Source organism: Diceros bicornis, chromosome 18, assembly GCF_020826845.1.
Source record: "Diceros bicornis minor isolate mBicDic1 chromosome 18, mDicBic1.mat.cur, whole genome shotgun sequence".
In the NCBI taxonomy this organism is placed as follows: domain Eukaryota; kingdom Metazoa; phylum Chordata; class Mammalia; order Perissodactyla; family Rhinocerotidae; genus Diceros; species Diceros bicornis.
Genome location: NC_080757.1, coordinates 21,289,039 through 21,412,255, shown reverse-complemented (window position 1 = coordinate 21,412,255; position 123,217 = coordinate 21,289,039). Strand labels below are relative to the sequence as shown.

General features: G+C 45.3%; 3 protein-coding genes across 9 annotated transcripts; 1 reads left to right on the top strand and 2 right to left on the bottom strand.

Moving 5' to 3' along the window:
• Positions 1 to 4,478: 4,478 nt before the first annotated feature.
• On the bottom strand, positions 4,479 to 26,308 carry ZNF207 (zinc finger protein 207). 6 transcript variants are annotated; one of them, XM_058560342.1, is made up of 12 exons: positions 26,151 to 26,307; positions 24,492 to 24,618; positions 19,686 to 19,824; positions 18,796 to 18,966; positions 18,591 to 18,666; positions 18,041 to 18,088; positions 16,892 to 16,962; positions 13,963 to 14,120; positions 12,446 to 12,538; positions 11,160 to 11,402; positions 10,100 to 10,259; positions 4,479 to 9,757 (listed from the first exon to the last, which is right to left on the bottom strand). In XM_058560342.1, exons 1-12 carry the CDS (start codon positions 26,189 to 26,191, stop codon positions 9,597 to 9,599), a joined length of 1,488 nt encoding a protein of 495 aa, XP_058416325.1. In that variant the 5' UTR covers positions 26,192 to 26,307; the 3' UTR covers positions 4,479 to 9,596. The 6 variants fall into 6 exon arrangements, with proteins under 6 accessions (XP_058416325.1, XP_058416326.1, XP_058416327.1 ...); XM_058560343.1 differs by having other exon boundaries at positions 18,796 to 18,963; positions 26,151 to 26,305; XM_058560344.1 differs by lacking the exon at positions 18,041 to 18,088 and having other exon boundaries at positions 26,151 to 26,308.
• A 3,462-nt stretch (positions 26,309 to 29,770) lies between these two features.
• C18H17orf75 (chromosome 18 C17orf75 homolog) lies at positions 29,771 to 40,885 on the top strand. The gene is made up of 10 exons (XM_058560348.1): positions 29,771 to 30,393; positions 31,106 to 31,186; positions 32,878 to 33,003; positions 33,912 to 34,055; positions 34,309 to 34,366; positions 35,882 to 36,001; positions 36,658 to 36,722; positions 36,869 to 37,005; positions 37,847 to 37,950; positions 38,707 to 40,885. The coding sequence occupies exons 1-10, from the start codon at positions 30,254 to 30,256 to the stop codon at positions 38,920 to 38,922; spliced, it is 1,191 nt and encodes a 396-aa protein (XP_058416331.1). The 5' UTR covers positions 29,771 to 30,253; the 3' UTR covers positions 38,923 to 40,885.
• A 2,632-nt stretch (positions 40,886 to 43,517) lies between these two features.
• Positions 43,518 to 91,405, bottom strand: RHBDL3 (rhomboid like 3). 2 transcript variants are annotated; one of them, XM_058560339.1, is made up of 9 exons: positions 91,012 to 91,405; positions 89,449 to 89,472; positions 74,319 to 74,477; positions 69,854 to 70,078; positions 66,667 to 66,815; positions 63,241 to 63,353; positions 57,605 to 57,705; positions 50,037 to 50,097; positions 43,518 to 47,281 (listed from the first exon to the last, which is right to left on the bottom strand). In XM_058560339.1, exons 1-9 carry the CDS (start codon positions 91,120 to 91,122, stop codon positions 47,010 to 47,012), a joined length of 1,215 nt encoding a protein of 404 aa, XP_058416322.1. In that variant the 5' UTR covers positions 91,123 to 91,405; the 3' UTR covers positions 43,518 to 47,009. The 2 variants fall into 2 exon arrangements, with proteins under 2 accessions (XP_058416322.1, XP_058416323.1); XM_058560340.1 differs by lacking the exon at positions 89,449 to 89,472.
• Positions 91,406 to 123,217: the final 31,812 nt, after the last annotated feature.

Below are 123,217 nucleotides of genomic sequence, written 5' to 3'. Positions count from 1 at the left end.
GATTTATTTTAGAAGACTATCATTGTTCATACTAAAAACCATTAGAGCTGACTGTTCATTATTGGTTTACAGAGATCACAGCAGGAAACACAATGTGAAGACATCCTTAGCATGTACTGACAATAGCTAGGATGCGGCTAAAAATTAGAAGGAAAAAAATCCAAGTGTTACAACTGAGGGAAGGTATTAAACAGGGCACAAAGTAATTAGAAATATACTCAGAGGCTAATTTTCACTGGTATAGAGTCCCAGAAACCAGTATTTCTAATCCAAGTTTTTCATGCAGGGTTAGAGTGATTTAAGAATACACTTGAAATTTTCAAGCCTCACTCCAAGAGAATCCTGTAAGCAATTAGGCTGCATGATCAATTCAGACAAATCCTCCTTCAACCCCATCCTTAGCTTAAGTGCTCATGAATCACTGCAACAACAGCTTCAAGGACAGCTTTAAGAACAAAAATGACAGACAAATTCTGGTATTTTAATTTTACACCTATGCAATGTGCGAATCAAAAGCACTGAGAAAAAACTTTTGGCTGTCAACTAAAAAGAAAACTTTTAAGATTTAAAAAAATTTTTTAATGTTAGTTCTGAGTAAAAACATTTTTTCCATCTCACCAAAAGGAAATAATTTGTGTTTAAAGTTTTTGCAGTTATAGTCTATTAAGTGAATGTCACAAAAAAAGTGAACCCAGATTATCAGGGAAATGTTAGAAGGTAAAATAAGCACCTTATTCTTGATTCAGCTAATATCTAAAGAGTATAGAAATTCAGATTGTTCACTTCTTTGATCAAAGTGTCCCATTTCAGTTAAATTTAAAAGGAAAAATTGTGATATATAGAAGTATAAAATAGTACTCACCAGAAAGGCAGCTTTAAAGAGATGGTTTTAAGGAAAACCATTTCCACTGTATCTACGCCATTTCTTATACAGATTAAACTGTGAAAGGCAACGAAACTTAACCCCTTAGGAAATATTATATTAAAAAAACAAGTGGATATCTTATAAAATATATTTTATTATCAGTTGATAAATCAAGTTTTAAAAATTAACCGAACACGACTTTCATATAAAATAAAATAACGTTAGGCTATCTGCTTTCAGTGGCTAATCACCATCCCAGTTTAATACGAGTACAAGATGAGCTAGTTTTACAGATAGTCTCAAATTAGACATCATTACACTGAAGGTGAAAAGGAGGAAGCCATGCATCCTAGTCAGTGCTATAGATTGGAAGGATGGTTCAGGCTTGTATAAACTAAATCATATGCTTTAGTCTTCTCTCTTCAGTATTTTAAATTTTTATCAACATAAAAGCACAATATTTAAAGGTTAAAGGAAATCTCTCAACGATGGTTCAAGACAATGAACTCAGGCAGAACCAATTAAAATAATAATAAACACTTTAACGTATCTTAACCCATTACATCCCTACTGTCCCTCAAAAAAGAATATATGAAAAATCTGTCTAGTTTTCTTGATGGGTAGTCAGCTTTCATTTGAATATTAAAAAGGTTATTCTTAGTTCAAAGTAAAATGAACCGAAGGTGGTGGTGCACCAACAGAATAGGTTATAGTTTACAAAAAAGATGAACGAAATTAGTACTTACTGACAGTAAGAGTTACTAAAAACATGCAAGAAGGAAAAAGCAGTATAGAAACATTTTCTAGTCTGTGACTGCACACCATTTAGCATTGCTAGAGGTGAGGAAACTTGACTTTTTTCTTAGGTCGATTCATATTGTAAAAAACTAAAAGGCAAATAAGTGCCACCATGGAGTGGCTTAAGTAAAAGACCCTGGACCCAAAGCCCTGCACTCCATTACCATATACCAACATGAGCCTATAGTCAATTGAAACTTTCACCATCTTTTCCTTTTCGTCTTTTCCTTTTATGTACAACACATCTATTTAGGTTCAACTACAATCAGATAATAAAGGAGCAGTATTACACCTTTATTACAACTGACATCAGCAAAACTAGAGCTACTTTGGCCCAAGTACTGAGTCTCTGAAAGTGTCCAATGGATCTATTATTAGTTATACTCACATTTAAGTAACTGCACAGCTTTCTTCCTTGTGTGGGTTATATGGATATGTTTGAAAAAAATAGGAACATCAGGTACTTACAGATTAAACTAACCTGTACTGGCAGGGCTGTGGGATTTTTCTTCTCTACCAGTAAGTAGCAAATGCTGAAATTCTGCTGCTAGTTAACAAAAACACAAATTGTATTAAACTGAGGAGTTCAATCCATAGTTTAAAGTCAATGTGCATTAAATTTCCTCAGAGCCTGACATTAATACATTTAAAAAATTTTCCCTAAGTCCTACAAAAGTTACCTTACATTGGCCTTTAAATTTAGCGTGACCTCATCAGAATGAGTTAATAACACTGTACATCTCTTGAACACATCTCAATTTTAATAAACTACGTATTTCAATGCGTATTAGGAGGAAATTTTCATTACACTAAAAAAAGGGGGGCATATGTCTAGGAAAAAAATCTCTTAAACATGATAATTTCTAAATATATGTAGACACACCCCACAGAAGCAAGTAATTTTTAATAGTTTTTAATTCAATTTTCAAAACTTGATTTCACTTTCTTATATTAGAGATTTTCAATTTTAAAAACAAGGGCTGAAAAGTAAATTCTATTGCTTCTTTTGGAAGTACACTAACAAGCTAATAGCTAAAAGGCAGGCTTTGCTCAATAACTAGATGCCCCATATTTTTCTAACTTACAGAAACTTTAATAACTCTTCCCTTGGTCCACTTAGTTAAGCAGTCTTGTTTTATTAGTGGACACTGGGAAATGATGCTGCAAATCTAGTTTCTTTCCATCTCTGATTAATTGCTGAACTATTTATGAATAAAATGTTAAGAATGAGCTACATTATAATAAATGATTCAGTGAAACCTTAAAAACAAATGTAAACCAAGAGCAGGGATGTTGTTACCTTTCATTACATTTAAGGTTCTTAAGTCTAAACACTTTACAATAGACTCTCCCCCAAATAATCACTATTGGTCTGTGTGTAGTAACCTGGGGAAACACCATTCTTCACTTTTATCCAAGTTGGGCATCAATGAATTTCATTGCCAGTTCCTCAAATTTAACAAAAGCTGAAAGCATACAGATTCCTTAATCACAATAGTAAAAAAAAAAAAAAAAAAGACAAAAACAGGGCCGGCCCCGTGGCTTAGCAGTTAAGTGTGTGCGCTCCGCTACTGGCGGCCCAGGTTCGGATCCTGGGCGTGCACCAACGCACCGCTTCTCCGGTCATGCTGAGGCCGCGTCCCACATACAGCAACTAGAAGGAGGTGCAACTATGACATACAACTATCTACTGGGGCTTTGGGGGGTGGGGGGGAAGGAGGAGGATTGGCAATAGATGTTAGCTCAGAGCCGGTCTTCCTCAGCAAAAAGAGGAGGATTAGCACGGATGTTAGCTCAGGGCTGATCTTCCTCAAAAACAAAAACAAAAAACCCCAGACATAGTAAGAATGCCACAGGGTTTGGAGAATTCCAATAAAGGACTTCACCTTTTTACCAACACAGCATTACAAAAACCCCTGGCCAAACACACAGAACATTACTGAAGCTGTGCCGTTGCCTTATCACAACTTTACACACCATTACAGCATTTAGAATTAATGGGTAGGGTTCAAGTAATCAATGGTTAAAATAGTTTACTCACATGTATCTTCTCTGTAGTTAATTTGATCAAAATTAAACCATTTACACAAACATATTCTCATAATATAGCTGGTGATTATATGCCTCCTAAAGAACCTAACCATGAACCAGTCTTGATTTGTAATACAGTGTTCAATTTGCTTCAAATAGAAATAGTTCAAATTAGCTTCAGTGAAGATCTCCTTTAGGTCTCCAATTTCTGCCTTAATACGACTTCTACATCTGCTTAGTAAAATAAAAATATTTCCCCCTGAGAATACATGAGATTAATTCAACAGGTTTAAAGAGAGATGATTCAAAAATTTCAAACTAATATCGTTTCAAGTTACGGTTGGGAAGAAAAATGAAAAGTTCTTCCTTTTTCATTGCCAAATTACATAAGAATGTATAGAGCCCAGAAGAAAAAAAAAAAACCATGCTTATGAAAAGCAATTCTCTTCTGAGCCTTACTGAAGAAATCTAGTTTCTTAAAAATGCTTTCAAATTTATTTCCCAACAAAAATGCCAAGAACATGAAAACACTAAGAAAAGTTGGAGATATTTAAGGTAGTAGGGAACTCAAACTCAAGTTCTGCTTTCTCCATTTCCTACGCATTAGTCTGAATTAGATTCATAATAAAGGATGCCTAAGGGCCAAGATATTAAAAGTACAGCTCTGAAAATGCAACATTAATTACAAAATTGTGAATATCCACTATGTGCATGACACGATATACATCATCATTAACCTAAGTGCTTCTTATTTTGCCAAGAAATATCACACAGAAGAGTTAGATGATTTCTACGCTAAAAAACAAAAGATTATTTATTAAAATCATTCAGATGACAGAAAATAAAATACTGAGAGAGGGAAAAAAAAGAGTAACCTTCACTAATATTCAAGTCATGAGATAGCTAGCAGAAGTGTTAATTGGGATAATGCTTACTTACAAAAATCTGCCCTATAATCAATAGTCTTATAACTGAATCCCTCATTTTAGAAGACTTTTCCATAAAAGTTACAGTAAGAGACAATGGTTTCATTTTGGAATAACATACAAAGATTATTCAATATTAGGTAGGTAAATACCACCTTTTTAAAAAGACATACCTGATTTATACACAATTTTAGGATACATGTTTAATATTATCTTTAATCCTCTAACCAATACAAGTGTCAGTTTACTCCAACAAAATTTTATCTCTGTTAAGAAGTGACTTCAACGTTTCCTTTCATTTACCAAGTTTTACCAGTGGACATAACAGATACCCAAAAGTTATGTAATTGTCAAAATCATATTTGAGTCACAGAACTAGAGATATCAAAGAAACTACATCTTAAATTAGGTATCTCTATCACCTTCAACAAATTATGCCACCCTTAAAAACTCCCTCCCACTTCCAGTACTCAAGAATGTAAGAACCTATTTCAGTTATAATTATTTCAATTATCACTATTAGAATTAGGTCAAGCAGCTTCACTCTTAAACATTTCAGTATATTAGGGGACAGTGGATGCAACAGAAAAGGTGCAATTACTGAGTAGGTTATAAAATATCCCAATGGAATATTTTTGTTGTGACAAAATTCTTTGTTCAAACATTAAAATCTTTTTTCCATGATTCAGTTACAGAGAAAAGCATATGTTCTAATCAAACAGGTGAAAATGTAGAATTTACTTAGTGCATCTTTTTTATGTTTCCAAGAATTAAAACCACAAAGAAACACAATCTCAGGTTTCCTAAATGTTGTACTGTATGTTAATTGTCACTGTTGTTCAGAGGAAAATGCTATCTGAATAGAACGGTGGCTTAAACACAGGAAAAAACAAAAATAATCCAGGTTTGTTTTGGCTCTCTTCGGTTTCCTTTTTACCCCCTACAACATACACACTTTTCTCATCAGATAAAAGCAAATTTTAGTTGGAAACAAACGTGGCTACTTCTCATGTGTGCATACTGCATAATAAAATATTGTTCAGTAAGGCTGAAAAAGAACCTCAAAATCATTTCAAAATCATAGGTTTAATACACTAACTTTACCACATGATCCAATTTCAGTTTGGCTACCTGAAAATTAGTAATCTAGCCACTAGCCACTGTCAGGTGTGTAATACCCAAATTCTTTTATTATCTCAAATGTGTTGTGTATACACACACATACCACACACACACAACCTCCCCACTCTTCCCAGGGCTCTACATTAACATTTGCTCTAATGTGGTGAGGTTTGAAAATATCAAAAATTACAAGCATTTCCAGATGACCTTTCAACCTTAATGGTGAATGCATAACTTTGGGATTAAGAAAGCAGATTCCAGTATCCAGTGGCATTTCTAATGATTAAACTTATCCTTGAAGTTAAATTTAATAGTTTGAGGAGAAAATAACACATAAGATTTTCCTAAAAGTGAAAGCGGAAAATTTGAATGAAACATTTCATGCCTCCAAATCAAGAATGTCAAATTTTGTCAATTTACTGAAGTTCAATATAGTAATACCGAGGCTGTCCAATATTATGTAACACAAAGTAAATTACATAAAATTATATATAAAATACTTTTTTGATTTATTAACACCACAGTCAAACGTGAATATTAATATAGAGCCTTCTCTGCCAAAAGAGTATAAAAATCCTAAGTTTAATTAAATTTAGGGGCCTTCACCAAACTTGCTGCAAGTTTGGGGACATAAATATCCAACAGCCATAAAGCTGTGAAAGCCCCTACAAGGAATAAAATAAATCCCACTTGCCTCAGACTGAACAGGGCAACACTGAGACTCAGCCTCAGCCTGTCCTATGGCAGGGCTATAGGAAGAAGAAAATTTTAATTTTAGAAAAACATTACCCAATTAATTTAAAAGACATGCATTAAAAAAAAAATCCCAATGATCAAGCAAGCAAAAGAAAAAAAGCAGCTCTTTTTTCTAAAAAACTACTGTTAACTATAATTCCATTCTGAGCCCATACTTATGTTGTTGGGGATCTCCCCCCAAATAACTATGTTTAAGCTGAGTTTAACCTCAATATGTAACTTGATCAGTGGAACAGGAGTACACTAAGAGTATTTTCCCCATTCCTAATGGTAAATGTGTGAGCGATCACTAAAACGGTAAGTATTCAAATCAAATGATAATTCCAGCAGCCACTCAAAACTTGATCCTCACCTGCTGGTCTTGTTATTGTCATACAGTAGTAAAATCTATACAATAGAAACTAGTGCCAGACAAAAAGTTTAAGTCGTTTTTGTTTTCTTTACAAAAGGTGATATAGTAGTGGATTTAAGGTAGAGCCAAAGCCGGCAGCCCCATTAATCTTACAACTTCCTTAATGATGGCAATCACAATGCCTGCCTGAATATATCAAATCTCAGAAGTTGTCTTCTCTGAGGGCAGTTGATGTCTACTTCGACTCAACTTCATCTATTATTTAAGGAAGCACAAGTAAGAGTTATTTCAATGTAATTTGTTCCACTCACGATTTAACCACACTATGGACCCCAGAAGCAGTTAGGTAAATGGTATTTTCTAGAAGCTTAATTATGCTCTGATGCATGCACAAATTACACTTTCAATATACCAAATGGGCACCACCTGAGCCATATACCTACAAAACACAAGAGATGTGCTTGTTTTTTAAGTGCCATGCATAACACTTTGAATTAACTTTTAATAAGAATTCTATCACTTATTTAATACTAATAATATCTTCTCTTTTCAGATCTGGGAAAGTAACAAACCTTGATATAAAAATAAGTTCTCTTTGCATTAAATGCAAATGAAGCTTTGCACAACTTCTGAAAACATCACTAACCCATTTGTAGTTTGCTGATAAGCCTGTACATGAAATGCTTGAGACATCTGGTTTGGGAGAACACTTCCTATCTAATCATTCTAAATTTAATCATGCCATGTTTACCTTAAATATTTTCAACACAGGTTTTTCCTTGGCAGTATGATAAATGTGCTGCCAAATCTAAGAAGAGTATGTTAATTCCAAAACTATTTAGGTAGGCAGGCATTTGGTGGAGAAAGGGGAATGGGGCTTGGCTGCTGGCAGAAGGAAGAAATGCATTCTTGGTGACACATGGATGCTGCCTTTTCAAGCTACAGAATTTTTAGATCCTCAATGGTACCACAACACAGGAGTTATAAAACCAGTGGAGCAAAATATCAGATTTAAAATAGCACTCAGCTTTATAATACTTGCAATGTTTTGTTTACATGAATGACTTTTACTTGCCACTTAAATACAGACTTTTTTATGATGGTTAAAACATTTTTCAATATTTTCCTACAAGGTTAAACCTTGTTTTTTTAAAGAAAACTTCGCATTTCATGTCTTATATCTACACCTTCACATCAAGGTTATAAAGAAATGTTACCACTTTCTTAGAAGTCTAAACTTTATATTGAGGAAAAACTCAACTTGAGTTCATTATATTAATAATTACACTTTGTACAGGTCATTAGATACTTAAATAACCATAAAACTACTCTGGCAAAAGTAAAGATCAAATGGACGTCAGAAAGAGATCAACAAGAGCTATTATTATAAGAGACTTGCCAATACAAGATACTGAATAACAGCAGTCATCTCTACAGAAAAGTTCTCCATAGGAACACAGTAACACTTAAATTTCCAAGGATGAAAATGTTAACAGCAAAGCCATTTAGGCTTAATAATAACAGAAGCTAGCCATCTAATCAAAGAAATAATGTAATCTTCCAAGAACATAAAAGTTAAAAATTTTGAATCCATCTGTTAACCATCCTAACACAGGCATTTACATCCTCGGCATTACACAGAACATATACCAACCCGTTAACAGCACAAAAAGCTATTACTGCATGCACCTAAGCTTCTAGAAGTTTGCACCTTGAAAAGCTTCTGTGGTCCACACAGTACTGTAGTCTCAAAAATAATCAGAAGGAAATGAATGAATGGGTCTGGCACTAGGCTCTAAACATCATCAGCAGGAAGGAGGGAATATTAAGATTTACATTTTAAATATCTATGACATGTAACATGTATTGACACCAAGGGGGTGGCAAGGTGACACAATATAAAGATTTCATACCCATTATGTAATGACTCATGTATCTAAATGTTTCTGTCAACTGAAGCACTAACATACAATTCTATATATACTGTCCAGTTTAAAACATGCAGCTAAGAACAACCTACAATTCAAGGACAGAATCCAATGATATATCAAAACTGCATTGGTAACTCTGAATTTTATTATGTGGACATCTACTGTGGCATGCATCTGTACAAACCTTTCAGGCAGTGGTCCACAGCTGGGTTATGAATAAAAAGGCATAAATTTTTCTCTTATTTTATTACAATGAAGTTTAACAGTACAGAAAAGTCACATGACCTTGGTGGGTCAGATTTCTTAAACCCTGCAACATGAGGAACTCTAAATACATTAAATATTGTTACACATTTCAGACTTCCAATGTACAGGTACTTGGAAACAGTTACAGCCCTCACCAAGCTAGGTTGGGGACATGAAGTCCAACAGCATCTGAAATGCTGTGAAGGCATAACTTTACAAATAGCAACGTAAGCTTACAGAACTTGCCTTTATTAAGGTGGTATGTTCATGTAATTCCAGCGCCTTCACAATATAACGAACCAAATTTACTATACTTCACTTCTAAAAACCTAGATGAAACATGAAAAAGAAGCCATACAGTATAAATTGCAACTTCAGGAAAAGTTCCTGCTTTATTATTCCAAATAATTTTTCCCATGTAAAATAAATGTCCAATAGTTCCTGGTATGTGGGAAGATAATGTTTGTTAAAGTCACAATGAAGCCTTATTGACGGAAGCTTGGCTATATAAACAGCACAAGTTGAGAAAAGGTTTAATCTCCAAACCTATTAGATTGGATGAAGTAAGATCAGTAACGGCCACCTTGCGACATTACAGGAGGTCTCATTCCCATCGGAGGTCGAGGAGGCCCACCTTGGTAAGGCGGCACCATTGGCGGTCCCTGCCCATACGGCGGCATAGCACTAGGAAGGTAACCTGGCATGCCTTGATGATGACCACCATACTGACCTAAAAAAAACATTCAAGACACAAAAAATACATTGAGTTAGACTATATTTTGTACTTTTAAATACAATATATTTTGCAGATAAATTTACCATTTTATGTGTATACAGTCATGCGTCACTTAACAACGGGGATACGTTCTGAGAAACACGTCATTAGGCAATGTCGTCATCATGCACACATCATAGAGCGTACTTACACAAACCTAGATGGTACAGCCTACTATACACCTAGGCTATGTGGTACTAATCTTATGGGACCACGGTCAAATATGCAGTCCGTTGTTATGTGGCACATGACTACTCAAAAATCCACTAAACATAATAAACATAAAAAGAGGAATACCATGAGGCGGCATCGGGGGTCTCATTCCTTGTTGCTGTGGGATGCCTGGCTGTGGTGGCATCATACCTCCAATTGGTCCAACTGGTGGATTACCGATGGGAGCCTGTCCTGGTCGAGGAAGATTACGTTGATATTTAGGTAACTGTGCCCTTCTCTCCTCCTAGGAATATAAATAAGCACAATATTAAACACTTGAATGCAATGAGATTCATTAAGCATAAGGCAAGCATCTAAAATCTTATTTATAAAGTAATTTTTTTTCAATGTACCCTTACTTTCCAACCAACTACTTTTGCCCCACAAACCACTCCAACTACTTAAAATCTCGATGCCTTAAGAAAACTTCACCTATTTTTATATTTGAAGCATGTTAACAACTTTCCAGGAATTTAAATTGCTTCAGTAAGAAACTGTCTAGTGAAGGGGCCAGCCTACTGGCGCAAGTGGTTAGGTGCGCACGCTCCACTTGGGCGGCCCAGGGTTCAAGGGTTCAGATCCTGGGCGTGCACTGACGCACCACTTGTCAAGCCATGCTGTGGTGGCATCCCATATAAAGTAGAAGAAGATGGGCACAGATGTTAGCCCAGGGCCAATCTTCCTCAGCAAAACAAAGAGGAGGACTGCCATGGGATGTTAGCTCAGGGCTGATCTTCCTCACCAAAAAAAAAAAAAAAGAAAGAAAGAAAGAAAGAAAGAAAGAAACTGTCTAGTGAAGAAGGTATATGGGCTTTGAGGGATCTGCAGATTCTACCTCACACTTAACTGTGTCTTCAATTAATTTATGCAAATCTATGTCAAAAATGATTTTTAAGAGAGTAAAAACCCAACTTACTGTCTTCTTTTAGAAATAGTCTGGAGGGGAAGGGGAGGGAATGTATCTAAGAGCAAAACATGCAATATTCACTTTATTTCGTGGTTCTTAAAAATCAGAATGGTAACAGCCACTTGGTAAGCATTAAATCAGATCGTAAGACCATCAGTGTACACTAACAGTTTTCAAATGGACAACTTGCTACAATGATATTCAAACTCTGCTAGTAAAAACCCGTAAACAACTTACCAGTGATATATCCTCATCTGGATGGATCAACTTACTGGTTGCACTGGTTGTTGTAAGTGTAGCAGGCTTACTTGTTATTGAAGCTGCTGGCTTAGCTGCAGTGCTATTTGTTGTACTAGTGGTTGAAGCTGTAGACTGTGTATAAGCAGGGAACGTAGGCTTTGGGGGTTCTGTAGTTGTTGCAGGGGTACTATTTAAGGGCTTGAAATCTGTACCAACAGGTCCTTGCACAGCTGCCTGAGCCTGTAAAACACAATCTTTCATCAACCAAACTTCAAAACCCAAAATTGTTGAGTATATCTACCACCAATTTACTTAAAACTAAGATACCAACATTTAAGAAAGGATCAAACTTTAAATGAAATTAAAACAAAGTTAACATGATAAATGCTCCACAAAATTTAGGACAACATATAGAAATATCAAAAGATGCTGAACCAAAGTCACATCCAAAACACAGCAGTGGTAACAAGAAACAAATAAGACTACATATATAACTTCTCAGATGTCATCTACCTCCTCACCAAAAGTTACTTAATTTACAAAGCTTTGTATTTATTCCAGATCGATGAAATCTAGTATCATAAAGCGGAATAGCATATGTTCTATTTTTACTATTCTAAACTAGTTGTTTAAAGTAATGAATCTACCAAGCAGCTCAAAAAAAAAAAAAAAAGTTAGAAATTACAGAATACAAACGTTTGGATAAATTCCAGTTACTAAGCATTAACATGAACAGTTAATATCAATGGTGACACATTAAAGGTATGTCCTTCAGAGTTATTCTTTATATAGTAATACAATGCCCTCTGAATTAACAATGGCTGGATGATTATCATGGACAAAAGAGTTTGGTAGGATCTTTCAAGTAAAAAGTTACCAGTAATAAATGTGTTACTTTTCATAATACCAAACATCTGAAACGTAGACTAGGCCAACTTTAGCATTAAATGCAGAGCACTAAATTTCCTTACATTATATGTGATGCATTAGATTAAACAGCATAAATCAAAATAGCTTAATCATGCATCAGGCTAACCATTGGCCACTGCAACGCATTTACTGCTTACATGCTTTTAACCCTTTAGAACCATAGAAGTTTGGGGCATATATTTTTCTAATAGTATGACATCAAATTTTCAAATACCATTGATTTATATACCATTAATTTCACTTTAAAAAAAATTAAACATAATATATTTTTGGGAAAAGATTTAGTTTTAAGGGTCCAAAGGGTTAAGTTATAAAGCCATTTTAACAATTTTAAACTGCAACTTCCTGCGTACTTGTGCTGTGCTAGGAAACAGAGCTTTAGAAGATGCAGACAGACTTTCTGAATTGGATGAAGCTGTACTTGAGCTTGTTACAGGTGTCCCCATCTGTAGCATAAAAGAAAGGAAACAATGAAAAGTCTCCAAACAAATGGGTGAAAATAAGCCATGTGGTAGACTTTTTTAGTATAGATTGCATCTTTGTAAACGCAAAATATAATGCAATCAAATCTGATTTATTTAAAGAGGCAAGCAATTAATGAATTTAAGATATACGAAGTGACAGTATGAGCCTCAAAAAAAAAATTTTTAATTCTACACCAATAAATCTAGTTAACCACAGTTTCTTTTAAAAAACCCAATGTTGTTTTGTACTGAGATTTTAAAAATAACTTCAAGTAAAAATAAGGATGCATTATTACTGACACTTCAATCCAATTCTCTAACAATAACTCTACAAAAGATTTTTGCCAAAAGTTTAACATCTCCCAATAAACAAAATCCCCACCCACCTTCAAGGGCATTTAAGATAATGCTTTTTAATTTAGCAACCACAAACAGAAAAAAGAACTGAAAAAAGAAAACATCTAAGGGATAATTTTAAAGTGAAAAAGAGGGGCGGGCCCAGTGGCGGCCGTTAAGTTCACGCATTCCGCTTCGGCAGCCCGGGGTTCGCCAGTTGGGATCCTGGGCTCGGACCTACTCACAGCTCATCAAGCCATGCTGAGGCAGCATCCCACGTAGAGGAGCTACAACTCTATAACTATGATACACAACTATGTACGGGGGCTTTGGGGAGAAAGAAGAAAAAAGGAGGAAGATGGGCAACAGATGTCAGCACAGGGCCAATCTTCCTCAAAAAAAGTCTGTTAAAGTGAAAAAGAAAGGACACACATCCTAATTCTTATTAATTCTGAATGAATTAAATACATTTACTTAATTCTGAATGAAACTGGAAAAGAAAAAAAAAAAAAGGAACAAACATTATACGCATTATATAACAGAAGCATCTTTCCCTTCTGAGTTCTGAAAAGACCAGACCGGTAGGAAATGTAAGTGTGACTAGGTCAAAAGCCATTAAATGATGCCCTTCCAGCAAGAGCGCAGCATTGTAGTTTGTCACTGTTCTAGACTACAGGAAGAGCCCAACAAATCATTTGCTAAGATCTTAGGATTTTCATCTTCGGCTTTGGTTTCATGCTACTCATAGTTCAACAGGTAAAGGAGGATCTCAAAACATTACCATGAATAAGTATCAAAAATTAAATTTTCATTTCTAACTAAAACTAAGACTAACCAGAGTTCACAGCTATGAAAAAAACATCATACTACACTATCTCTGGCTCCAGCCAATCTTTTATGAGTAGATGAAATCAATGTGGGCAAACATGGAAGAAAATAGGCCACTTCTTAGTATATTTAATACATTAAAAAGATTTTTTAAATTTACTTATGACAATTTCAAAGGTTTCTGTAAACAACTGCTTTACCTTTAATTTTAAGTCCACTCCTTTTCAGGAATTTCACCTTACCTGTCCAGCACTGGGGAAAAGAGGCTTAGTAACTGGAGGCTGCGGAGCAGGAACTGTTGCTGTTGGTGCAGGTGGTCTATTAAGAATACCTGGTGCTGAAACAGCCTGTGCTTGAGTCATTGGAGGAATTCCAGGACGTGGAACAGGAGGGGGCATACCTGTAGAGAAGAAATGTTAGGGGGGACCCAGTTGTTGAAACATTTAGTTCATAAAGAATATTTTTCCAAAACTTTGCTGTTAAAATATACCATATTAAAAATGCTTCTGTACTATAAAATTACTAATGATTGCTGAACTAATGAAGTCCAAGGAAATTAGGCATTTGCCCCTTGGAACAATCTTGCCTCAAATTTTCTATGCCTTTGTATCTTTCTAGAATTTTGGGAAGTGAAAGATATCACTAAAGACTCTGCATATGGGCAAAGCAGTAATTAAGCTTACTGATATCACTGATTTAGCAAACTCTGAAACATATAAGAGAATTATTTCAATCATCTAACAGATAGATGTTCTCTGAACTCTAATGCAAATTACAGTAAAAACTTTGGTAAGTCATACACCCAGAACAATTTTCCCAGAAAACTAAGTTAATTCCTTTAAATCCTTTAAATAAATTTTCCTAAAATGCATCACTAGTGCTTTCTTTAAACTTCCTCAACATAACTTAAAACTTTTACCGACTTCACAGTATCAAATGAACATCCGTTACTATTCTATATTCCTTTAAATGCCTAAATTATCTCAGAGCATAATGTATGTGGAGTTGTTGCCTAAAATTAATGGCTGCACTGGCAATGGTTCAAATTTTGCTTCTGCTTTATTTTTCCTGTGTCTTTTTACACCAACTATCACTTGAGTACTTCTAAATCTGCTATGGATTGCAAACCAAACTTGCTAGGATCAAGTATAAAAAGTAAGGCAACCAATCCAGGGAGGCTCATGAAAAAGGCCTCTTATTTGGGGCACACTAATTGGCTAACCAAATCCCTTTCCCTACATTACAGGCTAAAAGGTAAAGATATAGTCATGCCTCACTTAATGACAAGGACACATTCTGAGAAATTCGCTGTTGTGAGAACATCAAAGAGTGAACTGAAGGGGAACAAAATTTGCTACCCCAAAACGTGTCGTCTCTAACATGAGGATTATTTTAGGCTGATGATTTTTAAGAAAAAAAAACACAAAGTTTTTCTTGTTACCTCCCCCTCAATTGCCTAAAAGAATTCAGATTAAAAAAATCTGTCTCAGGAAGCAAGCCATCACTTAGCATAACATGAACTTGAGCACAACATGAACTAGGTGGTAAACAGCGAGGACTGAGAAAAGCCTGTTTGTTAGGCTCCCCTGTATTCTCCTGTTTCTGCATGGCCAAACACCTGTTTTCCAAATGTTTGCTCCTTTTTACCTACCTGTAAATTGCCTTTCTTCCCTTTGAAGTCCCTGACTCCCCCCACCCACAACATCATCTTTTGTCTTTAGCTGAGGATGCTATTTAAGCTGAGGGCTTCAGGCATTTTAGCAAATTACTGGGTTTTCCTGGGTTTCTCCTTTGTATATATGTTATTAAACTTTTGTCTGTTTTTCTTCTGTTAATCTGTCCCATGTCAATTTAATTTTTAGACCAGCCAAAAGAACCTAGAAGGGTGGAGAAAAATTTCTTCCTCCTCTACAGTACTTACACAAACCTAGAGGGTATATAGCCTACTACACACCTAGGCTATATGGTACTAAATCTTATGGTATCACTGTCATTGACTGAAATGTCACTATGCAGCACACAACTGTACTTCATTTTCCAGGCTCCCTCTCAGCTAGAGGGTCCATTAACCTATTTCTGGCCATGATATGTAAGGGGCTAAGGAGCTTCTGGGAAAGTTATTTTGCTCCCCAAAAGAAAAAAAATGACAGCACATTACTGTTGACACCCTTTCTTGCCTGTGTCATCTTGTAACCACTGAGTGACATGTCTGAGGGATAAAAGCTAAAGTTAGCAAACGGGAAACTTTAAAAAGCATGGGTTCTTGATATCACAGAGCCACTGAATCTACCACTTTTCTTTTTCTTGAGTGAGATGACAAATGCCTACATTGTGTAATACAGTTTGTTGGATTTTTCTATTACTTGCTAAAAGAGTCTTCATTACTCAGCTAAAATATTCCTAACGAATACAATCACTCTTAAGTATATGAGCTTCAATGCACAGACCACTCATCTTGGCTGCTTTGAAGCCTACTCTTCTTACTGTCTATTTCAAAACTCAAAAAAGGGTCCATTATGACACTTCTCACAATAATTTTCTTTTATTTTTTGGTGAGGAAGACTGGCCCTAAGCTAACATCCATTGCCAATCTCCCTTTTTCCTTGAGGAAGATGGTCCCTGAGCTAACATCCGCGCCAATCTTCCTCTGCTTTGTACATGGGATGCTGCCATGGCATGGCTTGATGAGTGGTGCACAGGTCTGCGCCCAGGATCTGAACCCATGAACCCCGGGCCCCACTGAAGCGGGGCGTGCACACTTAACCACTATGCCACCAGGCCGGCCCCCTCACAGTACTTTTAAAAAGAAGTCATCAACTTACGAAAATTTAAAAACTACACTGCAACAATGCCCACATGGGCCGGCCCCGTGGCTTAGCGGTTAAGTGCACGCGCTCCGCTGCTGGCGGCCCGGGTTCGGATCCCGGGTGCGCACCAACGTATTGCTTCTCCGGCCATGCTGAGGCCACGGCCCACATACAGCAACTAGAAGGATGTGCAACTATGACATACAACTATCTACTGGGGCTTTGGGGGAAAAAATAAATAAATAAATAAAATTATATAAAAAAAAAACAACAACAAAACAATGCCCACAAACCTACTGTCTAAAATACTTCAGAATAAAGTATGCCAGTACTATTAAAAAGGCAATTGTCCAACATTTCATACCTGGTGGCATACCAGGCATCAGAGGTGGTATTCCTGGTCCAGGTGGCATCATTCCACCCATTGGCATCATTCTATTAGAAAGCAAATTTCAAGAAACAACTGAAGTTAATTAACAGTATAAACCACTAGAAAATATTCTGGCTAAAGCCTGAAACAATAGCTATAAGATTTGAATTTGACCCCTAATATCGAAATCAATCAAATCAACCAGGCTGAAAAAACACACAACACACTACAACAATCCTATCAATATAAATCCTCTTAAGACCAGCAAACTCTTGGGTTTACCAGTAAAAGGGGGAAAAAATTTCAGTCTCTGTTGACAAAACATCTTAATACACGTAAAGTTGTTGAGAACAAATATCATACTCTCCTTACTATAGACAAGAGGCCCCATATAAAACGTGTGTGATTGGAAAGCAAAATCACCTTTTGTCTCACTTGTAAAATATCTACACAGAATATAAATAAAAAAGAAGAAATCTCTATTTTAGAGTCATCAGATTTTTCACAAGGAAAATATTGAATGCACACTGTGGAGTAAGATTTTTTTTGAAGGGGCAATGAAAAAGTACCATGAAAATTAAAGATAGTCAAGAGTAAACTCAGATTGCCCAATTTTTATTTAGAATAGCTACCTAACACTAAACTATGACTTAAAAACATAACCCATATTTATTTTCCTTCCCCTAAAGGAGCTCACCTTCAAATATCAGTGTTCAATTCACTTTAAAAATGACAAGTTTGTCAATTCATGATTTAGGACTTTTATCAGAGGATAAAGTTCCCTATATAGATTTCATTAGAAGAAAATTCAATTACCTTCTATAATAACAAAGCATGTAATTTGGCAAAATATATACCTTTCTTAAATACCAACCCTTTTTACTAAGTCCCATTACTTTCAGCAGTTTGGGGAAAATAGCTGCATATTTAAAAAATGATTTATATGGGTCTATTACTATTTCCTCACCGATGTTTTATTTCCCTCTTTTAAGAGATCTGTGTCAATCACCTTGTAAATTTTAGAAGTTTTAGTGAGGAAGGTTAGAAAATTTCTGAAGTCAACTGGATAGATACCATTAAACACACAAAAAAAATGACATTATGATTATACCTCCTGAATTACATTATGAATGAGATGCTTACATGTTTTCACCGCAAAATGACTGGGTGTATTTTCTCTGATGATGCAATCTGTGAAAATGTATGACAAAATCAAAATCTAACTGTGATTTTCAAAATACAGTGGGAAAGTGTACTGTATACCTCTCACATCCAACAATATTTAAGTAAAAGTGATGGGCACGAGCACCTCATATTCATTTTAGTTCTTGATGATTTGACAAATAAATCATTTACAGAGTTTGCTTCTTGTCACAACTACAAAGTGTCATGAACAGTTCCAAACCTCAGAAACTCAAATCTATAACCAACTACTTTAATTACATCAGATGCAATTGAAGCAGATGGCTGCCTACAAACATCCTAAAACCCCAAAATCTATTCTCTTCAGAGGCAAATTTATATTCCTTAAATTTATTGGTAGACCCCCTTATGAGACAAATTTAATATTTATAGAGCCCATACCTTTTAGAAGCAAAGAAATGCAAAGTAACATTTAATTCAAATAACACCCAAGTTGAAAAAGATCATTACTAGGCACAAGCTCACAAGCCAATTAAAAGAGTTTTCTTACCCAGGTGGCATGCCTGGCATAACTGGTGGCATTCCTGGCATCAGAGGAGGAACACCTGGCATTAATGGAGGTATGCCTATAAACAAGAATTTCAACCAAAAAATCACAAATTAATATTACAGGGTTAGGAGGAAGAATTTAATACTTCTACACTACATCAATAAAGTCCTAAGAATGTTAAACTGTAAGAAACTTTATGTGCTACCTGGAGGCATTCCCGGTGCTCCCGGAACTGGTGGTAGGCCTGGCTGTGCCATTGGGGGGATATAACCTTGTTGAGGTTGAACAGGCTGTGGTTGAAATGAAGTTGAAGCTGCAGAGTCATCATCATCATACTCATCAGAATCATCTTGTTGTTTCTTTTTTTGACTCTCTGCTAAAAAAGTCTTAATTAATTTTTCCCATAGAGTAAAGAAACAAAAACTAAGCAAGTTTAAGATATTCGACATTTAAAAAAATCATTTCAGTGCAATGAGCTGAGATTTTTCCAGAAAAACTCAGTTAATACTGTTCTTTACCCTTCAAATGTGTTTTCAATCTATATTAAGCAAAGGTTAACATCCTTTCCCTCACCAATGACAACTAAAAACAATTATCCTAAGTCAAGTTTTATTTTAAAAAACAGCTTTCTAGTCCATCTCAAAAGGTAAACTATGACAAAGAGGTCTGACACCCTCCTGTAATGCTTTTCAAACCAAAAAATTTCATAGGTAATAGATAATAGCTTCTATCATCTGGATAGTACATGGTTTCAAATTCCAAGTTAAATAATAGTACTAAAAAAAAAATTTACAATTAGTGCTTACATAAATCAAAATAAGCTGCCTTCATTTTAAAACGCCTCAATATTTACTAATTCCACTTGGAATTCAATTATGAATAAAAATATATAATAAAATGTTTGGAATGACCCAAATGGTATTCATATATACAAATCAAATATACAACTTTAAACATAAGACAAAAAAAGTAGAACTCAAAACTGGAATTCTGAATAAATCTAACATCTACCATTAAATTTATACTTGAAAGTAGTAGTAATACTCTCACTTGTGAAGCTGTATTAAGGAAAAAAGCATACACCTTAATATTTACCTTGCGTTTTCTGTTCAAGAAGTCGTCTTCTTTCATCCATGTCTTTTTCTGGAATACCTTCCATACCATATATTTCTAACTCTATGTCTGTTCTCCCAGGTATTGCATTTGGTACAGCATCTATTGTCTCTTTATGCACCTAACATTTAAAAAACAAAACAAAACTTCCATCAGATACACAGAAGTGCTTCATACAAGTTTTCTAAAAAGCAATTTCAAATTACTCAGAAACCACTTAATACAATGGTTAAGAATGACTGCTTCTATGATGAGACTATCTGGATTCAATTCCCAATTTCGCTGCTTACTAGCTATGTGAGATTGGATGAATCCTTTGCCTCAGTTTACTTCACCTATGTAGTAGTACCTAACTTACAGGGTCGTTTTTAGGATTAAATAAAATAGTATATATGAAAAGCACTTGGCAGGATGTCTAACACATAGTAAGGGCTCAGAAACATTATTTCAAGTTCACCATATAATCTGGCTTGAATTATCACCAATGAACTAACAGCCCTACTCAATTCAGAGAAATGTCAAGTCTGAATTAAGTAAAGCTTACGCAACAGTCTTATTAATCAGTATAAAGTAAATTTTCCAAAAATGTATTTTGAGACAAACCTGTTGTTACAAACTACAAGTGACATTTACAATTAGCATTACCCATAACTAATGAGTTACTTGAGGCCACAATAGTGATCCTGTCACTCTCTGAACGTATATGGTAGGTCACAAAGATGGAAAAATTTTTTTTTTCGTGAGAAGATCAGCCCTGTGCTAACATCTACCAATCCTCTTTTTTTTTTTTTTTTTTTTTGCTGAGGAAGACTGGCCCTGGGCTAACATCTATGCCCATCTTCATCCACTTTATATGGGACGCCGCCACAGCATGGCTTGACAAGCCGAGTGTCGGTGCACACCAGGGATCCAAACTGGCGAACCCCGGGCCACCGCAGCGGAGTTCGAGCATTTAACCACTGCACCACCGGGCCAGACCCAAAAGAAATTCTTAAGAGGCATTATTGTGAAACACTGGGAATCTAGGACTTTTTTTTCACTGTATGGTTTTTGCTAGATCAAACGTTTCTAACCCTCAAACGTGGGCAACTTTTGCCAATATGGCAAAACCCTTGTCAGTCTCGACTTCTTCAGCAAAAGGCATTAACTTAGGCTAAAGGCTGTCCAAGTATGTTGCCTAAGCCTATCAGCATCACCAGTAAGCTTATCAGAAATGCAAATTCTCAGTCCCCACCTGCGCTCTACTGAATCAGTAATCCTTAGATGGGGCCAGAAATCTGTGTTTTAACAAGTCCTCCAGGTGGTTCTGATGCATGCACAAGCTTGAGAACCAGTGATTTAGGCTAATGACTTGAATGTATTTATCCGTAATGCTCAATTTTTCTTTCCTCCCAAGACACTTTTATGTAAGAATAGAAAGGTAATTAAAGAAAGCTAAGTGCTTTCTTCTTAGACATGTAGCTCAAAGATTTTAAACAAAGGCATGCCATTGTTAATTAATCTTAATTTATCTTAATTTCTGATTAATCTTCAACAGCTGTTCCTTATTGTGACTAAACGATCCATGAATAAAGCTATTCAACAAGCAACTTAATCACCGTTTCCTAAGTTTTTTGGAGTATGTTATCATTCTTGATAAATGCAGATAAAGTTATCTCATATGTTCTTTAAAAAAATACAGTTACATTCACAAACACAATAACTAGTCTTTACTACATTTCTAAGTGATAAGGGCAAGAATAAATATATTAATTAAAAGATGTCAGAAAGAGGAGAAAAATAACGATTTACTTAAAATCCTCCCAACATTATGGTACAGCCAGAATTAGATTTCTTAGAATCTTGCCTAGTAGAAATTAGTATGGTCTTGGTTGAAAAGACAGGAGCAAGTATTGATGTGAACCTTCTAAATCACTAATATCCTAGATTTATCACCTATAAAATTAGAGGATATGTCTGATTTAACTGCCATGCCTATCTCCCAGGTTGCTGTGAAATTACAGTAAGACTACATAAATAGAAGCACTTAGTCAATTAAAGATGTTACTAAGAGTTTGTCAACTAATCTCCTCCTAGCTTCCACTCCTTTTCTCTGCTCTTCTCTATAGTACAACTCCTTGAAAGAGTGCTTCTACTTTCTCTCTTGAAAGCACTCCAACCAGGCTTTCATCCTCATCATTATAGGAAATCACTCTTGGCAAGTGACCAATGACCTCCATACTTTGATTAATCCAATCTCAATCCTATTCTTACTTGACCTATCACTAACTCGCTCCTTGAAACACTTCAGTTGGCTTCCAGGGCACTCCTCTCTTGGTTTTCCTATCTTTTCAATTTCCTTGCATGGTTTCTTTTAATCTTCTGACCTCCAAATGCTGGGAGTGGCCCAAGCCAGAGCCCTTGAACATCTTTTCTATCTATAGTCTACTCCCTTGGAAGAAAGGACATCTAATGTCATGGCTTAAAATAGCTATCCTTATCCTGTATCTTTCCAAATTTCTTTTTTTTTTTTAACCATTTTATTTATTTTTTTCCCCCAAAGCCCCAGTAGATAGTTGTATGTCATAGCTGCACATCCTTCTAGTTGCTGTACGTGGGACGCGGCCTCAGCATGGCCGGAGAAGCGGTGCGTCGGTGCACGCCCGCGATCCGAACCCAGGCCGCCAGCAGCGGAGTGCGCGCACTTAACGGCGCACTTAACCGCTAAGCCACGGGGCCGGCCCTCTTTCCAAATTTCTATCTCCAGCTGCAACCTCTCCAAACTCGAGACTTGTAGATCCAACTGCTTATATGACACCTCCATCTGGATATCCAATAGACTTTCTCAAAACTAACATAAAATGATTTTGATATTGTCCATCCCCAAGCCTACTTTTCCTGCAGCTTTCCACATCTCAACATACGGTAACTCATTTTTCACACTGCTCAGGCCAAACACCTTCAGATCATCCTAACTCCTCACTTTCTCTCATACTCCACATCTAATTCATGAGCAAATTCTGGTCTCTGTCACCATCACCTCTTGCCTGGAATATTCCAGTCTCCTAAGTGGTCTCACTGCTCTCTGCAGTCTATTCTCCACCCTGAAGCCAGAATGATCCTTTAAAAAAGTGTACCAGAGCATGTTACATCTTTATTCAAATCTCACATTTCATTCAGAATTAAAATGGCCTAGAATAGCCTGCAAGCCCTCCTACATAAAGTAACAGTGCTGCCCTTTCCTTTTCCTGCAATATAGGAGAATGCTCCTGATGTGAGGACCTTTCATTTGCTGTTCCCTGGAAGCTCTCCCTTGCTTCCTTTGAGATCTCTGCTCAGATGTCAAGCTTCTCATTCAGGCCTTTCCTGAATATCTCATGGTCTTCCCTATGCCCCCCACCTAGTTTTAGTTTTCTCTATCACTTATTACCATAAAACAAACTAAATATTTACAGGTTACTTTCTTCCACAATATAAATCTACCCTCCACAATGGTGATTTTGATTTATTCACTGCTGTATACTCAGTGCCTAAAACGCTGTCTAGTACAGTGCTGTCTCATATAGAAACTTCCTGTAATAAATGGTAATGTTCTGTATCTGTATTATCCAATAGAATAGCTATCCACCAGCCACACATGGCTACTGAGCACTAGAAATGTGCCTATAATGTGGTGGAAGAATTGAATTGTTAATTTTTAAATTAATTTTCCTTCAAATAGCCACATGTAACTAGTGACTGCCACAGTACAAAGTTGCCGGTCTAGGGCCGGCCCGGTGGCTTAGCGGTTAAGTGCGTGCGCTCCACTGCTGGCGGCCGGGGGTTCGGATCCCGGGCGCACACCGACGCACAGCTTCTCCAGCCATGCTGAGGCCGCGTCCCACATACAGCAACTAGAAGGATGTGCAGCTATGACATACAACTATCTACTGGGGCTTTGGGGAGAAATAAAACAAATAAATAAAATCTTTAAAAAAAAAAAAAAAAGGTTGCCGGTCTAGCATGTAGTAGGTTCTCAATTATTTCTGAATGGATATTAAATTGCTGTTATAGTGACATAACTGAAGTGAAAAGAATCTATATAAACTTATTTTTAAACTTGGGGACGCAACGTTGTGTTTTAATTTACCTCCCTGCCTCCTACCAACAGTAGTTTCCAATGAGTAGGGATTTGCTCATCTCACATCTCTCTAGGGTCCAATTAAGCAAAAATTCAGGCAGCTCTAGGATTGGCAAAAGTAGAAGAAATAACGTTGAAGGAGACATAAAGGTACTCATTAGATTTTTTAAAACTATAAATTACAAAGCTCTCTCTAATAGTGAAAGGACTCAAGAAACCTAGAAACTATTAAACGAAACACAATGCTCCAAGAGAGCCGCGGAATAAATTGTTGAAATAAGCCTAGCCCCAGGCAACAGACTATACAAATCCCTCAAATGGCAGTAACACAGCTAATTATGTATTAACTCTTATGGAATTAGAATTGGTCAGACTGCCCACAACTTAAATCACTGATTCCTGTTCTCTAACCCAAGTACTGAGCAGATATTTTATGATCTCAATCTGTCACCAATCTAAGACGAAAGATATCAATAAATACCAATATAAACTCTCTTTAAACGTAAAAAATCAATTGTTTAACTTGATGGCTAAAAAGAACAATTTTTTTTAAGCTGACTGGCCATCTTATTTGATCTTTTGCAATAAGCAAAAAAAACTCCACAGCTGTCAAAGAAATTCCAGATTTCTTTTTCATGTTTCCAAACTACAAGGGAGCAAAAATTAAAATATGAAAAAAGAATCCTTACCTGCATGCAATGAATAGCTAAACCAGGTCCTGTGTACAATTTCTTATGACATATATGGCATTTAAAATGCTTTGCTTTTTGGTGCTGTATAAGGATCTTCTCATCATCAAAATCTCTATTACAATACCTGATCAATATTGTTAAGGTACAAATATAGCACAAAAATGACACTGTCCATAAAGAAAAATGTCTTATGACGAAAGAATAGGAGTAACAATAAAATGAGAGAACAGCTAAAACCAAAGATACTCCATAGAAAATCTGCTTTTGATATTTATTATACAATTAAGGATTAACTTGCCATGTAATTTCAATATTTTCAATTTCCTGGAAGCTGGTAATATCTCTTCACCACCCCTAAACAAATACACCTCAGTAATCAGAAATATAGTTTTGTCAGCTTCTTGCGTTTAACAGATTTATGCGAAACTAACTTTTCTTTTGTTCAATATGTCAACGTTTACAAACGCACACTGAAGAACGGAAGAGTTCCACGTTAAAAAAAAAAAAATCCCCAAGTTTCTGTCAAGACTGAATTTCAAGATAGAATTAATTCATTAGATGGAAAATAAAAATAATCAAATTTACCTAATACTTAGAATGTACCTAATTAGGAATTATCTAACTGAAGAATTTACCTAACACTTAGAATTTAACAATATTTTTAATATTATTTAGACTCTAAGAATAAGTTCATAGTGAACGACACAATTTCGTATAAACAATCCATAGAGTTGTTCACAGTTCCGCACGAATTTATGCTGCCAAGGAATGTACTTCAACTTGCAGACGAGTTACATTTTCAAACAACCTGAGACTTCTCTCACTAGTCAGATTTTCCTAAAAGCACATCACAAAATTCGTCACCGGTTTTCAACTATTATAAATACATGCAGTTCTGTAACAAACCGGTTTCAGACACAAAACATTATAAAGTCAATTTTAACATCAAGTCCATCAACGCTTCCGGAAAAAGTATTAACCGCACGCCACGTTGTACTAAGTAACAGGAGGCCTTTTTTTCAGTCTTACAAAGCTAGGTAATAGGTACAAGAAACTCCACCCTGTACGAGACGGATTCTTGAAGATTAAGGCGCCAGCGGGCGAGACGCGGAAGCCAGTTCTTCCCGTCACCCCCGCAAAAAAAAAAAAAAAAAAAAAGGTCCGAAATTAGGGTTGACTAACCTAAGCCTTTACTAAACCACCGATTCCACCAAAAAAAAAAAAGAAAAAAACACACACAGAAAAAGTGGGTGACTGACTCTGGAAGTTCTTCCCCAATCCTCCAGAGTCAATCAGCGTATTATACTCGAAGAAAGTCCCTTTGTTGAATCATCACCAGAACAAGGAGCGTGGCGGAGCAGTCCTTAGGGGACACTGCCCTTGGTGCAGGTGCCCGGGTCGCCTCCCAATGGGGCAACACTCGAACCAAAGCAAACTCCTCCTGAGTCACGGAGTCCCACGACCCAAAACTGCCAGAACCTCTCGCCCTTGGGACCCCATTTTCCGAGAAGCCTTCCCAAATCCGACTCCAGCCACCAAGCCGCCCACCCCGAGGCCTAGATCCCAGACGCTCTCCGCCATAGGCCAAAGCCAGGCCTCCCAGTCAACACCAACCGGCGCCCCCGCTCGGCCTCGACTTCAACCGACAAAGGATACCAGCACCACGGCTTGAGCTGCTTCTTCTTCTTGCGACCCATAACCGCGCTCTACCGACAAAGGAAAAGGGAAGAGAAAACTAGCAGGAAAAACGAAGAGAAAAATCCCTCGCTCTTCAGACCCAACCGCCACCACCGCGTCCCACAGGAAACAGACACAAAATGGCCGACGCCCTCGTTCGCTGCTCTGCCTCCCGTCAGGCACTGCGGCTGGAGGCGGTGCCAGCCCGAGGAGAGTCACATGACGCAGGCCTCCGCCCTGAGTGGGTGGAGATTCGCGGCCGCTGAGGGGCGGGCGCCATGTTGTCCGCGTAAGCTGCGGTCGTGTTTGCTGGCTGTGCCTGCTGATCTCGTTGTCTTTCGTGTGTAAGGATGCCGGCGACCTAGGTGCGCCGGGACACTCCCGAATTGAAGGAAAAAAAAAAAACCTGAAAAGATTACCAGCGTAATTAAGGGCAGACTACAATAAAGGATAATTAAGACAGCGCCCGATTTTTAATTTTGTCGCGTTTCCCGGAGTAATCGTTTTTGTAGTTGTGTTGGACGTTTGTGTACTGCTTGCTGAGTCAGAGAAGTTGCAGTCTCTGCCTGGTAGCTCACAGATTGGTGACAGATGAGTAAACAACGCTGTGTGGTCAGCGCGGTGATGGGGGAAATAGAGCTGCTGCGGAACGTGAGAAAAGGAGACCCCTTACAGGGCCTTGGCGGTCATTGGCGTGTCGAGAAAGGTTTCCTGAAGGGTCGGTGGGAGCAAGAGAGGTGCAGGAGAGGGTGTCTCACTAGGGGCGCAAGAAGTGCAAGTTTTTGAGGCTGAGCCCCTGAAAAAAGTTAGTGGTAGTAGGGCCGAAGCTCCCAGTGAAAGGGCTGGTGGCAAGACAGTCGTAGGAAGGCTGGCAAAGACGACTTCCGGAGATCCCAGAAGCAGTCTGAGTTGGACTTCCTGCTGAAGTCTCTGGGAAGCAACGGAGGAGTTTTAAGAGGACAATTAGAGAATAATGCAAGTGAGAGTATAGGTGATTAAGAGTCCAGTGCTTGGGTTCATTTCCCACCAGTGCCGCTGCCCACATGCATGACTGGGCAAGTCACTTAAACTTCGTTTGGCTGCTCTTAGAGTTTGGCATATGGAAATAACTAATAATGTAAGTTACTCTTAAAAGGAAAAAATAATAGGCATCCATGGAGCTCTTATCGTGTGCCAGGCATTGTGGTAAGTTTTGCATTTACTTGCCTCAACAAGCCTGTGCTGTAGGTGCCATTATTAACACCCTGTTAATGTAGATGAAGAAAAAGAGGCTTAAGAGAGTTGAATTAATTCGTGTAAGGTCACAGAGTTAGTAGGTATGGAGCTGAATTAGATCTGAGTTTTGGAAACATCATTTTGGCTGCAGTGTGAACAGTAGATTAGTGGAGGTTGAGAGAGAGGCAGATGGTAGAGAATGTGACAGTAATCTGGGTGAGAGAAGAAACTGGTGTGAAGTAGGGTAGTGTAGCAGGAAGAGCGTCCAGGATAGAGACTGATGAGATGGCAGTGGAGGTGTGTGTGGGACGTATTGTCTAGGGCAATCAGAGGTCTCTCTCAGGAGGTGACATTTGTGCAGAGACATAAATGATATGAAGGAAGAAGACATGCAAGTATCTGGGGGGCATTCCAGGCAGAGAGAAGAGCAAATTAAAAGACCATTAGGGCGTGCCCGCCCGGTGGCGCAAACGGTTAAGTGCGCGCGCCCCACTGCGGCAGCCCAGGATTCGCTGGTTTGGACCCTGGGCGCGCATCGATGAACTGCTTGTCGAGCCATGTTGTGGTGGCATCCCATATAAAGTAGAGGAAGATGGGCATGATGTTAGCTCAGGGCCAGTCTTCCTCAGAAAAAAGAAGAGAATTGACATCAGATGTTAGCTCAGGGCTGATCTTCCTCACACACAAAAAATGAAAGACTGTTAAACTGCAAAAAAAAATTGAAGTGTTTGAGAAACACCAAGAAATCACCAGGATGCAGTGAGCAAGGGGCAAGGTGATAGAAAATGAAGTCAGAGTGGCAGGTAGAGGCTAGATTATGAAGGCCCCTGTACATCATCCTATTAGAGCCTTATTCTCTGTAGTTTCTAAGACCCAAGCAGGAGAATACAGTATAAAATAACAGTTGAGTATGGATTTGGGAGTCAGATAGACACAGTTTGATCACTTATATTGACTGAGCCTCAGTTTCCTCATCTATAAAATGAGGATAAACCCCTCTGTTACAGAGTTGGTCTAAGGATAAATGAAATAAAATAGGTAAATATCCTGGCCCATGGTTACTGCTAAATAACTGGCAACTATTAAACTATAAATGCTATATTGATATTATTATTGCTGTTGGCAGTTGATAGACCAACTAGTGAAGACTAATGTCCTCAGATTATGATCATAGATGGTCAAGAGGCTGGTAATGAGGTTCCTAAGATCACCCTGACTGCCCACATTACTTTTTGTCAGTAATCACATTCTGCCCTTTCCCATGTGTATGCCTTGTCTCTTCAGTTGTGTTGCCAGCTCTTTTAGGACAAAATCTTAAATACTGGATTGTCTCTCCATATATGCACATAGTCTAATTCATTCTTTTTAATAGCTGCATAGTCTTCTGGTACACATGCACATTAGTTTCCTATTGCTGCTATAACAAATTACCACAAATTCAGTGGCTTACAACAACACAAATTTATTATATTATAGTTCTGGGAGTCAAAAGTCTGAAATGGGTTGGCAGGGCTGCATTCCTTCTGAAGGCTCTCGGGGAGAATCTGTTTTTTGCCTTTTCTAGCTTCTAGAGAGTGCCCAAATTCCTTGGCTTGTGGTCCCAAATCACTCCAGTCTCCCGCTTTAGGTGTCACAATTGCCTTCTCTCTGATCTCCTGCCTCCCTGTTATACTCTTGTGATTACATTAGGCACGTTTAGATAATCCAAAATAATCTTTCCATTTCAAGAGCCTTAATTTAATCATATCTGTAAAGTCCCTTTTGCTATGTGAAGTAACATATTCTCAGGTTTCAGAGATTAGAATGTGGACATTTTGGGGGAGTCGTCATTCTGCGTACCACCGCATGTACCATAACTTATTTAATCAGTCCCCTATTGACTAACGTTCATATTGTGTTCAGTTTTTCATCATTACAAACCGTATTGCAAGGAATATCTTTAGATTCATGTATTTTCACACTTACGTGAGTGCATCTATTTGTTGATGTCCTGGTGTTGCATTAATAGTCAAAGGGTATGTGCATTTAAAATACTGATACTTTCAAATTTCTTTCCAAAGCATGTGGATTAATTTTGTTTCTATCAACTGTTTATGAGAATGCCTGCTTCCTTATACACCTCAGCACAGGATATTATCAAACTTTTAAATCTCTGCTAATCTGCTGGGTGAAAAATAGTACAATATACCATCAATTTTATTTGAAGTTGAGCATTTTATTTATGTATTCATCATTTTTATTTCTTCTTCTGTGAACTGCCCATTGTCTATTCTTTTGTTTACTGATGAATGACAGTCCTTCATCTATTATATATGTTGCAAATATTTTTCCTAGTTTGTCATTTGTGTTTTGATTTTGGGCCACACAGAAATTTTTAGTTGTTACTAGTCAGATTTATTAATCTTTCCCCATACGGCTTCTAAGTGTTTTGTTATCTTTAGAAAGGCCTCTTCAAGAATTAAAAAAGCATTCTCTCATATTTTCACCTTTTTTGGGGGTGGGCACTTCATTTTAAATTCCTAAATTTCTGATCAAACTGGTGTGCGTGTGTGTTCGCGCGCAATAAAAAGATGGAGGAGAGGAGCTTTATTCTAAGTCTGCTTGCCGTCTTAAACCATAGACAGAGGAGAAAAAGGAGCTCAAAGAGAAATGGGGTAGGTTTTTCCGTGAAGGTAAATTGAGTGCGCCCGCTAGCCCGTGCGGGGCGAGAAGCTCTCCTAGGTCAGCTTCCTCGCCCAGGAACCCGGGGAAAGCAGCGGAACGCAGGCGTGCGAGGGCCGCGAGCCGGACGAGCCCGGCCACCGAGGACTGTACGGCAGCGGGGGAGCGGTTTGGCGGGGACACAGGGCCACTCAGAGGCTGCCGAGATGCTCCCCTCTTTGCAGGAATCGCTGGATGGGGATGAAAAGGAGCTAGAGAGCAGCGAGGAGGGTGGCTCCGCCGAGGAGCGGAGACTCGAGCCGCCGCCCAGCAGCCACTACTGTCTCTACAGCTACCGCGGAAGCAGGTGCAGCGCCCGGCCGCCCCTGGGGCCCCGCATCCCGTCCCCGCATCCCATCCCGGGCCCGGCAGCCTGGCCGCTCCCAAACGCCGTCCTCTCCTCTCCCGGCCAAGGTCTCTGGCCCTGAGGGCCCTCCTCGCCTCCCGCCGGACCTCCCGGGGCCCATCCTGGACTTTGTGCCCGGCCCTCACAGCCTTTGCGCTCCATCTGTCCCTGTCCCCTTCCTGTCGCCCCTGCCCTTTGTTTAGCGCAGTGCCTCGCACACTCGGTAATGTCAGTTTCCACCCCCTGCTCTTCCGGTTGTTCTCTCCCACTTTCCTCCGTTTCCCCCACGCGTCCCCACCCCCACGCCCACCTTCTGGTTATCCTCAGGCCTTGCGGCCTCTTTTTCCTCCGCCCTGGCCGGCTTTCCTGGGGCTCTCTTGGCCCTGTGAAGTCTGTTATTAAGAGGACACTTCCTTGACTCTTATGGATATTTAATTTAGCCTTTCCTCCACCCCTTAGGTGGCCTGGAGAGAGAAGGGGCTCTTGTCAGCACTGTTTTGTGGGTTTTCCCTGGCAAGGTGACAGGCAGTGGAGGATCCAGGCACTTCTACCTTGCAGCATTTTTAGTTGATTGTTCGGCCCTACCCTGCTTGCCGGGGTGGGGGTAGGGGGCCCATACTCCGCTGGAGTTGGAGCCCATAATCGATAACTGTATTGCTTTTGTGGCGTGCAGATTGGCACAGCAGCGAGGGGACAGTGATGATGGAAGCCCAAGTGGCACAAATGCAGAAACTCCCTCTGGTGAGGATTTCAGGTAAAAGCAGCTCGACCATAACTCATGCATGTGCTTTTATCTTCCGTCCATCTCTGGCCTGTAGATGTCAGTGGGTACCTGTTTCTGCTCGGCTTTTACCGAGTCAAACCATCAAGCACACCTATCCCCTGGGAACCTCATTTTGAGTTCCTCATGAGTTCATTCATTCAAGGCTGGGGCAGATCCAAATACTGATAGTGCCCCTGGTGATCAGCTAGAGACAAGTACTCTGAGTTTCTTGATTGGAACTTCAGTAAATATTCAGTATCATATGGGTGTCAAGAAATTTAAAATCCTCCTTTTTTTCCCCTTTGCATACCCTTTCATAGCTCCTCTGCTGCACACAGAATGTAAACTCCAGGACAGCAGGGATTGTTGTCTCTTTTGTTCATTGATGTCTCCTTACCCAGTACTTTGAGTGGTACCTGGCACAGGGTAGACATTTAATACATATTTATTAAATGAATGAATGAATGAACTTTAACACTTGATGCAAAGTAGGGTTTAAAACAAAAATACTATGTTCACTGACTGGCTAATGGATGATGTAAGGAATTTTTCACGTGTTCTAATAGTGTTGTATGTATACATAGATATAGATATGGATATATATATACAATTTTTTTTTAGGTCCCCATCTTTTAGAGATGCCTAGTGAGAAACTTACGGATGAAATGATGTGATGCCTGGGACTTGCTTCAAAATAAATCTGGGAGGTGGGAGGGTGCAGACAGCGTGGGGGTACAAATGAAACAAGATTGGCTATAAGCTGACAATTGTCAAGACTGGGTGGTGCGTACATGTGGGTTCATTATACTATTCTCTCTACTTTTTATATGTTTGAAATTTTCATAATATAAAACAAAAGACCTTGAGAAGTATTGAGTTCATATTCTCTATTGGGAATTTTGATGACAGAAGACCTTTTCTTACTGCATATGCAAATTCTAGTCTCTCTTATATTCTAATGTAAACCAAACTGAAATTTTTATTTTTAGCTCATAAACAATCACTAAGCTGGTGTGTTTATTCACGGGTAATAGGTAGTTGGAGGATTGAAGAAAGAAGAGGAGGCATGAAAGAGTGGTCTAGGAGAGAAGAGTGAGTGAACCAGGAAATGTAGAGATAGCTGGGCAGCAGTAAGGGCCCACTCAAAGCTAGTGACCATTCATTTGAAATGAGACTAGACACTGTGGTTGTGGGTTTTTGTCCAACCACATTCAGCTGCACAGGTGCAGCTGCAGAGTAGGTAGAAAGCGGCACTAACCAGAGATGAAGTTTTGCTAAGCAAGTACCGTGAGGTGAAAACAACAAAGGGCTTGAGTGAGAATACGTGCAATGGTGTGATTATAATGACTGACTGTGGAATTTCAGCGGGGTGAGGAGGAGGGAAGTGAGGAGACGAGAAACTTGAGGGACTTTGAAAAAGAGGTAAAGTCAGTGGGTTGGGAGTCCCGGGGGAGTCATAATCCTAGAGAGAATGAGCTGGAAAGACAGGACTGTTTTAAATTGTTTGATGAGGTAGATCTTACTTGGTGACATACATTCCTAGAAGCCTCACCAATAGGAGTCAGATAGAAAGCTTTTGCAAGTCCTTCAAGAGTCTCTGGGGTTTAGTGATATCCTGTCTGACTTATGGGATGTGAATGCAGTGGTCCACCGGTAAGGCATGTGTGTCTTTCATTGTCAAGCCTCTCCTTGGCGGATACTAATCTACCATCTGAAGTGGAGCCGGAGCTGCGCAGTTTCATTGCTAAGCGTCTCTCGAAGGGAGCGGTCTTTGAAGGGCTGGGGAATGTTGCATCTGTGGAGCTGAGGTAAGTGTAAAATGTGCTGTGTCTTGGGTTTTTATTTCTGAACTAAATATGAGAAGTGATGAGAAACTCCAAAAGATCAGCTCCTACTAGACCTGTGGAGTTCATCTTTGTTCTCTGGCAGCCTGAGCGCTGGGCCTCACACATAAACATGTGTGGACTGAAATTAATTGAATGGCAGAGCTTCCTAAGTGTACTTACTTAGTATTGTGCTTGGAAAAAAAGAGTTAATTACCGAAACTAAAATTGTATACTTTGCAGTTTGTAAAGTGCTTTCACAAACTTTGATGCCATTCTCCCTACAAAGGGGCAATAGAGCAGATACTCTTCCTTTCATTTGCAGATGAGGAAATAAACTCAGAGAAGTTAAGTTCAGAAGGCTGCTCACATCGATAAAGTTCAGACTTAAACATAGACGTCCCCAGTTGAATTCTAGCTGTCTTTCCATTACACCCCTGACTGTAGTTCACTTCAGAACATGATGTTGGCATCAAGTCCCCTCAAGAGTATGAGGCCACAGCCCAAAGATAAGGCCACAGGATAAACATGTCATATCTGCCTGGAGCTTCGATGATTTGTGAAGGTTTGGGGAAGGGAGAGAACTTGCTTATAGTTAGGTAAATATGGATATACTGTGAAAGAGAGTGACATGTGCATGAATTTTCACATCAGATAGGAGAATTCAAAGAAATTCCATGTTTGTTAGGTGCTTCTTTAGCTAAAGCCCATCATGATGTACACTCATTTTCCTCTGCTGTTACAAGTAAACCAAGGAGAAGTCTGGGCAATATAACAGCATTAGCAATCTATCAGTATTGCCAGATCAAGATGACAGGGGTTCCAAGCAGTCCACAAAATTGGATGCATGAGTTATCAAAATAATACATTTTACCTTTTTCTTTCTTTTCCAGAATTCCAGGTTACCGTGTTGGTTGTTATTACTGCCTTTTCCAACATGAAAAACTGCTTCCTGAAACAGCAACAATGGACTCTGGACATAACCCTTCAGAGTTTGTGGTCTGTTTTTTAGGAGGGTCTGAGAAAGGACTTGAGCTATATCCTTTCTTTGGTCTTTGAGGAGATTAGGAAGGAAAATGTGGGAAGACGAGTGGAGGGGTATTACTACTAACCTCCAGAAAGCTTTTTGACCCCTTATGTATTTACTTGAATTTCATACCTTCATACAGCCTGTTTGTCTTGAGTTGTTTTAATTTATAGTTTGCATTATTTGAGAGATTTTATATTTCCTATTGAGAGATAAAATGATGCTGTCTTGATTCATCCTTTATTGCTTCCTTAAGAACATACTTTCAGGCTTGAATTGGATAAGTACATTCAAGGGCTGAAAAATAACATGAACTGTGAGGTAAGATGATTGAGTTAATAGTTTTTTGTGTGTGTGAGGAAGATTGGTCCTGAGCTAACATCTGTTGCCAATCCTCCTCTTTTTGCTTGAGGGAGATTGTCGCTGAGCTAACATTTGTACCAATCTTCCTCTACTTTGTATATGAGATGCCGCCTCAGCATGGCTTGATGAGCGGTGCGTAGGTCTGCGCCTGGGATCTGAACCTGCGAACCCCAAGCCGCTAAAGTGGAGTGCGCAAACTTAACCACTATGCCACCAGGCCAGCCCCAAGTTAATAGTTTTTTAAGACTGAGATGCTTAACATACTTTAACTGCTATACTTGTCAAATCATATAGGTGGACACAAAGACACCTGACTTCTAAAAATATGCTACTTTGTGGGCTCGTAGAAAGGTGATTGTGAAGGGAAGCAGGGAACATATCCTAAAAGTGCTGTAAGTTTCACAAGACTGCTTCTGATGTTTTGCACCCATGAAAAATTCAGTCCATTAAATTCATTGCTGTATGGTAACATGCTAAGTGAGGAAGGGGCGGCTCTTTCCTTGATTTCTAGGCACATAAGATTTATAATCTGGTCAGAACTAATGGTCCATCAAGCTTCTGGCACCAGAGACATGCTATTCAATGGTATGACTGTCCTTGAACTCAACATCAAAGATTTTTAGAAATATTCCACTTCTCATTAATCTATCTTTTATTAATTAGATACATCCATATGGATTAATTTATCCAAACCCTTTAAAAACTATGCATTCACCTTGTGGCAGTGGTTAAAGTCATAACTCTTATAAAGTTACTACCCATTACATGAGGTAATAATTCCTTTTACTTGTCATGCGCTTACAGGACACTGCGAGAGAGGAAAGGATAGCACAGGAGTAAACCAGGGATACAAGTCTAGGGCGAGCTGCTCTCCCAGACTAGAACTATTCCACTAGTCCCCAGAGAGCAGCACAGCCTAGAAAGCCAGATGTGCTCATGGCAGCATGTCTGACAACTGGAGTGGGCTTGAGTGCTTTGATGGGTTAACTTGTATCCTTCTCTATTCGTATTTTGAGTGTGAGTGAACTGTCTGTCTACATTCCTTCAGTCATTCAACAGGCACCTAATAAGCTCATACATGGATGTTTCAGACACTGTACCAGGTGCTGGGAGACGAGGATTATTAAGAGAGTATCTCCAGTGAGTACACAGTATAGTGGGGGGAGATGGACATGTAAATGCCCAACTCCTCCCAGTGTAGAAATAGCATGGAACCCTATTAATTCAATCTCTTCATATCATATAATGCATTTCTTAGTGTGTTTTTAAGAAATTCAGTATAGAATCAATCCCCACTCTGCCTAACAAGCCCAGGAAAGTTATATCACAATTCCTTTTTCTGAGTTGGTGGTGGTAGCTTAAAAAAGGTATCTGTTCCCAGTTCTTTCACTGTTAACAGTATTGTGAAGAAAATGTTAAGTCCACTAAGGTGAAGGCTTATGTTAAAGCAAATGACATTCTGTCTTGATCTAGGAAAGGGGCTTGGAGAACCACATAAAGTCCTACCTGAGCAGCTGGTTTGAGGATGTTGTGTGCCCAATCCAAAGGGTTGTTCTTCTCTTTCAGGAGAAGCTTACCTTTCTGCTACACGCCGTAAGTATTGCCCAAACAAAAGCATTTCCTTAATAGAGAATCACTTTGGCAGAGTTTGGATTATTTAAAGACATACTCATTTTCTCTGAACGTTACTTTTTCCCCGATGAATTTTCATGCAAACTATGCTTGCAATCAGGATAGACCACAGTCTATTTACTCAGATCTAGAAAGTTACGTTACTAACGTAGAATTGCAAATCCTGGCTGAGTCTTCCTAATGGGATAAAACATTTTTACATAATTACTTTTTGAAGTGATCTGGGAGAAGTATAATTTACAAAACAATTTGAGAAGGAAAACCAAAATCCAAAGTGATTTTAACTATATAAAAATGTCCAGATAAAAAATGAAAAATTCATTCAAATATCCAGACAATGGGGAAAACTTGAGTAAATGGCTAGATTTCTCATTTAAATATGTGGTGGGTAGATGCAGCTGAGACTGGATGGTCCCATGAGACTCGGTGGCACAGCCAAGTTTCAGGCTGTTAGTGAGCAGCAGCTGAACAAGGCTCTGGTGAGCTCCTGGGCAGTGCCCATCAAGCATCGTCTGGTGTGGGGGTTACTGGGGGAAGGTGACGTCTAGTCACGAGTAGCTGCTCAATAAGGAAAACTGGAATACATGTATCAATTAGGCTTTATTTTTCTTTCTTAGGCTCTGAGTTATACTCCTGTTGAGGTTAAAGAATCAGATGAAAAAACAAAGAGAGACATTAACAGGTAAAGAACAGTTTTGCAGAGAGAGAAGCTTTTCCACAGCAAGTCTGATATTTACGTTTTTAAAACTCTCCTAGTGTAGAATGAATTTGCTTTCTCCTTCCCATCCTGCAATGTTGTTTGTAGAAAAGGACTTGTGTATGTGGCAGGTTTCTGAGTGTAGCCAGTCTTCAAGGCCTTATTCACGAAGGCACCATGACATCTTTGTGCATGGCCATGACGGAGGAGCAGCACAAGTCTGTGATCATCGACTGCAGTAGCTCCCAGCCTCAGTTCTACAATGCAGGTGAGCCACGACCTCTGGAGCAGCCTTCCTGGGGCTCTTGTGAGTCTCCATTTTTGCACTGAGAACAAATGATACAAACTTATCCTTCCTGCCTTGTGCAGTTTTACATATTTATCCTAAACTCAGCAAAAACAATAGCAATTCTAAACATGGAAATCATGTCATGCCTTGCAATTCTACTCCTAGGTATACAGAGAAGCTCTTGTATATGTATATAAGGAGACAAATACAAAAATGTTCATAAAGGCATTGTTTGAAATAGCAAAGAATTGGAAGCAACATAAATGTCTATCAACAGGAAAAGTGATAAACTACTGTAGTCATACAATGGAATATTATATAGCAGTGAAAATAAATGAGCTAGAGCTACATGTCTCAGTATAGCTCACAAACATACTATTTAGTGAAACAGCCATTAAAGAAAAATACATAGAGTTTAACATATGCAGAATAATACTATATAGTGCTTAGAGATAAAAAAGTATGTGGCAAAAGTTTAAAGAAATACGTGGGAATGATAATCCTTTCTGATGGGAAAGGAGAGGGATGCAATTGAGAAGAGGCACATGGGGGCTTCAACCATTTTGGTATTTCTTAGTGAGGTGGTGAGTATGCTATTTTTTTAGAGTGTTATAGAAGTCTTAAATAATTCATTATAAGTGTTTTCATAAAGAAATAAAAAATATCACAGTGTATACAAATATCAAATCATTATGTTGTACACCTGAAACTAATGTTATATGTCAATTATACCTCAATTTTAAAAAATGAAAATAAATAAATGTCTTGTGCTTGTAGGATTTCATTTTTATTTATTTAATTTTTCAAAAATATTTTACAGGAAGCAACCGGTTTTGTGAGGATTGGATGCAGGCTTTTTTGAATGGTGCTGAAGGAGGTAACCCTTTTCTTTTCCGACAAGTATTGGAGAACTTTAAACTGAAGGTAATTAATTGGCTGTGTGCCACATATAATTTTTATCTGAATTTTAATTAGTACCAGTGACAGAGTAACAAATTTGCTTTGCAGCTGTGATGTCTGTTAAATAGGACATTTTCAAAACTAGAATCCTCAGAAGGCATTTACTTTATTTATATTTTTCAGTGGCTTCTGCGTACATATCATTGCATTTCCAATTAATTGGGTTGAATGCTTGCTTTTATCTCAGGGACATCAATCTTATAATTTGTCACATATTTTAGTTGGAAAGCACAAAAAAAGTGGTTCAGTGCCTAAGGGTTCAAAATTCTGGTGGGGAGGAGTGTTGTCACCTTGTTTAGGAGATTTTTAATAATTTTTTATTTATTTATTTTTCCCCCAAAGCCCCAGTAGATAGTTGTATGTCATAGCTGCACATCCTTCTAGTTGCTGTATGTGGGACGCGGCCTCAGCATGGCCAGAGAAGCAGTGCGTCGGTGCGCGCCCGGGATCCGAACCTGGGCCGCCAGCAGCAGAGCGCGCGCACTTAACCGCTAAGCCATGGGGCCGGCCCTAGGAGATTTTTAAAGTATTTTTACTTTATATAAGAGATTTTGTTCTACCGAAGGCAAAGCATATTAACAATAAAAATGATGGAAATATTTAAAATAAAAAGCAAACATTTCAACAACACATGCTGAGTTCTCAGTTGGACAGGAGATATTTTTCAGGCTTCATTATTATCTCACTAAATGCATATTTCACTGGGTAATCTTTTTCTAGGCTATACAAGACACAAATAATTTGAAGAGATTTATCCGACAGGCAGAAATGAACCATTATGCTTTGTTTAAATGTTACCTGTTCCTAAAGAACTGTGGTAGTGGAGACATCCTTTTGAAGATTGTTAAAGTGGAACACGAAGAAATGCCCGAAGCCAAAAATGTGGTAGCCGTCCTTGAAGAATTTATGAAAGAAACTCTTGCCCAAAGTTTTTGATCACGTTTTGAGATAATTACATCTTTTGCGACGCTGTATATCCAAACCTTGGTGTTTGAAATCGCAGTTGTTATCATTGTCATAGGATTGCTATTTAAGATGATTTGAAACCCATTCTAGATTTTTTCATTTTGTACTTTTAAAATTTAACTTAATTAGACATATAAATCTGAAGAATGTCTTCACTGAGTCCTAGATAGATGTGTGTGAGTGTTGTGGGATTTTAGTACATTGCTGGTCCCATAAATTCTAAACTTCACGGAGTTGTTGCTTAAAAAACTTAAGAGATAATTTTGTGGCTTCTCTTAGGAGTTTACTGCAGTATTTAGCAAGTTTTCCTCCCAGAAAAATCATAATACTTCTTTCTCAATGTATTATACCTTCTTTAAAAAAAAGTATTCCTAGTCTTAGGATAGATTAGCACCACGACATCATTTCAAAGACAGATCTGTGCATCCTGTGGGTGCTTGATAGATTTTTTTGTCTGATTGATAATGGCAGGGATGATGAAGCCAGCTTTTAAGTCAATATGCAAATAAATCATGAGTGTGTAAGAAATTAAATGAGCTTTAAAAATAGATGCACTGGCTTAAAGATAAAACATTATCTGATGGAAAGCTACTGCAGAAGTAGCCCCCATCACTTTTCTTCATTAATTTGTTCACAGGTGTTTGTTAGAGCCTGTGCTTTCTTTTATATAAAAATGCTGGAGTTTTTAAACAGAGTTAAAAAAAACAAAGTACATAAATTTTACAAGCAAACTGTAAGATAAAGAATGCAAACGGAGATTCTTCATATTAGAGTTACTCATTGATTTTAGTTTTTTGTACATGTGTTACAAGCCTCATATTGTTTTACTCTGAATCAATTGAAAGTGCCCTCAGCTAGAGCCATTTGTAATTCCCATGGAAGCCAACTGTAGCCACACACACGATTGCAGTTTATTCTGCATAGCTCTTTAATAAATCCATTTGATAATGATTTTTGTTTAGAAGATCAGAAGTCTTGTGTTCTCACTGTCCTCAGGATGCTCAGAGGAACACAAGCCCGTAAAAATCCTCTCCTAGACTCATCTAAATTCACATTAAGTGCTGAGTTTTAACTTTCAAAATGACTGACAATGGCCTTCTGCTTTCTCTTCTACAAAAGTCTAGGGACATGACTCACCAAGCCATTTTTTTCCTTTAATGAGAAATACAATTCAGGATCTTCATAAAGGCTTTCATATGGTTTTAAACTTTAATAACTTGGAGTGTAGGCAGTGTAGAAAAAAAATCCAAGTTGCATTTTTTTTTATAGCATTAAATTCAGAATGATATGGGAAGTAAGCAATTTTACGGCACTACCCTTGAATCCGACTTTATCTAATGTACTTGGTTGCCCACTTGGAAATCAGTGTTTTTAATAAACAACATTAGGACATCAACATTTTGAGTATGGAAAACATATTTTTCATTTTCAAATTCACATGTCATTCAAGAGTCCATTTTGTAAATGGCATTTAAAAGCAAATGTATTACCTGCTTCAAGTCATTTATGGATATAGTCAAGGTATAATTATATATTCTTTATATGTTCTTTTATATATATTTTTTGTAATGTAGGCTCACTACATTACACGGCTATATCCAATACAGTCTTATTTTAAAAGTCTGTGACAAACTGTGTATCACTATTGTAGACAAGGAAAGTGGTGACATGGAATTGAATATCTTGTTGGCCATGAGAAGAAACTCAAAGAGCTCATGACCAGAAACATGTACTGTATTCAAATTTTAATAAGCTAATGTATTAACTTTTAAAGTTTTAAAAAGGATTTATTCACGTGTGGAATACATTTATGTATTATTTGTGTGCTATACGCACAGAGGAAATGTATGTTTGTCATGTATCAAAAATGGTCTCAGTGTATCTGTAATTATATTTGTAATAATAATAATAAAACAACTTTGCTTCTCACCAATGCAGTCGTTTTTGTTTAATGAGCTCAATTCCCAAGCCTGACATTTTTATTAATTTGCAATAAGTTTATGAGGAAATTATACTTGTTATGCTAAGGAATTTGTTGAAGAAAATCAAATCACCTGCTGGGATACACCTTCCTGCATCTTGCAGGAGGCATCAGGCAGGGTGTAAGGGCAATTTCCATCACAATGTTTTACTCATTGTCCAGTAAAGTTACGCCTGTGGAACTCAATAACCCAAGTCACTTCCTTTCATTCTCATTCATTATTAACCATGACAGAATGCCTGTCCTTTACCAGAGGATCACTTATACCAGATGCCAGGAAAGCCAGCAGGCTTCTTGAAAATAAGATTTAGTTGCTAGGACCACATTTTCTTAACCATGTGTCTTCTTAGTAATGGAAACCCTGCTGGCTTCTATGAAGTCTTTCCACTTGGAGGTCTAAGAGGGCAGCTCCGGTTCTATAACTGCCAAACTTCCTAATGTGCCTCACAGACTTTAAATTCTCTGAGTCGGCAGAAATGCTAGATTCGGGAACTCAGGGGTGATAGGGAGCCGTAATGAATGGATAGCTGTGGATCTTCTTATAAACTACTTGTAGGAGGGCTAACAAAGTGGACATCCTGTTAAGTGAACACCGAGCGAATGTTCCAAGGTTCATTACCGTGACAGGCTGGCCCTAGGCCTAATGCAGTGAGGCTGTATCTTTCAACAAACGCCCTGACACCTCTATAAATTGGGTGCCCTTGAAGTCCCATACAAACACCGGAGGGCTGACAGCATGAACTTCGGAACCAGGCAGTCTTGGGTATGAATCCAGCTATGCCATATACTACCAGCAAGTTACTAAACCTCTCTAAGCCTTCCCCTCGTGTAAATATGGGAATATTTACGCCCACTTCACAGCAAGTAGCTGTGCAATTAAATGAGAATAATATATTGAAAATGCCTCATCCAGTGCCTAGCACATAGTAGGTACGCAGTAAATTATCTTCATAATTATCTTATCATTGGTAAACATTAAGTTAGCAGAAGACTGAGAATCTGGTAGAGGGAGGAACCAGAACAGTGAAGAGGGAAGCGATAGGAGGCCAAAGGAAAGCTAACTACACTGCTTTCGGCTGTCCAGGGAGCTTGCCTTTAAACGCCTCAGGTGTCAGAGCCTGGAACTGACCCCCCGGAACACGGGTGCTCAGACTCCCCAACTTTCCTTCTAGGGAAGTCCGTTCTCCACACTCCAAACAGAAGTGAGTTCTTTGACCTTTAGCCTGAACTGTAAAGTGTGTTCTGGGATGACTTCCGCAGCGTTTAGAAATATTTTAAAATAATACACAGGAAACTGATGTGAAAGAACATTACAGGAGGGGCCAGCCCCGTGGCTTAGCGGTTAAGTGCGCGCGCTCCGCTGTCAGCGTCCCGGGTTCGGATCCCAGGCGCGCACCGACGCACCGCTTCTCCGGCCATGCTGAGGCCGCATCCCACATACAGCAACTAGAAGGATGTGCAACTATGACATACAACTATCTACTGGGGCTTTGGGGGGAAAAATAAATAAATAAAATTATTAAAAAAAACAAAAAATGAAAGATCATTATGGGAAACATCTCCCACGCTGAATTTAACAGGGTAGCTTAATCCTCAACAGTTAGGAATGGCAAAACTACATACCATGCTATTGGCTGAGAAAAACTGGTGAAAACAATTCACTTTCTCAGGCTTTATCCACGCAAACCCACTTGATTGTTCAACTGACCAAGCAGCAGACTTGAACATTTATGGTCCTCTTATTTTCCCCCTTCTGTATGTGAACCGACCATGCACTTTCACTCTGAGAACATTCCTACCCCTTCCTCAAGATCAGGGTGTTCACAGCCCCTAGAAAGACCTAAAGACTAGGCTAGTGGGGTAAAGAAGGGTGTACCTAGGACATTTCAAAGGAGATTCCTCCAATAATAATAGTCAAAATGTTAATCTCTCACCAGGGTATAGTGTAAGAGTGGAAGGGGAAGGGGGGGCACCCACCAGAACAGCTGGCACAGAGGTTCTTTTTTTTTTTTTTTGGTGAGGAAGGCTGGCCTTGAGCTAACATCTGTTGCCAATCTTTCTCTTTTTGCTGAGGAAGATTGGTCCTGAGCTAACATCTGTGCCAATCTTCCTCCATTTTGTATATGGGACGCCCCCACAGCATGGCTTGATGAGCAGTGCCTGGGACCACACCCCGGGATTTGAACCTGCGAACCCTGGGCCACTGAAGCAGAGCAAGTGAACTTAACCACTATGCCACCAGGCCAGCCCCTGCACAGAGGTTCTTGACCTGAAGCCATGGATCAGTTTCCTTATTCACAGCCCCGCCCCCCACCCCCAGAAACTGTACACAAAATTGTCTGTGCATTTTTATGGGAAGAGAAATCATAGTTTTCATCAGCAACTCAAAAGAGTTCAGTAATTCAAGAAAAGTTAAGAACCACCAAGCAAGAAACACCAGCGCGAAGCACCGATGCCCGGATCCTTATTGCATAAATCGTAGACCCAGCACCACTGCTGTCCACCCGTTCCTGCCGCCCTGACCCAGACCAAGAGGAAACAGGTTCCAATGCCAGCCCTTTAAGTCACTTTCTGAATAACCGACGGCTTAAAAAAAAAAATCTTTAATGGAATCTGTGCTCAAATAATATGTTACAACAAAAATATACAGAATGTACACAATACAAAAATATTTAGAAACAAACATTGCAGCTTGTGTTTTGTTTTGTTTTCCACTTACTCAAGTCCTTGGTGGAGGGGAAGTTCAGTGTTGGGCACTGTTTCTTAAGGCAGAGGAGTATTGGTGCTTTCCAGCCAACGCTGGGAGCAACAGGAATGATGCCAGGAAAGGGCTCCCACTGCACCCGGGAATCTGCATTATCTGCAAACGAAATTGGACACTAGGGGAAGATCCGAGCTTGGTGAGCAATGACTCCCCTAATCCTCTGGGCAAGAATGGTTCTCATGGAAATTGAGAGTCCTATTAGCTGGCAAAAGTGCCCCATTAGGGAGCTTTTCCTAATTAAAAAACGAATGATTAATGGTGTCATTAAAGGGAAATTTCTCCTTTGAAGGTTTGTTTTCCTTTCCCCAGTTTCTGTGATTCCTCTTCCATTTAACCATTGAGGGAATCTATAGCTGCTGTTTGGGGAATCCCCAGCTTTCAGTTTCTACATCCCGTGGATGAAAGGCAGACCTCCCCCAACAGCCTGAAGATTCACACCACCCTCTGCTTCCCGGCACACTGGCTAGGCGGCCATATTGGACGAGGAGGGAAGTATGATGGGGACATGCTGCTGGGAACACGGGACAAAGGGACCTGCTGAGGAGAAAGCCAGACACCAAAATGTAAACCCTTTCTTACCAGACAGCTGTCTCCAGCCCTGGATTAGAGACCTGGGTTGTGTGAAGTGACTATTGTCACCACTGCATGGCCCTGCTTAGAAGTGATGGTTGGGGGAGGGTGGTGGAGATGGGCATTAAGCAGAACAAAGAACTTGTGGGTTGCTTTTGGACAGGGAGAAGCTGGGGCTGGTGGCCTGAGGTGTAGACAGGCTCCCGTAGCATGTCCCAGACCTCAGAGGACAGACTTAACAGGATGGGAGATGGGACTTCCATCTCACGCAGTCCTCGGTAACAAGCTTCCATCTGAAGTCCTGAGGGAATTAAGTGCTTCTCTGAGGGCTTTCTAGAGTCTTCTACTTCACAGTCTTCTCACCCCGGAGAGAAGAAGGTCCATCTCCAGGCCACACCAGACAAACCCAGAGGTGGCTCCCTGCTCCCTCCACCCACAACCCAGAACCCCCAGGTGCCAGGACAGGATCTGGAAGGGAGGCCCTGCCTCCAGCAGGGCACCAGGTGCCTCTGCTCCTCCAGGGAGGGACAGCACCACTCAGGGTTAGCAGTGGCTGAAGCCCATGGCTGAGGCCCCCTTTGCCATCCTTACCCAAGTCTTCTTGGCCCCCATTCCAGCTCAGAGTCTCCTCTCCTAAGAAGCTGACTGTTCCGGCTACACTTTTCTCTCAGTAGGGCAGAGAATGGCTGGCAGGGCACAGACAAGATGCCTCAGACCGACAAAACTCAGCCAAAGGTCAGGGCCCATGCCACCTCAGGCTGGCAGTCCTCAGCACAGCGTTGGCACAGTGCAGCATTTTAGGGGCCATATGTGGGGACCAGGACAATCTATTTAGCACTGGGCAAAGACAGGGAAGGGCTTGGCATAGCCTGGGGCTGAGTGGGGGTGCCCCTGAGTAGGAAACTCTGCCCATTTAATGTGATCAGTGGGGACAGGAAGCCACAGTGGCCCAAGACCCCCAAACGCCTGGCCTGGCTGACTCGGGACCTCAGTGCACATGAGGGCTCTGAGGAGCATGTGGCTGGCAGAAGGCAGTTCCCACACTCCTGCCCTCATTCCTCATGAACGCAGCCCCTCTGCCTCCCAGACTTGGTTCTTCATCCTTCCGGGCTGTCAGTGGATGGGAGTTCCAAAAGCAGTATAAAGGGAATGACATATTTTGTCAAAGGTCATCCTCCACCCAGTCTCCCCCTGGGGCCTGCACCAGCTCCCGCTAGGGGGTCATTTTCCCACTAGTGACTTGGGGGTAGGGATGGAGTCGATAATCTCCAAGTCCCCTCTGACCTCTGAGCATCTGAATCTACAGGCTGCCCTCACCTCTGACACTCATCCAAACACCCAACAAATCTTCTCTAGAAGCAGTTTTCTGCCTACACTGGAATTCCTCTTAGTGCAGCCTCCTCTCTCCCAACTCAAATGAACACAGAGCCTCAATATTCCTGCTCCAGACTCTCTTGCACCCCAAAGCTCCTTCCGTCCTAAGGGAGACAGAACAGAACCTTTTCAGATATGAAGGCCATTCCAGAGGGAAACAAGGGCAGCACTTGGCAAAGGCAAGGAAAACCTCAGCATCCTGAGGGTCCCTGGAAGGGCTGAGGTCTCCCTCCACCACGGATGGTTCTCCCACTGGTCAGTGATTCTCAGGGGTGCGCCTGGAAGGGACAGGGATGGGAAAGAAGGCGCAAGCTTTACTAAAGGCAAGGATCCTCAGCAACCACACCCTCCACCTCTCAGCACCTTCCTTCCTCTCACTAGACTCCTCCACAGACCCTCACTGCCTCACCCAGGATTGCTCTGCAGTCTCCAACTCTCCTCACAGTCTTTCCCATCACATGGGCACCTCCACCCACCAAACTACACACACAGACACATACACACACATCAAAACACTGTCTCCATAACCAAAGGCGAGGCACGACGCAGGTCAGGGCAATGGAAGAGAAGGAAAAGACCCTAAAAATAAGGCAGGGCATGGGATGCTGGGGCACTGGTATGAGACATCAGCATTCTGGGAGAAAGGGAGGGAGAAGTCTTCCCCAGGGCGCAATTTGGGATTAAGTTTATTCCCTTCTGCTTGGGTTCCTCTCACTGGGTACCCCCAGGGCAAGGGTGGGGCCTGGAGTTACAGCATCTCCCTCCTCCGCCCACCCCAGGCACTAGAGGCCATGCCCCAGTGCCCACCGACAGGCACAGGAGAGCACCCTGGGCTCCCCCAGGCCAATGTCGATATGTCCACTACCAGACTCTCTTCCACTCCAGAGCTCCAGACCCAATGGCTGTAGAGGGAACACTTCCTGGCCTGCAATTATCTCTGAGCTGGACAAGGGCCCGCCTGGCTACTACACGCTTGGGCCTTCCTTACACTCTCAGGGTCTCTCAGGGTGGAGGATGAGGGAGAAGGCTGCTGCCCAATCTGTGACAAGGGAGGGGACCCCTGAACACATGGAACAAGCCCAGCCCAAGAAAATAGCCACTCTCACCCTACCCCAGCCTTCACCCTGGCCTGATGTCCTCAGAACAGTCTAGAAGAACAAAGGTAGCCACATCCAACTCCTCCAGCATGTGCCCTTCAAAAAAGAGCCTCCACTGTCTGCCCAAATCCGAGCCCAAATATTACAGAGGCTCAGTGTCTCTTGTCCTCTTCTCTCCGGCCTCACTGAGCTGGTGATGAGAAAAAGAACGCAGGTGCTCCTTTCTGATGCTGCTTCTCACTCCCCTCCCTGACCTTGGTCCTCCAGTTCCTTACGGGGGCGGTGGCAGCTTTAGGTCCAGCAGGGTGTAGGCAAAGATGTTCCAGAAGATAGCGAACAGCACAAAGATGGTGTACATGGCCACAAAAATCCACCACAGCGACTGGTCCTGCAGCCTCTGCTCATAGTTCCTCAGGACCACCACGCCCAGGGTGATGCCCACAGCCACGCCACCCAAGTGCGCCACGAAGCTCGGGTGAGGGCACGGGGGATAGGCTGACGGGTGGAACCGGAGCCACACGGCCCGCCCAAACTCCATGCTCACTGCAAGGGAAGAAGCACAGAGAAGTCACAGGAGGGCCACTGGGGAGGGGCCAAAGGAGAGGTCTTGCACTCCATCCATCCATCCACCCAGCCACCCACTCAGCCATCCACCCATTAATTCATTCACTACCCATTAGGCCAAGCACTGTTTGTTCTATGCACTGGAGATATAGTAGCGAAGAAGACAGACAAGCCTCTGTTCTCCCAGAGCTTACAGGATCTGGCAACAACCAGCATACAATTACATACATAAGATAATTTCAGTAAGAGAAATTCCATGGGAAAAAATATAGGTGGTTTAAAATCAATGTTGGGCATAAAGAAGGGGATTCTTTAGTTTGGGGAAGCAGACAAAATCTCCCTAAAGAGGTGACATTTGAGCAGAGATGTGACTATCAAGAGAAGACCCTAAGAAGAGTATTGCAGGAAGAGGGAACAGTTGGTGCAGAAGCCCAAAGGCCCTTGCACTCCTGTGGTCATGAGTCTTAGAGGCTCAGGTTCCCCATTTGTATAAAGTCTCAGTCTCTACGTACCAGGCTGCACTGCTGGAACATTAACAACAACTTCAATATGTGCTAGCACTTTACAGTTTATAAAGCATTTTCACGTATTATTTCAAAACCCGTAGAAAACTCTCAGAATCAGTGTTTTTGTGGTTGGAAGGAAGGGATGGAGGGAGAGAACGGCAAAGAAGGAATGGAAGTAAATAATCCCAACAGTGCTGGAATTTATCTCCTAACAGATTCTAAAATGTCCCATTCCACTCCCCAGTCCATCCTTTTTGCATGAACTTCTTGGGTCAGCCAATCCAATGGGGACATACTCTCCTGAGAGGACAGGTGTGGGAACTGTGCCATTTCATTACCCCAGCACCAGAAGACCAGCGAGGGCAGGTATTCCCATTTCCGTTTTACAGATGAGGAAACCAAGGCAAATTTCACAGATTGCACGAAAGCCCTTTGAAGGGAATTTTGTACTTGTTCAGTTACCACTTAATTAACCAGTGTGCCTCTCTCCACCGTAACCACTCCAGGGGTGCCAGCAACTCCAGGGACGTTCAGTCTCCGGGGGGGACTGCCTAACCTTCTGGCCTGGGCCCTGCAACTCCAAGGATGGCCGATAGATGGCGGAAAAGAAGCAGCCAGGGACGGACGCTGTATCCTCCCCCACCCACCCCACCCCTCAGGCCCTGGGGTCCACAAGAGAGGTTTGAAAGACATTGATCCCCACTCCAAAACAGCAGTTTAGTTTTTATGATGCTCAGAGTTGGATTTTTTTAAACAGCAAGACTCATGCTTCTCTTCCCTTCCTTGCAAACAGAAACTCAGAGTCTGAGCAGACAGGAAAGCTATGCTCATCTCTGCCCCCACCCACTGTCCCCCATTAACCCCCACTGCCCTGGCTCAAAGAGTCTGTGGGTTTTAGGACTGGAAGGTCCTCTCTGGAATTAGAGATCCTCCGACCCCATCCAGGAAACTGAGACCAGAGAGCCCTGAAAGCCATAGAGTACAAGGCAAGGGATGTGGAAGTGGATTCACATGGAGCCCAGAGGCCCCTCCTCCACCCCTATTTGTTCTGGCCCAGTCTTCTTCTTTCCCACGTAGCAGGAGGCTGGCCCAGGCAGAGACAGTCAAAGTGCCCCTGTCCAGCTTGGCTAAAGTGTGGGGCATTAGAAATGGCACAGGCTGGCTTTGAATTCTGGCTCTATCACCTCTAGCTGGGTGACCCTGGGCAAGGAACTTAACTCTCTGAGCCTCAAGCATCTACCTGGGAATTAAGCCTAATACCAGTTCCCTCTTCATAGCCCTGTTGTGAGGACTGAAGGAGAGACTGTGCTCCCTCTCCTCTCTTCCTGCCTCCCTCACTTCTGTTCAGACCTCTCTCTCCATCTTGGAATGAGCCTCTTGGCCTCTGGTCTCATCCCCCTACACTCAACTCCTTCTCCACACTGCAGCCTGACTGGTCTCCTAAAGCCCAAAGCTGTCAGTAACTCTTGTTTAAAGCCCTCCTGTGGCCTCCCAGTGCATTCAGGATGAAGTCCAATTTCTCTCTTTGCATTTAAAGCCCTTCATGATCGGACTCCTATTATCTCTTAACACAATTACACACAGTCCCAAACCCCACAGGTCAGTTTAACTAACTGACTTGCCGACCTCGACTCTTCACTCACCATGTCTTTGCTCCTGCTGCCCTCTGCCCGACACGCCCTCTTGCACCTTGTCTACCTGGTGAACACCTGCCTGTCTTTAACACTCAACATGACCTCTGCAGGTAGAACTGACTTCTCCCGACTAGGGCTCCACCACACCCTGCACAGAGGGGTTCACGGATGAGTTATGGTTTGTGAACCTGCTAAACTGCAAGTTTTAGTGTGTGTGCGTGTGTATGCGCGCATATGTGCATTTTTCTGGGGAAGAGTCTCTAGCTTCCTACAGGAGACCTCAAAGGATTGACTCCATGACTCAAACGGTTACTAAAGAGTCATTTTTCTTGATCTGGTCATTGAGCTGGACACTTATCCTGTATGCACTTTTCTGTCTGCATATTATATGTCAATAAAAAGTTTGAGAAAGGTTAAGAAGCAGCATAGCAAGCCAGACTTCTCTCATAACATCCCTGCTTTGTTGCACATTGTGGACACATCTCCCTCTTTTTCCCTGACCACAAGCCCCTGGAGGGCAGGGACTGTGCCATCTTTATGTCCCCCAGGCCAGATGCAGGGCTCCCTCCCCAAGCCTGCCTCCTTAGTACTTACTACAGATCAAGGCCACAGCCATCCGCAGCAGCTTGAATTGACACTTCATGCCTGACCAGTTCTAGGGGAAAAGGAGAGAGTTTCATTAGTTCCAGATCAGACCACTCCTCTGCAGATGTATTTAGCTTAAGACAACCTGACATTTAAAAAAATGATCTCCATTAAGTCCTGAATGAGGGGGTTGTGGCCTAGTCGCAGATCACGCCAGCATGGCTTTGAGATTTTTTGTGTGTGTGTGTGAGGAAGATTGGCCCTGAGCTAACATCTGGCAATCCTCCTCTTTTTGCTGAGGAAGACTGGCCCTGGGCTAACATCCATGCCCATCTTCCTCCACTTTATATGGGACGCCGCCAAAGCATGGCTTCCCAAGCGGTGCGTCGGTGTGCGCCTGGGATCCCAACCCGGCGAACCCCGGGGCCGTCACAGCGGAGTGTGTGCACTTAACCGCTATGCCACCGGGCGGGCCCCGGCTTTGAGATTTTAGGCAATGGTAAGTTTTTTATTGGCATAAAAGCTCCTGAGCTGCACCAACAGAGGAAGAGAATCTAGATCTGGGGAGATGAAAGTCCCTGTCTCCTCTACACAGACAGACAACACCTGAGAGTTGCATTAATTGCTGGGTCCCACGGTTGCAAAGGGATACAGGACAGCAAAGCAAGCAAACTCAAAGCAGAACCATCAAGATTGTAAAAGAACTCAAAATCCTGCATATGAGGAATGAACGAAGAGGAGACTCAGGGGTCAAGTTCATTGTTGTCAAGTAACAAGTGAGTCAACCCAAGGAAAGGGCACATTCAGTGTAACCTGCGAGCGGAAGACTCAATGGATGAAAACTTCAGAGAGAGACTTTTTTAAGCTCAGGATAAGTCTCCATTTCTAATAAGCAGAGCTGTCCAAAGAAGGAATGATCCATCTTGGAGGATCGTGAGTTTCGCATCATTGAGGGGTTCAAACGGGGGCTTCGTATCACTTGGAAGGATGCTCTAGAGAATCGGGCATTGGAAAGGGGGTGGGCCAGATGGCCTTCAAACAAACCCCTCTTTCCCCTGAGAATCTCTGAACACTCTGAACCTCCAAAGCAGATAAACAGAGTACAATTATCCACCTTACAAAAGGATTTTTCACTTTACAAAAGACTTCGCCACAGGGTTCCTTTGAGGGGCACTCCTGCAGTGCATTCAAAGCACTATTCCGTTTACACAGACGTGTGCACACACAGAAATGAGCCTGGAATCTTCCTGGAACATCAGCCCTAGGGAAGGAAACAACTGGGCACAGCCAGGGGCTTCTGTTCCCTCCCACCCACCCACTCTGCCTCTGCTGCCTGGCTCAGGCCCAGCTGGGGGGCACGTCTCACACTCCTTTGACGTTGGGGGGACACGCCTTAAACTTTACAGAGGCCCTGAACACTGGCACGTACAATAACGTCTATGGAAGCTTTAGTTGAGCAAGCAGGATGCAGGGAAGCTGCCAAAATGAGAGAGAAATCCACAGCATTCGGCTTCTTACCCGTTGCCTCCCTTTCCCCCATTATTCCTCACTGACTGGCAAGCCCCTCTTCACAAAAGGCGAGGTGGGTGACACACGGCCCCTTTTGAGGTGGGAAAGTCTAATCTTTGCTTGCTCATATGTTCTGTGCTAAGAAGCAGATGGCAGGACAACGTTGTCCCCTGCTGGTGTCTGCCCACAGGACACAGAGAACAAAACGGGAGTTGGTGCCCTCCACCAGATCTGGCAACCCATTTCGAGCTAGCTCAGTTACCTGATGGTGAGCGGCCCCTTAGCTCCTCTCAGGGCTGAGACCCTAAGATGGCAGGGTCCTTGAGAGTCACCTGATGGACCATCTCCTCCCAAAGGGAAACCTGCTGCCAAGCAGCTGACAATATGGCCCTCCAGCCCTTGACAGGGAGCTCACCACCTCCTGGGCTCCCATCACTGAAAAGTTCTTCTGACTATTGTCCGGCCAGGTTTTGCTTCCCCGTCATGTCCACCTAGGGGTCTTAATTCTCCCTTAAAAGTGACACCTATGTTCATAGCAGTATTATTCACAATAGCCAAAAAGTAGAAGCAATCCAAGTGTCCATCGACAGATGAATGGAGAAACAAAATGTGGTATATTCATACAATGGAATATTATTCAGCCTTCAAAAGGAAGGAAATTCTGACACATGGAATAACTTCAATGAAACTTGAAGATATTATACAAAGTGAAATAAGCCACTCACAAAAGGACAAATACTCTATGATTCTATTTATATGAGGTGATTAGAGTAATCAAATTCATAGAGACAGAAAGTAGAACGGAGGTTGCCGGGAGCTAGAGGGAGGGAGGAGTGGAGAGTTGTTGGTTAATGAGTATAGAGTTTCAGTTTTGCAAGATGAAGAGAGTTCTGTGGATGGTGGTGATGGTTGCACAGCAATGTGAATGTACTTAACACTCCTGAACTGTACACTTAAAAATGGTGAAGATGATAAATGTTATGTATATTTGACCACACTTAAAAGTGATATAGAACACTTCTAAGATCTCTTTTCCTCATAAAAACCCTCTGAATATCTTACCTGAAGATGGTGTCTCTTTCACTGTGTTCTGAATGATAACATCAGGCAAAGTAAATCTAGAATGTACTGGCTGCTCTCTCCTTCAGCTGAGGTCCATGGCCCCTCTGGGCCCTACCTGGGATCTGTCTCAGAAAGCACTGTCCATATTTTTGGTCCGGCAAGACCATCAGTGGGTGGCTCAGAATTTCTTTTTCTCTAGTGTCCTCATTTCTAAGTTTGAGATAACAATAGCACCCATCTCAATTACCTACCTCGCGGGTTGCTGTGAAGGTGAAATGAATTAATATGTACAAAGCACTAAGAACACTGCCCAGCACATGGCAAGCATCATATAAATGTCTGATATTAGTATCTAGACCCAAGAAAAAGACAGTGAGTTTGCCCTGCACAGCAGCCTTAAAACTTCTGAATCTCAGTGACCTTGGACAGCGTGGTGAGCCCCCATTTTGCCACAGTGTTCCCCAGGCCAGCTTCATTTAATACTTGCCCGGCCCCTGAAGGCAAAGGAGTTTGCCAAGCTGATTCAGTCACACCCTCTGCCCTGCACTTTAGGGAAGAAGAAACTGAGGGTCCAAGAGGGCTAGTTCAAGGTCACAGTGAGTTAATGGCAAGCTTGATAGGGTTCCCAGTCCAAGGCTGTGTCCATCCACACTTCCGAGAGAGGGTCACGTGCTGTCTGTGCTGTCTGTCCCTGCTGGCTGCCCCAGCTGCCCCCAAAGCTGAGCGAAAGTCAGTAAATGACCAATCTCCCAGCAGCTGAGGGGTTAAACTAGAAAGTCACCCCTTCTGACCAGCTGCCTCATTTTCCCGACCCACTATTCCCTCCAATAAAATGAGTACAGTGAAACAACAGGAGAGAAGAAAAAAATCTCACACACAGCCAGCACTGCTGCTGCTATAAATGTTGAAAAGCCTGCATGCCCCTGGAGAATACAAACCTTTTGCAGGCCCTTTAATTTCATTTTCTCCCAGAGCCTCACAGGGTGAGACGATAACTCACCCACAGCAAACAAGGCGGTAACCCGTCCCCTCGGCGTCTTGCTCCCCCAGCCAGTTAAGAGCTCAGAGGCTAAAACGCAGGCAGGGAGCTTCCGTTCCAACACAGCTTTCCATATTCCCGGTGGAAACAGTTTCTTGTCAAATGACTTCAAGAAAATCCAACACAGGAAACGGGAAAGCATAATATGGATAAGTTAGGGAGTGATTATTTGTCCTACAAAAGGATTTTTACTCAATAAAGGGAACCTTATAACATAGAGATCTTTTGTGTCTTTCAGACAACAATCTCTCCTCGTGCTTTGATCATATGGTTCAATTTGCAAAAATTCAGATCTCAAACATTTTAGGAAAACGTCTATTATATGGAGCAGAGTGTAGGTAAATATCTTGTATATTTAAAAATGGCACTCCGGCCAACGGGCCCCAGCAAAAGGCCATTAATAAATTATTTAATTATGTGTATCTTTATCCTTCTAGTGTTTAAAATAAGAAGTCTTGAATATAGGTCTTTTATGCCATCCAGATATTTTATTGAAATATTTTCTGAATTTAATCCCTTGATGTAAACTGCAAGCTTTTTGAAACTCAAAGTGTTTTTATGGAAAATAAGACATACTTTGATGTAAGGCAGAATCTCTCATTTAAACAGACAGTCCTGAGAATAGAAGTGTTAAACATTTTTCTATTTTGTATCTGAAGCAAAAAGGACACATTTGCTGATCGTTCTCTGTACAGATATCAGGCAGAATTTATAAAAATACAAAATTACATGTATACAAATATATATAAACACACACACATGCAAAAACACACATACAGACAGGATCTCCCAGCTGTACGTTTATTTGCCACATGGAAACCATTTTCACACCCACTGTTTGCACGTCTTTCTCACAACTGTGAGGAAGGGATTACAGATCAGAGAACTGAGGCCCTGAGAAGTTAAGGAACTCACAGTTACGAAGATGAGGACACTAGTACTCAAATCCAGACTTTCTGTCAGATCTATGCTTTTTCTCCTTTCTGTCCTGACGAGCTGCTTTATTGTATATGCACAGGCCAAATCTTTATTTTGGAATTAAGAACAATAGTTTATCTACTAGGTTGAACCACATCAAATTGCCAATATTTAAACGCTTCTGACACAAAGAGATGGTAATTTCATATGGTTCGACCCAATGCATCATTGAATTGCTGGACGCTGAGCTACTTCGGGTAAAGGTAGCCTCTTGATGAAAGGAAACCGATCCTTCTCATGAGAAAATGAGGTTTTCTACACTGTCAAACAAGCACCACACATCTTTCTCGGGAAGGCTACAGTATATCATGCTTGGGGGACTGCAAAGCTCCCAGTTGGCCAGGGAAAGCCATGTCTTTCCGGAAGGGCAATGGGCTCTCGGTGGGACTGCTCATCTCCACCACCACAGGCCACGGGCTACTTGCCAGAAAGAAGTGTAAACTGGAACAAAACCTCCCTTCTCAACCCCATGCCCCACCCCGCGGTTCTTGGGGTGGTCTGCCCTCACCGTGGGAACTTGTGGGGCATCAGGGCTGTTTCCCATGCAGTGGGGAAGCGAGTGGAAACAGGGCATCTTGACGAACTCCTGTTTGTTTCTTCTCTCCCATGTTCTCTTAGTTGTGCTTGTTTATCCCCTTATACACATACACATCTTGGGGGGAATGGGAGGGGGACATTAGCATTTCCTTCCCCTACAGAAAGGAATTGGGGCAGGGGGAGGGGGAGGGGAGGAAGAAGAATTCAGAGGAAAAGCTGTGTCTGGGGAAAGCTGTGGCACTGATACAGAATGACCCATTTAAGGGGCCATGTGAGGCAGCCCTGTGCTCCCAGGTTTGGCAGACCGAGCCATGTGCGTGTGTAACACACGTGCACAAACATACACTCAGATTCGCACATTCACACAGGCTTTCCCACACCTGCTGTATCTCTCCAAGTGCTCACTTGAAGTTGCAAAATTCAGGCAAGTAGCAAGTGCAGTCAGTGTCTGTCTGTCTGTCTCTCCTTCTCTCCCCCTCATGTTCTCTCTCTCTCAGTGTACAAAGGGGACTTTGGCGAAACGAAAAAGGCTAATGTTGAGGAGCGGGGCAGGTGATAGTGGCAGTAATAAGGAAGTGGGAGAGTTTAGGAACTCCAAAACCTGCTGTAACTGAGCATTCACACATCTGCGACGTGGTGAAGATAGTGATGGAAGAGGGAGGTGAGGGCGGGAGGACCCCAAAGAGAAGCTATGCCTTTTCTGGACATTGTTCATTCCTTCCTTCTTTCCTTCATTCACCAAAATGTAGTGGGCACCACCAACCACGTGTCCAGCCCTATGCCACGCACTGGGGATAGATGAGTAATACCCGGGCCCTGCCTGGAGACTCCCAGGCCACCAGGGGCATTAGGCAGGGTTAACCAAGCACTGCCAGTGACTCCTCCTGCAGCCCCCAAACTTCAGACTACTTCCAAACAAGGAAGCAGTCTTCCTTGGCCTCTTGGAGACTATCAGATTGATTCCAATTTCTCGCCTTGAAGACCTCGTCTCTATTCTGAGTCCACCCAGGCCTCTTCTATGAGGAGTAGGGAATTGAGTTAACGTTTATATTGAGTGGTTATTTTCATTTTATCTCATTCATCACATATCATCCCATTTCACAGATACAGAAACTGAGGACAAAGCAGTTAAGTAGTTTGCCCAAGGTCACTCTAGGAAGCGGGGAGCTGGGATTCAGATCTAGGCCGACTGGCTCCACAGCCCTTGCTCTTTTTTCTTCTTCTTTTTTTTTTTTTTTGTGAGGAAGATCAGCCCTGAGCTAAAAACCAAGCCAATCCTCCTCTTTTTGCTGAGGAGGACCGGCCCTGAGCTAACATCTGTTGCCAATCCTCCTCCTTTTTTTTCCCCTTTTCTCCCCAAAGCCCCAGTAGATAGTTGTATGTCACAGTTGCACATCCTTCTAGTTGCTAAATGTGGGACGTGGCCTCAGCATGGCCGGACAAGCAGTGCGTTGGTGCGCACCCAGGATCCAAACGCCAGTAGCGGAGGGTGCGCACTTAACCACTAAGCCACGGGGTCGGCCCCAAAGCCCTTGCTCTTAACCGCTACACTGAATTCCCTTTCAGGAAAAGGCAAAGGAGAGCGTGAGAAATGGAATGATGGTGTCCTGCCACCGTGAGAGGCTGATATAGGGGAACAACAATTGAATGGTGGTCAGGAGATGTGGGTTCAAGTCCTGATTTTGCCACAAACTTGACTGTGACTTCGGACAAATCATTTAACCTCTCAGAGCCTCCTTTCCTATTTGAGATTTTTGATGAGATCATCTCTAAGGTTGCTCCCCTTTTAACAATCTGTGACAAACAACGAATTACAATTATGACGCATACTAGTGGTCAAGAATTTTAACACTTTTTTTTGTGTGTGAGGAAGATCAGCCCTGAGCTAACATCGGTGCTAATCCTCCTCCTTTTGCTGAGGAAGACCGGCTCTGAGCTAACATCTATTGCCAATCCTCCTCCTCTTTTTTTTCTCCCAAAGCCCCAGTAGATAGTTGTATGTCATAGCTGCACATCCTTCTAGTTGTTGTATGTGGGACGCGGCCTCAGCATGGCCGGAGAAGCGGTGCGTCGGTGCGCGCCCGGGATCCGAACCTGGGCGGCCAGTAGCGGAGTGCGCGCACTTAACCGCTAAGCCACGGGCCGGCCTTGAATTTTAACACTTTTTAAAGTCACCGAGTGGGAAAGAGGTAGAATAGGGAGATGGGCAAATTCACAAGCAAAGCCATGACTGGAGAAAATATGAACTGTATGTTGAAGGGCCCCATTTGAAATGGGCCTGCAGGGTGAGGAATGTCTGTGAACTCTGCTACCAGCCAGGTCTGCCTGGCGCTTGCTGGGCCTGGGCTGGAGAGTGGAAGGATCCGAAACCCAGCTCCAGCTCATTAATGCCTGGGCTCAGTGATGGCAGAGGGGAGGCCAGGAAAGGCCGGCTGGGACAGGAAGTGCTCACCATCACGATGTTGGCCAGATGGGCAGAGACGAGCGCATACACCCCTCCGGAGGAGCCCACGACTGGCGCGGTCATGTCAGCCACAGACACCGCCAAGGACCCTGGTACAGAGAGAGATCGAGAATTCAAGAAGGCTGGAATGGGGTCCCTACCCCAGCCCCAGGCCCTTGGATGCTACAGCCTTGGGGGTAAGACTCCAGAGCAAAAGGCCCCGTCTCTTCCTCCCTTGATCCCATGTCGCCTTGGAGCTTCCTAGAGGATTAATTTATGGCTGAAGGAACCATTTGATTCAAACTTCTCCTTTTACAGGTGGGAAACAAAGTCTCAACGGAGGGAAGTGACTTGCCCAAAGTAGAACTTGGACTGTGACCCCAGATCGTCTGCCTGACAATCCAACCTCTGCCTCATGTTGTGCTATCTCAGGGTTTTGAGCAATAACAAAAATCATAGCAGTAGTTATTGCACAAAAAGCCACCACTTATGGGGCACTGTGTGCCAGACACTGGCCAAGCATTTACCTACATTCTCCCCTTTAATCCCCCAGACACCCCATGGAGGCAGGTGCTAGTAGCCTCATTGCAGAGATGAGGAGACTGAGCCCCGAGTCAGCTCGTAGGAAGGGCTAGAACCAAGATTTGAGGCCAGGTCTGCCTGACACAAAGCCCTGCTCGTGGCCTCGACAGCAGCCACTCCCCAAACTGGTACAGAGGTCCTCCACCATCTACCATCCCTCTTTCTGCTCAACAGCATCCAGAAACCTGCTTAGCATCACCTCTAACCTTCCTCCAGCCGAGTGAAATCACAAAAAGCCAACAGGATTTCCAGAGCCAATGGGGCTTCTCTGGGGGAAAAATGTCCTTGAAAAGTCCCAGGGAAGAGAGAGAGATGATGTCACACCCTCTGGGGGAAAGGAAGGGTATGCGATCTTCGTCTGGGGGATGACAAACTTTTATCCTGGGAGGGCAGCTGCGCAGAGAGGAGATGGGAAATGTATTGTTCTGGTCTCATTTAAGTGTGATCAATGCTTTGGCTTCCAGGGAAGGACATGGGAGACTAAAAATAACTGGGAGGTAGAGCCCAGGGCTCAGAGGAAGAGAGGTGGCTGGCCTGGGTGAGTGTGCAGAAATCACCACTGGAACATGCCCGCAGGCTCAAGAGCCAATTAGCGGCTGCCTGGGTGGAGAAAGGAGGGACAGGCGGAAGGCCAAATTCTGCAGGTTCTATAGGGACGGAGGGCTCAGCTCAGGAACCAGAGCTCCTGACAACCCTGGGCATGGAGAGCCCCTGTAACATCATCCGCCTCCTCCCCACCTACCCACTTCACCTCTCCCAAGGCTCCTCGGCTCACTGAGATCCTTCAAGGAAGAGATCCCCACAACAGTTTCTTGGTCTCAAGGGGGATGTAATCTCCCAGGAAAAAACAAACTGTCATGAACTGAGAACTCCCAAGTCCTTCTCCCCTCCCAGGGCAACGATAGATAAATCTTTCTTCTCCCCTTTCATGCCTTCCCTCCAGCTTTAATTAGGTATTGATCTATTGTCAGATAACTTTCTTTTTTTTTTACTGCCTAGCCACGGGGTCAGCCATATATAACAGGAAAAAAAATCCCAGAGTGGCAATCTGGCAGGCAGCGGGATCTGCATGACAAAGGATTCCCACGCTCTCCTGACGGGGCTGGCTAGGAAGGCTGCATTGCAGGGCTGCGGAGGGCTGGCTGCCCAAGCTTCTCCTCATTAATTACCGTTTGGACAGAGGAAGCCCAAGCCTCCCTGGGCTGGCCTCTTTCCTCGGTGCAAGTCCCTACAAACCAGCCCAGATTCTGCTCCCTCAGCCTCCCCAGCGCAATCCACCAGGGCAGAGAGGCAGCAGGGAAGCCTCCAGGGTCCAGCCTCCACACACTGACCTTTCCCTCACCCTACCCAGGACTGGAGTCCTGACCCCAGGACCAGGGGTCAGTTTGGGATTGTGGCAGGAGTATGGAATGGGGGCGTGGCCGGCTAGCTATGTGACCTCGGGCACAGCTCTGGAATTCTTTGAGCTTCAGTTTTCACATCGGTGAAGTGAGGTCTAAGGTTTTTTGGACTTTTGAGCAGTGAAACCCTCTTTTCAAAGGCAGCTTCACCTATACCCCTACCCCACGGAGCAGAGCTCTGGCTGAATGTGGTGGGACCTGGGAAGCAAAGTTTGCCACCCACTGGAGAGGACCTTAAAGGTTCCTTCCAGATCAGAAATTCAATAATCCGAGTCTTAGCCTAAGATCCAGGCAGGGTCTGAGGTTGGGATCTTGGTTCTAGAATCTTGAAGGTAACAATCTGGACCCACATACTCTCCATTTGTGGCAGAAAGACTTTCCTCAAGTAATTGCAAATTGCCCTGGACTAGAGGGACTGGGAGAGATCAAATACAAACCTGGGTATGTACACATATCAATATGGTAATAAAGGCCATGCCAGAGCAGGGAGCCTGGGCCAGGCAGGATTCCTGACAAGCTGTTATGAACCTAATAGATGTCAGCTCGATAAGGCCAGTAGGAATTCCACGCAGGTCGTGGGGGCCGAGGACAGGGAGAGAACAGCAAGCTGGAGGGACACACCACCCCGCTGCACGGCAGCAGGCCAAAGGACCAGTTCTAGTCAGGATTATAAATTTTCCAAAAAAAATTCTGGGTCCATACCAGCATGCGGATAAATGGGTGACTTTGCCATAATGTACAGCTGCGACAATTTTAGCCTGGGAAATTTAAAGCAGGTGTTCTCCAACACCTCCCTCGGCCGTTATAAAAAAACAAATCCAAGTAAAAATTGGCAGAACATCTACCTTTAAGCAATATAACTTTATTTATTTATGTATTCTTCCATTTATTCTACAAATATTTGTGACGTAACATGTGCCAAACCCCAAGCTAGGCTCAGGGGAGGCACACGTGCCTTATAATCTACATAATTTATAATTAAAGCTTGGGGAGCATTTAAGATACTCATTTTTTTTTTAAATTTTTGTTTATTTATTTTATCCCCCAAAGCCCCAGTAGATAGTTGTATGTCAGAGCCGCACATCCTTCTAGTTGCTGTATGTGGGACGCGGCCTCAGCATGGCCGGAGAAGCGGTGCGTCTGTGCGTGCCCGGGATCCGAACCCCGGGCCACCAGCAGCAGAGCGTGCGCACTTAACCGCCAAGCCACGAGGCCGGCCCTAAGATACTCATTTTTAAAGTATTTAAATTGTTAGCCATATAATTGTCAGCCAGAAGTGAGATACACACTGGCTTCAAGCATAGTTAGAAGTACAGGGTGGAGGAAGGTTTTCTACTCTGGTTCTAGCGCTTCTGAGCTGAATAAATTGAGCAAGTCATTTCATCTCTATGACCTACCTATAAAATGGGGGTGACAGTCCCACCTCATAAGACTGTTGTGATGAATACAGGAGATAACATACGTGACCCCTTTATCGCATGCCCGGAGTACCAGATGTGCTCAGCAGAGGTTAGCTATCATTGTTACAAAACGTGATGGCCTTGGATTTAGAGTATCCTCATTGGGCAGGAATGAGAGCGAGGCCAGATGTCTATTAAGACATCTCCCTCGGACTCCGACAATAAATTATCTGCACAAAGGAAAAGGCCTGCCTTTTGGTTCTCTTTATACTGTGGTAGTGGTTTAGAGCACAGCCTTTGGGGTCAGACAGCCTGGGTGGACCCCAGCTCCACCACCTATGACTGTGCCTTCTTGGGCAAGTCACTTAGCCTCTCTGAGCCTCGGTTTCTGTCTCTGTAACAGGTGGACAGTAACAGTACCTGCCCCATGGGGTTGTTGTAAGGATTAAATACAGCCTGCACAGGGCAGGCACTTGATAACTACTGGCTATCCAGTCAGGGTCTGGCTGTCTGTGAACTAGCCCTCCCCTGAGGAGGGATGCATACAGAGCAGAGAGTGAGAAAGGGGTGCAGGCGGATCAATTAACTCAATCCTGGAGATCAATGACATGATATGTGGTGACCAGAGTGCCCTCTGGCCTGGATCAATGACTCAGACAGAAAAGTGCATGTCATTTGCTTTACAACACAACCTCACACTCTCCCATTTAGTTGGCGAGCCCTCCTTCTGTCTGGGCATCATCCCACTCTGCACTAGTATCACTGGGAAGTGATACCTGCACTGTCTCCCCGCTGCGTGTCATCTGCTTTTGGGGAAGCTTGAGTCATTCTGAATCTTATTTCTGTCTTCTAGGTTATTGGCACTCCCACCTAATTGACTACTAACTGCAAGTGTTACGAGTGTCTTTCCTGTTCCTCGCCGTTAACCATCTGGGTCTCTGAGTATCTAGGTATGGAAAATGTGGTTATAAATCCCCAGATGTCAAGACTTGGGGGTGTGTGGGTGGCTGAGTAAGTCTGGCACACAGAGACACTCATCAGACCTTTGTTCAAGGATGAGGAAGGTGCTGGATTCTGGGAGAAGCTTACATGGGTGCTGTCCAAGGTGGCTAAGTTTTTAACTTCAGCACATAGAGAAGCGAAGGAGACGGGGCTGGGCCAATATCCCAGGCTGGGGGCTCACGAACCAGCAGACTAGCCTAGTGTGCGTGGGGTGGGCGGGGTGGGACCCTTCCCTCTTCAATTCCTGAAGCCACCTCAGTTCCTCCCAGGGTCCCTGCCTGCGTGTTGTTTACAAGGCCGATGCTGTCCCGCTCTCCTGATGACAACTCTAATGCCACTCAGAAAGGATTAAGATCTTATTTAAACATACACACAAAGCTCCCTCGGGCACAGCTGTCAAAGTGAAGAGCTGAGGCGGCAAACCTTGTAAAATAAAAAAAGCCAGCAATAAAGTTGGAAGCATCACAAGGGAAATTCCTCTGTTCAGAAGTCCGGTTGGTGCAGACTTTCCCTGCAGAAATCTGCTCTGCTCTCCCAGCTCACCTCACCTCCCACTGGGGATGGGGAGGGGGAAGTCACGCTGGCCACTATCCACAAGGCATGATCACCACGAACATCTGCCCCATGAGCCGAGTCCGCCAGGGGCCCCAGACTCCTCTGGCTGGCATGAGTGCCCACTACCTTTAGGCCAGACTCTCTCCTGACAGCAGTGGGTCAGTCAAGGGGAAAGTGGCCGGCCTGGGCAGAAGCAAGATCTCCCTTTGGGTACAGGTGCTGGCCTGGCCAGCGGAGGTACTGGCTCCACCCACACCTTGGATGTCCCTATAGGGATCTCACTGTGCCCTTGCACAGTTTACATAGCACTGTTACTCCACTTGTCACCTCACTCCATCCTCCTAACACCCTACAGGAAGATCTCATCAGTTCCCTCTTAAAGCCTACGGGGCCCAAGAGAGGTTAAGGCATTTCCCCAAGCCCACACAGCTACAACGTGGTGGTATCAAGGCTGTCACTCCAGTCAGTCTGCCCGTTCCAAATCCTGTGCTCTCCTCCCCTTTGCCATCACATGCCTCCCTCCTTCTCCTTTCCAGCCTCCCCAGGAGGTGGGGAGATTTGCCTGGAGGACAACCCAAGGAGTCAGGAATCTTGACAATGAGGGTCCTCTGGGTCCCCTGGAAGCCTGGGGCTTGCCCAACTCCATCGTGTCTCCCAGACACCCTGGGGAGATTTACCCCTGCGGACCCGGGGCCCACCTGCTTACCTGCCACTACGCCGGCCACGTAGACAAGCCCAATGCGAGTCGCTCCGTGCACCATCTCCAAGGGCACCCCCACCAGGAGCTGCAGCACCACGTTGAGTCCCAGGTGTTCTATCCTGTACAAGGAGACCACACTTATCCATTCACTCATCCATCCATCCATCCATTCATTCAACAAGGTGCTGGGGGATCCAGCAGTGAACAAGACCCTATACCTGCCTTTGAGGAGCTCACGGTCTGGGTGGGAAGGAATTACAATGCAGATATACCACCTGGAAAGAGCATTCCTTCCACACCTTCCTTGCCAGCGGGGACAGGAACACAAGTGCAGGGCCTGGGCAGTGACTGGCAGTATCTGCACTTGCCACAGTGAGAGGGGCACTGATCAGCTTAAAGTCACACAGCTGGTTAGTGGCAGCTGGGACCATAGCCCAGGTTTCTGATGTGAGGGACCTGCTCCATTCACCAGGCCAGGAGGACACTCTGGCCCACTATTGTATTTGTAAGAGAACTGATATTTAAAGAGAAAAATGTTTCCAAAACAAGTGCAAACATTAAAGATATCTCTTAGAACTTAATAATTCAAGTCATCCTTTAAAATCTCAGAGGGGATTTCTCCTTCCTGGTGTGAGAAGGAACCTGTTCTGTCCCAAAACTCTCAGGATTGGTTTTTGTTACCCTGTGATTGCCTTTCTTTTTACACTGTTGTACACCTGTGACCAGATCTTGTTGCTGAATGGAGTGTCTAGTTGAGTGCCTATGTTACCAGAAAAGACTGTAACATTACTATTATCACATCAATGTGTGCTTTCCAGGTTACAGAGCACTTCAACACCCATTATCTCATTTAAACTGAGCCTACAGCAGCTGGACAGCTCCTGGAGATGCTTAAGTTATAGGGTAACAGAGCACGTAGGAGGGGTCTGGATCCTGGCTGGTCATAGCCCTGCAGGGTCTGCAGGGCCCTACTTGGAGGCCACCTGCTGTGCCTCGTGTGGGACACGTGGGCACCTGCTTCCTCAGGAGGGCACCTGTGAGGTCGCTCAGACAGATCAGGCTCTGTCCAGAATTCCCACCATGCCTGGAATCTTCTAGTCCCCACCGAGTGTGCTACCCGAAGGATTCTAGATTAGAAGTGTCAGACAAATTCACTGGAAAGGAGCTGGGGGGTAGCATCAGACTCCTAGTCAGAGAGACCTTAGAGGTATTCTGGTCCCACCTCCTTGGTTTACAGCCTAGAACCCGAGACTGGAAGAGGCCAGGCGAGGGGAACCCAGGGCTCCTGCCTCCCAATCTGAGCTCTTTCTTCTTTACCACAGTGACTTCTGGATTCCCTGGCCCAGAGTGTGTCCCTGAGTAATAGGTCACCTTGCTGGGCCCTCCCCAGATGCTGGCCAGTTATCCTTATCTCCTGTTTACTGCAGCACCAGCCAAGAGCCTCCCTCAAAGTCACAGACCTGGAGAATCCTCCCAGGGCTCTCCCTGGTGGGCATCGCCCCATCAGAAGCAGAGAATGGCGCAAGGCCACCCCATGGGCCTCAGCTGAGAGCATCTGTGCCCTGTCCACTGCGGTCTCCTGGCTTCCAGCTCCTGGAGGCACAGAAGGGACAAGAAAGCTTTGGAGGGTTTGTCCATTTTCCTTTCTCACCCCTTCCCTATCCTCTGGCCAGGGAAGGCCAGAGGGCAGTCCTGGAAATAAGGCAGGTAGACCCAACGCATGTGCAGCCACAGGCTTGGGCAGCCTGGGCAAGGAAGTCCCTGCTGTTCCTGTTGTCTCCAGATCTTGGCTCATGAGAAGATGGCAGTGTGACGCACCCCCCTCACTCTGCTCCTTAGCCCTGTGAGATCAAAGCTGGGACACAGGAGCAAGGCAAACAGCCTGTACTAATGGTCCCCAAGGCTCAGAGGGGAAACATCCATCGGTAACCATCGAGATGTCTCCTCACCCCGAAGCCCCCTCCCCAGCAGGTGCAGCCAGTTAGGGGTTGGCTCTTGTGCCCGCTACAGAGGCTCAGCAGGAAGGGAGGCTCACAGTGGGCTCCCTCTTGGCCACAGTGGGTCTTTCTGCTGAGGAATGAGAATGCTGGAGCCATGGGGGCCAGAGTGATCCTCTTCCATTCCCAACCCCAGGGACAGGCACCCCAGGGCTTCTCCCAGGCTAACAGTGAGCTCCTTCACTTCTCTGGAGAGCCTATAGAAGACATCATAGAGGTCTGGTGTCCGGAGACTCTGCTTTCTCAGCGCTTCTACTACGTAACAACTATCTCCAGCCAAGATCGTGCTCTTCAAGGGACTTGGACCTGGGCGGTCACCTGGCCAGTTGGTAGGTCCTTATCATGGGGTAGGAGGACCAGTGAGAACTGATTGCACTCCAGCCCCAAAAGAGGCTACATGGCTCTGTAAACAGAAACTGTAAGTATTGCCAGAGTTCTTCAGGAAGACTCTTATCACATAGGGAGGCCACTCTGGGAGAAAGGTGATTTAAAAAAAAATCTGTCCTTGGGGCCGGCCCGGTGGCGCAAGCGGTTAAGTGCGCGCGCTCCGCTGCGGCGGCTCAGGGATCGCTGGTTCGGATCCCGGGCGCGCACCGACACACTGCTTGGTAAGCCATGCTGTGGCGGCGTCCCATATAAAGTGGAGGAAGATAGGCACGGATGTTAGCCCAGGGCCGTCTTCCTCAGCAAAAAAGGAGGAGGATTGGCGGATGTTAGCTCAGGGCTGATCTCCTCACAAAAAAAAAAAAAAAAAAAAAAAAAATCTGTCCTTTATTTCGCTTATGGGGGCACTCACACACAGACAGTTTATAGACAATGAACCTGGTGGCTGACCATATTTCCCTCTTTGCTTTGGGGACTAGGAAGCTCAGAACAAATTTGTAACCTATCTAGCAAGTACATAGAACTACATGCTGTGTATGTGTGTGCTGATCTCACCAAGAGCTTTTAGCACTTTCCTTTCTCTATTTTCCCTTTCCCATACACTCTCAATAATTTACTCATATATTTTGGTATGAAATGAGTTTCAAGAAGCCACCTCAAATCCTTTGTCCAGGTAGATAAAAATAAACTAAAAAATATATTTCAATCCAAGCTATCTGGACCATTTATTTTTCCATAGGGACTCTTTTTTGTGTTTGTTTGTTTGCTGAGGAAGATTCGCCCCAAGCTAACATCTGTTGCCAATCTTCCTCTTTTTTTTTTTGCTTGAGGAGGAAGACTAGCCCTGAGCTAACATCCATGCCAATCCTCCTCTATTTTGTATGTGGGACACCGCCACAGCATGGCTGACAGGTGGTGTAGGTCCCTGCCTGGGATCCAAACCTACAAACCCAGACCGTCAAAGCCAAGCACGTGGAACTTTAACCACTCAGGCACCGGGCCGGCCCCTCCATAGGGACTCTTGATAGAGTGAAAGAAGACAGGTACTCACCCTGCATGCATGAAGATGTATGTCAGGTAGCGCCAAGCCTGTGCTCGGAGCCGTGGGTGGTAAACCAGTGAGTTCTTCAGGTATCGTGGATGGGTTACCTGCAGCACAAATTGGTCCAGCGACACTCCATTGTAGAGGAAAAAGGCAATCTGGATAAAAGCACAGAATGGAGAAGGCCTGTTATTAAGTGCAAAGTTCCCCAGGAACCCCTCTTGTGATCCCTGACATTCAGAAAGATTTGGAATTCTGCTGGAAATTGTCATCTTTCCTCCTCAGAGAATGAGGGACGCCCCTACGGCCAGTGCCCAACCTAGCTTTCAACTATCTCTTACTCTACTTCTGTTTGATTATTTTATGTTAAATTCTTCACAAAATGGTCACACAGTCTCTGCCCATACTTCCTGGGTACTAAGCAGGAAGAGTTTAGAGGATTTCAAACCTTAATTCCAGTAATAACTCACATACCCACTTGGGAGATGAGGCAATTCCACATAAGTTGATTTTTTAAAAATGATGGTAAAATACACATAACATAAAATTTACCATCTTAATCAGTTTTAAGCGTACAGCTCAGTGGCATTAAGTACATTCATATTGTTGTGCAATCATCACCACCATCCATCCACAGAACTCTTTTCATCTTGTAAAACCAGAACTCTGTACTCATTAAACATCAGCTTCCCATTCTCCTTCCCCCCAGTCCCTGGCTACCACCATTCTACTTTCTATCTCTAGCATTTGACTACTCTAGGTACCTCATATAAGTGGAATCACACAGTATTTCTCTTTTTGTGACTGGCTTATTTCACTATTTCAGTGTAATGACCTCAAGGGTCATCCATGTTGTAGCACGTGTCAGAATTTCCTTCCTTTATAAGGCTGACTAATATTCCATTGTATGGATAGACCGCCTTTTGCTCATCCATTCATTCACCAATGGACACTTGGGTTGCTTCCACGTCTTAGCTACTGGGAATAAGGCTGCTACGGATATAGATGTACAAACATCTCTTTGAGCCCCTGCTTTCAATTCTTTTGGGTGTATACCCAGAAGTGGAATTGCTGGGTCATATGGTAGTTCTATGTTTAACTTCCTGAGGAACCGCCATACTGTTTCCCATAGTGGCTGCACCATTTTACATTCCCACCAGCAGTGCACAATTCCAATTTCTTTGCCTCCTCACCAACACTCCATACACGCTGATTGTGCAGATGACTGAAGCATACTTGTTTAAGCCCTAAAAGGGTATTTATTTTAACTTTTTTTTTTTTTTGAAACTCTCTAAAATGCATCACTCATGTCCCTATGTTCTTAATCAGAGCATATGTATAACCTCTGAAGGATGCCTCAGGTATTGATCTGGGCTACAGCACTGATGTCTTCTCTAGCAATTGATGGGGGTTTTCGCTCCTATACTAACTAAACGGTACCAAATTCTTGTGTTTCTTTAAGATTCAGGTCTGCTTTTAAATTTTCTTTTGTCCTCTCCCATACTGCCAGGTTGTCAGCTAACCAGGTACTACAACTAGCTTCTTACTTCCTATTGCTGGCTGGCAGTGGGCCCCTTCCAGTAGCTTCCCACCATGCCCCTTCTATTTTCTCTCCGTTATAGAATCAGAAAACCAGATTACTAGAATTCTATGTAAAACAAAAGCCTTGGGCTTTAGTCCAAGGACTTTCAAACAGTTATTTCAGCACTTTCCAGTTTCTTCTAGATTGGTGGTTCGAGTTTACACAGCTGAGCTTTCTGGAAATTTGAAACCAACCTGGACACAAAATCTGGCTCCTCTGGATGACCCTGGGCAAATTATTTGAATTTTCTCATCCTTGGTTTCCCCATCTGGAAATGGGGATACCAATGCCTACAGCTCCAGGGTGGTCGTGAGGTTTGAAAGTGATAAAATACACAAAGAGCCAGCCACGTGCCCAGCGTGCACCCAGTGAGCACAGCTGGAACAGTGTCGGGTGAAGACCTCCTGGGCTGAGCCTGGGAATGGCTCAGGCCCCCAGCAGCTGGACTCCCTGTGCTCTCTGGGGAGCCGTTCTGTCCACCTAACACAATGCGGGTGGCCTGGCAGCAAATACAGCTTCCAAGGCAGCTCATTATTATTGGTCCTCAAATAGACATTAATAAATAGACCAACACAGTAAGCGTTTGGAGAACGAGTCTAAGAATATCTCAGCACAGTCACAACTGCAACATGTACTTGGATGAAGCCATAACAACAAACAGAGGAGCTCTGGCCTGCAGACCAGATATTCTGACTTAGAAAAGAAGGAGGAGGAGGATGCCATGAAGCTTAACGATCCTGTCATTTGATTCGGCAGGAACTTTACAAGAACATATGCCGGGTGGTAATTAGGCCCGACGCTCTGAAAGAGAAATGGGGGAGATTATAAAATACCAATGGGAAGCCAAACATCCATTCAGGGGCGGGGTGGGGGGGGCTCCCAGGTTCTTGGGCTGAACAGCCAAAAGAATTCGGAGTTCCTCACACATGGGCACTGATTCGGGAAGTGGCACCTTTGGGTTCTGTTGCACAAGCAGGAGACTTTTAGAATAACAATAGGGACGGAGGAGTCCCTAAGGGGAGAATGTTCTTTCAGAATACGTGAAGCCCACATTCACCTGTTCATAAACCCTCCCTACCCTGTGTATTTGTGTGATGCTTTTTTGTTCAGAAAGCACAGCCAGCCACTCTCTCGCTCTAAACAGAGGAGTCCTCTGGGAGAAGGAGGCAAGTCTGGTTATTCCTACTTCACAGGTGGAAGATGGAGTTCCAGGGGAGCAAATGACTTGTCTGCATTACTCAGCGGGGAGGAACTACAATAAATTGATTTCAATGAGTTAGCCTGGCTAAATCCGCCATCTCAATGAACTTATTACATTGTTTTTGCAGCTGTTGTTTTTGGTGGGGGTGGTCCTATGGGGATTTTGCTGCAGCCAATATTGCTTGATGTAATAATCTTTGTAATATCTTTGTGGTCCAGGGGTTATAACATTTGTATGCACTGTAACAGGGCCTGACTTGCAATGACAACTGCTCTTTGCTCCTCAACCATCGCTTTTTGGTGGCGAAGATGCCACCCTTCCCCTTCTGATCTCAGCTCTCCTCCTGGCACCTCTCCCCATGCCCCGCCCCCCGCCGCAAGGCTGAGCAGCCCCTTCCCCACCCTTGTCCTTGCCTCCAGCAGTGTGACTGTGATCATGAACCAGGGCGGGGGGCAGCAGGTATAGCTGTCGTAGTACCACTTGCGGTCAATCTCCCGGGGCAGGGTCTCGTAGGCCACGTGGCGGATCAGTCGCTGCGACAGGTTCAGCCCTTTCTCCTCCAGCAGGGCCTTGCTTCGGAGCCGGCGGTTCCCCTGCAGGATGGCCTGGCGGAAGCTGTTGGACCGCTTGTTGCTCATCTGCACAGGAAACAGGGTGGGGGAGATGGTCAGAACTGCCGTCTCAGGGGAGCCTGCCCCATTTCTCTCCGCCAGCACACTCCCTACACCAACCGGGCCTGATCCCGCTTTTCTCTTTCTTCTCTAATAGTGAACAAGAAGCAATATTCACCGAGCTCTTACGTGTCAGGGATTGTTCTACGCTCTTCACACTCTGGCTCATTCGATATAACTAGTCTACCTGTTAGATAAGGAGTACGAATATCTCAATTCTACTAGATGAGGAAACCAAAGCAGAGAGAGTCTTGGGGACCCATCAAGTTCAAACCCAGTAAGGCGCCAGAGCCTGTATTCATATTCCCTATACCTTCCTTCCTCCCACCCATCCATCAGCCATCCATCCAATTCACTGAGCAACTACTAAGTGTCAGGCACATTGCCAGACATGGGGGATACAGTGGTACTCGGGACAGAGAAGTAACCAGCAGTCATGGTTCAGAGTGAAGGCTGCTATAGGAGCACATGGGGGAGCCCAACCCAGTCCCAAGGTGGTCAGGGAGGTATTCCTAGAGGAGGTGATATCTGAGTGAGAACTGAGGGATGAGTAGGAGTTAGCATCCTCAGACACACTAGCTCGGGAAGAGGTGGGCAGCTCTTGGTTAGACAGGCGAGTCTGTAGAGAGGTCCCCAGAACCAGAACCCAAAGCTGTGCCTGTGGAAGGTCAGCGCTCCTGCATGCTTCAAGGGACCTGTGACGCTCGGCCACCTAGGGACTGTTTGTAGAGGCCTGCCTGAGGACTGGCCCTGCCCTTGGCAGCCTGAAGCTTCCCTGACACATCCTCACAAGAGCCCTGGCTGCCTTACCCAGCGGTCAGCCTGACTCCTAGAGACTAGAGACGGCCTTGCTGACTTCCAGCCTCCCGAAGCCTCCACCACCTCTCACCTGCCCTCCATGACCATACTCTAGACCCTTCTCGTGGGGAGATGTCCTAGAGACATAGCTCTCCCAACGCCAGAGCCCACAGTGTGCCCAGATCGTTGTTCCATGGTAGCTGGGGTTCATCAATGTATTCTGGGGGCTATGGACCCAGTAGTGGACATTAGGCTAAACCTGAAGGCAGGAGCCCAGAGAGGGCTGGCGAAGTGAACCAGGCCAGACCAAAGCACAGGGCTTTGAACCCCTGTCGGGGGAAGGTAGCTGGGGAGGATCTGCGTTCAGACCTCCCAGGTGGTACGAGCCTCCATCTGCAGTGCCCCTTCCCCACTCCTGGCTTCTACTGTTTCTCACTTTCAAACTCTAGTTTAAAGCTCACCTCCTCCAGCAGGCCTTCCTGGATGAACCCTTTCCAACGATTCCCTATTCTCATCCCCTCCACGCCTACAAAGTTTGGGTCTGGTTCTTAGTGGCTCAGGAGTTCTGTAAATGCAGGCAGAGCTTGGGGCTCCACGTACACTGGAAGCCCAAGACAGAACCACATCATTAAATTATTTTGTAGCCACTCTTACCATCCTCTGTCCCAATTCCGGAGTGTGTACATGCACACGGGCGTGCAACGCACACATACTCACAAACATACCAATGGCCTCACCCTGAAGACCTGTGGTGGGGACGGGCTCGGCATGAGCACAGGAGAAGCAGCGCACACACACACTCACCATTCACCTGCACCCTTGACGTGCCTAGAACTGTGCTGGGCACAGTAGCAACTATGGTCTCAGGCCTCACGGAGCTTACAAGAAGAGACAGATGTGTAAACAGCAGCAAAAGAAGATGTCCTTTTAGTTACTTGGTGCATAATACTATCCCCACGTTATAAAAATGGGGACCAGAGCTTGGAGAGGGTAAGTAATTTTCTCAAGGACCCATAGTTAGTAAATCACAGAGTCAGGATTCAAATCCATATCTGCTCCACTCCCGAGTCCACACTAGTTTATATGGCGCTTTTGTGCCAATTAGATAAGGGAGCCTCTTCTTCCAGGTGGATGCACCCATTCCAGGCCTTGGTGAGCAAAGCCCAGGCCAGATTTCAGTCCCTATTCATCCCCCTGCCAGGCATCCTTGTACAGTACACAACCTGTACACCCATACATGACAACCCTCGCCACTTGGCTGTAATACAACATGGTCTGTGCTATAACACAGGCCTGGGCAAAGCACTGTGGGGGCTCTAGATAAGGTTGGTTTTTGTTTGTTTTTTTGTGTGTGTGTGAGGAAGATCAGCCCTGAACTAACATCCATGCCAATCCTCCTCTTTTTGCTAACGAAGACTGGCCCTGAGCTAACATCCGTGCCCATCTTCCTCCACTTTATATGGGACGCTGCCACAGCATGGCTTGACAAGCAGTGCGTCGGTGTGCGCCCGGGATCCGAACCCGGGCCGCCAGCAGTGGAGTGCGCACACTTAACTGTTATGCCATGGGGCCGGTCCCTGGATAAGGTTGGTTTGTTCTGCCTGGGTTGGGGTGGGGAAGGACTCACAAAGGATGCAGAGGAGTTTACCTGGTGGAAGAACTTTAGAGACAACAAAAACTTTCAAGTACTTCCTCTTGTTTAATTCTTGCAACAACTCTGAAGAGGGTATCCTTTGGTTTCATTTTACAAATGGGAAAACCCAGGCTCAGAGGATCTTTCCCTGTGAGTGGCAAAGGCAAAGCCAGGAGCAGGACCCAGGTCTGCCTGACTCCAGGCCGTGAGCTCCGTGGCCTACCCAGGGCTCCCCGCAGTGAGCTGTCTCTCAGTCCAGGTCTCCAGGGCAGCCCTGCTCACAGGAATCCCACCCATGGCTGGCAGCTCCACCTCAGAACTTGAACAGAGAAATCCTGACGGTAACAAGTAACCTGCTGCTGTGAGTTCACACAGAAGATCCTATGGGCCCCTGGCGGGAGAGAAGCATGTCACCGGCCCGGCCACACCCTCACTCTGCCCCAAGACTGGGCAGGGCACACAGCAGACATGCTGGTACTGGGCTGCGGATGAGTCTATGTAGGTTCAAACTCATGGCCTGGTCTTCGGTGGCACTGCTGGGCTCCAAGTCACAGGGCTCACCTTCACCGCCCAGCGCATGAATCCCAACTGTCTCCAACCCGCCCCACTCAGCTCAGCTCTGCCCCCCACCTCCAGGAGGTCTGCTCCCTGGTCCACTCTGAACAGCAGTAGATTCCTTCGTCCATCAAGGCGCTACAGCTGCTCCCCGCAATCACGCTGACCCCTGGGCAAACGCAGGCCCTCCGCCAAGAGGCACTTAAAACAACTCCAAAGCCTGGGCCTCCACATCAGAGAGCTCACCTGGCCCATGACAGGTACGCGCGGTGCTGGCCCCCATCACTAATGCCTTTGAATTCTAGGAGACTGGGGAACGTCACACCAGCCATTTCCCTCTCGCCCGCTCCGTGGGTGACAGAGAAGCAACTGTCTCTACTTCACCAACAGGGAAAACGAGTGGACACCTCGGCCTTGTGTTCATCCTGCTAGTTCATGCAGCTTCTACTGATGTCCCATCCACTCCATGGTGGGAAGCTTCCTGCTTAACCCCACTGAACCCCACTGCAATCCTGCCACAGTAGCCCCCGTAATAGCACAGCGGTAACCTCCAGTGAGGAGGAAATCCTCACCAAACCACTGGGCAAGAGTCATGAGCCTCTTGTCTCCAGCCCTTCTGACAACCCAAGACATCTGCAAGCAGGTCCAGTGAACTTTGGCCTTAACTCATGGGCCCCACTGCTCCCAGAGAGGCCTGGTCTGACCCTTCCAACATCCACTCCCCAGCTCCTCTCCTGCCAACAATAACCTCCCACCTCCCGCTCCCAGCCCCTTCATTTTGATGAAACTGACCCCACTCCCAGCTACAGGGGTGGGCAGTGATTGGTTTGAGTCAATTAACACACCCCACTGACCCTATCTAGGCCAAGGGGAGGAAGGAAATCCCACACCTTGTGCGGGAGCTGCCAGAAGAAGAGTCCCTCTCTTCCCCTGCGTGGTGAAGCCTGAGGGTGTGAGGGCTGGAAGAGCTGCAGCCACTTTGCTGTCACAATGGGAGGGTCTGGAATTGTCAGGGGCTTCTTTGAGGATGCGCTGACACTGCAGAAGGCAGAACTGACGGACAAACAGAAACCAGGTCCTTGGTGGTATTCTTTCAACTGCTGGAGCCTGGACTTTCTCAATGCTGTGGGCCAGCAGATCCCTTTAATTGTCCAAAAGGGTCCTCTAAGCCACAACCCCCAAAGAGACCCCTCCCAGTGGCAAGGGTCCCAGAGCGCTCACCAGGTTGACAAAATCCTGGTAGCAGATCTGCCCATCCGCATGGCTGTCGGCGAGAGCCAGGAGCACTTCCCTTTTGTGCGGGTCCAGCTTGGAGCTGTGGCTCTCCAGAAGGCTCCGGAACTTGCCTGTGCTGATGTAGCCCGTGTTCCCAGGGTCAAACTGAGGGAGAAGCACAGACAGCAGCAGGGTCAGGGGGGCTCCACCCCCCTCTCAGCACTCCTTAGGTGCCCCATCTCCATCACCGCTCGCCAGCTCCTGTCCCCAGCCCTCTGCCAGGAGAGGCCCAGGCGGTGTCTGGGATGCTTCCAAGGCCCTCATGGGAAACATCCAAATAGGGCATGGATAACCACTTAAAACCCTAGAAAGCCCTGGAGACCTCTGAGATCACCCAACCCAACCATCTCGTGTGCGGAGAAGGAAACTGAGGCTCAGAGAGGTTAACCTCCCTCCTCTCCGCCCTTACTCCTGACCCTGGACCAGAGGAAAGCAGGAGTGGAAAGGCAATGAGGGGAGGGAGACGAGGGACTCCTGGGCCTGGGCCAGAGGGACTCCAGTGGGGAATGTTCCAGGGCCCCGGGGAGCAGGGAGCATAGCCTTGCAAGTCCTTCTGCATCTGGCTGCCAGCCCCTCTTCTATGCCCCACTCACAGCCTCCCACACCAACACACCCAGGCACACAGGGCTGGGCAGGGCTCCCCGAAGACACTGAGCTCTGGTTTCTGTTTGTTCGTTGACACTGCCCTTTTGCCCTCCGCACCTTTTCACTGTGGGTCCTTCTCCTGAGGATTTCCTTTCCCCCGGTCTCCCTGGGAGACTCACCCTTCCCAACTACTCAGATGTCCGTCTCTGGGCAGGCTCCCCGCACACACGGTCTGCTCTGGCTGTCCCCCTGCACTTTGGCAGACCTCCCTCCGACCTCCATCCCGCATGATCTCTCATCGTCTACTTTCGCCTCCTCCCTGGCCTGCCGGTTGGTGTCACAACTTATCCCAAGGGCTTAGTACACAGCCCGGCATAATCGACATTCGATAAAGATTTGTTGGGTGAATAAATAGTGGATGTTCAGATGAAGAGATGGGTACTCATTTTGCAGGGAAAGTCTTATTGGTTCACTTAGAAAAGGATCTTATCCATCTCTCCCAGAGAAGCCCATAACCTTTCTGTCCGTCTCCCATAGCCCCTCCTTCCTCACAGAACCCACCCATGGCCCCGACCCCCACCAACATACACCCTGCTAGAAAATGACTCGACCCGGCTCTCCTGGAGGCGAAGAGCTCTCCTGTTCACAAAGCGCTTCCCCACGCGAATTCACTGTGCCTGGAGACGCTGCGGTGGGTTGCTCAGATTCTAAAAGGCAAACAGACATTGCGGACGTCCGTGCATGACAAGGGAGCCCGGAAGACCAAACCCACGTTTCCCCCTTTTCTAGATAAGGTCAATGAAGACTATTTTAGGAAGGCTGATTCTGTGTGCAGCATTTCTAAGACAAACCAAGAGAAACGGCCGAGAGTCACAAGTCATATTTCAACTCTCCCCAGAACTTAATGCGAGAAGACATCTCTACGAGGCGTATTTACAAATCGGCATGTGTCCCTCTCCCTCAAACCAAAACACCAGGATTCAGGGATGACACCTATTTGGTTCACAGGATCAGTATTTCAGGAGACTCACCTACCCCCTGCTCCATAAGGATCTTTAAGAATAAAAAGACCTAATATTTGCCAAATACTGTTCTAAGCACTTTATGTATATAAAATTTCTTTGACCTCCTACAATGGCCTTATGAAGCAGGTCCTATTATTTTCCCCATATTACAGATGAGGAAATAGAGGCATGGGAAAATGAGCACAGAAGTGACGTGCCTGGCAAGCGGCGGAGGCGGGATTCCACCCCAGACAGCTCAGCGCTGCCTCTCCACCACTGCTGCTTGTCACCGACCCTCAGCCTCCAGGGGTTGCTCTGCTGCTCAGGAGCGATATTTAAGGATCAAAGAGGGGAGTGCGGGCCTGGGAGAGATGAGGGCTCTAGGAGTCTCCCAGGCCTACTCTAAACAGATTTTTAGAGCCGGAAAGAGCCTCAAACAGCAACAGTTCTGATCGCCTTAGTGCTCAGATAGGCAAGTGAAGGCCAGAGAGGGAAAGCGGCCATGGCAGCCAGGGAGGGTCTCCTTCTCTGGTGCTTGGGACACCTCCCATCCCCACAGCCTGGCCCTGCCTGGTCCCACATGGCCCTGGTGCTGGGTGGGCAGATGGGGGGGTAGGGGTGGGCACGGGGGTTGAGAAGCAGCCCCGAGTCCTGGGAAAATCCCCAGTGAGCACTGCAGGGGGGCAGTGGTCTGCCACTCAGCATGGAGTCTCTCCAGCCTCAGCCTGGGGGAGGAAGCCCAGTGGCCTTGCATTGGCTGGGAGTAGGGACGCCAATCCCCTCCCAGGGGTTGCCTCAGAGGCTTGGGAGGGCAGTGGGGTGGAGGGGCTGGGATCAGGCAAGGACCCCTCTCCCTCACTCCAGCTCCAGACAAAGAACCACCTGCTCCCTCCTTTTCCCTCCCCCTCCAGGCTCCCTGCTGTTGTCCTAGTGACAGGGGCTGCCCTGTGCTCCTCAAGCCCCCACCCCCCAACATGGCCTGCCAGTCCTGCCCCAAGCACATTACAGGCTCCAGACTGCAGAGAATGAGCTGGAATCAGGCCGAGCCTCCCTTCTCTGCCAAAACTCTACCTTTCATGCCAGGGCCAGACAGGCCAGACAATGGGAGGTCATCGCCACCCTAACAATGAGGCCTCAGGGATGAAGCAGAGTGACTAGGGGAGAGGGAGAGGGAGGGAAGGGGCTGGCTGCCTGGGCTCCACAAATGTACACAGGACTCCCCCAACTCCCCCCCACCCCCACCTGGGAAGATGAAGGCAAGAGCAGAGGCTGATAGTGGGCATGGGGCACGGGGGCAGGCGGGAGGCAGAGTGAGGTAGAGAGAGGGAGACAAAAGGAAAAAGCAACAGAGAGAAAGAGCCAGAGAGAGGACGTGTGCAGAGGCAGGAGAGAGGTGGTCTCACTGCCCCAGACAGAAGCTGAGAGCTTCTAAAGGAGGCTGCGAGGAACAAGGCAAAATCCCATTCTTGTCTTGGCCATTAACGGGTTTATGTAATTTAGGGTAAACATCTCACGCTATAATTGCCTCATCTATGAGGCCAGGAGAGCATCCCCTCGGGTTGTGGGGAGGACGGGCGGTGCTCTTCAAGGCCCAGGGCCACAGAGGCTCGGTGACCACCTCCACTTGCCTCATTCAAAGCAAAGCAGGGAGCACCCCTGCCCTGGGGGCTTGGCTGGCCCTTCTGGGCACGTCCTGCCTTTGGACCTCCTTCAAGGCCAGCTATGGGGGATGAGATTGAACTAGGACCACGGTTTGGAGCTTTTGGGGAAACAAACCCTACAAATGCAATTTCCTTGTTAATAATGTGCTGAAGGCCCCGAAGCTCCCCCTCTTGGGTGCCCCATCCCTGGATTCACCCACTTTGGGCAGTGGGGTGCTCTTGGAACGATGTTTGGGTTGGCCAGGTTTGAGGCAGCCTGACTAGGGGTGGTTTGGGGATGGTAGGGGCAGCTGGAGGAATGTGGCTGTGAATGAGCTGCAGGCAGGGGCCCAGCGGGGAGCCAGGAGTCGGGAGCATCCTCGCAGCTGCCTCCTGAATAGGGCCCAGAGCCGTGGAGGGAGGGAGGGCGGCGGGGGTGGGGGGCAAGTCCACATTCAGCTTGAGTGGAGGATGCTGGCGGCAGAGGGAAGAGAAAGGCACAGAGCAGGGAGTGAGCCTCCCACAGCTCCCGCCCAGCTGCCTTGCCCTTGAAAAGAGCTTCGAGAGGCTCCGTGGGGACGTTTAATCCCACCAACACCCAGCCCTCTGGCCCCTTAATCCTCTAGGTCACTAGTGTTCTCCAGCCTGGGGCCCCACACAAGCTCTGTCATATATCCCATCTCCCATCCTAGACCCCTTCCTGGCGCACTTATAGCCTAGGCTGGTAAAAGACCCACCAAATTCTCTCTGTATTGTTGCCACCTAGGGATCATTCCCTGTCTCTGAGGCAAGGAGTCGGGAGAGAGTTCTGGAAGGAGCCCCACCCCAGCTGCTGTGCCATCTTGGGCAGATCATTTAACCACACTGCCTCAGTTTCTCCATCAATCATGTGGTAGGAACGCTCCCTTCTCAGGGATGTGTAAGGGGGCCCATCCCCACCCCTGCACAGGTAAGCACACCATATGCAAATGGGAGGTTGGAGGAAGAGAAATCCACAACCCATAGACCCCATGGGGGCAGCTGATCTTCTACTGTGCATCCTTGCTCAGTCCAAGGGCTGATGGGAAATTCGAGCCCAGGATGAGTCAGCTCACATGGGAGGTGAGGTCTGTGCTGTCAGAGGGACCTGGTGACACTGGGGAGAGGGGCAGCAGGTCAGGGCATCATAAATCATGGTCCAGGATCACTGAAAGGAACCTTGATGGTTTTCAAATTGCTCCGCAGAGTTCTAAGGGCTGTAGGAACTCCAAGGCCCAGAGGGGTGGGGAGGGGGTTGCTCAGCAACCCCCCATCCCTCCTCAGCCAGAGCAGCCCCACTACGAGCTGTTTTATGTACTAGCTTTCTACATACTACTGGTTGAACAATACAATACGAGCTATGCATGGAGGACGCCTGCTAGGTGTCAGGCACTACTCACTGAAACCTCAGGTCACCCTCTGTCCTGGTTTGCCTGGGACAGTCCTGGTTTATACCTATTGTCTGAGCGTGATTATTAACAGTGCCCCTTCCACCCTCAAAATGGTCCCAATTTGGAAGATAACAACACAACCCTATGAGGTAGATACTGTTATGAGCTCCATTTTACAGAGGAGAAAAACGAGGCATTGAGAGCTGAGTTGGCCAAGTTTGAACAGCTGGTAGTTGGTACAGATGGATTCACATCCAAGCAGGGGGGCCCAGAGGCTGCACCCTCCCATCATTACGATGCTGTGGCTAAAAAGTATTCGAGAGACCCCAGTCCAATCCTCTCACTCGTTCATTTAACAAATATTTACTAAGGATCGACCACCATCCTCATTTTATAGATGGGGAAACAGGTGCAGAGAGCAAAAGAAACTAGCTCAAGGTCACAGAGCGAGTTAGTGGTCAAGATGGGAAAAGTCCAGGGTTCCTCCACAGGGGGTGGCTGCCCCAACCTTGCTCTTTCTGATTCCTCTGTCCCGTTCAGTTATATGAAATGTAACTGGCTCAGGTTTCCCAATGTGTGTTTTGTGGAACACTAGGCTCACAATGGCGTATGAAATAAGTGTTCTGTGGTCCCATGAGTTTGGGAAACCCTTTTGGAAGGGCATGATGCATAAAACCATATTAAGGGCTCTGCAAGGTCTTACAGTGGAGAAAGCTGTCTGATTTTGTTCAGCCCAGCATTTCCCAAACTTACTGGATCTTTGATCAGAGGATTTTTCACAGCAACACTCCATGGAACACTCTTTGGGAAAAACGCATGAGTCCACAGTAGAGTCAATTTTCCCTTTCGTGAAGTCTGGCCCCTGGTTTTGGTTCAGTAGTCCTGAACCAGCCTGTCACCCCCATCTTGTGAGTGGCCCTCAAGGCAGCTGATGCTTTGCCTGGAGTCCTCCAGCGAAGTTAGAAGTCGGCTAGATCCAGGCTCCAGCCAGAGGGGTGAGGGGGATGCCAGGCCCTAGGAGAGGCTGTGGAATCAGTGACCAGCCTCATGGGCCGCTGAGCTGAGCTCTCAGGGAACAAACCCCGCGGGAGCTGGGAATCTGCCTGCTCAGCACCCAGGACAGCAGCACCACTTCTCCCCTCCCCTAGGCAGGCCAGGGAGCCTGGCCAAGGCTTCATTCAGCATTTACCCAGCAGCAGCAAAGCCTAAGAGAAAGAAGGGACACGTCTATTTTATATCTATTATATATGTGTGATTTGCACAAACTGCATTTCCAGGACAATTACACGTCTGGTCCCTGCTCCCAGCACTTGAATTGCCCTCTCCCTCCCAGGAGGACCCTCTCCCTCTCCTTGATCTAGAGAGGCCCAGGACCTCAGTGAGGGGTGTGGACAATTTCAAAGACCCCACAGGCAGCACCTGGGGTGCCATCCTGGTGAAGACCTCTCAGGTCCGGAAGGTTGGGACCTGGAATCTAAGGAAGGCTCCTATCTCCAGCCCCACTATCGCCTCTCTGTCCAATCAGACAGAATAAGCCCTGGGAAATGACCACAGGGCGTGCATGCTGGGGCAGGGGAAGGTGCAGGAGGCTGCCCCTCCCCACCTGGGGGGTTACTATCGCTCATCTGCTGGCTCCTTGCATCATTACCCGGCTTCTTAACAGAGCAGAATTAATGAGACTGCCCAGGGGTTTATGCTCAGCAGAGCTGTCCCCACCCAACAGCCAGAGCCCACCAGGGAACTCTGGCCCATTCAGGGATATTTACAGCCCCATAAATTAGGTCCAGGCCTGCAGCTGCTGAGGTCAGGAGGCGAGGTTATGAGAGTAGCAGCTTTCTCTTCCAGTTCTCCTTTGTAAATGAGGATGCTAATTCATCCCACAGAGAAAACCACCTCACACCTTTCCCCTGACTTTTTCCCCGACTCTGAAATACTGATTTTTATAAATATTTTATTACTTTTATTCTCATACCAACCCTAGAGTAAGTGTGCTCAGTCCCATTTAACAGATAGGGAAACTGAGGTACACAGAGACAAACCTGCCCAAAGGCACTCCCAGTGAGTAGAACAGGGCACCATCTGGCCTGCTCCAAGCTGGGCTAGAAGTGGATTTTCAGAGACCTCAAGCCGCCCAGGGAAGAAGAGAGAACGGTTCCTAAAAACCAGGTTCTGACCCCTCCTGTCCTCGGGTCTCCCCAAATGGAAGCACGAGTGGCCCTTGTGCTCCCCTGGAGTTTGGCCAGGCCAGGCCCCGGACAGCTGGGGAAGCTTCAGTAATTCTAGGATTCCCAGGTATACTCTTTCTGTTCTTTCAGCTGCCACCATAGGCTCTGGGGGAGGCAGCTCATCCCTCTTGGGGGGCTTCTCCCAGAAGCCCCCAGTCAGGCTCCTGAACATCCTCTCTCCCCATAAGTCAAATAGCTGAACCCCAGGATCCGAGGCTGGCAGGCTGATTAGGGAGCTGGAAGACCTTCCCTCAGCAGAGAAGCAGGCATCCTGGCCTGAATCCAGGCTGAGCCGCTGGACAATCGGCATATTTCCAGAAAACTATCCAGCTTTCTCAGCACCTGGGCAGTGGGGAAGAGGAACTCTCAGACTTTCCCCGGAACACAGGAAGCTGGAGTTCAGTGGGCAGTGAGGGGTGGGGGCTGCCTCTTTCCACCAGGCCCTGTCCCTCTCCACCCTGAGAGAGCCCCCTGAAAGTCCCTGCTTCTCCCCCCACAGAGGGCCTCGGAGGTGCATAGACTAGGAGCGGGCAGCCGGGGGTTGTGACTCAGAGGCAGGCCCCTTGGGTCCCCAGCAGCAGACATAATGCCCATGCTGACTCATCCAGGCCCAGCCGTCACGCCTGCTGCCTGGGGACTGGGGACTGAAGCCAAGTCACAGCCATAAAGCCAGGAGTCCTGGGGGAGCCACAGGCAGGGTGAGGTGGGAATGGGTGCTAGCAGGGAAGGGGGTCTTACGTCTGCCCCATCCCTCCCCCTTCAGCCTAAATCTATTTCCTCCTGCTGCTTCTCCTGAAAGCCACCAAAGGGTCCCTCTGGTTCCCTAGAGAAGAGAGAGCACTGAGAGACCTAAGCAGGAGGAGGGGAGTGGGATGCAGACCTCTGACCAGGAGCAGGGTGGGCAGGATAAAGGGTCACCAAACCTCTTCACCTCCTGAGGCCCTCTGCCCTGTCTCAGAAGCCACCCAGGAGCCTTGTGCACAAAGAGACACAACTCCCTCTGCAGAGGGTCTTCATTTGCCCCCTCAGGGGCTTTGAGCAAGCCCCACCCCCTTGGGCCTCGGTTTCTTCCTCTGTAAAGAGGGGATAGCACCATTCACCTCACAGGGCTATTGAGAGATCAAAACAAGACGATGGACGTATATGCATGCAGTAGACACTCAATGTTTGCTCTCTCAAAGAAATATTTTCCGACTCAAACCTGTACCTTGCTTCAAAAAAGCTGGGACGGGGCAGCGGCTTCCCCTAGTTGTTCGCAACTCAAGATACACATTGACTCATTTTCATAACACAGGATAGTGCCCTGGGCCTAATCTCACTGCTGACCACTGAATAGAGGCCCAGCAGGAATTGCCAAATCAGAACACCAAGCAGAGGAGGCCTGCTCTGGCCCCTGGTCACGTGTGGCCCGACGACACCTCATTCTCACCCTTCACCCTCTGCCATGCAGGCAGACAAACCGGTGAGTAGAGGGCAAACTCTGGGAATCAACACTCCTCTAGGCAGCCTTTGTCCAAAAACTTCTCTCTTTTCTCTGTGGAAAGTTCACGGGGAATGTGGTTTTCCAAATGCTACCCTAAAGAAGTCAGCTTGATAGGGTGGAAGAAACCCCAGATTGAGGATCTGGACACTTTGATTCAAGACCTAGAACTATGACATGTCAGAGATTTTTTTTTTTAATATAGATTTTATTTTATTTATTTCTTTTTTTGCTGAGGAAGATTGGCCCTGAGCTACCATCTATTGCCAATCTTGTTTTTTTGCTGAGGAAGATTGTCCCTAGGCTAACATCTGTGCTCATCTTCCTCTGCTTTATATGGGACGCTGCCACAGTATGTCTTGATAAGCAGTGCGTAGGTCCACGTCTGGGATCCGAACCTGCGGACCCTCGGGCCACCGAAGTGGAGCGCATGAACTTAATCACTACGCCACCAGGTCGGCCCCCTATCTTCCTCTGTTTTGTATGTGGGATGCCACCACAGCATGCCTTGATGAGCAGTGCGTCGGTCCGTGCCTGGGATTCGAACCTGTGAACCCTGGGCTGCCAAAGTGGAGTGTATGAACTTAAACTACTATGCCACCAGGCCGGCCCCATGTCAGAGGTTATTTTGGAAACAGTGTTACTGTCTTTAAATTCCAGTAACATAACAACCACCATATTTATCAGGTGCTCACTATATATACACACTATCTCATAGACCTCACAACAACCCGGAGGACAGGGTATCATTCTAGGCAGCTTACAGATGAGAAAAGTGAGGCCTGGAGAGGTTACCTGGCTTGCCCATTGCCCCAGGAGGAGACTGGGACTCAAGCCAGATGTGTGTCCTCGCCACTGCCTTAGTCACTCAGGGCGCCAAGGAAGCAAATGGAAGTCTGCAAGGCCTCGTGACAGGAACGCAGGTCAGAGAAGGAGCAGGCCTGGGCTCCAGTCCCAGCTCTGACACTACTGCACCAAGTGACCTCAGAAAGTCGCCACCCTCTGTTTCCTCATTTGCAAAATGAGCAGACTGGACAAAATTCTTCCCCCAACCTTCTAATAATCCATGGTCCTCGAGGTGGCAGCAACCCCAGAGGGGCTGACATGAGCGAGGCAGCGCCACGGTCAGGGTGCTCCTGGAGAGGACATTTGAACCCAAGACAACGCGTGCCCGGCTGCAGTTCGACTTGCCCTTGGCGGGAACATGTGTGGACCCGTTACGTGTCTGGCAGCAGCCAGGCAGCACACAATCTCAGATCCCTTGGCCCCATTGCTCAACTGCTATTAAATGCATTTCTGTGAGTGGTCAGGGATAAAAGGGTTAATTCAGGATGATTGAGGGGGCCAGTGGGGCCAGAACAGGGTAAGCAAGCCGGCTTTGTGGTAGAGGGAAGTCCACAGCCTCCAGGGCCCTGGAGTGGAGGCCACTTGAGAAGGGGTTGGAGGTGCAGAGCCCGGGCAAGGGCTCTAGTGAAGCCCATGGCTTTGTCCCTCTCTGGGAGCCCCTCTCTGCAGGTAACTGTGTGTTCTGGGGACTGCCGCCAACGCCCCTGTCTCTGGGCACGTGTTTTCTCTGCAGCTCCTCACTAATCCATTCAGCAGTCTCATCTGAACCTCTTTTCAACAACCAGAACCCCCTAAGCCAGCTTGCGGAAGGACTGCAAATGAGGTGGGCTTCAGGGTCAGGCCAAGGGAAGACTCTCAGGATGGAGGGAAGGGGGCTGGGCAGGGGAGACACTGGGGAAAGCAAGCAGAAAAATCCCCTGTGCTCAGAAGTGCCTCTTCCTCCAGGAGGCTGGAGTGGGAAGGAGCTGGTTTAGAGAGGCACCACCTTCTCTGTGCAGGCCTGGATCTCAGGAGTGGCCCTCTGCTTCTTCCCAGCAAATTCTGATTCCCAGTCAAGAGACAGCTGTCAAACATCCTCCGGGTATCAGACAGTGTGAAAAGAGCTTCTACTTCCATTTAATTCCCCCAGTCGCCCCTGGAGTTAAAGATGATTGTCCCCATTTTATAGATGAGGAAATTGAGGCTCAGAGAGCTAATGTCACTAGTCCCGAATCACAAAGTCAGTAAGGCTTGAACCCAGGTCTATCTGACTCCAAACCCAGGGTTCTGTCCCCAGCAGCCCACCTAAGCAGCCCCATGTTCTGGTCATAGCACATTTATAATTTCAGTGGGATAGTCAATGCGTGTCCACTTTCCTTCTGGGAGATCAGCAAAGTTAGGGTCTCTTTTTTGGATCTGGGAAATGCACGCTTTCAGAGGGAAGGGAAAAAAAGAGACACAATCAAGTCACTTTCAATTCTCTGTTTTCCTTCTTGCTTGTTTGATCTTGAAAGCAATTGTGCTTTGTCGACTTAACGGAACTCTGCTCTAAACCCTTTTGCTCACTAAACATTTGCAGATCTTGAAGACATTCTCCCAACCCCAGAAGCCCTTTATGGGTTAACAGGGCTCGAGCCCCACAGCTGCCTCTGACCCGCTATATGACCTTGGGTGCTTGAGGGCACCTCCCTGGAGTTCAGGAAGGGACTGAGAGTGAGACTATCAAAGCACAACCTGAAGAAGAGGAGCCTGTAGGAAACCAAGGGAACAAATATAAAGCAATAACTAAGGGTCCATTACTTGGGCAAAATTGTAAATATCAGTGGAATAGATCAGAAATCACAAATAAACCCAACCACATATAAAAATCAACCAAATGATAAAATTTCTCAATGTATAAAGGAAAGTTTTTTGTTTTGTTTTGTTTTGGTGAGGAAGATTGGCCCTGAGCTAACATCTGTGCCCATCTTCCTCTACTTTATATGTGGGATGCCTTCCACAGCATGGCTTGATGAGTGATGCGTAGGTCTGCGCCTGGGATCTGAACCTGTGAACCCCGGGCCACTGAAGCAGAGCACGTGAACTTAACCACTACGCCACTGGCTGGCCCTAAAAGATTTCTTTTTTTTTTTTTTTGTGAGGGAGACCAGCCCTGAGCTAACATCCGATGCTGATCCTCCTCTTTTTTGCCAAGGAAGATTGGCCCTTAGCTAACCTCTGTGCCCATCTTCCTCCACTTTACATGGGATGCCGCCACAGCATGGCCTGACAAGTGGTGTGTTGGTGCACGCCCGGGATCCGAACCTGCGAACTCCAGGCCGCGGAAGCGGAGCATGCGCGTGTTATTAACCACTTGCACAACCAGGCCAGCCCCTAAAAGATTTCTTAATAAATGATGCTGGCATAACTGGATAGGAATAAGATCTAGATGGAGTAAAGGGATGTGACTTTTTTTAAATCATAGAAAAAGTAGTAGGAAATAGAAGCTCATATTTATGAGAGCTGAAGAGGGAGGAAAGCTAGGTCCAAAGCAATAGACGGAATCAGGAAGGAAAAGCCCAACAGATGTAACTATAGAAAAATGACACTTTTACTACGGTATTACGCTACAACAGCAGATTAATACTTATGGTAACTTTAAAATCTAATATTTAGGAAAATCATTAAGATCCCAAAGACATGAAAAGACAATTCCCTCAAGCAGAAGTTCAAATGGGAAACAAATACATGGGGCATCTGGGGCTTGAAGTGAAGATCTTCAGGTTTCTGCTGCTGTAACTTCTGGAACCTACAGGGAAGAATTGGGGAAAGGGTGAGGAGGGCTGGCAGGCTACACCCCTGCTTGAGCAGATGAGACAAATGCCCAGAGTGCCGGGGGGCTGGGTAAACTTCCAAGGGACTGCAGTCACCTGTTTTCTTCACCTCCAACTCCCACAAAAGGTATCCTGACCATTTAGTTGAGGGGCGACCACACAGGACGAAAATGCCAAGGTAGTGGCTTCTAGCCTTGGGATCCCATTAGCTTCACGCTGGGTCAAAACTACTCTACATGTTGAAGAATCAGACAGCATGGAGGGACCGGTCCAATTCCATCCCTAACACCTGGGCAAAGGTCCCAGCAGATCCCAGTTTGAAACCAGGTGACCATTGGTTCCCCAGGAGGGAAGGAGGACTGACTGGGACCAGCCTCCCATCCTACTGACCTCTGGAAGGTCAACTCCGGGATCACATCAGCTTGCAGGGACTCGGACGGGTGTGGTGTAAAGCCAGCCCCATTCACCACAGTTTGACCCATCAGGGCGGTCTATTTCTGTATGAAATGGTGGGGAGGCTGCCTGCAATCCCCAGCCAAATGTTCTTTCCTAAGTGCACCAAGTTCACCAATCACCAAACCCTACCTTTAAGCAGGCCCAGAGGAAGAGCAGGGAGGATACAACACTTCAGCTTTCTGAATAACCTGGCATCCTTCTGAAGCTGTGTGTCCATTTGGAAAGCTTCATATCTACTCTTCATTTAGCCCTATCAGGGGAATGAGGCAGGCCGGGCTGCACAAAGGAGGGGGAACGAACACAGAAGGACTGGATATCTGCCAGAGGGCAAGCCCTGCTCACGAGCAGCTCTCCTTAAATGCAAAGCACCGTTAGGAAGGAAGAAGACAGAAATGGGCTTCTAATGCCACCTGAGGGATGGGGAAGAGACGTAAGGCAGAACCTATTGTGAGAAAAAATTGTTTGTCCAGAGCCAGCCCTGATGGCCTATTGGTTAAAGTTCGGCGCTTTCACTGCTTCGGCAGCCCAGGCTTGGTTCCTAGTCGAGGAACCACACCACTCGTCTGTCAGTAGCCATGCTGTGGCGGCGGCTCACATAAAAGAACTAGAAAGACTTACAACCAGAATATACAACTACGTCCTGGGGCTTTGGGGAGGGAAAAAGAAAGAAAGAAAAGAAAAAAAAAAAAAGAGGAAGATTGGCAACAGATGTTAGCTCAGGGCGAATCTTTCTCAGCAAAAAAAAAAAAAAAAAAAAAAAAAAATTGTCCACAGTAAGTTTGGAGAGTTTCTTTCCTAGAATTAATTTTGTCTGTCGGAAATGGCTTCTGGGTGGGCCTTCCCAGAAGCAAAGGGATGCTCTTTGTGACATCCAGGATTTCCCTCCAGTAGGAGAAACTGGATTTCACAGACGACTCACTAATATTATGTGCCACACATTCTCTCTGCTCCCTCCAGTTCCAAATTCTTCCTACTAAAAGTTTGCTTCTATTCACCCAAATAGTTCGTTTTAAAATGTAAACACATACACAGGGACTGGCAAAGGAAATTAATCAAATGAGAAAGGCAGAGAGAAAAAGACTGATACACTTTGTTCTAGGTTCTGATTCTAAATCTGGCAGGAGGTGTGAGGGGCTGGCAGCTTGCTGGTTGTGGTATCAGTGGCAGCAGGTGGCTCCCTCCTGCCTCAGGGCATCAGGCCAGCAGCTGCTGTACTCTTAGGAGCCAGAGGGAGAGTGGGTGGCACTCGGGAGCAGAGGGAGAGATGCACTACATGTGGTTTGAGACGCTCCTCAAACCACAGCCAGGCCTTGTGTTAATGTGGATGACACCCCCAAATTCCCACCCCAGGACCACCATGTCTTTCAAGCTGCAATTCCATGTCTTCAGTCCTACTTGGGCATCTACATTTAGCTGGCTCCTCAAAGTGAACTTGTTTAAAACCAAAGTTGTCATTTTTGCCAACCTCTCACCCTGACTTTTCCTTTTCTCCTAGGTTCAGAATCTCCAAGTTATATATGCGGTTCACCTCATCTATTCAGGTCTAGAAAGATCTTCCAATTTTCCCATCGCCATGTCCCTCTTCCTTTCCATTCTTACTGTCATCTTTCAAGTCAAGGTGCTTGTGTCTATTCACTGTGGTAGGCTCCTGCAATCCACCTCACCTCCATCCCACTATCACACAGGATCTTCCCAAAGCATTGGTTGGATCTTGTAACAAACCTGCTAAAAAACTTTCAAAGGCTTTCCCTGCCTACAAGAGGATAAGGTCTGGTCCAAGCTACTTTTTCAGCTCTATGTCCCTCTCCAACCCAACACATTCCCTCTGGCCCGAACAGACTGTTCTCTTCAAGTTGCACAAACTTTATGGCACAATCATTCTGACCCCAGGACTGCAGTGCTCATGATTCCCACCCACTGAGACATCTCTTGCCTCCACTCCTGCATCGTGGACTGGGCTGGGAGAAGGAATTACACAACAGCACTCAACACGAGTACCCAACCAAGAAAAGAATGATTTCCTTGCTGAAGGTCAGCTGTCCATCTCCACATTCTACAGCTGGCACTCCCAACTCCATTCCCCACACCTGGACTCTAGGCATTGCAAACAATCACATCCTATTTTCTATAACTCTCCCATTCCTGCCGCAAAATTAAAGAAGAGTCAGCTTTCAAAAGAGCCCGTATTGTGAGTCACCCTCCAAGGATGGCAGGGATTTGACTTCAGGGTGGCCATGGATCTTTGATAATGGAGGTAGAAGAGGAGAGGGGATGTTAACCTAAGCCCTTCCCCCACCTCCCCAGCCTCACTGCAATCCCCTGGCATGCAGAGAACGTCCCAGGCTTTCAATATGTATTGTCCAATTTCCGCATGGTATAAACCCAGCTCTGGTGAAGCAGAGTTGGGAGGAGGAGGGAGGGAAGGATCTCTCAGGGGAGCCCACCGCCTACTCCTGAAACCTGGAGAGCCGTGGAGAGCAGTATCGTTCAGTCCCCGAGATACACTAAGCCACACCCCCTCCCCACGTCATCATCTCAGGAGTGCAGAGCTAGGGAAGCCCACGCAAGCAGGGAGACTGATTAAGGGGAAGGCTGGGGGGGGGGGGCCTAGGATTTGAGGGATTTAACTGCTCACATACCTGATCAAACAGGACTTTCCAGTGCTGGTAGAGAGGGAGGCCATGCAGGAGAGGAAGAAGAGGAGAGAAAGAAAGAAAGACTTATCACCAAGGCCTCTGTGGCCCCCTGATGTTTCTGACTTAGCCTCCCAGCTGCTGCCCAGGCTCAGGAAACCACCACAAGAGACCAGGGAAAACCTGGGAAGAGCTCCCCAAACGAGTCTGCACTGAGCAAAGGGAGGGAACTCAGGTCGGGGGAGGAATGAGGGTCGCCCTCTTTCTGAGACAGGTAGGCAGAGCGATGAGCAGAATAAGGGTGAGTCTCAACAATTACTAGATAAAGGGATCCGATTCTGTCCAAGGGCCTCTAGTAACTTCTAATAAAACTAAAGCTTACGTCCACGTCTACTCCCGGGTCTGGGAACGCATGCCCAAGTGCAGTTCCGCCAGACCTGCTGTGGCGTCTCCACCTGCCAGGTCCGGAGACGTCTACTCAGGAAAACTCACCCCTGCATAAGCACTAGCATTTAGCCTGCAGTTTGGGAGGAGAGGGCTCCCGAACGCACTGAAACCCACCCAGTCTCTTCAAAGCCTGAGTCTAAGTGGTGAGTACATGAGATTCTACCAGGGCTTTGCGGCCAGAAGCAAGTGACAGGCTTAACCACGGGAGCCAAACAGATGTTAAGCTCCCCGGGGGCCCATTCAGACTTTCTGGCTTCGGTTTGGTAGGCTGGGGGGCCTGGCTTCACTTCCATCTCCCACCCTGAGAGAGGGACGGGGCAAAGTGTCTGCCCAGTTTTTCACCACTATTTGCAGGTTAACCTCGGGAGGGAGAATCTTAAGAAACTCCAGCTCCCCGGGCTCCCCAGTGCCCGCTCCACCGATGGCTCCCAGGACCGGAGAGAGGGAGACTGGGGCAGTAGATGGCAGGGAAGCCCTCGGGGGGAGCCCCTCCCCATGCTCGCCCAGGGGACCGTCGCTGGCACCGACGCGGTCTGGGACTCTTGAGCCCCTTTCTGGGGGTAAAACCGTTCCCAGTGCTCCTCTCCCTCCTCCAGCCGGGTTCAGGGACAAGGGCCAGCTTGAATTTCAATCAGTGTCGCGACAGGGCAGGTGCCGGGCGGGAGCTAATCCGGGAGCGAAGAAGGGGGTCGCCAGACCGGTCTGCGCTGCCGGGTTCCGGGGACTCTGCGGCGCCCGCTCCTTCCCCGGGCTCGGAGAGCCCGCAGGTCGCGAGCGGGAGGGGAGGGGAGCCACTGCTGTGACGCGGCTGCCTCTGCGGGAAAACGCCGTGTCCCGGGCACTGCACCAGCCGCGGAGAGGGGGCTCCGGCGGCCGACAAGTCCCCAGCGCAGCTGCGGCGGCTGTGTCCCGCAGGGAAGCCGTGAGCGCCCGAGAGGCGGGTGGCGCGCGCGTTTGGGGGAGACCGGCCCCTCCGCCCCCTCCCGCCCGCGGGGACCCGGCCAATCCGGGGCGCTCCCGCGTCACCTTGAAACCTCCAAGTTGCCCCGAGGGGCGAGACGGGGGCAGCTCTCCCCTAGTGCCCCCCAGAAAGTTTGCCCGGGCGGGGGAGGGAGCACTCACGTCCTCCGGCGCAGCGGGCGGCCGCTCCTCGGCCTCAGGTTCCAGCTCCTCGATGCGCTCCGCCTCGGCGCAGGCGGCCACTGCGGGGCTCGGGCTGGGGTGCTCGCCCATGCCGAGGCGGCGTCCAGAGGCGGCCAGCGGCTGCGGGGCTCGTCCCGGCGCGCCGGCCTAACTTTGCGCCGCGGTGTCCGCGCCGCTCGGGGGGCTCTGTGCGCGCCACGCCGCCTCCGCGCCAGCGCAGCAGCCCGCGCCAGCCCCCATGGCCCTGGCCCCCGCGCCGCTGTCTCGCGACCCCGGGACACCCGGCCCCTCCGCCGCCAAACTTCTCCGCGCTCGCGGCCCCGCCCGCCTCGACCTCCGCCCCGGCCCCCACGTCCGGCTCCGAGGCGAGGGCGCCCTTGGGCCGGCCCCGGCCCCGGCCCCGCAGCTCTCCGCGCTCCCTTCTCGCTTCCCGCGGCCCCCGCTCTGCGCCCGAGTCTCCTCCTCCCCACGGACTCCTCGCGGGCGGCGCGCAGGCGGGGGCGGGGCTGCTCCCGGGGACTGCCGTCCCCCGCCCCCCCCACCCCCGGGCGCCACCATCCGGGCCAAATCGGTCAGAGCGGCGCGGCCGTGGGGAGGGGGGGGGGCTGCGGCGGGGTTGGCGGAGAAGCGGCTGCACGGCCCGTGGCTGGGATGGCTCTGCGCTGTCCTCGGCCCCATCAGCACCTGTCTCCACCCCCAGGTCCGGGTGTGTCTCTCCGCACCAGGCCGGGGGGTGCAGTGCCCACTTCCCGAGACCTACTGGGTGAACGAACACTTGGAGGCAGCAGATGCACGGAGGCAGGGGCGAGGTTTTCACTAAGTTGGCAACGTCGGGGTTAACTGGGAGTCAATTGGGGGCGGAATGCTGGGAGGACTGGATCCCGAGACCACGCTTTCAGTCTCCCTTCGCTTTGGTCTCAGATTCTGGGAGGTCCAGGCAGGCCCAGTAATTTAGAGATGGGAGAAGTCAGACAGGGGAATCCCAAACCCTAAATCTTGTTCTCCCTACACCCAGAGCTCTATGACGGTGCCCTGGCTTCATTTGACCAGGCTGACAAAGGGAAGGCCAGGGAAGTGCCCCAGCTGGGAGGCGGGAGGTGAAGAAACTAAAGCTAGTAGGAATGAAGTTAGAGCAAAGAAACGGGAGATCTTGAAAGAAAAAATTTGGAGCTGTTTCCCTGCAGGAAAGACCTCCCAGGAGAGACTGTCTCCCCCAGCAGAGGCTCTGCCTGTAAACGGTGCCTGTGGCTGGCTGGGACAGGTGCTCAGCTCTCCCAGGAGTCTCAGGGACTCATTCCTGGTGATGTCTCACAGTCAGTCCCCAGCCCACACCAGGGCTGTCCTCTTCCCTCCTCTTCCCACAAGCCACTCACTCACTCACTACTCACTGGCCTTTGCTCCTCTCTCTCTCTCTCTCTCAGAAACGAGGCTGTCTTCAGATAGTGCAAGTTGCAATTAATGCTCTCACCTCCATAAAGCAAACACATAACCCCAGCCCCAGGATCCAACCTGTGACCATCTCACCCGACAATGACTGCTCTCCTTAAACAGACAGAAGGAAATTAACTCCGCTCTAATTAGGTGAGCTTGCTACAGACACCAATTCTCATCTCAGTTTCGGAAAGTGTCATCATTTCAACTATTTTTGTTTCTCACCACCCTCCTCCCATCCCTACTCTACTAACAAGTCAAGATCCTGCCAAGATTTCCTTGTAAATAAAACTGTCAGCATAGGGTGTGATTTTGAAAACAGCCTTCAGGGGACAGAAGAGAGAGCTGACTCCTTTGTGGAAAGAAGCCCAAAAGGACGAGAGGTGGCATGGGGCCCTGAGGTCAGTGTCACTGCCTCCTCCCAACCCCCAATATCATTTCCAGGAGCGGCATGGGTGTGACTTAGATCTTTGGGACTGGAGACCTGGGCCAGTGAGTGAGTGGTTCCAGGGGAGGGGGAGGAGACAGACTCAGAGAGGGGTTGACCACTCTGCAGAGATGTCCAGAGCCCTGGGCAGTGTTCTGACCCCAGCTGCCCTTTGGATTCTGCCTCTTCTCCAGTCCCAGGACAGCTCTCATCAACACATCCAGCTCTGTGATCCTCTCAGGTGGAAGGAACCTCAGCCGGCTCAGTTCAGTTCCTTGAACATTTATTGAGCTCTTACTAAGTGCCAGTGACAGAGCTCTGGGAATACAGAGGTAGACAAGACCCAGACCCTGTCCTCCAAAAACTGTTTAATTGGGGGTGACAGCCAGGGAAGCCCTGGGGGTGTAGAAAACCAAAGAAGGGGGTCCCTGTGGGTCCAAGATGGCTTCCCAAAGGATATGCCCCCAGACCAGGCAAAGTGGGAAAGCTGGAGGGGAGGCATTCCAGGCAGAGGGAAGAGCATGGGCAGAGGCTGGGCTTGTGAAGTAGCAGGTGTGGGAGGGGAACTACAAGCAATTTGGCATGGCTGGAAATTGGAGCAATGTGCCCAATATAAAGAGCCCAGCCTGAAGGGAGGGTTTGAAGGGCTGTGAGTTTCATGAGAAAAGAGCTTGGACTTTACTGTAAGGGTAATGGGGAGCCATTGAAGGATTATGAGCAGGACAGTAATATTTAAAAAGATCCCTCGGGCTGTGGTGTGGAAGACAGACAGAAGGGAGGTTGGCCTGAGCATAGGGAGATAGGAGATGCTGTTCAACGAAAGGTCATGAGGACAGCAGCAGTTAGAATAAAGGGGAGAGAGAGCATCTGAGAAGTATCCAGAAGGGTATCTTGTTCCTCTGTCTGCCTTAGGAACATTTCACCCCTCCTTGGCCACAGTGTTTTCAAGTCTCCTAGGAGAGAATTCCTGACCTCTAACCAGAAGCCTCTCTTCAGGAGATTGCTTCCCTTTCCCTGGCCCCTGCTGGAAGGAGACTGGCCATCTGGACTTGGAGATGAGTTGTGACATCCAACATCCTCTGTGAACCTGAGGCCACACTCTCACCTTTTGCTCTCAGCCTGGTGTTGCCTCAGCCTCGCCAGCCAGCCCATTCCACCTCTCGGCCCCAGGGGAATCTGCAACGGGGTACAACCCACTCCCCAGCAGGCAGTGGGACAGGGGGCCTGGGGCCCAAGGCCTGAAACCTTTGAGGGATGGGAGTGGCCAGGCTATCTGATAGTTTTTGTCCCATTTCAACCGAAGACAACCTGAGGACCAGCCATTCTGTGCCATATTGGGGACAAAGGAGGGAATGGGCACGGTGCCTACTCACTTTCACTGATCGGCTGCCATGGGCCAGGCCCCTGTAGATGCCTTGGGGTGACTGCACATGGGCCCTGCCCTCAGAGAACTCAGGGCTAGTGAGAGACGACAGCAAGCAAGGGCTGTTTGCCATTTATACCCTGTTCTTCATTTTGTAAGCGCTCCACACCCACAACCTCTTTTAAAGTTCCTATCAAGACACTCTAAATCAACACAGAACCGGATAAGAGACTGGGAGAGAGCAGTTCAGATTCCAAAGGTCAAACTCAGTTGGGAGGTGCAGGGGCGTGTTGTTGAGATGAGCCTTGAAAGACGGGGCAGCTTTGGGGCAGAGAGTGTGGAAGCGTTTCTGGGTGGAGGGAACCACTGCAGCAAAGACACAGAGACAGGAAAGCCACTGACTGTGTTGGAAACAACTACCTCGGTGAGCACAAAGTGGGGATGGCCAGGTGGGTGAGAACCAGGTCGCAAAAGCTCGAGTGCCAGTCTGAAGAGGCTAGACCTGGCTCCATGGGCGATGGAGAAGTGGTGGGGGCTTCTAACTGGAGCAGCATTTTAGGAAGATTAAGTTGGCAGCAGCTCAAGAGTGCAATTCAGCCAACACACTGCGAGTGTCCATTATTTGCCAGACCCTGGCAGAGGTGCTGAGAATACAAAGGGAATAAGACCAGGGCCCTGGCCTCCTGGGAGAAAATTAGATAATCCTCTAATTACAGCCCACTGGGCTAGGGGAGGAAGGGAGAGGGAAGAGCTGCTTGGGGGCTGAGTCCCTAAGGTGCACCTACCAAGGCAGGGAGTTTTTTTTTAAGGATCTGATGTTCTGAACCTGGGGGGCTAGAACAATGGGGCTGCCATTGGTGAACCAGGAAAGCCAGAAGGAACCACTGGGAGAGGGAAGGGGGAGTGAGGGGAGCCGAGGAGTTTGTTTGTGGACAATGTGAGCTAATGAGAAGCCAAGGAAGAAACATTAAGGGCTGTAATTACCGCTCAAAGCAAATGGCAGCGCTGAGCAGGGGGTGAACGGGGGTGACTTTTTCTCCAGAACCTCTCCTGCTTCGGCCTCTTTTTCAACAACACTTTCCCATTCTGATGTCTCCCTCACCGGGCCCACGCCCTTCAAGGCCCCCTCTCTCCCCAAAGCAAACCTAAACTGACCCCTCGGCCCACGAGGAGCTCGTCTTCTGAGAAACCTCCCAACAGCCCTGAGCTGCCACCGTTTGCCTGCCTGAGATGAAGACATGAGTTATTTTTGACTGAGATCCAAGCCCCGGCCCTGAATTCTTCTGTCTTCCAGGAATCCCCCAGTTGTGTTTGAAGTCTGCAAGTCCAAACAGCGGACGCAGCCCAGGGAGGAGACCGCCACTTGGAATCCACCCACCCTCCATCCCCAGCTCCAGCATTCTTCTATTATTGCCCGCTGTCTTCGAGATCAAACGGAGCAAGACTGCCAAGCGGATTTTTTTCCTCCTTTCCTTTCGTCTCTTCCTCTCTCACTCCAGGGCCCCCAATTTTCCGAGTAACTTAAATCATTCCTGAAAGATGTCTAGGTTCACAGAGACCAAACCCTTTCAAAGAGAGGCGTGGGCACCCACAAGTGAAGCTCAGAAAAGCACAGAGGAAACTTTCCAGTTCCAAGATTTAGCCAATCACATATTCAGGGAAACTATCAGCTGCTTTGCTGGGTCTCATCTTTCTCTCTGCCATCTCCTGGGGGCTTGGCTGGTCCCCAGGCTCCAGCTTCTGGATTCTCTTTGGGCCTCCGACACTCTGTGTGACCTGAGGTTATGCTACAGGTGGGTCCTGTCTCCTCAGTAAACAGCCTGGTCAGTCGAGCACATCTCTATGATGAATGCTCCCTCCTCCACGAAGCCCTTCTTCCTCACTCTGCAGCCCAAACGGACCACCCCTTCCTCTGAATCACTTTTTTCTTTTGACCTTGCATTATATTATCTATGTTTTATCTTCCTTATACGAGAATGTATATTTTTTTTATAATTTTATTTATTTATTTTTTCCCCCAAAGCCCCAGTAGATAGTTGTATGCCATAGCTGCACATCCTTCCAGTCGCTGTACGTGGGACGCGGCCTCAGCATGGCCGCAGAAGTGGCGCGTCGGTGCGCACCCGGGATCCGAATCCGGGCCGCCAGCAGCGGAGCATGCGCACTTAACCGCTAAGCCACGGGGCCGGCCGGAGAATGTATAGTTCTTGAAGGAGAGGCTACAGCGTATTCAATATTGCATCCATGACAATACACAACATTGCACACGGTAGGAGCTGAACAAATGTCTGTTTAATGAAAAACAGAGCATGTCTCTTGATATGACACGAAGTCTAATTACATAGTTATTACTCTCAGCCCCCAATAAGAAATAAGTTTTATGTTATGGAGAAAAGATTCTTCTGCATAATAAAAATACAATTATATGCCTGCTGCCTTTATTTCAAAGCACTTCCACATTTGTCATTTCATTTCATCCTCAGAAAGCCCGCCTTTTTGAGGTAAGCAGAACAGGTACAATTGCCTCTGTTTTACAAATGGGGACCCTAAAATTCCTGGGCCCAGATGAGGTTTGAGTCTCCATTCCTCTCACCAAATTTCTTATTTTAAGAATGAAAGACAAAATCTCCCCATGTGGTGAGTGCCATGGGCCCCGACCACCGCCTGCAGTGACTTTCTCCCAGGGCAGCTGGGTGGGGCTCAACCAAGGCTCCCAGGTGGGGCTTGTCTAGCTACAGGCTGTATCAGTCAGAAACTTGAGGATGTCTCTGACTTGAGAGCAAAAGCCGTTGGTCTGTTATCTGCTTTGTTTCTCTTAAGCTACGGTGCAATCAGTGTCCCCAGAGGAGGGGGAATGGTTCACTCTCATTCACCACTGCACAGCGCCAGGCATGAGGCTGTTCATGGGAGTGTAGAGTGGAAGAAATGGAGAGTCTGGGAGGGCCAGGGGCCATTTGCCACGAGGCCCGTGGTAGACCTTTCCACTACAGTGTACGCTCATCGAGGGCAGGGACTTGGTTTGTTTGCCTACAGCAGTATCTTTGGCTCCTAGAATGATTCCTGACACATTGAAGGTTCACAAACAGTATCTGCTCAATGAACGAACCTCCTATTTATACTTCTTCAGGCCTAGGGAAAGCCTTCCAGAGGTCAGAATTCCTGGGAACTCTGCCCAGTGTCTGGCCTCACAGGACTCCCTCAGCCTCCTTTGGGGAAGAATGTCAATTAATCTGGCACCTTCTCCTGTAAGGGGCTACAGTGAAGAATGCCTTGGAGTCCACGAGGCAGGCTTTCTGATGATGAGGACGCAGCAGCAGCAGCAGTAAAACAGCCTGGAGCTCCATATCCAGCACGGCAAGAGGCAACCAGCGCTAGGGGGAGAGCCCTGAACAGAAACACGGCAGTGGCGGCCACAGCAGCCGCAGCTGCCTGGGAACGCCAGGCAGAGGAGTGAGACGGTGGGCACTCAAATCTTCTCCTCCATCTCTCAGCCACACAGCACAAGTGAGGCTATGTGAGAACTCCTCAGTGCGCATTGTAAATACCATCTGTCACACTGCCTGCCCAGATGCGGCCTCCGTCCCTGGAAGGGAAGCATTCTTTATTATTTATGCAGAACGCACCCTACATAAGTGCTGTGCCACCAGGAGAGGGAAAGAAAAGCCTAAAAGAGTCAGGGACTCCAGGGACCTGCCCCTCCGATAGCAGCTGGTCAGGAGGGCTTGGCCATCATCTTTCTGGGATGGGAGGTTAACTCTCAACTCGCCTGGGAATTAGGAGGCCTGCATTCCCGTCCTAGTTCTGCCGCCAGCTTGCTGTGTGACCTTGGGCAAAGCACCTCAACCCTGTGGGGCTCCATTTTCTTATCTGTAAATGCAGAAGTCAGCCTAGATGGCCTGTGACATCTCTTCCAGCTCTTAAATTCAATTGGTACCACTCAACCCTTCTCTCTCCTGCCGCTGGTCCAGAAGTGTGTTCATTTCCCATCAGCCCTTCCACTCAGGCTGCACCGGGGAAAGAGAGATCAGGATGTGATTCCTTAATACTTGCAAACAAGCCCAGGAGTCAGCAGACCTGGGTTCTTGTCCAGCTCTGTCACTATTTAGCCATGTGAGCCTGGGGAAGCCACGGTTTCCTAACCTCGGTTTTGTCTTTTGGGGGACTAGGAGAGTTCATTCGGAGAATCCACGTCTAAATTCCGTGATCTCTGATTTTCCCTTCCAAAACACTGCTGACAGACGTCTTTACAGACTGAGGCTCCAGAGAGAAACGAATGAGACACAGTGTCTGCCCTCAATGAGCTCTATCTAAGACAGGTGGAGAAGATATGCTAAAAAAAATTGCAGGTCCAATGTGATAGGTACTGAGTAGAGATGTATGCAAAGCATGTGGTTGTAGAAAGAGGGTCCAAGAAGGTGATACTGGAGCTGAATCGTAAAAGACCAAGTGGGAGTTCTCCAGGTGGATGAGGCTTGATGCATTCAAGACAGACAGAACTGCGTGTTCTAAGGCAGGAAGGTGTGACTCTGCATAGAAACTGCCCGCTTGTTGTTAGGGTGACGGTGACACTCTGGGAGTCTTTGCACTGACTGCTTTCTCTCCCAGCCCTTTGGAACAATCCAGTACTCCTTGGATAAGGGTGAGGGGCTTATGGCTGATAGCTCAGCTTGGCCTCCCAGTCCATGAAGCACATCACCAAGGAGAGGAAAGACTAACAAGAGTCTCCCCTTCCATCTCCTGCCTTCTCTGAATTAGAATCAGTGAAGCAGGCTGGAAACAGAGTGCTGGCTCAAGTGGCCCCAAGGTGACCCACAATTCTCCAGCTTTGCACACCATCAGGCTGGGTTAGAGGAGGAACACGGCTTTGTGCAAAATGGGGCCCAGCGGCTGGCGTGGGCAATCTGGGTTTGCTGGGCGTCCTTCCGTGCACAGCCAGAGCACGTGATCTGTCCTACAGCTGTGGCAGCCTGTTGTGGCTCCTCGGGGAGCTGTCCAAGTCCTCTGCAGAGAGATGGTGTTAACCTGTCCCTTCTCCGTGAAGGACGCCCTGCAACGGAAATGCGCTTTTCCCCAGGCCTCTCAATCTGGTTGCTGCAGCTCTGGTCTGCAGCTCACATGCCTGCTCTGCATACTCCAAAACACACAAGAACAGCAGAGAGGAGCAACACAGGCATCCAAGGCATCCGTGAACTGTGAGCAGCCTCAGAGGCTGCGAGCCATGGGGTTAACCAGGCTCAGGGAAAGCCTGTGAAGTGCCGGCAAGCATTCTGCTTGCTTGGCTTGCTGCAACAATTTATATCCAAGAAAAAGGGGCTGCAAGTGAGGGAAACACCAGAAATGCTGAAGGAATGGGCACATTTGCCAGATGGTTCCTACGGCATGATTGTATTTGCAGAGGGACTGTCTGCAGGGGGAGGTCCTTTCATTGGAGAGCAAAGGCGCTAGCTGATGGCTCATTCATTATCCTCGGGCTCGTTTGGAGGAGGGTGGTGGCTCGAAACACACCCACGCTCGTCCTCTCTTCCCAGAACCTTGAAGCTGTGATTGCCTGAGGCTGCAGTGGCGTTCAGGATTGGGTCTCTCCAAACACTCCTGGCTCTGCTTCTTTAGACACCTGCCACCTGTATCCTCTTTCTTAGCTTAAGCCAGTTGCATTCTCCCAACTGCCAGCTGTCATTCTCTCTCCCTCATGTAACTGACTGCATTTAGTCAATTACACAGCTAGAGCTCTTATGATGTGAGTTCAGCTGTGCTGCCAGGGCTGAACTATGAGGCCATAGGGACTAGGCTGGGAAGGGTAAGTGGGTTTGAAAATATGAATAACTGGAAGGGCATGTGAAATTATTTGCTACATTAGCACAGAATTTTCAAGATCTCATTGCTTTTGCCTGATAATGCATGTATCTGCCTTTGTCTTTCTCTCTGAAACTACAGGTTGTGAGCAGTAGGGGCTATGTCTGCCTTGGCTTTGCAAGTATTCCAGGTGGATTAGTTGTCATTCCTGAATCACGCAGATGCCCCTGGAAGCCCTGGTCACAGGTGCACACGGGGTGAGGACGAGTGGGCACTCAACACAAAGGGATCACTCCTGCAGAGCCCCAGGGATGCCCTATTACTAGTGGTCCGTGGCCTCCCCCCTGCAGAAGCAGCATCACAGCAGCAGCAGGCTGCGTGTCATGGGGGTGCCCACTTATTAGGGGACCTGTAATCATTTGTCTGTTTGTTGTAACTTCCGTGTTATATCACGACCTCCATAAGGACAGGATGCCTTTGTAATCACGTCACTATGTCTTAGTATCATGCTGACAGTGTGGTATCTAGGGGTTTAGTGGAAAACATACATATTTATTCATACAGACCTCGATTTGCATTTGGCAGGATAACCTTCAGCAAGTTAGTTCACTTAGGCTCAATGAGACTCAGTTTCCTTGGATTTAAACGAGGCTAATACAACACATCTTGCTAGCATGTAGGTAAAAAGGGCGGGACAGAGCAGCTCTCAGGAAGCATCGGTTCCCTTCCCTTCTCCCCCTGGATACTCAATATATGGTGTTGAATAAATGAATAAATTATTTCAGAGATGAAAACACTTTGGCATCTTTCTTGGATACATTCACATTCCAAAAAGCACATATTTGCAGTTGTTTTTTTAAAAAATCCAACACCAAGTAACCAAATTTGCAGTTTACAGCAGAAGGCAGCCACCCTGTGGGGGGCTAAAGTGGTTTCCCACAGATGGAGAAGTACCTCTGTTTATTTTTAAAGGAAAATACAAAGAAATTACCTTGGGAAACAAGGGCACAGGACTTTGTGTTTGACCCCTTTTATCTCTCCCCTTGACACAAGAGGCACACAGTTGGTGCCTAATAAATGCACACCAAAGACTTGGCCTTCTGAGAGGCCTCGAAGTTGCAAGACTGGCTGGGAACCACGTGAAGTCCTGGAGCCACAGTGTCCTCTACTGGGAAATAACGGCCATAACACCCTGCAGAGCCGACCTAGACACACCAAGTCCAGGGCCGGCAGGTTCCCTGAAGTGCCCTGGATCAGCCCCCTGGTGCAGTCACCAGGGCAGACTTCCAGGGCTGTCTTCATGACTGGAACTAACAAACAAACAAACAATATGTTTTCCAGGAAATGCCTTTCTGAATGCATTACTCAGAGACAGCCATTGCAGCCATTGCACCCATCTGTTTTTTAAAATTCATTAGGCATCAGTCAATGGGGTCTAGGCAATGATTCTAGGCTGCTAACCTCACAAAAAGGAACCAGACGTTCGCTGCCTCTGATGGAAGTAGACAGCATCACCTACGAAGTATTTCTGCCTCAGAATTGAACCTGAGTCTGATCAAGTCTCTAGATCTAACCACCAATTTACAGGAAACAAACTGGTAGTTAACAAATAAATAAACTTACAGAGGAATATGTTGAACACCACCACAGGGATATGACCAGAAAAATCCAGACCATGGAAAACTCTATAGGACAAATGACCTGGTTTCTGCAGCAATAAACTGCAAAGGAGAGAGGGGAAGAGATGAACCTTTTTTTTGGATCCTGATTTAAACAAAGTGAAAAAAGTTTTTTGTTTAGACAATGGGGGGATTCTAAACCCTATATATTTGATCTTAAGAAACAGTTCATTTTTTTAAAGTGCAAAGGTGGTTAGTTTTTAAAGATTCCCTATATTTTAGAGGTACGCACTGAAATATTTTCAGATGAAACAATGTGCTGTCAGGGATTTGTTCAAAATAATTTCAGAGAGGGTGGGGAAACAGATGAAACAAGACTGGCCACGTTGATAACTGTTGAAGCTGGGTGATGGGTACATGAGGGTTCATTATACTATTTGCTTCACTTTTGTTTCTATTTGAACATTTTCATAATTAAATGTAAAAAAAAAAAATCCCTACTAGAAAAAGTTTCAACCTTGATTCTCCTCAAGAGAGCCCAGAGATGACTCCTCTAAAAGCTTTGTTCTGCTGTCTCTATGAGAAAACAGGAGCCCACCATTTGACAACTTCTGTAGGATGGGGTGTTAGAGATAGCTTTCATGTGGCACATCTGAGAAATATGGCCAGAATCAGATGAAGTGCTCTGCTTTATAGCTGTACCATTTGAATGAGTTTCTATTCTTTTATTTACTCCTACATAATAGGGTGGGAAGAGGCCAAGAACTGGTGGACAGATCTTCTGAGGGACTGCTTTGACAAATGCTCTGACTTGGGGGAGCCAGTTGCTCCCACGATCTCTGAAATCTCCAAAGTATCTGCACAACCCTCTCTCCTTAGCAACAACTCTTGACCCACACTTCCCAACTGGACATCAGAGCACCAGCAAGTGTATGGGTGGATTCAGCACCTCCTGCCTCCTTTCTAACCCTCATCCTCTCCTCTGCTGCCAGCTTACATAAACACAGCTGCATCAGCAGCCCGCCAGCTGCCAACTCTCCTAGAAGATATTCGGCACTTTTCCTATTCTGGCTAAAAATAAGTCCCAGGCTCTCCTGGGCATCTGCAGGTGGTGTGCGCACTCTGCCATGCTAGAGTTTTCTGTAGAGATGCTGTAACTCAGAAATGTGGACTTGCTTGTACTGAGAAGCTCTGCTCCTTCCCCCGGGGAATGGTCATAAGCAAAATCAAAGCCGAAAGGAGCATAAGGCCTGTCCCTTAAGGCCTTTGCTAACTGGGTACTAACCTCACTCATGGCATCTGATGGAGGCCATTGGTTCACGTCTCGGCCCTGCTACTTAAGCTGGGTCTGTGACTGGTTACTCAAACTCCTTTAGCCTCAGTTCTGTTACATTTATAATGGGGATGATGGTAATACTACACTTCTCGGTTATGAGAATTAAATGATGGGTGAAAAGGAACTTTGGAAACAGCTCTACAAAATGTGCTAATTTTCATTCCTTTTTATTAACACACTACCACCCACCCTTTTGTGCCAATAGGCTCTCATTTATGCATTCACTCAACAAATATCTGTGCCAGGTACTGTGCTGGGAGCTGAGAGTAAAGCAGTGAACAAAACAGACAAAAATTCTGCCCTCACAGAGCTTACAATGTTGAGGAGACTAACAACTAACACAATTAATTATATAAAAGAGTACAGTATGTAAGACAGTGATAAGAGCTATAGAGAAAAATAAAGCAAGGATTCAGGACAGGGAGTGCCTACATGAGCAGAAATTAAGATTTTAAACAGGGTGGAAGCGAAGACCTTATTGAGAAGGTGACATCTGAGTAAGACCCTGAAGGAAGTGAGGAATGAGCATGTGGATATATGGGAAATGAGCATTTCTGGCAGAGTTAAAAGCAAGTGCAAAGGCCATAGGGTGGAAGCATACCTCATATATTCCAGGAATAGAAGGATATCAGAGTAGATGCAGGGGAGCGAGGGTCGGAGATAAAATTAGGGAAGTAATGGGTAAAGTCAGATGAAGTTATATAGGGCCTTATCAGTCATTTTTATTTTTTATTTTTTTATTTTTATTTTTTTGTGTGTGAGGAAGATCAGCCCTGAGCTAACATCCAATGCAAATTCTCCTCTTTTTGCCGAGGAAGATGGGCCCTGGGCTAACATCCGGGCCCATCTTCCTCTACTTTATATGGGACGCCGCCACAGCACGACTTGACAAGTGGTGCATCAGTGCGCGCCCGGGATCTGAACCTGCGAACCCTCCGGGTGCCAAAGTGGAGCGCACGCACTTAACTGCTACGCCACCGGGCCAGCCCCTTGTCAATCATTTTTAAAACTATGGCTTTTTATCTCAATAAGATGAGACGCCACTGGAAAGTTCTGAGCCAACGAGTATAGCATGTTACATTTTAATAGAACTACTCTGGCTGTTATGTTGAGAAAAGCCTAAAGATAGGCAAAGGTGGAAGCAGGGAGGTTTTGAAGATATAAAAAAGACCCAGATTGATTTCTAGAGATGAAAAATGCAATGTCTAGATGGACAATACACTGGATAGGATTAACAGAAGGAAAAGAAAAGATTGGTAAACTTGAAGACACAGTAATAGGAGCTATCTAAAACGAAATACAGAGAGGAAAAAAGGATTTAAAAAATTAATAGAGGGCCGGCCCCGTGGCTTAGCGGTTAAGTGCGCGCGCTTCGATGCTGGCGGCCGGGGTTTGGATCCCGGGTGCTCACTGACGCACCGCTTCTCCGGCCATGCTGAGACCGTGTCCCACATACAGCAACTAGAAGGATGTGCAGCTATGACGTACAGCTGTCTACTGGGGCTTTGGGGGGATAAATAAATAAATAAATAAAATCTATAAAAAAAAAATTAATAGAGTATTAGTTGAGCAGTGGGACAACATCAAACAGCCTAATACATATATAGATATATATTGATATATATATCAAATAGAAATCTGGCTCTATACAAAGGAGGAACAAAGAATACCAAAACTAATAGATGGGTACTTAAGTATGTGTCTTTTTTTTTTAAATGTCTTTAAAATAGAATCATTTTCTTAAAGCAAAAATAATAACAAAAAATTGTGGGGTTTATAACATATGTGAAAGTAAAACATATGACAACAATAGCCCAAAGGCCAGGAGGGGAGAAATGGAAGTATACAGTTGTAAGTTTCTTATATAATATGTACAGTGGTATAATATCACTTGAAGGTAGATGGAGATAAGCCAAAGATATATACTATAAATCCTAAAGCAACCACTAAAATAAAGCAAAGAGTTATTGCTAGATTAGATAAAAAACCATGACCCAACTATATGCTGTCTACAAGAAACTTACTTTAAATATACAGATAGGTTAAAAGTAAGTACCAATTCTACACAATTTTTTTCCAGATAATTGAAGAGGAGGGAACACTTCTCAACTAATTCTTTGAGGCCAGCATTACCCTGACACCAAAACCAGAAAAGACATTATAATAAAAGAAAATTACGGGGCCGGCCTGGTGGCACAAACGGTTAAGTGCGTGTGCTCCGCTGTGGCGGCCCGGGGTTCGCCGGTTCGGATCCCGGCCATGCACCGACGCACCACTTGTCAAGCCATGCTGTGGCGGCGTCCCATATAAAGTAGAGGAAGATGGGCATGGATGTTAGCCCAGGGCCAGTCTTCCTCAGCAAAAAAAGAGGAGGACTGGCAGGTGTTAGCTCAGGGCCGATCTTCCTCACACAAAAAAAAGAAAATTACATGGGGCCGGCCCAGCGGTGCAAGCAGTTAAGTGCTCGCGTTCCGCTGCGGTGGCCCAGGGTTCGCCAGTTCAGATCCCGGGCACGCACCGCCGCACTGCTTGGCAAGCCATGCTGTGGCGGCCTCCCATATAAAGTGGAGGAAGATGGGCACGGATGTTAGCCCAGGGCCAGTCTTCCTCAGCAAAAAAAAAAAAAAAAAAAAGAGGTGGATTGGCAGATGTTAGCACAGGGCTGATCTTCCTCACAAAAAAAAAAAAAGAAAATTACATACCAATATTATCCTTCACGAACATAGACTCAAACATTCTTAAAATTTTGGCAAATCAACTCTAACATATATGAAAAGGATAATATATCATGACCAAATGGGGTTAATCCCAGGAATGTAAAGTTGATTTACATTTGAAAATCAATGTAATTTACCACATTAGCAGACAGAAAAAAAGAAAAACCAATGATAATCTCAATAGATGCAGAAAATCATCCGACAATATTCAACGTCTATTCATGATAAAAACTCTCAGGTGGTTGCTGGGTTGAGCACAGACAAGGTGGGCAAAGCGGGAAGCAGGGAGACCAGTTAGAAGCCTATTACAACAATCCCAGCTGGAGGGGCGAGCCTGGTGGCATAGTGGTTAAGTTCACATGTTCCACTTCAGCGGCCCGCGGTTCGCAGGTTCGGATTCCGGGTGCTGACCTACGCACCACTCATCAAGCCATGCTGTGGCGGAGTCCCACATACAAAATAGAGGAAGATGGGCACACCTGTTAGCTCAGGGCTAATCTTCCTCAGCAAAAAGAGGAAGATTGGCAATGGATGTTAGCTCAGGGGCAAATCTTCCTCACCAAAAAAAAAAAAAAAAAAAAAAAAAATCCCAGCTGGAGAAAGACCAGGATAATAATCTAATCATGGAGGCAGTAAGAAGCGGTTAGGCTTTGGTTATTCTGAAGATAGTCCAAACAGGATTTGCTAAAGGAATGGGTAGGGAGTAAGAGAAAGAAAGGAGCCAAGAAGGATGACTCCAAGATTTTTGGTCCTGAGCAACTGGAAGGATAAAGTTGCAGTTAATAGTGATGGGGAAGATGGTGGGACCAGCAGGTTTTGGTGGGACAGATCAAAAGTTTGAGTGTTAAGTTTGAGATGTACATTTAACATCCACATTATGATGTCCAGTAGGCAGTAGACACATACATCCAGAGATAAAGAGAGAAATCACATCTGGGCTCCAAATTTGAGAGTCTTCAGCATATAGCTGGTGCTTAAATTCAGGAGAGCAGATGAAATCACCAAAAGTCTGAGAAAAGATAGAAAAAAATGTCACGAACTCAGCCCTGGGGCCCTCTGTTATTAAGAGATATGACAGAAGAGGAGAATCCAGCAAAGGAGATTGGGAAGGAGTGGCCAGTGAGGCAGAAAGAAAACCAGGAGAGTGTGGAAGGTGAGAAAAGAAAGTGTTTCAAGAAGGAAGAAAATGTGGTGTCAAATGCTGATGAGTGTAAGATGATGGCTGAGAACTGACCACTGAATTCGGCAATGTGGAGGTCACTGGAGATCTTGACAAGAGCAGCTTCAGTACAACAGCGGAGGCAAAAAGCCTGATTAGAGTGAGTTCAAGACAAACTAGTAACACCAATCCTTCACAAACTCTGCCAAAAAATAGTAGAAGAGGAAACACTTCCCAAATCATTCCATAAGGCCAGTATTACTCTGATACCAAAACCAAAGACATCACAAGAAAACCGCAGAACAATTTCCCTTATGTTATAGATGCAAACACCCTCAACAAAACATAGCAAACTGAATTCCATCATGATCAAGTGGGATTTATCCCAGAAATGCAAGATTGGTTCAACATACAAAAATCAATGTAATACATCACATTAACGGAATAAAGGATACAAACCAAATAATCATTTAAATAGATACAGAAAAAAGCACTTGACAAAACCCAACACTCTTTCATGATGAAAACACTCAACAAACTAGGAATAGACGGGAATTTATTTAATCTGATAAAGGACGTCTATGAAAAACCCACATATAACATCATACTTAATGTTGAAAGGATGGAATGTTTTCCCCTAAGGCCCTAAGGGGTTTGTTTTCCCCTAAGGAACAAGACAAAGATGTCTGCTCTCACCACTTCTATTCAACATTCATTGATTACAAGACTTAGTATTGTTGAGATGGCAATACTCCCCAAACTGATATACAGATTCAATGTAATCCCTACCAAAATTCCACCTGGCTTTTTTTGCAGAGACTGACAAGCTGATCCTAAAATTAATATGGAAATGCAAGGGACCCAGAATAGTCAAAACAATCTTAAAAAAAAAAAAAAAAAAAGAACAAAGTTGAAGGATTCACAATTTCCAGATTTCAAAACTTACTATAAAGCTACAGTAATAAAGATTGTGTGGTACTGGCATAAGGAAAAACATAGATCAACAGAATAGAATTGAGAAATAAACCTTTACATTTATGGCCAACTGATTTTCCACAAAAGGTGCCAAGACTGTTCAATAGGAACAGGATACTCTTTTCAAAAATGGTGCTGAGAGAAATAAAACCACACATATACGGACAGCTAATTTTCGACAAAGGAGCTAAGAACATACAATGGAGAAAGGAAAGTCTCTTCAATAAATGTTGTTGGGAAAACTGGACAGCCAAATGCAAAAGAATGAAGGTGGACCATCTGCTATTGCCATTCATAAAAATTAACTCAAAATGGATCAAAGACCTGAAGGTGAGACCTGCAACTATAAAACTCATAGAAGAAAATATAGGCAACACACTATTTGACAGTGGTCATAAAGGAATCTTTTCGGATGACATGCCTACCCAGACTAGGAAAACTAAAGAAAAAATAAGCAAGTGGGACCTTATCAGATTAAAGAGCTTCTACAAGACAAATGAAACCAGAATCAAGATGAACAGACAACCCACCAGCTGGGAGAAAAAATTTGCAAAACATATATCTGACAAGGGGTTAATCTCCATAATATATAAAGAACTCACACAACTGAACAACAAAAAAACAAACAACCCGATCAAAAAATGGGCAGAGGAAATGAACAGACACTTCTCCAAAGAAGATATACAGATGGCCAATAGGCACATGAAAAGATGCTCAACATCACTAATCATCAGGGAAATGCAAATCAAAACAACACTAAGATATCACCTCATGCCCATTAGAATGGCTATAATCACCAAGACAAAAAACAACAAATGTTAGAGAGGATGTGGAGAAACAGGAACCCTCATACACAGCTGGTGGGAATGCAAACTGGTGCAGCCTCTATGGAAAATGGTATGGAGACTCCTCAAAGAATTAAAAATAGAAATACCCTATGATCCAGCTATCCCACTACTGGGAATCTATCCAATGAACCTGAAATCAACAATCCAACAAGGCTTATGCACCCCTACATTCATTGCAGCATTATTCACTATAGCCAAGAAGTGGAAGCAACCTAAGTGTCCCTCGACTGATGACTGGATCAAGAAGATGCAGTATATATATACAATGGAATACTATTCAGCCATAAAAAGACAAAATTGTGCCATTTGCAACAACATGGATGGGCCTGGAGGGTATTATGTTAAGTGAAATAAGCCAGAAAGAGAAAGACAAACGCTGTATGATCTCACTCATATATGGAATATAAACCAGCACATGGACAGAGAAAACTGTATTGTGGTTACCAGGGGCAATGGGGGGACGGAGTGGGCACAAGGGGTGAAGGGAGACATGTATATGGTGATGGACAAACAAAAATATACAACCCAAAATTTCACAATGTTATAAACCATTAAAACATCAATAAAAAAAAATGGTGCTGGGACAACTGAATATCCACATGCAAAAGAATGTAGTTGGCCCCCTAGCTCACATAATATACAAAATCAACTCAAAATGGACCAAAGACCTAAGTGTAAGAGCTAAAACTCTTAGAAGAAAACAGGTGTAAATCTTGGTGACAGGCAACAGTTTCTTTGATATAATAACAAAAGCACAAGCAATAAAAGAAAAAAAATAGATAAACTGGACTTCTTTAAAAACTTATGTGCTTCAAAGGTCACCAACAAGAAAATGAAGATAGCTCACAGAATGGGAGAAAATATTCGGAAATCATATATCTCATAAGAGACAAGTATTCAGAACATATAATAAATCCTTACAACTTAATAAAAAGATTACAATTTGTAAATGGGCAAAGGATTCAAATAGACATTTCTCTAACAAGGACATACAAATGACCAATAAGCACGTGAAAAGATGCTCAACATCACTAGTCATTAGAGAAATACAAATCAAAACCACAATGACAAACCACTTCACACTTACTAGGATGGGTATAATAAAAAAGATGGACGATAACAAGTGCTAATGGTGGGAAAGGATGGTAGGAATGTAAAAATGTTGTAGCCTCTTTGGAAAACAGTCTGGCGGTTACTCAAAATGTTAGACATGAGTTACCATATGACCCAGCAATTCTACTCATAGGTATACACTCAAGAAAACTGAAAACATATGTCCACCCAAAAACTTGTATACAAATGTTCATAGCAGCATTATTCATAATAACCAAAAGGTGGAAATAACCCAAAAATCTATCAGTGGATGCAAGGATAAACAAAATGTGGTACATCCATGCAATAGAATATTATTTGGCTATAAAAAGGAATGAAGCACTGATACACGCTACAACATGGGTGAACCCTGAAAACATAAGTGAAAGAAGCCAGACACAAAAAGCCACATATTGTATGATTCCATCTATATGAAAGATCCAGAATAGGCAAACTCACAGAGACAGAAAGTAGATTAGCGTTTGCCAGGGGCTGGGCGGGGGAGCGATTGCTAACGTGTATGGGGTTTCTTTTTGGGGTGATGAAATGTTCTTGAATTAGATAGTGATGGTAGTTGCACAACTTTGTGAATATATTAAACACTACTGAATTGTACACCTTAAACAGGTGAATTTTATGGTGTGTGAATTATATCTCAAGTTTTAAAAGGAAACAGAAAAGAAGGAGACCTTGGAGAAACTTTCAAGCATTGTTGTTGTAAAGGGGAACAGAGGAATGGGCACAAGTAGATAATTTCTTCAGATTGCAGGAATAACAATACATTTGTATAGAAAGATCCAGGAGAGAAGAAAAACAAGTTGATGATGTGGGGGTAGAGATGGGGAGCTGGGATTGCTGGAGGATGTAGATGAGAGAGGCTGGACTCTAGTGCTGAAGTAACAGGGCTGCCTTGTTTACAGATTATCTGTAGAAACAGGAGAAAAGTACACCAGATACATACGAATGCAGGTAGGTGGGTATATACGGTGTGGGAGCTTGAGAAGTTCTCTTCTAAGTGCCCTCCTTCAGAGAGCTCAGTCTGTTTTCCTTGAGCATCTTGCTTATAGCCTCCTGTCTCTACACATGCCTTCAAAGAAAGCAAACTGGCTTCAAAGAAAATAAACCAGCAAGCAAGCAAACCAATCCCCTAAAATCATCTACCCCAGTTGCCTTTTTTTTTTTTTTGTGAGGGAGATTAGCCCTGAGCTAATGTCTGTTGCCAATCCTCCTCTTTTTGCTGAGGAAGATTGGCCCTGGGCTAACATCTGTGCCCATCTTCCTCTACTTTATATGGGATGCTGCCACAGCATAGCCTGACAAGTGGTGTGTAGGTCCGTGCCCAGGATCCAAACCTGTGAACCCCGGGCCACCAAACAGGAGCATGCAAACCTAACCGCTATGCCACCAGGCTGGCCCCTACCTCAGTTGCTTTTTAAAATTAGTTCTATTCCAAACTGGTCATTCTTTTACTCTGAATTCTTTCAACAATGCTATTTATTTCTGTTATTTTCACCTTTTTTAAATTAAATTTTATTTTATTATCAAAGTGTAATACTTGCACAAATAAAATTCAAAAGGTACAGAAAGCAAATCTCTCTCCTTCCTCTGGCCCCAGTCCTCCTCCATGAGGCTAGTTTATCGTATATCCTTTGAGAGATAATTTACGTATATGAAAGAATATGTATATTTGCATATATATCCCTCATCAATTTTTTAAACCACAAATGGTATCCAAACTTACTCACTGTTCTGCATCTTGCTGTTTTCACTGAATATATATCTTTGAGATTGTTTTATATCAGTACATATAGCACTGCCTCATTCTTTTTTGTAACTACAATGATGTGTTTTATTTATTTATTTATTTATTTATTTATTTATTTATTTATTTTTCCCCCAAAGCCTTAGTAGATAGTTGTATGTCATAGCTGCACATCCTTCTAGTTGCTGTATGTGGGACGCGGCCTCAGCATGGCCAGACAAGCGGTGCGTCGGTGTGCGCCTGGGATCCGAACCCGGGCCGCCAGCAGCAGAGGGCGCGCACTTAACCACTAAGCCACGGGGCCGGCCCGATGTGACAGTTTTAAAATATGTTCACAAAGTCTTTGATATTCCTTCCTTCAAGAAGTAGAACTTGATTCTCTTCCCCTTAAGTGTGGGCTGGACTTAGTGACTCACTTCTAACTAACAGAATATGACAGAAGCAATGTGTGTCCTCTGAGACTAGGTCATTGTTCTCCTTGTTCTCTATCTCTTGGACCACTTGCTCTGGGGTGAAGCGAGCTGCCATGTCACTCAGGCAGCCCTATGGGGTGAGGCCTGTGTGGTGAGGAACCCAGCCAACAGCCACGTGAGTGAGCCGTTTTGGAAAGAGATCCTCAAGCCCTAGTGAAGACGTCAGATGACTGCAGCCCTGGTTGGTAGTTTGACTACAACCTAATTAGAGACCCTGAACCAGAACCACTCAACTAAACCGCTCCCAAATTTCCGACCCTCTAAAACTGTGAGATAACAAATAGACGTTTAAGACAAATGGGTCCAATCTCCTCCATCATCCCATTTCAATATGAAAAGTCTCTTGTCGGCCATAAAGCATGTCATGAATATAAAGTATAATGCTTTTTTGTCCCATTATCTCTCTTCACCTTTCCAACGATGATCACCATACCTCTGAATTTGCTCAAACCACGTTGCTCTGCAGTGATGGTGTGGTATGCGGGGTTTTGAACCACATATGTGCTAGCCCATCTCTTGTGTTCTCAGGTGATAATTTCCCCCAGACAAGTTAGTATTTTCATCAGTGCTTCCACCAGCAATTCTCTGGGTCAGTGTAAGGGCCATACAATTTTAAATTTTTGAAATGTTTCCACTTTGTTCAGAAAGTGAAGTCAGCTAAGAAAATCTGGCTCTCTGGGCTTTCCTGCCTCTGCTCCTGATCCAGGCAGGCCTCCCTGCAGTGTAGAGAGGACCTGTCAACTGTACTCTGAGGATGAAGATGAAAAAAAAAAGAATCTAGTCTTTTCCCTGGAGTGGGAAAGCAGCTAATAGCATTCAGATATTTTGAGATGAAACTGTTACCATGGGAATGTTTCCCTCTCTCTCCCTTATTAATGATGGGTAGAAACAATGAACAGTACAACTCTCAGAATTCTAGAAATAAAGGAAACAAGGGAAGGAAAATGAGGCTGGAAGAACAGGTCCCAAAGAAAGGATTGACTAGTTCAGTCAAAACTCTGCCCTGGATGCATTCTAGAATGGGGGCAGTGCGTAGGTCAGCAGTTTTCCTCCAAGGGTCAGGGCTCCCATAAAGGCTGGAGGTGGGTGATCCTGAGGTGGTGATTCTTCACTATTGCTGGTAAGGGGGCTAAGTTGCTCTTTCCTTCTGGGGCTTTGTGTGGAGGGCAGGGAGTGGGGAAGGAAAACTGGAGACCTAACAAATCCTGATGCTTCTAAACACTTCTCCATCTCTGTCCTGACAAGACGTCAAAGTGGTCCAGATCCCTCCATCCCTAGGACCTCAGACTGTACCTGAAAGCAGAAGCACGCTGGCGTACAGAGGTTTTCATCTTGCAACCCAGAATTGCCTATGCTGTACCACCCTCTACAAGGGCTCAGGAATCATTTCTTAACCAAGAAGGGACCTTGCCCTCCACCCCAAACTACCCACTGCTCGAAGCACATGCCAGCAGGGCTCCTGTTTCTCCAGGGCCTGGAAAAGTCAAAGGACAGATGACTCATTGATGAGCGAAATAGGTTATCTTCTGTGACAGGCATTTTACCCTTGCCTGCTATAACCCCAAAATTTCTCTCAGAAGGATTTGTTGCTTTTTTTATTGTTTCTTTTTTTTGAGAAGGGGCACCCTGATAGAGCCATCCGACCTACAAAATGAACGGGAATCCAACCTGCTAGCTGGGAATTTAAGAACTCATATTGATGAGTGGGTAAAGATATGCAGATTGGGTGCTCCCTTCCTGTAAGCACCTCTTAAATATCACACAAAGAAGAAAGAAACGGATACCACCCCACCAAGCACCCCTGCACATGCAAAACTGACCTACGGTGAGACAGGATGACAATGGATTGCCTGCTCACCTAAATCCCTATCTGTCAATTCCCCCGGACCTAGGTTTGCTTAGAGTGTCAGAATGTAGGGATTTCCTTTTTGTTCTTGAGATCTTTAGTTAAAATACAATGTAAACAGCACTTGAATTGTTCCTTGGAGGTAGCAGGTGGAAGCTAATCCTTACAGGAATGCAGCTTAAGGACCAGAAACCATACCAGGTTGGGCGAACAACCAGAGGATAGTGTCTTTCTTCTCTAAAAAAGCACCCAGTGAAGCAACACATACAGCTTTCCCTGTCTCTCACACCTTCTAGAACCACACATTTTCTGTTCTCAAATTCACGTTTCACAAAGAGAAAATTAGTTTAAAACTTTGATCTACCATAAACAAAAGCTCTGCAGAGAGTGCAGAGGAAGCTCTCAAGATAGGTGGCTCCACTGGCACAGACACCAGTCAGAAGACACCCAAAGGCAAGCCTCCTTGGCTGACTTCCCAGGTCCCTTGGTTTTGGGATCTCCATAGTCCTGGCCACATAAGGAAGGCTCTCTCTGGCAGGTGACATGCCTCTCTAACTCTTTCTCACTGACTGCTGGACAGGCAAGGCTTCTTCGTTTGGGCTTTGAAGGTCATTTCTGATAAACAGTAACTCTCTCCAAATGTGAATTCTAACATGTGGCAGAATCTGGATTGCAAAGTAAGATGCTATACCTGCACTTAGTTTATAATCTGGTACAAATTTCAGCTGCCACTTATACCTAACAGGTGAACACAGCTTTCATGCAGCTTGAGACAAACACTTATTCTGTTCCAAGTACCTTATTATGCAGTATATTTTTCATATCAGCTGCTACTTTGACATTTTTTATAGACGGGTGTGTCTAAATTTTTACATGGCATGCTGGAAGAAATTCCTTCAAAGAGGTGACTGCTGATCTCCAGCCCCAGAAGTCTGAGGCATCCAGGCACTTGAACTCCTTCAGCCTAAGTGAAACTAACTACTTTTTATGCATAAATTGTTCTCCCTTTGCTTGAATTCTCATTGCACTTGATTTTATCTCTTAGAGTTCTTATCATTTTTCTACCTGCAGTAGACACTTATTTACATATTACCTCTCCCTAAAAATCTTCTAACACAGCACCCTTCCCTGCCATAACTATTTCAGCTTTATTTCTCATAACACCCAGCCCAGCACTTTATACACGGGAGTCTCCAAACACATGTTTCTGAATGAATGAATGACCAAGCAGTATGGAATCCCTCCTGATAAACTAAGTGTAGCAGCAGGAGAGAGATCATTGAGCTCAGGCTAAGGAGCCTAGTTGACCAGAAAACTTGAAGAAAAGCTCAGGCCCCATTTCTGAGGCCTATGACCACTGGATCTGAATTATCCGAGTCCTTGCCATTCTGTAGTTGACTTTGCTGAGGCCCCTCCCCACAGCTCAGTTGTCAGAGCCACGTGAGCAGGAAATATTTCGGTTTCCCTTTAGTTTTATTCAGTCCAATAAGATGCACTGACTTCCAGAGAGTTTTAGGCTAAATAGCCTGAAGTTTGTTTGCCTGTTCATTCATTCATTCAAAAAATATTGAGCACTGACTATGTGCCAAATACAGGCCCTGAGTACATAGTGGTGATTAAGACAGACAGGGCCCTACTCTCACAGAGCTTACATGCAGGCAGGGAGGAGACACTCAACAAATGAAAGAATACACAGGAGAGAAAAAAAAACCCACAGGTGGTGAGATGCTGAGGATTCAGGGTGATGTCAGAGTCAGATTAAGTCTCTGTGAGCTTTTTTAGATTAGATGGTCTGAAAAGGTTCTTCTCTGGGGAGGTGTCATTTAAACTGAGCTGTGAATGACAAGAATGAGGCAGCTTTGCAAAAATCAGAGGAAAGAGCATTCCGAGCAGAGGCGAGCCAGTGCAAAGGCTCTGAAGCAGGCGCATAATAGGTCTAGAAACAGAGTCAGGTCAGGAGGCAGGCAAGGAGCAGCTCAGGGAGGCTTCATAACATAAGGCAAGGCAAGCAGTCTGGGTTTTACTGAAGTGTGACAAAGAGACACTGAAGGAATTTAGCAAGAAGGCTGCTGTAAAGAAAACGCATTTTAGAAGGAAAAGAACAGAAGTGGGAAACCAACAGTTAGAAAGTTAACTTGCATTTAATCCGGGGGGACATCGCGGTGGTCTGGACCAGGTGGTGGTAGTGCAGATGGAGATAAGCGGACAGATACATGTTTTGGAAGTAGAATCAACAGGACTTGTTGACAGGCTGCAGGGGTGGCAGAGGGCAGAAGACAACTTACAGATTTTTGCCTTAGGCAACTATGTAGATGGTGGCGTTCTCTACTAAAATGGGAAAACTGGGAAAGCAGCAGTTAGTGCTGGATATCAAGGGCTCTGTTTAAGGTGCCTCAGATATCCAAGAGGAAACAACAGGCAGGAAGCTGGGAATAGGAATGTGGATTTCTGGTATGAACTCAGGACTGCTAATACCGATGTGGGAGTCACTGGAGGATTGAATTTAAAGTCAAGGGGCTGCTAGTAGTGATGAGCTACACCTAGTCCACGATCTTGGTTTCCAAACACCATTCTCCAATAAAAGGGACCTGGGTTCCTTGTAGAAATGGTTGATGTCAGGACCAGGACAGGGAAATTATAGGATGATGCCTGGGAAGTACACAAGCACACAGTTACCTGGAATATTGCATGGGGCCAGAAAGTAAGGATCGCTCAGAAAATATTGGGCACATGTTGAAAGGGCACATGAGCCACGTTGAAGGAGCTCCCAAAGGCCAAAGTGAGATAACAACAGATGAGCAACAGTTGAGCAACAAAATAAGTGATGATAATAATGGATTATGACCCATAGAATAAAGTAAATATCCACAAGTTCATACTGATGTACATAAATAATTGAATAAATAAATGGCAGAAAAGGCATTGTTCTCCCTTACAGCACAATTCCAATTAACAAATGTAGAAGAAATAATAGAAGTAGAAAATTGGGCAAATACCATAGTAATAACTATTTTGGGCAAGATTAGTAATAGTCAAAATCACAGTGAGATACCACTTCACACTGACTAGAATGGATACAATAAAAAAAGACAGATAATAAGTGTTGGCAAATTTGTGGAGAAACTAGAACCCTCATACACTGCTGGTGAGAATGTAAAACGGTGCAGCCACCTCAGAAAACAGTTTGGCAGTTCCTCAAAGTATTAAACAGAAAAACCAAATGACCCAGCAATTCCACTCCCAAGAATCTACCCAAGGGAAATGAAAATATATGTTCACACTTGTACACAAATGTTCATAGAAGCATTATTCACACTAGTCAAAAAGTAGAAACAATCCAAATGTCCACCAACTGATGAACATGTAAACAAAATGCGGTATATCCATATAGTGGAATATTATTCAGCCAAAAAAGGATGAAGTACTGATATATGCTGCAAGGTGGATGAACCTTGAAAACATTATGCTCCGTGAAAGAAGACCACATATTGTATGATTCCATTTATATGAAATGTCCAGAATAGCCAAATCCCATTATTATTTTTGCAACTTCAAAAATGTTTCAAATCATTTCAAAATAAAAAATTAAAACAATGAAATCAAGGTGCTCAATGAGATCACCTAGAGACACAGTTCAGATGGAGAACATAAGGAAACTCAGAACAGAACCTTGGGGTACTCTAACATTTTAGAGGTTGAGCGGAGGTAGAAGAGCCAGACTGAGAAAGAAAAAGTAACCAGAAAGATAGCAAATTCAGCTATATTTGTGCTGCCTGCCAAGACAACAGGGGTGAGGGACATTTTGTTGGCCCCAATACTCAAGACAGCTTAATCAAGACACTTCTCAGATACATGCAGAAAAAAAAATTTGCTGTCACCCATGCCTCTCCAGCTCTTCCAGTTGCAGTGGTTCAGCTCTGCTCAAGTGCAGGGGGGCAGAGGTTTGCCACCTAGTGGTGCTTGCTGTGGGGATACGGACCTCCTATTCTCTGGAAAGAAAAAGATGAAATACCCACCAGAGACAAGTCTCAGTGAATGTGCAGAAGAATCCTAATCTTCATTTCATAGAGAGGGAAACAGAACCAGAAAAGTCAAGTAATTTGCATAATGAATGTGGCAAAGTTAGGATTCAAGCTTGGGTCTTAGCTCTTATATCCATGCTCTTTCACTCCTCCACCCACAATCTAGTGAATTCCTAATTCACCACTAAGAGATCATTTAGTTTCCAGGGCTGCTAGTCAAGTGTTTCCAAAAGGGCTGCAGTGACTGAGTCAAGTTGCTTCTCAAGAAAAGGCTGCATAAATCAAGAATATTAAGTTAGACACAAGCAGCCTGATATGCATCCCCTGGGTACTTTAAGAGTAGGCAGGCACAGCAAAGATCCAGGACTCAGTTCACTGCCAGTAAGGCACAGCCTGGCAGGACGGAGACTGGTCAGCTACCCCAAGTTCAGTTCCTCAGGGACACGGGAAAGGGCAATTTGCCAAGACCTGCCTAGTACATCACACCCCTGCTTAAAACCTTTTAAAGGAATCTGTAGAGAGGGTAAAAGAGAGGGTCTCTGGACAAAGCACAGGTGAGGACAGGGGTGCCATGCTGCAAACAGGGCATGCTAAACACCAAGACTCACTCCCGGACCCTGGCAGCCTGGCCTTCACCCTCCTGAGACCTAAAGGATGAGGAGTCAGGAGGATAGAGTTTTAGATAGAGGGAACATCTGCAAAGCACCCAACAGCGAGTGAGCAAGGTGCATTCTCAGAACTGAAGATCTCTATGACTAGAGCGTAGTTCGAGGGGGAGTGCAGATTTGGCTGCAAAGTTCTGGAGCCCAGTCTGCAGGGCCTTGTCAACCACCTTAAGATTTGAATTTTACCATAAGAGGAAAGGGAAGACATTAAACAGTTCGTTCTCTTTTTTTTTATCAAAAATACACTTATGCATAATTTAATTACTGTCTTAAAAAAAATTAACCACTGTTAACCTAGTTATCCAAACAGATGGTGACCTCTTTGAGGGCAAAGACTGTATATTGAACTACTTTGACGTCCTCAATGTCAGTGCAGTGGTTCTCAAACGTCAGCATGCATCAGAACCACGGGGCAGGGGCTTGTTAACACTGATTTTGCTGGGCCCCAACCTCAACAGGTCCAGGGTGGGGCCTGTAAACTGTATTCCCTACCAGTTCCCAGGTGTTGTGACTACACTTTGAGAATCTGGGGGAAGAGTAAGAGATCTGAGAGGGAATCAGTGAAAAGAATAAGTGGATGTGTGAAGACACACTCCGCCACTTATGCTCTGGACAGTCTACAGAAGTGGTTGGGAGGAAGGAGGCTGAAATGATAGACATCCCAGAGGCAGATTAGAGAAGCAGAGATAAAATTAGTAAAGTTAGGAACCAAACTTTATTCTAGGAGTTGTTGCCTCCCTCTATTAAAGCCCCTGTTCCAAGGCACTTTTCCATTTATTTAAAAAAAGTGAGTTTTTTTTCCAAAATTAACAATTCTGGAACAATTAAAAATCATAAAGAATGCTTTTAAAAGAGTAGTTATCTCCTTACTTCCTTCAATGATCTATATCTGAAATAAACCCAACCACGATGCCTGCACTCCTCTAAATAGACACCATCAATTACCTAGTGACAGGCACCAGAAGCGAAGGCGAGATGCCTCGGAGGAAACGAAAGGCTTCCAGAAGACTTGCTTTGCCAACTTTAACCCTTTTTAGTAATAGAAATGTCAAACATTTAAGTGGGGTTTTTTTTCCTTTCTTTCTTCTCTTTTTTTTCTTAAGCCTGGCTTTCTAAACTGAATGTACTGCAAACTTACTAAAGGTATAAAACAAATCAGTTGTTAAGGGCTGGCTCCTACAGTGGAAGGAGTACTGAGCTGGGAGTCAGGACACCTGGGTTCCAGCCCCAGCTCAGGTACAGACTAATAGTGTAGCTTCGGACAAGTCACTTCTACTTTTTGTGCTCTGCTTACGCTATGAAAGTATGCAGTTAGATGACCTTTGTGGTCTATTTACACTCTGAAATTTTGACTTTAAAATCTAAAGAAATAAGAAGCACTATCATGCTGTCATGGGCACAAGGGGGTCGATTTCCCAGATAACTACAGTCCAAACTAAATACTCTTGTGGGAGTCTTTCACCTTCCAAGTATGCCAGTTACACAATTGGCCAAATTGAAAACAAACATGGATAAAGTACCAAAAGAATAGCTCCAGGCGAGGGCTTAGAGGAAGCTGGAATTGATGTTCCCTTTACCTTCTGAGCACCAAACTGCCCTCGAAGTGAGCCCCAGCTTGGCCAGAGCACCACATTTGGGTGAACAAGACCAGCGGTGAGAGTGAAACAAACCAAATACCTCCTGCAAGTCCAATCTTAGTTTCCCTACAAATAAAACATGACTACAGTTTTTATAGTCATGTTTTACTATATTCCTAGTTATTATACTTTTTCAAATTCCAAAAAAATCAGGTAAAATTTTTGAACTGCTAGTAAATGCTGCTATGCATTTGCTACTATACTTTCATCTGTTACACCAGAGGTTGGTAAAAGCCAGCCCACAGCCTGTTTTTGTACAGCCCATGAACTAAGAAGAGTTTCTACATTTTTAAATGATTAAAAAAATCAAACAAGAATATTTTGTGACACGTAAAAATTATATGAAATTCACCTTTCAGTGCCTATAAATAAAGTTTTATTGGAACACAGTCATGCTCATTTGTTTACATACTGTCTATGGCTGCTTTCTCACTATGACGGAGTAGCTGCAAGTCTCATATATTCACTATCTAGCCCTTTACAGAAAAGTTTGTGACCCATGAGTTACACTACAGCATATATACCCATATCATTCTAATAATAAACACTTCCAAAGGTTATCTCATTATAAAAGACTTATATGTAAACTACAAATAGGAAAATACCGAAAAAGTGTTCTTGTAGAATCTGGATTTTTCAACATACGAAGATAACACTGGCAATGCCTCTTTGTGTGATACATCCAACACGCACCTTTCGAACCAAGAAGGAATGACAATCTCTCAATTTCACTGTCCAACTTCTGCAACTGTCTGTGCTAAAGGAGAAGATAAAATCTACAGAGCAGAACTCTATCATTGGAAAATACAGCTAGGAATCAGAATGGCACTATGAAGTTAGGAAGTGTTTCCTAATGACGTCAAAACCTTGCCTTCTAGTAAGGTGCACATACTTTCTTTTTTGTGTGTGTGAGGAAGATCAGCCCCGACCTAACATCTGTCCCCAATCCTCCTCTTTTTGCCAAGGAAGATTGGCTCTGGGCTAACATCCATGCCCATCTTCCTCTCCTTTATATGGGACGCCGCCACAGCACGGCTTGACAAGCGGTGTGTGGGTGTGCGCGCAGGATCCGAACCCCGGGCCGCCACAGCGGAGCACGCACACTTAACCACCACACCACCAGGCTGGCCCCTGCCCATACTTTCTCAACCAAAAATAACAGGGTCAAATGGTCTGACAAGGGTGAGTCTGCCACGGGAGCAAGGGGGCAGAGTTTCCGAATTTGGGACGCACTAGAGAAATCTGACATACATAACTGCGATATTCACAGGGTAAAGGCTTCCACAGAGCTGAGGGCCAAACAGGTTAACAGGCATTCGCTCTCACGGATGGAGACTTTTGATAAATAGAGTTACAAGACAAGAATTACTTGCAAGCTTAGGGGTTTTAACAAGTGTGTTATTGGGACCATGAATCTGGGGATCAAGGTTTTTGGAAAGGTCAGGCTACCTGCATGGGGCATTCTCATACTGTAAACATTATATAAATTTAGCATCTTGATGTGAGTTTTCTCAAAAAGTATCTAGTCCTGAATCAGCTTCCTAAAATCACATGGACTATTAAAAATTAAAGGATAGGGGCCAGCCCAGTGGCACAGCAGTTAAGTTCATGTGTTCCACTTCGGCGGCCCAAGGTTCGCTGGTTTGGATCCTGGGTGTGGACCTACTCACCGCTCATCAAGCCATGCTGAGGCGGCATCCCATATAGAAGAGCTACAATTCTACAACTATGATATATAACTATGTACTGGGGCTTTGGGGAGAAAAAAAGAAAAAGAGGAAGATTGGCAATAGATGTTAGTGCAGGGCCAATCTTCCTCAAAAAAAAAAATTAAAGGATGATGCCAAATAAATGTATTAATGAAAATTAGGTCACATACTCATTTTTAAGATTTGCATATATCTTTTATTTTTTTTGTGAGGAAGATCAGCCATGCTAATCCTCCTCTTTTTGCTGAGGAAGACCAGCTCTGAGCTAACATCTATTGCCAATCCTCCTCCTTTTTTTCTTTCCCCAAAGCCCCAGTAGATAGTTGTACGTCATAGCTGCACCTCCTTCTAGTTGCTGTATGTGGGACGCGGCCTCAGCATGGCCGCGGAGAAGCAGTGCCTCGGTGCGCGCCCGGGATCCGAACCCGGGCCGCCAGTAGCGGAGTGCGCGCACTTAACCGCTAAGCCACAGGGCCGGCCTGCATATATATTTTAAAGATGACTTTACATTGACTTTTACTGATACAATTCAGACAAAATGGGCATCAAAGCTGACACCAGTTGCATTCTCAGGGCCTGTTTAGGAAGGATTTATGCTCTACATAGAGTTTGAGCACTTACCTCTATTTCCCCCTGTGCTAGTCAGTTGCCTTCCCTCAGGTCAGAAAAGCTCTCATTTCATTCAGGACTGGCTCATCAGTATACTTCCTCTGTGGTGCCTTCCCCTGACAGCTGATGTCCAGATCCGCACAGATATCCACAGCCCTCCTACCTCTTCTTCATAGGCCATTTCAGAGAAGTTATGTGCTCCCCAAACTCCTAACATCAGGGCCCACTCCTACTGTACCATTTAAAAGCGCCGACAGTGCGGTACATTGCTCATTTTTCAGCTAGATGTGAAAGAGCAAGACATATGAATGGCAAGAAGCAAGAGACCCTGGATGTGCTAAGTAGGGCTAAGTTACTACACTATGCCACAGGCCTACAAATCTTCAAGTGACGTTTCTTCGCATGACTGCCTCACTATTCATTAAAACATTGTAGCAAGCAGCCTCAGAACTGTCCATTTACAAGACAATGCAATTGGTGCAAAATGAAAGATTTCCTTTTAATCCTCAGGTTCCTATTTTCCTCATTTTTCCTTAGTACTCTTACAGCTTGCATCTTCTGAATAAATCGTAAAAGCCAGAAGAAGCCTATCACTGTATCCATTCACATATTTCCCTACATTAACTATTCCCTAAAGTGGATGTGAAATACGGGAAAACACCCGTTGTGTGCCTGTAGGTTAAAGAGGAGAAATCAAGGAGC

Excerpts from the sequence above, each read along its gene's own strand:
- ZNF207 (XM_058560342.1), bottom strand. The coding sequence starts at position 26,191 with ATGGGTCGCAAGAAGAAGAAGCAGCTCAAGCCGTGGTGCTG. Across the intron at positions 19,825-24,491 it reads TAGCTATTCATTGCATGCAG|GTGCATAAAGAGACAATAGA; the intron begins GTAAGGATTCTT and ends TTTAAATGTTAG. Across the intron at positions 12,539-13,962 it reads TTTTCCCCAGTGCTGGACAG|ATGGGGACACCTGTAACAAG; the intron begins GTAAGGTGAAAT and ends TTTATGCTACAG.
- C18H17orf75 (XM_058560348.1), top strand. The coding sequence starts at position 30,254 with ATGCTCCCCTCTTTGCAGGAATCGCTGGATGGGGATGAAAAGGAGCTA. Across the intron at positions 36,002-36,657 it reads TTACCTTTCTGCTACACGCC|GCTCTGAGTTATACTCCTGT; the intron begins GTAAGTATTGCC and ends TTTCTTTCTTAG. Across the intron at positions 37,951-38,706 it reads TGGAGAACTTTAAACTGAAG|GCTATACAAGACACAAATAA; the intron begins GTAATTAATTGG and ends ATCTTTTTCTAG.
- RHBDL3 (XM_058560339.1), bottom strand. The coding sequence starts at position 91,122 with ATGGGCGAGCACCCCAGCCCGAGCCCCGCAGTGGCCGCCTGCGCCGAG. Across the intron at positions 74,478-89,448 it reads GGAAAGTCCTGTTTGATCAG|TTTGACCCTGGGAACACGGG; the intron begins GTATGTGAGCAG and ends CTTCTCCCTCAG. Across the intron at positions 47,282-50,036 it reads GGCTGTGGCCTTGATCTGTA|TGAGCATGGAGTTTGGGCGG; the intron begins GTAAGTACTAAG and ends CTTCCCTTGCAG.